The sequence below is a fragment of the Medicago sativa genome, chromosome 8 (genome assembly GCF_051527215.1).
Source record: "Medicago sativa cultivar Bolivia chromosome 8, Bolivia_mono, whole genome shotgun sequence".
Classification (NCBI taxonomy): domain Eukaryota; kingdom Viridiplantae; phylum Streptophyta; class Magnoliopsida; order Fabales; family Fabaceae; genus Medicago; species Medicago sativa.
In genome coordinates this window covers 88,944,104-89,049,126 of record NC_140756.1, presented here as the reverse complement: position 1 = coordinate 89,049,126, position 105,023 = coordinate 88,944,104, and the positions used below count along the sequence as shown (strand labels likewise).

At 32.0% G+C, this 105,023-nt stretch overlaps 10 protein-coding genes across 16 annotated transcripts; 4 read left to right on the top strand and 6 right to left on the bottom strand.

Moving 5' to 3' along the window:
- Positions 1–3,609: 3,609 nt before the first annotated feature.
- Positions 3,610–8,641, bottom strand: LOC146902991 (uncharacterized). Of its 3 annotated transcripts, none has more exons than XR_015021118.1 (9): positions 8,370–8,641; positions 8,150–8,268; positions 7,987–8,069; positions 6,478–6,599; positions 5,644–5,805; positions 4,942–5,035; positions 4,767–4,856; positions 4,069–4,264; positions 3,610–3,990 (listed from the first exon to the last, which is right to left on the bottom strand). XR_015021118.1 is itself a non-coding variant. In XM_085731476.1 (9 exons), exons 2-8 carry the CDS (start codon positions 8,392–8,394, stop codon positions 4,069–4,071), a joined length of 801 nt encoding a protein of 266 aa, XP_085587602.1. In that variant the 5' UTR covers positions 8,395–8,466; positions 8,602–8,641; the 3' UTR covers positions 3,610–3,990. The 3 variants fall into 3 exon arrangements, 2 of the variants coding, with proteins under 2 accessions (XP_085587602.1, XP_085587601.1); XM_085731476.1 differs by lacking the exon at positions 4,767–4,856 and having other exon boundaries at positions 8,370–8,466; positions 8,602–8,641; XM_085731475.1 differs by lacking the exon at positions 4,767–4,856.
- Positions 8,642–9,534: 893 nt separating this feature from the next.
- On the bottom strand, positions 9,535–15,691 carry RECA2 (recA DNA recombination family protein). Of its 2 annotated transcripts, XM_085731473.1 has the most exons (9): positions 15,356–15,691; positions 15,219–15,273; positions 14,713–14,748; positions 13,694–13,911; positions 13,204–13,291; positions 12,657–12,829; positions 11,966–12,112; positions 11,147–11,281; positions 9,535–10,508 (listed from the first exon to the last, which is right to left on the bottom strand). In XM_085731473.1, exons 1-9 carry the CDS (start codon positions 15,410–15,412, stop codon positions 10,128–10,130), a joined length of 1,290 nt encoding a protein of 429 aa, XP_085587599.1. In that variant the 5' UTR covers positions 15,413–15,691; the 3' UTR covers positions 9,535–10,127. The 2 variants fall into 2 exon arrangements, with proteins under 2 accessions (XP_085587599.1, XP_085587600.1); XM_085731474.1 differs by lacking the exon at positions 14,713–14,748.
- Positions 15,692–30,277: 14,586 nt separating this feature from the next.
- Positions 30,278–33,144, top strand: LOC146902989 (heat stress transcription factor A-9-like). Its single transcript, XM_085731472.1, has 3 exons — positions 30,278–31,031; positions 31,827–32,640; positions 32,728–33,144. The coding sequence occupies exons 1-2, from the start codon at positions 30,555–30,557 to the stop codon at positions 32,613–32,615; spliced, it is 1,266 nt and encodes a 421-aa protein (XP_085587598.1). The 5' UTR covers positions 30,278–30,554; the 3' UTR covers positions 32,616–32,640; positions 32,728–33,144.
- A 9,616-nt stretch (positions 33,145–42,760) lies between these two features.
- On the top strand, positions 42,761–45,909 carry LOC146902988 (IQ domain-containing protein IQM1-like). Its single transcript, XM_085731471.1, has 8 exons — positions 42,761–42,882; positions 43,107–43,570; positions 43,688–43,753; positions 43,882–43,970; positions 44,097–44,187; positions 44,310–44,540; positions 44,795–44,896; positions 45,002–45,909. The coding sequence occupies exons 2-8, from the start codon at positions 43,127–43,129 to the stop codon at positions 45,410–45,412; spliced, it is 1,434 nt and encodes a 477-aa protein (XP_085587597.1). The 5' UTR covers positions 42,761–42,882; positions 43,107–43,126; the 3' UTR covers positions 45,413–45,909.
- Positions 45,910–50,530: 4,621 nt separating this feature from the next.
- Positions 50,531–65,216, top strand: LOC146902987 (casein kinase 1-like protein 12). Its single transcript, XM_085731470.1, has 14 exons — positions 50,531–51,131; positions 51,222–51,262; positions 52,193–52,262; positions 52,367–52,515; positions 52,605–52,700; positions 52,799–52,869; positions 61,054–61,115; positions 61,216–61,279; positions 61,356–61,440; positions 61,531–61,657; positions 61,805–61,887; positions 61,977–62,040; positions 62,567–62,643; positions 64,599–65,216. The coding sequence occupies exons 1-14, from the start codon at positions 51,056–51,058 to the stop codon at positions 64,896–64,898; spliced, it is 1,365 nt and encodes a 454-aa protein (XP_085587596.1). The 5' UTR covers positions 50,531–51,055; the 3' UTR covers positions 64,899–65,216.
- Positions 65,217–70,691: 5,475 nt separating this feature from the next.
- LOC146902986 (DUF3511 domain protein (DUF3511)) lies at positions 70,692–71,590 on the bottom strand. The gene has a single exon (XM_085731469.1). The coding sequence runs from the start codon at positions 71,401–71,403 to the stop codon at positions 71,029–71,031; it is 375 nt and encodes a 124-aa protein (XP_085587595.1). The 5' UTR covers positions 71,404–71,590; the 3' UTR covers positions 70,692–71,028.
- Positions 71,591–73,806: 2,216 nt separating this feature from the next.
- On the bottom strand, positions 73,807–82,680 carry TAG1 (membrane bound O-acyl transferase (MBOAT) family protein). 4 transcript variants are annotated; one of them, XR_015021116.1, is made up of 16 exons: positions 82,275–82,680; positions 81,571–81,657; positions 81,017–81,090; positions 80,842–80,917; positions 80,594–80,661; positions 79,255–79,378; positions 78,800–78,895; positions 77,807–77,908; positions 77,511–77,647; positions 76,685–76,766; positions 76,548–76,568; positions 76,192–76,254; positions 75,117–75,164; positions 74,791–74,868; positions 74,288–74,341; positions 73,807–74,173 (listed from the first exon to the last, which is right to left on the bottom strand). XR_015021116.1 is itself a non-coding variant. In XM_085731467.1 (16 exons), exons 1-16 carry the CDS (start codon positions 82,602–82,604, stop codon positions 74,069–74,071), a joined length of 1,530 nt encoding a protein of 509 aa, XP_085587593.1. In that variant the 5' UTR covers positions 82,605–82,680; the 3' UTR covers positions 73,807–74,068. The 4 variants fall into 4 exon arrangements, 2 of the variants coding, with proteins under 2 accessions (XP_085587593.1, XP_085587594.1); XR_015021117.1 differs by having other exon boundaries at positions 81,571–81,651; XM_085731467.1 differs by having other exon boundaries at positions 74,791–74,853.
- Positions 82,681–84,383: 1,703 nt separating this feature from the next.
- Positions 84,384–88,690, bottom strand: LOC146902984 (eukaryotic initiation factor 4A-15-like). The gene is made up of 5 exons (XM_085731463.1): positions 88,549–88,690; positions 87,804–87,873; positions 87,583–87,689; positions 86,120–86,550; positions 84,384–85,357 (listed from the first exon to the last, which is right to left on the bottom strand). The coding sequence occupies exons 2-5, from the start codon at positions 87,869–87,871 to the stop codon at positions 84,722–84,724; spliced, it is 1,242 nt and encodes a 413-aa protein (XP_085587589.1). The 5' UTR covers positions 87,872–87,873; positions 88,549–88,690; the 3' UTR covers positions 84,384–84,721.
- Positions 88,691–91,979: 3,289 nt separating this feature from the next.
- LOC146902983 (uncharacterized) lies at positions 91,980–93,318 on the top strand. Its single transcript, XM_085731466.1, is given in 2 exon segments — positions 91,980–92,094; positions 92,281–93,318. Coding segments are annotated over 2 exon segments (924 nt in total). The 5' UTR covers positions 91,980–92,027; the 3' UTR covers positions 93,138–93,318.
- A 2,265-nt stretch (positions 93,319–95,583) lies between these two features.
- DWA1 (DWD (DDB1-binding WD40 protein) hypersensitive to ABA 1) lies at positions 95,584–101,639 on the bottom strand. The gene is made up of 13 exons (XM_085731464.1): positions 101,403–101,639; positions 101,278–101,309; positions 101,073–101,168; positions 100,268–100,344; positions 99,242–99,287; positions 98,746–98,806; positions 98,605–98,658; positions 98,413–98,493; positions 97,526–97,565; positions 97,248–97,360; positions 96,630–96,740; positions 96,007–96,123; positions 95,584–95,859 (listed from the first exon to the last, which is right to left on the bottom strand). Exons 1-13 carry the CDS (start codon positions 101,625–101,627, stop codon positions 95,770–95,772), a joined length of 1,143 nt encoding a protein of 380 aa, XP_085587590.1. The 5' UTR covers positions 101,628–101,639; the 3' UTR covers positions 95,584–95,769.
- Positions 101,640–105,023: the final 3,384 nt, after the last annotated feature.

Genomic DNA, 105,023 nt, shown 5'->3' with positions numbered 1-105,023 from the left:
TCTTTTCAAAATTCCTAGCTATTTTTATTCATGGTCAAATTGCTCTTTCCTGCAACTCTCCAATTTTCTTGGCAATAAGCTTGCAATCATTATCCACAGTCCTGTATTACAGACACAACAAATTATCACCCCTAAATGGAAAATAACAGACACTCCTTAGAAAATAAAGATCGGAAGCAACATATATTTTAGATGAAAAAAAGGACTTGGTTGGTTAAAGCAACTACTCTAATAAGGATACTTTATTTATCCAAAAAAATATATATATTTTTAGAGAAATGCTAGCAACACTCTCTTTTGAGCACTCTCTCTAGCACTCACTCTTTTATTGGGTGAAATCAATGTGAGACCTACACTTTGGAAATGGAACCCACATAAAGTGGTGGGACATGCATTGATTTTACCCAATAAAAGAGTGAGTGTCAGAGAGAGTGCTCAAAAGAGAGTGTTGCTAGCATTTCTCGTATTTTTATGTTGGGAGTATTGGACTTAAAGCATCAATATATAACAATGATTGAGAGAGGATCATTCATCTACAAAACCTCTAACTATTAGATATCCCTTAACTTTCTCTTCTTTGTGATTGTATATTATTTTTTAGAAATCTTTCAATCTGGCTTTCATTTTTCACTTACTCCATATCCTCTACAACATGATGTGTAATTTTTTTCAGTTTCCAATCTTGCACATCAAGTTTCCTCGAGGAATCCATCCTAAATAGTTATTGTACTAGTTCTATATATAACTATCTCAAGGACTCAATGTACTTAAAATGCAAGGATTTGTTTATCTCTTCTTAAACTTCCTTTCCATATAATCTTTTACTTAGCCTGAACCTGAACCAACCAGTGTTTACAAAATAAAAAATTGTGTGGAATTAATGCTATTTTTCTACGTTCATATAAACTCTATTAACTTTGATATGCAATTTCAACAGTCATCGAGGATGATTTTATTTCTTGGTCATCTGCTGAACTTTGTTTGGTATCAACCGTGATATTTTTCTTATTTCATTGTGACTGTGATTTCTTAATTATTTCTATTGATAGGGGGTAATATAATAGCAAAGAAGTTATAGATCATTTCTCACAAACGAATGAAATTAGACTTTGTCTCACTATTAAGCTCCATTCTCATTCTTTTTCATTAATCCAGTTAGCCATAATAAGGAAGAAAATTTATTGAACCCTCATTTTTTTTAACTCATAATTTTAAGTATGATTTGTCACTATAAGCATCGTTTTATTTTATTTTTTTTTTCCTTTTTGACAACATAAACATTGTTTTCTATTGATTCTTAATTATTTGTGTTGCAATTAAGCCATACCTCTATTTAAATGTACTCCTAATATGTCTCCTTAATTAATTTTAACTTCAATTGAGAAAACACATACAATTAACACCATTGCGGCAGGACAGAGGTTTTCTGGATTTGAAAATTCAATTAACTTCACTCTATTTAATTTTACTATCTATAAACATAAGATCATTTTGACCGACAGAGTGAGAAAAATGGACTAACAACAGCCAAACGACGTTGCGGTGGTGGAACAAGTTGTGGCATTGAGAAAACTCGAAAATAAGCACTTTAAGGAAAATTGTTTTGAAGAAATAATCAATGCTTACATTGAAGAAACAACACCTCATTTTATTAATAAGACTTGTTTGAAGTGTGCTTCGTGATATCTCAGGATTGATGACTAGGAGAAGGTTGAATAAGATGCTAGAAGTGCAATTCGGCTTGACTGCATTTGTTACAAGTCCTATTATTTGTTGGGACCTATGTTCCTAGATAAACAAAGCAATCAATGAAGTATATGAAAAATATTAAGGTTGGTACTACAACATAGTAGATGAGATGATCAACAATTCAGCTGAAATGTTATCCTGTGTTGAAAGCTTTATTAAATACTTTTTCAAAGTTCTCAACTTATTCAGAGATTTTTTTCGAGCTAACGCATAAGCTATTATTGACCGATGCATGTGTCTATTAGGTATGGTTTGTCTTCGCAAGCATTTGTGATTTATGAAGAAGTATCACAAGTTGAAATTTGAACACGTTAGAAGTTAAAAATAAAATTAAAAGACAAGCTTTAAATTAAAGATGTTTATCATTGTAACATGTTTATCTAACTTCTTGAAATGGTTTTGCTTTTGATATGGTTGCTTTATTGGTTTCAAAAAATCATTGATTAATCATTGATATCCTAAAGGTGATTTTGCGAAAACAGAGATCGCATAATTCATAACCGTGAAGAAGGTGTGTTTGGATTGAGGATTTAGAAGGGAAATGGAGGGGTGGATTCACATTTATCTTTTAAATTATGAACAATGTAAAATGTTTTTTTTAAATAAATTAAGTGTTTTTAAAGTATTATATGATTATTTATCATGTTGTTAATTCAATTAATTGCTTGCTTAATTCAAAATAGTCTTTATTTGAGATGAAACATCTACACCAAATACTACCAAAGTTAGCTTAGAAAGTACTATTTGTCTATTTAATGAACGTAACTAATATCCTTGATTTAAGAGTAGAAAAATGTTTTTACAAGATATTTACATCATACTAGTTGGCCTTAAGTGTCTAATGGGTGAATTAAGTGGCTAATGGATTTCAGTTAAAGGATGTTTATTTAATGAAAATTGCTTTTGTGACATCAAAAACTTCATATTGACAATAGTAAATGACCATATTACCCCCAACGGTAGTTAACTACCGCTGGATTGATCCAGCGGTAGTTAACTACCGTTGTTTACCAACACAGCAAAAAAAAAAAAGAAAAAAAAAACTCCAGCGGTAGTTAACTACTGTGGAGAAAAAATTGATTTTTTTTAAAGCACTTTGCTACTGCTTTTATCTGCAAAAGAACTGCTACCCAGAAGGAAAAAAAAAAAAAAAAAAAACCATTCCGATAAACCATTCTAATACTGCTATTTATCAAAAACACACCCCATCATGATCTTCCCGAATCAATACGTGTTGTAATTACAGGTTGAAGTTAGAGGTTGTTTAGATAATTAGTCAAAGTTGGAAGAAAATCAATATTGTTGTACAACACTCTGATATTGCTTCTAATACTTGTATTTTACATACAAGAAAAATGAAGTTGAAGTTCAACCAATGGTGCTACATATTGCTTCTCTGATTAAAGGGAGAAGCTGAGCTGAGCTTTTAAACTCAGCACATGATTTCATATGCTTAAGGATAGAGTTACACAATTCATCAATCACCATGAAACTGGTTATATGCCTTTTTAAGATTTACTAATAATAACCTCAACAATATATTTTGGCCAGATTGATGAAACTAAGTATGGACAATATTGTCTGAGTGATAAAGGAAACCATTTGCTTTAGCCTCCTACCGCTGGAATAAAAAAAAAAATTTCTCCACGGTAGTTAACCACCGCTGGATTTTTTTTTCTTTCTTTTTTTTTTGTTGTGTTGGTAAACAACGGTAGTTAACTACCGCCGGATCAATCCAACGGTAGTTAACTACCGTTGAGGGTAATATGGTCATTAACAAGCTCCCTCAATAATATTCCTTGATCCATTCAGGATTCTTCTTCTTAGTAGGTCTAGAGCATTCTTTTGGGGCACAACCAATTCAAAATATGTTTTCAGTTTTGTAAACTGCCCACTGTATTAGTTACAAGTTTAAGGTTAGACTCATGTCTTGATATCACATAGTAGAAACTAATGAACAATCATATCACAAGCTTTGTTGAGTAATAGATGGGATATCACAGCAAGTTCATACAATTAATTAAAGGCTTACACTGTCATTAATCTAATGAATTTTGTAAATGCTTTTCATCATTTTTAGAAAGCTCAAAGAGTGGGAACTAGGAAGTCCCGCATGTCTTCTTTTTCTCCATACTGGTGGTGTGCACCATCAGCTCATAATCAATAATGCCAAAATAACACGGTACATCATATCAGGGGCAAATAACACCGAACAATATTGTTCTGCCGTTGATTTCTTGCCTATAAAAGCAAGATTCACTAATTTAATGAGCAAAAAAATGTTTAATAAGCTCATATACTGCTAACAAAGACACTTACCTAAGTATCCCTATCTTGGTGTATGGTTTCTTTTATGAAGTTAACAACTAACGAAGCTAGCTCATCTTGGTGATTAGTGTAGGGATGATCAGCTCCTTCTATGATATGTAGTGAGTGGTTTGGTAAAATCTGGGCAAACTTAGATGCATCTCCAACAGATATAACGGTGTCTGAAGAACCGTGAACTGTAAGGACCCTGTCATATATTACATGATTTGAGATTAACACTTCTATGCATAGTTTAAAGTATCATATACTACAGCTACAGTGATATCATCCACTTGACTAGGGAGTAAACCAAAATTGAGATTAAATTAATAATCTTAATTTAAAATATCAAGAGTGATTAGGCATTTTATACATGAAGGGGAGAAATGAGAGATTTTCTTATGATTCTACCAAACCCAACCTTATTCAATTTTATGAATGTACAGAATTCCCCAAATTTCTGAAGCTTTTCAATAACCAGACAAATGGAAGGAAAATCATTATTTAACCCCTCATTTTCTTCCCTTCTCTCCCATTCCCCTTTCGTTTCTCCTCATTCCTTCTCCCAACATCTAAAACCTCCTTAATAGAAGTCGAACATTAGTGCAAATAAAATGCTATTTCCTTCTTTTACTTTTCATAGAACCAACAATCATGGAACTCTTAAAATAGAAGTTATGTATCTTTGAACAAATAAAAATCATTGGTACCTTTATTTATGTAGAGTTTAAAAATAACGAAACTTCCGTAACTTTAATTGCTTCTGCTTTCTAAAGATTTTTAGAAGACCTTCATAAATTCTGCAGGTATACTTTCTCAACAAAAAAGGGTTGCGAAAAGAGACGAGTGTGAAGCAACAAAGAAGAGACAATATTCTTCTCTCACCTGCATTCTTTATCAATCTGAAGGCATGCTTCATGCATATTTGTATTTAGGCGATCCAGCAAACTTTCCAGAGTCACACGGTAGTCGGAACTTCCTGCAAGTGTGCTTAGTCTCGTAAGTATAGTTCAGATGGTAAAAGGCTGCAGGAGCATTTGATATGCTGTGGTGCGGGTTGGAGCCCGCAATTCCCCCACTTCTCAACACTTAGTGTGTGTGAGTTTCACCTCTAGACTCTTTAGAACCAAAAAAGAGTAGGAGTGTTTATGTTGACGGACATAAACTGAAAATGTCATGTCATGACTCATGTGGCAGATCATCTATGGTGGTTCCAGAGTCACACGGTACTCAGAACTTCCTGCAAGAGTAATAATCATATAATAATAAAGTAACTGTGCTTACGTTGACAAACAGAAACTGAGAATGCCATGTCAAGTGCCAGATCATTTAATAGAATGTAATTTGACAAAATTAGGGTAATGCAGTAAGAACTATAGCTTATAGGATAGGGTAATCCCAAATTTTAAATTTTAGACCATGTGAAAGAAAAACAAGCCATGGTCTCGCAGCAAATACACTTTAACAATAAGTTAGAAGAGGAGGGAAACAAGTAATCATGAGAAACTTAATTTGTTAACTACCTAATATAACATGCCCCCACGCAAAGACGAATTGAAACTTATGTGTGACTAAAAGATAGGTTACCTGGCCTCTTCACGTCAATGAAACCATCCTCCTTAATTCTTTCCATATAACCTTTTCCAAGGCGCTCTTCAATTCCATCCTTCAGATCATAGCGTCCAGAGAGATTGACGACTGCTTTGATGTCATGATATTTTGAAGCATATAGAAGCACCACACCACCACCTACATCAAGATACAGATACACCTAATAATAGTTTAATTATTCATTCAAATTTACAAAACATAATGCAGCAATTTGAATTTTTTTATCAAAAGCTGTATTGCATTAATACGTCAGATTTCCCCAATTACAAATAAAAAGAACATAACCATCCAGTCATCCACATAATGCAAGAGCATAGGGAATTTTATCAATCTTGCCTATTCCGACATGAAATACAGAGTTATAAAATATAACAGACAATTAACAAATACCTGTATGTTTGAATAATAGTAATACTAGTTCTTGACACTACTAAAATGATTGACCGAGTTCCTTTGTAGCAGGTTTTTGCCAAGCAGCTCAAAAATATAACCTAGATTTTCCTTCTATTTCAATATTGACTAAGTTAGGCTACAAGATTCAGCCAATTACCAAGTACATATTAGATGAAACAAAACCCTCTTAGTACTGCATCATTTAATACTTCTTATCTTTACAGCCCAACCAACAGGAAATTATTTTGACAAGGACAATTCTCATAATACTAAATATAATGCAATAATGGAGCATATTTGATGAATGATTACAAAATCAGAACCTAAATCCAAAATGCAATCTTTAAATATCTGTCTAAAACTTGTCTTGTTGGCAGGAATACTTTGTTTGCATATTCAAAGAACAAGCCAATTTACCTTTACTGTGCCCAACAATTGCAGTCGCCAAACGGTTTGATTCTAGGAAATGTTGAGTTACGGCATGTAAATCCTCAGCCTCTCTCCAGTAGTTGCCATACTGAAACGAACCATCACTTTCCCTAAAAGAGAAAAAACAGCTATATTAAGGCAAAATAGAGTGAAGCAAGACAAATGATCAAGACCAGATAACAGAAATCTAGTACAAAAAAATTGACACCGTAAAATGGAGAAACTACCACCCAACTTATATGTTATAATATCTTTTTTATACTAAAGGATGCCTATAGCATTTCATTCAAAATCAAGTGGTTAATACATGTAGGTACATTGGTGAAAATATTGGAGCTAGCTATAGATGTGGGTACCCTTGCAACTTGCAAGAGCATGAGCTACCTCATTCGGTTGTTTCCTATTAAACTAAACACGAGAGTTTTCAAAATATAAAACAAAAAGACGTTTACATTCAGACAATACATCACCAAATTTTGTGGCATCGCTCCTACCCTTGTGAAAATAATCAACCCCTTTTTTCAAATCTAGAGCAATATTCACTCGTTCTAGTTGCAATTCATGAACCCAATGGAGAGCATGAATGAGACTCAACGCTTACCCTGTATCCACAAACTTAATGGCGATTTTATGTTATAATATCTTAATTATGACATGTTTATTGTTTGGATTGACTTATTTGAGTTCGTATACTGGCATAAGCACTTGTGAAATTGTTTGGGAGAGCTTATGGAAATAGCTTAAGGTTGTTTGGATTGAGATCTTGCATCAGATCAAAACTGGATAGCAAGATCGTAAAACATAAGATCGCAACCAAAATCAAAGAATTCTACTCAATTAAGTCTGTAGGATCGAAAGGGACACCACTTGTGTATCATTGGGATACCAATGTTATATAACATTGGCCAATGAAGGTGTGCCACATATGAAGGTCTAAAGAAGAAGGAGAAAAGATATGCATGTGAAGTGCTATGCGGCACACCTTCATTGGCCAATGTTATATAACATTGGTATCCCAATGGTACACAAGTGGTGTCCGGATCGAAAGGGGATAGCAAGATCGTAAAACATAAAATTGCAACCAGGATTGAAGGATCGTACCTAAACAAACATAAAACAACCAAGTCTCAAATCTTAAACATAAAAGACACAAAGTCTCACGACTCAAAGTCTCAAATCTTAAACACAAAACAACCTAGTCAGAAAGCTTCAACATAAACCACTCAAAGCCAGGGTTGTTAGAATCGCACGATTTCACGTAGATTTCACATTTTCATGCGATTTCGCAGGGATTTTACTCACGATTTGGATCGGTAGGGGCGAGTGAAATCACAAAATAAGTTGTTTTCGACTTATTTCTACAAACACTCCATGATAGCTTACGAAAACACTTAAATTTATTTTCTAAAAAAAACAGTTTAAATTTGGTTTTTATCTTTTTATATAAATAAATAACTTGTATATAAGCATTTACAGGACAAGTGTTTAGTTAAGTACCCATTTCCAGAAAAGTCAAAGCGAAAAGAACTGATTCCAGCTTTTTCCAATGCAGCAGCAAGGTTCACCAGGGTTTTTGATTCCTGAAGATAAGAAAACATAATGGATGAAATTGGGTACAAATACAAAGGATTAAAAGTGAATGTATATAAAAGAAACAAACTTTTGAGGAGCGAAAACCATGGCACAAGATTACAATCTCCTTAGTTCCAGAATCTTGCAATATACCCACTAATTTTTCACCATGCTTATTGGGTATTATGACTCTCTTTTGTTCAAAACCTGAAAAGGTAGTTATTAACAGAACTATGAACAGTTATTTTCTTCAGAATTGAACAAATGTGTTTGTTTATGCAATAAAAACACAAATTATACATCATCACCTGGTTTTTCTGAAGAGAGAGACATGTTGAAGTTGAGGGTGCTTCTGATTCTTCTTCTGGTTACTGGTTTGTGATTGGGAACATTAGAAAAATGAACCTGGTGATATTGAAATAATGAAGGAGTTATAGAAAGTGATGATGAATTTGATAATAGTGGAAGCGAGTGAGCATTTTGTACTACAAAGATACCCATATTCAGAAACAACGATTTAATTGCCAATTATTCACTTACCCTTGCAAATTATAGAGAGCACATATTTTTGTCTTGTGTTATCTTTTCACAGAGAGAGAGAGAGCTGCTATATATCACGAGGATATATCCAGCGAATATCTCACCAAGACCAACCAATTGATCAGTCATTCAATTTATTTTGTTTGTTTAAGGTCGATTAAAAAGGATCAATGCATTCCATAAACAATTCTTAGCTCGAAAATAGGGAGAGAAAAAAAAAATGGGCACAAATTTTTATTATTTTTAAACTATCTTTAAATATTTTAAAATCTTGTAACCAATAAAAATAAATTAAAATCAACGAAATTGAGCATAATGAAACATGAAACAACGCAAAATCCGTCTTAGAGCATCTTTAATGAGATTAACTAAAGTCTAAAGTGGGTAAACTATGTTGATTTATGTGGGGTCAATTATAGATTAGTTGAGAACTATTTTTGTGTTGTAAGTTGACATAAGTGAATCCATACTCCTTGATATTTTCATGAATGCTAATAAGTGTAAGAGAATGTTAAAAGTGTTTGATTAAAAAACTAAAAAAATAATTGTGTATAAAAAAAATGTACTGCAGTAATTATAATTATTACATTGATAAAAATAGCTTGTTTTCAAGATACTTTTTTTAATAGAATCTTTGACCCACTTATTAAAATTTTTGGATCCGTCCATGCACATTTTCCTCATCTTAAGTAGAATATGATGATGTGCGCTTTGGTTTATCATTTCAATTTTTCTAAATGGAGAATTGACATCAAAGATCAAAAGGGAAGACATAATTTTGCAAAAAGGAAAAGGATTTTAAATAAAACAAAAAGGCATCCAAATACAACCTTGGATTTTAGGTGTAAATAAATGAAAATATCAAATTTATTATGAAATTTCTTCTAGAGATAAAAAATAAGTATAAAGGATACATCTATAGAGAGGTTCCTTGTGCAAATTTCAACTTTCAAACTATTCAACTCGCTTTCACAAACAAAATTGATCATCGTTTTCCGTGTGAATTCTAGTCCCAGATGAGATACATATTCATCACTATACAAAATTTTTACAAATAATTGGTGACGACCCAACAATGGAGTAATGACCTTGCTTCCTTACTAATTAGTAAATTACCCTGTCGCCTTACATGTGCCACATGCCAACATAAAATGAACCAAAATTTAATTCCTGACTTGAGCATCTAACCACAAGCAAGAATTATCAAAAGGGTTGATCCATCTAAATTGAAAGGTGTACTTAAAAAAAGTAAAATAAAAATAATAACTGTTAATTGAAAACTCAGATCGGATTACAGCTAAATAACCTTCATGCATGTAAATATATTTACCACAATCTCAATTGTTATGTTTTCCATCAACAGTTATAACTCCGCACTTTACCTTTATGAAATACACCTTCCACTTAGAGAAACCAACTTTAGTGATCAGATTCCAACCTCAAGACATGTGTGTTGCTTCTTCGGACCTTCTCTTAACTGGACCATTTCATCAAGCTACAGCATATATTTAAGTTCGTTCAAAAATTCATGCTTCAACAACAGCCACGGCTTCTTCGTCCGTAGAAGAATCAAGGGTAGCAATTTCTTCCGTAACATCTCCATCTGACTCCGGTAACTTGTCTGTCTCGGGTTTCAGAAGCTTCTCCCTGATCTTCATTTCTAGTTCTTCTAAAGCACTACAATTCTCAGCTAGGAAACTCTTGAGAGCATCCACACCGCGGAAATTATGTTCGTTATAGTAATACATAGAACCGGCCTTTGTGATGAATTTGTATTTTAAGCTCAACTTTATAATCTCTGCTTCTCTACATATACCCTTGCCAAATTGAAGCTCAAACTCAGCAGTTTTAAACGGAGGGGCAAGCTTGTTCTTCACAACCTTGACAAGAACCTGGCTTCCTACAACCTGTGTAAAAAAAAAAACAATATTGAGATTAAAATAACAATTCTTCAAACCAGTATCCGTCAAGCAACCAGTTTTGCTACGATAATTCACGGCAAAAGCTTCTCTCAAAAGTTACAAGATTGGTCTCAAGTGTTTAATTCTGATACATTGTCTCTTTTTATAGTCTATATCTATGCACCATCCTAAGTACAAATAGCTACTTACCATGGAGTGTGGAATACAATAATCAATCATGAAAAATTTGAACAACAAGCATGCGACTTTAATTGATTTATATTCAGCTGTTTTATAATGCAGGGATCAGAACAGTTAAATTATTAAGATTCCAGCAAGCTTCTGAGTTATTATTCTTATTCATACAAAAACTCTGGAGTCTGGACCCTGTTATTCTAGAAGATATCACATGGTTGAAAAACTTAACATGAAAATTGAACACCACTCATTTGTCCAAAAGATATACACGAGATGAAGCAACTTGGTATATAGAGATTAAATAAAACCAAGTTTAGAACAGCAATCACTGGTTCTAGCAGACCGTGTTTAAGTATTTATGTTTTTCTGAAATAATAATGTTCAAATTAAACTGAAAAATGACTAAAGCAGAAAGCATGAAAGCAGAAGAACTGAAAGATGACTACCTCTTCACCCTTCTTGATAAACCCTATTCTCTTAATATTAAGCCGCACAGAAGCATAGAATTTCAACGCATTACCACCACAAGTAACTTCAGTGGGCCCACCAAATCCCCCAAAAGTAGAAATCTTTGACCTTACCTGAAGAAACATACAAAAGAGTTTTCATTATCAAGAGATAGATAAGTGCACCCCTAAGTGCACCCCCCTGGTAATTTGACCGGAAGTACTTCTACCTAAAAGAAAATAGATATGTATACAAGCAAGAGAGTATACAAGCAACAGTCAATTATAACATCGTGCAAGTCATTTACATTTCTTGGCTTCAAACAACAATTTAAAAAATGCCTAATCAAAGTTAGGCCTTGCAGAGCAAGCACGACATAAAGTAAGTTCTAAAAATAGGTTTGCTACTGCATGACCAATCAATGCATGGCAAATGGCCATCAGAGGAATACCATATCTAATCAGTTCAGATAATCTAGAAAACAAAAGTTTATAACACACATTAGACTATATCAGTTTTAGAGTTTGTGGCTCTGATATTCAAACCAGCAAAAATCCCTGACTATTATGTTTATTGTTTTTTAAAATCATTTTTCATAACTTTAAAAGAGAAATACTAAAGAAGTTTTCATCCCTTGTATCTTTTGGTATCTAATCATAGACTTACATTGTTACACTTACATGTAACACCATGTTTTGAATTTTACATTTACCAAGAGGGCAATTTGAAGCTAAAAAACAACATTAAGGGAAGTAGATCAGCAGAACAATTTCGAGAGGAAGATTGGCAACGGCATAATATACAATTTTAGCTGTTACCTGGTTTATAAAAATCAATATACTTTGAGAAAGTGACAAGGAGTGGCTCAATTTTCGAAGTGCCTGGCTCATCAACCTAGCCTGCATTGCCATGTGAGCATCACCCATCTCACCATCAAGCTCACCTTTAGGAACAAGAGCAGCCACCTATCAGTGAAAAGACTGCAAAAATTTAGCAGAAATACCTAAAACTTATAATATCATCGCACCTATGAAACAAGATTTAACTGACAAAATACAAAATCACAGGGATTAATGTTTAAAAAAAATATATTGAAGAACTTCTGCAACTTGACCCGACATATATACTTAAAATGCAAACATTCTAAACAAGAAAAATAGTTCAGTTCCCACAATAGATCTCATTCTCTCTATTTATACCTCCCGATTATGAGCAATGAGCATCAATACAAACAATAATTAGATATATTCATCCATTGATACATGCTTAAATAAAAATATTACTTAAATACATAACTTTTATTTGATGAGTATTTTAAAAATCTAGGTATGATTTAACAGTGAATTGGTGATCTGCTAAAATAACTTTCGAGTTGGTGAAATTGTGTCAATTTCACACCCTGGTTTATTGAATCCTGCAACATGTAGGGATATTAATACAGCAACAATGTCATCATTAACAAGATAAAATGACAAGCGATAAATTATTAGAAAAGACCACCATACTTACACTGTCAACAACAATGACATCAATTGAACCACTACGGATTAAGGTGTCCACAAGACTAAGTGCCTGTTCACCACAATCTGGTTGTGAGAGAAGCAAGTTCTGAGTATTCACACCAATAGACTCGGCAAGTGTCTTATCAAGAGCATGCTCAGCATCAACAAAGACACAATAGCCTGGAAAACAGAACACAACCATACTTACAATTAGAAATCTGCTAGTAAGTAGTCTAGCAGCTCAAATTATTGGCACATCATTGAAATGGAGATAATATTCCAATTCTGAATAATAATATTAGTCAAACATGAATTCTTAGACACTGAGTGAGACATTCATTAAGAAGTTCATCCACAGTATTATCGCAACCAAGCAAGAAGAGAATCAGGGATTCAATCAATCCTGAGTGAAACATTCATTACGAAATTCTGAATAACCGTGACCATCAAATGCCTAACATCTATAAAAGTCATAATTCTAGTTATAATTCTACATAAAAACTAAAAAGCAATATAAGTTATTGTCGATTGAAAAAAGTATGAATATAGATAACCTCCTTGCTTCTGTGCCTCTGCAATCACATGTAATGCAAGAGTTGTTTTCCCAGAAGCCTCTGGACCGTATATTTCCACAACACGTCCCTACAAACACAAAAATTAAATATTATAATCATCTTAAACATATATTGCAGAATTGAACATCGAGTAGAATCTCTACTTATCTAAATAAACTGAAAAGCAAGCAATGTCTAATACCTAGAAAATATTGTCTATGAAGTAAACTGTCAACTGAAATGATCAACAATTAATTTTAACCAATAAAAATAACTTGAAAAAACTGATTCTGAATTTCATCATTCTTTTCAAAGGAACCAGATAAATTAATATGAAAATAAAACAATCACATTGGAGACAAATAAAAAAGGTTGTCTTGTCAACAATAACTAATTACATATGTTCAGAAAGATTCTAAGTTTGTTAACACGTGTAAAACACGTGTAATAAATGAGCAAGAAACTTCTTTAAGAATGGATCTAAGGATACCTTTGGAAGTCCACCACATCCTAGTGCTATATCAAGAGCAAAAGAACCTGTAGACACAACTGGTACATCTTTGGGTGTGTCAGAGCGACCAAGCCACATGATAGATCCTTTTCCAAATGCAGAAGTGATTTGATCAAGAGCTTGGTTAAGGGCCAAATCTTTCTTAGACATGTTCTCTTCACCTGAGTCACTTCCATCCGATTTAGAGCGCCTTCTACCTTAAGATATGTAGAAATGAAAATGTTGTTATTGTGTGAATTTCAAATCAGTATAACAACCAAGAAAAACTGAAAGGTCGTAGAGAATTGGAGCATAATGATCCGAAACACTACAACATTACTATATATTTGCTACTAAATTACTAATTTAACAGCAGACGTAGACAAACAAACTGGTAAAAACTCTTTATGTAAAAGAAAATACAAATACCACAGGAAATTTAAGAGTCATTGCTAGAGTATCACTTTACTTTATGCTACCGAAGTCTGTTATACCAGACTTGTGCTGAGTAAGCTAAGCTATTGTGTTGTTAAACAGTTTCCAAATTGACAAAATACAAATGTAACTCTGGTCTGTACTGTAAAATTAACTGATTCATTTTCCATTCAGAGCAACATGTAATTGTCTCAAATTCTCTAAACCTTCTAGGAACGTTTTCTTTCCTTTTCCATCATTTTTCACAATTTTTTCACACACAGTTGACTTGTATAGGTTCTAGTTCTTGCACAGCTTTTCCAGACTTACTTTTTCCTCCTCTATTTCTCTTCTTCCTACATTTTGTTACTACCTCTCCTTCCGAACCATCTAACCAACCCCAATCCTGATTTCCCTCCCATCCTGCTGCACAGGCACGAGGTTTAAATAGTGACCCAAGATGAATTTTCTATCCTAACTTGCTTCTTCCCATACAATCCTCCCCAATCCTTCTATTCATCCCATCATTTCTTATCTACGCTGGTCACGGTAGGATTCCTAACAAAAGGAAAAGAGATAGGTGTTGCAACAAGAATAGTAGATACCCGGTGTCATTTGTGTTTGATGTAGGCATGTAGCACCTTTGGATTAAACAAATTCACGAAAGTATCAGAATTCATTTTGACTTCTGTCAAATGTGATTATGGTGAAAAAAAATAAAAAATAAAAACATGTTTGGTTACAAAATTAATTTTGCTTCCAAACTCTAGTTTGACTATAAATCATAAATAAGAAAGTAGCTTTGGCATTAGGTTGAAAAATGCACTCTCTAAGTTTTACATTAGACTTGCTTTAAGATCAAAAACATCTAAACATAAATCACATCACTTAAAATCAACTTTAATCAAATTCATTGAACAATTTCAAGTTCATCCAAAACAATTGTTATCAAATAAACTACAGCAAGTATCAGTGTGTAACTGTTTACAAATCACGTGGCAATCGTTTTTCTATATTGAAAGGTGTAAATAACCTTTGAATATAAATTAATTCCTTCAAACAAGTAATAGAGTTTTCAACAAACAAGTAATAGAGTTTTCAACAAACCTACCTTTAGATGAAAAGCGCAAAATCTGAAAAGTGGAAGATAGCCCTAGTTTAACACCCTGCACACACATACAGATAAATTAAATTAGTATGATCGTGATCACTGTGCAAAAACAAAATCAGTAGGGCACAAAAGCGTACCTGAGAGGCGAATAGAGAGCGTTTGAGAAAGGAAGTGTTACGAAGCAAACTCGCCATAGAAGTTTAGTAACTATGCGGGTTCAAAGGTTACTCCTTGGGTGTTGTGTTGATTACACTTACACAGAGAATGAAAATGAAGAAAATTGATACAAGAATGAAGTGTGAAGAAGGAAAATGGAATGAAAATGATTATGTTGATGCATGTCAGAAGTGAAGTGTTGTTATATTGATTGATTAGGGTTTATGATTCTACGAGGGGTTTGATTTCCCTCCCTTTTCAATTCTTTTTTATTTCCATTTCCAGAGTCAAATACAGATTTTTGTGCTTTGACTGTTGTTGAGTGAGTAGTAGTGTTCGAGAAGAGAACACTGCGCTTCTTAATGGGCCGGGCTTGTCATTTTCACTAATGGGTACCCGGTGGCCGGTACTTTTTATCAAATTAATAGGCTATTACTTTACTTTTCCGACCTATGCTTTTCTCACGTATCCTACCAAATTTCAAAAATGCCTTTGAAATTTTTGGACTATAAAATCCTAAGAGTTTTTCCCCGATTTTGGGGTGGAAAAATGCATTTTTCATCAAGATTGATTGAAACCGTCATTTGAAGAAAGAGTCTTTAGGGTTTCGTGTCTTGTCTTTGTTAATTGTATACATCTCTATGTACTATCTTGATGCATAGAGTTGGTTTGTTTAGTTGAGTTGTAAGTTGTCATTTGTATGCCACTTTAGTGCATCTTGCAAGAGTTGGTTTGTTTATTGGTGTTGTTCTCCTATTTGATTGTAATCATAATTGAGTCAATCACTATGATTGTGGTGGAGAGAAAGTGATAGGGGATCTCATATCTAGAGGGAGTCTTAGATAGAAATTCACAGGTAGTGTTAGGTGAAAATGCAGTGATCACGGTTTGTTCGCATAGACCAGAACTAATATTATTGAGTGGATTTCCTTTCTTGGCATGGATGCCTTCATATGTAGGTGACGGTGCACCGAAATGGGTTATCAAACCTCTGGTGTTCTTCTTTATTGCACTTTAATTTATTTCTATTTATTGTTTAGTGTTACGTTGTCGTGCATGTTGTATAGGACGTCACTTTTGTTGAAATTGTTGTTCAAGACATCAGATGGGACATCTATCCAGCGAATGTCAAAATTTCAAAATTAAAGGACACCAAAGAATTTTTTTGATTGATTATAATTTATAAAAATTGTGAGCTACTCGTGTGATAAAAGGGATTAATATTCATTGATTAAACTGCATTATCCTCTTTTAAGAGAAGTTTGACTTTGCACTATCGTCCACTTTTACGTTAAAATATGCATTTTTATCCTTTGAGAACTATATATATATATATATATATATATATATATATATATATATATATATATATATATATATATACTTCTTCTAAGAGACGTGTCCATTTCACTCTACTCCCTTAAGAATTAGATAGTTGTTACACTTTAATCCATTTTAACATAAATAAATAATTTTATTATAGCAATTGTTTCTCTTACCTCGGTTCCCATGCACACACACACTCTTACCATGTATTGTTTACAATGTTAGAATACTGTGTTCCAAACAAATCTAGAAAAATGTTGACATTGCAGTGAATACAAATTATTAAAGATAAATTATACTTGTACAATCATTTGGTGACAATTTTGAGACAACTTTCTCTTTAATGTTATCATTGTATTCTCACTTTTTCTCTCCATTGATTCGGTTTTCTATTTTTTCCTTTTCTCTCTATTGATTTGATACACTTATTAATTTTTACATTTCTTTTAATATTATTTGTTGTTCTATAAGTTGTTCATGCAATGATATAATCGGATAAAGGAGTGCACATGGACCCGGCTAGTATTATGGCAAACATTATTTGCTTTAGCCAAAACAAATAAATATCAATAATGATATTTGAACATTACTAATTTCTATAATCTTGTGTTACTTATCATTTTTTTTAAATCCCTATCTTTTTAATATCTATCATATAATCAATTTATCACAACATTCTTTATTTGTTTTTTCTCAACTCAAGGTGTTTAATGTGTTTATGGTTTTCTAAAAAACATTTTTCAATAAATATTTTAAGAGGAGGGATCCATTGACTCCCGGAGTAAGTCTTTGGAGTTACTCCTAATCTTGACCCTTGCTTTTAATTTTAATTGATGGTTGTGATTAGTCACAAATAATGCCTAACGTAAGATGTTTATACTCCTCTCTAAACACCAAACACGCTACACATGAGACGCAAATCAATTTTGGAAGAGAAGACCTGAAACCGTGAAATCAATTATGGAAGAATAGACCTGAAACCGTGAACAATTGTATAAACTAAAAGTTAAAAGTTGATGTCGTTTACCCATTGAACAAATCCATATAAAATTCAGACTAAAAGTAATTTATATAAATTTGGGAGTAATCAATTTTGGAATAATCGATTCCATCTAAAAATTGATGTCAGTTTAGCCATTGAACAAATCCATACAAACATGTGAATACCTTCAAATCATTGTTCTAATGTCATCCTTCAATGGCATCCTTCAATGCTAACCTTCAAACATGTGATATTTTAATGTCAGTTTAGCCATTGGAATGGATTGTGTTAACCTAAAAGACTATTAAGTATTAATCCAAGGTTAATTAATTTTATGAGAATTAAGATTTTTACAGGCTTGAAGAAATCGAGTGACGCTTTTATGATGATGAAAGGTAGAATTAATAATTTGATGGTATGCAAAGTCTTCTCTCAAGATCTGCCCAGTGCGTTGTGAAGGAAGGAGGGCTATAGCAATCTTACACTAGGCTTTATTAGTGACTAATCACAACCATCAATTAAAATTAAAAGCAAGGGTCAAGATTAGGAGCAACTCCAAAGACTTACTCTTGGAGTCAATGGATCCCTCCTCCTCATATTTTAAAGTTATAAGTTGATTTACGATGTTTTTGATCACTTCCATCCTTATGCTTGTGTTTTACCGAAGATTCGTAAGTTAATGCGCCTTCCCCAGTTCATATGTGGTCAATATTGATCATTCATTAAAGATTTTACTCTCACCTCCTATTTCTTCTCAAATTTCTCTTACATTAATTGCTAAATATCAAGCATGAATGCAACAATAGAACACAAACATTGACATGTCATAGATGAAAATTTAATATTATTAAAATTATATAATTTAATATAATAACATGAATTGAAGTCATGTTTGTATCTAACACTGACATGTATTGATCAACTGACACACCTTCAATCAAAAATTCAATCCTACAAAGCTCGTGGATGTTGTTGGATTAGTTATACTTAATTTTGTTTTTGAGAAAAGTTATACACAAATTATTATCTGTTGTTTGTTTACTTTTTATTTTTTCATCATACTCCCTTCAATGTTTTCTCTAGAAGACGCATAGATCAACAAAAATTAATATTTTTGATTTTAATAATATACATAACTTTTGTTAAATGATTTATCTCTTGAAAAAATTACCCAAAAAAAATCTCTTGTAAAAATGATCCAAGGAAGAAACAATAAAAATAAAAAAACTCATTTGTCGTCCAACGAATATTATGTCACTTTATCGCAAGACCGCGTTAATTAACTAAATCTTAATTTATTCATAATTTGGCGAATCGGTTACAATGAACATTCAGCAGCAGAGATGAGATTCAACCGCAAGATTTAAAAGGCAAATTTGAAGTCACGTTTTGTTCTACCCTGTTACGAAGGCGAATGTTGAAAATTCTGTCGGATTGTGTCACTTTAATCCATAATCAAGTTAGGCCCATAGTTAGTCATGCTTCTTACGTCATAACAGTCATGTAGTTGCAAGCAACCACCGTTTATTGCTATTTTATTCTCTCTTTTTTCAGTGAGAAAGAGGCAAGCAGCTAAATCTCTCATTATTGATGTTGATTACTATTGTTTCTTTTTTGATCGACTACCGTACGCATGCACATAACATTATCTTTATCAAAATCAAGATGGTGCTTTAATTAATTAGCATATAGCTCATGCTTGTCCATCCATCTTAAAACCTTTGTTTTAAACCTCCTATTATATATATTTTTTACAATAAACCTCCTTTTATTTCTCTTGTAAAGATTGGTATAAGAGTATTGCCAACATGATAGTGTAATTCTTTTACGAGAAACGCTAACAAGTGCGGACACATGATAAAAAGTTTAAAATGAAATTTTATTTTGGGATTTGTTCTATCCAACACATTAAAATATCAAAAAAAAAACTTTTTTTTACATTAAAGTTATCAATTGTTTTTATATTTAAATCCTTAACAAATTTTCTTAAGTCACTTACAAGCAAATCAATTATTTTATAAAAAAAAAGTCTCGTATTACCTAGCATTACAAAGCATATATACTTTAAGTTTACATATTATTTTTTTATATCTCTAAGGACAATCCCTGCCTACAAAGTAAAGGTTAGCAAGGTAACATATTTTTACTGAACTACAGTGGTGGAATCAAAAAACAAGCGTGTGCATAAATCTTTACACTATTTTTGAGTTCACACCATGTTAACATTAATTTGTCTACTAGTTGAGAGACCCATGTTGAGCACAGGTAATACATTGTTCGAAAAAGTTAACTTTGAGACATTCTTTAGGACATGAACATTGATGAATATATCTTCGCATATATTTGTATTGATATATCTCAAAACACTAATATTTATTTTTATTTGGAAAAACATATGACATCCAAATTAATAAATAAATTAAGTTATATGAAGTTTTTTAAGGTGTTAGTGTGTCACACGAAGTATTAAAAATAAAAAACTTTAATATAGTATTTCTATAAAAATCTTTATTTATATGTGAAAATCTGTTAAAATGATTTTGAATATAAAATTTAGTTTACTGATAAGTGATACATATGAATCCCATGTATAAACATATACTTACATTAATTTATTAATATATTAACAATTATTTAAAAGAAACTATGCCAACACTTGCCAATAATAAGATCATAGAATTAGCTTTCCTAAACAAAAGAAAAGATCGTAGATATGAGTGATATATGGTATATCCATGTTGATAAACAAACACGTCTGATTGAAGCAATAGTTTAAGACGCTTTCGAATTATTTGTCCAACATCGGAGGCTTTAAGAAATAGAGAAGATTTTATCTATAAAAGTGACATCGCAAGACTCATGTAGTTCGCATAGTTTAAGATGATTTTATTTGATGTTGCACTGCATTATTAATCATTAAAATTAATTAGTTTAATATTCTCATATAGTTGGTGTTTAAATGGCAATTAATTTTTGGGTAAAAAGTTTAAATTTTTTAATTTTTGTGACATTTGACTCGAAGTAACTAACCGAACCGAGTTGTTCGTGAACTTGAGTCAAGTTGAGTTCGAGCTAATAAAAAAGTTTGTATTGAACTCGAATTTCGAGCGGAATAAATTCTTATAGAGTCGAGCCAAACTATGTCAACTATCAAGTTCGACTCGGCTCGACTCGACTCATTTTCAGACCTATTTAAAATGTATGTACAAACTACAAACAAATAAAGCATACTTGTTATTTAATTTAATATAGCTCAATGTCACCTAGTGGAAATGATGTTAATGAACATCTGTTAAATACCTGAGGAAGTAAATAAGGATTGAATAAAAATGTTGAAAATCCCAACAAGACCCTTAACACGTGAAGCAACCTAAATTACAGAGCAAATGGTTAAGAACCTGACTTGCTGCCAACATTAGTATTTTAGGAGGGAAATAAAATTATTAAATGCCCAACAGCTTGTCCAGAAACTTACTACAGAAATATTATACTTATAAAAGAAACACCAATTAAAAAAATAATAATAAGTTAAGAGTCAAGTCTCTCTAAAGGAATCTTACTAATTAGCGGATACCAGTAATTACTTGCGATGTTACATTGTCCCCATCTAATTTCTTTGTTTCTTCTCAACATAAAGTTGTTGGATATAATGGCAATCAATTCCTATTATTTATCTCCTTAAATATTCATGTTCAATTGGCTAAACGTTACACAAAAAATCAACGTTCAACCCATCACTTTTCATTGCTATTAATGTCCTTTATGTTGTTGAGAAATGTTGCAATGGAAAGGTGAGACAATTCATTTTTTAGTCAGTGCCACTAGCATCTTTTATATACATATAAAAGAGAACAATGGTACGATGACATAGGGTGGTGGAAATCCAGTTCATCATGTCTTCTATTAAGCTCTATTCCTTTCTATTGTTCATTTGTGACTTTGGGCATTGTTTGTGAAGCTCCATCGTGTTTGGCCTCGAGTGCACGGGTTCAGACATGCTGTTGTGTAAACCTTGGGGAGCAAAACCGGATTTGGGTTGCACTGGAGGTCCACCGGAATTTTGCTTTCAGGGCAGTGGTTTTGGCCACGGCACAACAACAACTCTCTTCTATCTTTCCTTAACTCTCTCAATTCTAGTTTACTCTTAATATTTCCAACAAAAGTAACCTTCATTGCCCTAATCATCACCCCGAGAATTCTGTAAGATCCAGTGATTTTTCTTCATGGATCCCAAACCACTCAATAATACATAATGATTCATGAGAACTAGAATCGTTGAATGTTTTTTTAGTTTTCATGAATCATTCAACAATTCTAGTCCGCATCGATAATCTCACCTTGAAAAAAATGTAATTATTTTATTGTTATTAGTTTTTTTTTAACAGCCAATACTTTATTAAAAAACACCACACCTTTTAAGGCAAGAAGGATGAGACAGGATACAAAAGACCCTATAACAGACAGGTAAAAACACAGCAAGTACCCATACAACAAAAAAAACAGCCCCACTGTCGAGGAAAGCACATATATACGACTAGGAACAAACAAGAAACAAGAACAAAAACCTGCCAATAGCAAACTAATTCTAACAATGTTTTATATCCATTATCCTTTTTTTTTTTTTACATATCATTTTACCTATAGTTGAAACAAAACGATTTTGTATACAATTTACATTATAGTACATAAATATATATTGACATATTTCCGTAAAAAATATATATACTTACATATATTTTATTCATATATAGGTCATTCACTCACATATATTTTTATTAATATATAGTCTGCATTAAATTTCATAAATAAACATATATATTGACACATTCTCGTAAAAAAAAACATATGTTCGCATATATTTATATCGATGTATCATAAAAAAAAAGATTATTTATTTTTATTTAGAAAAACGTGTAACATTCAAATTAATAAATAAATTAAGTTATACGCAAATTTTTAAGGTGTCAGTGTGTTACATGAAGTATTATAAAAAAAAATCAACTTTAATATCATATTTCTATAAAAAAAAACTTTATTTATATGTGAAAATCCGTTAAAATGTTTTTGTATACGAAATTTAATTTATTGATAAGTGATAAACATGAGTCTCATGTAAAAACATGTACTTTCAACATTACACATTGGTTTTATTCAAAAAAAAAAAACATTGCACATTGGTTGATAGGCTACAAAGTAGTATAGTAAACAATAATTTACATCAAATATACTTTTACATTTTCAGAATTCTATTGTTGTTAAACAAAAGACAAAAGACAGACCAAAAAAACTTATCTCAATAAACAATCACATTATATTATTCATGTATTATTAATTATAAGTCCTTAACAATCATCAAATATTCAACCTTCTTGTACTCCTGGTAGTCGGTGCCCGCACACACGTCTACAGAAGCAGGCTGTTGTACAATCATTTTTGCCAAACTTAGCTCATTCATTGCACATTGCTTGTATCCATCAATAAAGATACGCCACTTTCCAACCTGTAACAAGTACTGTAACAAGTATTGTCTTAAATAAATAAAACCAAAATAAATAAATAAATAAACAGTAGTAATTATAAATTTTATAATTTGTTATAGAATTGAAATAGTACCAAATTCTTCTTATGGTATGAGTATCTATGAATTCCCTCATAGGGATAATCATCCTCCAAACAAATTCCATTTTTATACATATAGTCATAGGCTGGCTCCAACCATCAACCACCTCGGTTAATGTTATAACATCTATCAAGTAACTCCTGCCTACTTATAGAGACGTAAATCCCGTTGTAGATTCTCAAAGCTGATTTTATTGCAGCAGCAGTTGCGAATACCCAACAAGCAGCTGTAAATATAACAATATAGTTTGGGATAAATTAGAGGGTTTAATGCCTAGGTAGTTTAGGATAAATTAGAGGGTTTAATGCCTAGTATAATTTGTATGTTAAGTAATGGTATGGTCGGCCAACAACACCCATGGAGGCCTAAAGGGAACTATTATAAGAGGCTTTTTGTTAAAAAAAAACACTTATAAGAAAATAACTATTATTCAATGTAGTAATAAAATGGCGGTAGCTCAAGGAAATGTGATAAGAAGAAATGAAGAAGAGAAAGAAAAAAAGGAATGCAGGAAAAGAGAGATGAAAGGAAGTAGGTGGCGACTAAAAATCCTAAGGACTCGTGTTGCTTGCTAATAGTTAAAATTACTGGGATTTATTTGGGCTTGGGCTTCAATAATATCCTAAAACATATCATTTTGCCACAAGTCCGCAAGTCATTTTACTTTTTTTTACATATCATTTTACCTATGGTTGAAACAAAATGATTTTGTATACAGTTTGCATTATAGTACATAAATATATATTGACATATTTCCGTAAAAAATATATATACTTACATATATTTTATTCATATATAAGCCATTCACTCACATATATTTTTATTAATATATAGTCTGCATTAAATTTCATAAATAAACATATATATTGAAACAATCTCGTAAAAAAAAAAAAACACATGTTCGCATATATTTATATTGGTGGTGTATCTTAAAAAAAGGTTATTTATTTTTATTTAGAAAAACGTGTAACATTCAAATTAACAAATAAATTAAGTTATATGAAGTTTTTTAAGGTGTTAGTGTGTTACATGAAGTATTATATAAAAAAAAATCAACTTTAATATTATATTTCAATAATTTTTTTTATTTATATGTGAAAATCTGTTAAAATGTTTTTGTATACGAAATTTAATTTATTGATAAGTGATAAGTATGAGTCCCATGTAAAAACATGTACTTTCAACATTACACATTGGTTTTATTAAAAAATAAAATAAAAATATTGCACATTGATTGATAGGCTACAAAGTAGTATAGTAACGGATAATAAAAATACTAAAAATGACATGTCTAATGTAGTAGTTTTAGTTAGTGGCATATGGAAAAAGTGAGATGTTATGATTGTAAGCAATGATAGGCATTATAAGCTGATTTTGCCATTAAAATGTATAGTTATCAAGAATTTGCATTCAATATGATAACACGATTGTAGACCACAACTTTAATATAATATTTCTATAAAATCTTAGTTTATTTTATATGCAAAAATCTGTTAAAATAACTGCATCGTACTCCTGTTGCAAATTCTACTCCCTCCGTCCCTTAATGTAACCATCCCTTTGCATTTTTCACATTTCTTAAGAAAAGTTGTCAGTGTAATTAATGTGTCTGTTTTGTGTGATAATATATATTACCAAATTGTGCTTTGTTTGTATGTGTATTAAATTTGATTTTTCAAATTTCAAGACAAGTTAGTAGTATTAATTAGGGGTATGTTTAGGAAAAAAAATAATAAATGCATCTAGTAATTTAAAAATGGGTTTACATTTAGGGACAAAAATAAAGTCAAATGAGTGTTTGGATATAGGGACGGAGGAAGTATATGCTAATATCTATGAATATCATAATATATATCATTCCCACAATATTAAAAAAATAATTTTAAATAATTATCTATATTTGTCTTGTGAATGAGTTTTATGCTTAAATATCCAGTGAGATATAATATCCTTTTTATTTTAAGTTGAGTATGTTGCATTTTCATTAGGAATAAACTATTAAAAATAGTTGATTTAAAATAAAAGTAGAGTTTTATAATAAATATATTTATCTCGTATTTATCCTGTGTTTATCTCGTGTGTGTGTGTGTGTATATATATATATATATATATAAGTTGTAGCAATAAATATATATTATATTTAGAAATATACATCACAATTGTTCTCTACGGTTTTTCATTTTTTTAAAATATTGAATAATCTTCTAATTTTCAATCTCAAGAAAAAACATCTATCTCTATAAGTAACTAAACAAACATTTAACCCTAATAATTCTTTATGGTAAGAATTTCCAATCTAATTGTTGGGCATTGCTGGTCAAAATCAGGAATCGTATGATTCCATCTATGAATATTTTCTTTTGTTTTTTAAGCAAATTTACAAAACCCATTAATCTGCATGTTATAAAGATATCTCATTAGCTTGCTTTACTATTATTCATTCACATTCACAAAAAGATCCTGGAACTCACTGTATGAGATTCGAATTGTAAGGATTCAAATGATTTGATGGAAGATGAAATAGGTGGAATCTCCTTGAGAGAGGATGATGTTGCTGCTGATGGATTAGAGAAGATGAGAAGGTAAAAGGTTCACATATTGATTGAGTGTGGAAAGACACATGTATTAGTGTGTTACATGGAGTATTTTGAAAAATAAACACACTATCACCCTTCTCTCTATGTCTCCCTGGTTCTGTCGTTTTCCTCTCATACTTCACCTCCAAAATCCACACCGCGCGGCCACCAAACAATGCGTTTTCAGCCACGTTTTTGCAATAAAAAATCATATTTTTCATCCTATCGTCTTCCTTTACATTTCTTCCCAAATTGATTTTTTAAAGGAGTTAGTTTGAAAAATGGGTCAATCTCATCTTCTACTCATATCTCTCCTCCACATAAAAAATACTCTATATCCAGTCATAGAGCTTTAACATCGATGGAGTCAGTACCAAATTTGTAGCATTGATCTTGTAATCTTTCATTTGAATCTATTTGTTACTCAATTTGAGCATAGACAGATATTTTCTCCCTTCTCTCATGCCTTCCTACATTAACAACAAACTTGAGTTTAGATTTTAGATCTCTACTTTTGTCTTCTAGTTCTACTACAATTAATTTTTTTAGTACATATATATTTGTATTTATTTTTAATTTTTTAAATTTACTATTGAAATATATTATGTATGAAAATTATATAGACTCTTCCATGTGTATTTTTTTTCTGTTGATTTTTTGAATTTATTATTGTTAACAAAAACAAAAGATAAGAAAAATCTTCATCTTAGAATTATCAATGTTGTTTGGAATCTATTTGATTTTTTTCTTTGGATCTTAAATGTATAGACTCTTCCATGTGTATTTTTTTTGTTGGTTTTTTAATTTATTATTGTTGATAAAAACAAAAAATAAGAAAAAACTTCATCTTAGAATTATCAATGTTGTTTAGAATCTGTTTGATTTTTTTGTTTGGAACTTAAAAATTGGTGAAATAATAATTATGACATGTGCAAAATTGGTAAAGCAAAAGTTTAGAATGAGATATTTTTGTTGATCAATGAAAAATCATTTATTTTTAGACATTTAACAAAAATGAAATTATGCCGTGTTTAAAAAATCATAAGCAATAGTTTGTTATGCTATGTATTTCTACCAAAAGTTGCGAGGTGTCTGGGATGGCTTTGAAGCAAAAATATATTTTTCTTTGTTTGAAAAGAGTTGAATTAAGAACAATGAAGTTGAACAAAAAATGAAAGATAATTTTACGAATGATTATTTTGAGTATTTGGACCTGAACAATTTGTAAAAACAAAGTAGAATATCATTTTTATGATTTATTTTGTACTTCAAAAAGTCAAACAAAATTGATTAAGTTGAAAGAAAAATAAAAATTGTAAGTTCTACTTTGATGTATAATTTACGAATGATCTTTGTTAGAGAATTACACTTGATCTTTCATAAACTTACCTGTTTATTCCTACTAAGGATAATCAAAATACAAAAATTAGTTAGTCTTTCAAGAAAGAAAGAAAGAAAGCAACACAACTACTATTTGAAAAAAAAAAAGTCATCATATTTTTATTTCCTGTGTAACCTGTTAAATCTACGCACACAAAAAAAAGTTTATTAGAGACAATGAAGAAATATAAATACCAACACTACCATTATTTGAAGAAAGAATACCATCATGTTTGTATTCCTTCCTTTGTGTTGCTCATCTTTTTGATTGCAATTGTTCTATGTAGTTTGGTGCCTCAATATATAGAATCCAAAGAAGAAGAAGAAACCACGCTTGTTAATAAAATCAAATTTGAAAATAAGTAGAGACAATGAAGTTAAAAATGATGAGAGAAAATGAAAATGAAGAAATATGGTAATAAAAAGATGGAGAGAATGAGATTGAGTGAAACAAAAAATTTGTTATATTAAAATGAAGAATAGTGGGAATACGATCTTTTAAAATTTGAAATGATATGAAAGTAGTAAAATGATTCTACATATTGGGCAATAGGTTGTATGACAGTAGAGTCAAGGTTAATAGAGTGTAGTAACACTGTTCATGTATGAAAAGTTCATATAAAATAATGCATATCCAAAAGTGGCCTTGCATTTGACAAATGAGATTAGTTCTTAGGAGAAGGATATTAATGGAAGAATTGATCTGAAAAATCGGAGCAATTCTAAGACATCAAAGTACAAAATGATGACAATAGTACCCTTGTTGAAATGTTTGTCTTCATTAGAAAATAAGTTTTGTCACGAGCAGTTAAATAATTTCGGAAGTCATTTGTTTATATGCATGTATGCATTAAATAATTTAAAAACTTTTGTTAATTGATATGGTGACATGCATGAAGTGTTATATGGACTAAAGTGAAAGTAGAAAATAGTCATTTTAATCCCTGCATCGAAAATTAATATTTCTCAAATTGAATTTCAAATCCCTAAATCTGGAATTTAATCCCCAAATCCTTAAATCTCTAAATCTCATCTAATTTGTAATTCCCTCTTTGTTCAAAATCAATTTTTTTTTTTGTTAATCAATGTAGATTTTTGGTAAGAAAGAAACATAATAAACTCTAAATCTTTTGTGCCGCCAATCAAAGGAGTTTAGTTTATGTGATGTGGAATATTATAATTAATACCATGTCTCATGTGAAATGTGATTTTAGTAAAAATATATGTATGTTTCGAAAGTGCCGAACAATTGAGTATGCCTCCAAACTTTGCCTTAACTAAACATGATCAAAATAACTTCAACCATATCTTACTTTCTACTAAAACAAATTTATCAAACATGCATGTAGAACCATACTATCAAAAATAGATTCAACCATACTTTACTTTCTACTAAAACACATTTCTCAAACATGCATGTAGAAACATACTAACCAGCTCCACTGCACTTACACTATAGAATGAGGAGTAAAATGTGGTGATTTCTTATAAATACTAGACCATCGACCCCTGCTAACGCACGGGTCATATGGAAGGTAATATTTGACGGTAATAGGTAACAAAATAGTTTAGATGAATGTCATGATTGTCATATAGTATTTCATCATATTAAGAAGCATAGACGTTGGTACTGTACCATAACATAATTTTCCATGACATCGTCCTTGATACCGTAACGTAACATTATAGGTTAAGTACATGGACGGAGCTAGGTACTAATGAAAAGGGGCAGCCGCCACCCATGAAATATATAGGACCCTTATAGGACTCATGCGCATATTAACCGTTCGCCACCCATGCTTTCATATCCACTTGGTTCACTTATACTAAATTTTATTTTTTTAATTAATGGTCCACTCATGTTCTCTTTTTTCTTACCATCCACTCATATTTTTTTTATAATAATAAATATAGCATATTGAATTGATGAGTCTATTAAGTTTTATTCCTATTTTCAATTAGAAGACAACAACTTTTGCGAAATTAGGGGTGATAGAGATACCCTAAATCATACATTCAAGAACAATTATATTCTAAAGTTCTAATTTCTAAAAATTTCAAGTACCGCCACACCTCAAGATTTAGTAGTATATATTTGTTATTGTTTATCTTGCAAACAAAGTAGGAGCAGGGAAACAAAATAGGAGGAAATTGTTATAGGATAGACTCTGTTTAGTAAAAACAAAGTAGCAACGATGAGTTGAAAATAGGAACAACGATTATAGGATGAAACAGTTAGCGTCCGGGTTAACTTTAATAAATAAGAGATAAGAGATCTATCCGTTTGAAAATAAGATTTTGATTAAATTAATTAAATTAACTAAATTCAATAGGTTTAATTAAAAAGGGGTAATACAGTAAAAGTAAGCATAGAATTTAGGTTAAAATTAGGGCAACAGTTAGCGTCCGGGTTAACTTTAATAAATAAGAGATTAAAATTTAGTACAATTCAGAAAATTAACGGCAACAAAAAAGAATTTGATTTTAAACAAAAAGGGAATTATATGGGATTTACGAATTTGAGGATTAAATTCGTGATTTAGGAATTTGAGTTTCATTTTGAGGATATTGATTTTCGGTTCAGAGATCAAAGCGACCATTTTCTACTTTCACTTTAGTCCTTATGACACCACATACACGTCACTTCATCAGTTAACAAAATTTTTTAACGTAGCGATTAAACTGATAAGGAAACTAAACATTCAGAGAAATCCTGAGTCACGACCTTTGTGACTAAAGCGTCATTTCCTCTTTGTTTTTATGTATGTATAGATAGTAGATGCTTCGTTCCTTTGCACACATGGCACGTGGATGTTATCCGTTTGCGTAGACCGTGGGAGAAAAAATTTCACGTGTCATAACCTCATCTTGGATGTTACACGTACTAAATGTACTTAAGAAAATGAGATAAGCAAAATCTATATCCACACAAAACTACAAATGTCACAAGAAAATATGAAATATGAAACGTGGCTGTTGGTCTTATTTTACCAAAAATGGACCGGTGCAAAGACACACTGTTCTCACCTGCCTCGGTCTCTCACCATCACATTCCTTTTTTGCTTTTTCTTTTCCTTTTAGTATATCTTATAATTTTAATTTTAATTTTCTTTGGTGCAAGTCTATTTGTCATCTATAAATAGATACCAGATCGAACGTGCAACACTTTCCCCCAAAGACATTCACATCTCTACGATACAAATACAAACACGTTCATTACTGAGTACAGACAGACACACTCAATCGGCAAAACAAAACAGAGTAACGCCGAATATCCCAATAAACAAATAAACAAAATGGCGGTGGCACACGGTGGTTACGACGGTGAAATCGGTGGCTACAATTGTCGCCTAATCCCATCAATAAAACCAGAGTTATTCAACGACAGTGCAAATTCAAGCTCTTACACCTACGACGACGTTTCAACCGAAAGAAAAGAATCAGTACTAACCGAAGAAGAAGAAGAAGAAGGTGCTACAGCTTCTCACGCAATTCATATCAAAGAAGAGGTTCTTGAAGAAGACGGTGCTAACGCTTCATCTTCACTCAGGTTTCCTAAACCAATGGAAGGGTTACATGAGGTTGGTCCACCACCGTTTCTCAAGAAGACGTTTGAAATGGTGGAGGATCCGGAAACTGACCCGATTGTTTCATGGAGTGGCTCTCGTGATAGTTTTGTTGTTTGGGATTCTCACGAATTCTCCAAAATTCTTCTTCCTAAGTACTTTAAGCATAATAATTTTTCTAGCTTCATTCGCCAGCTCAACACCTATGTAAGTCAAAAAAATTCTCTATATCTTCATATGTTATCATTGCATACATATTTATAATCTTGTACAATTTAAATCAGTTTTGGCATCACGGTTTTGTTCAATCCACATGATACCAAACATGCATTGAGTTGATTTTCTAAAATTAATTTTGTTAAAAAGTTGATTCATACATAAAATGATTCATATTTATAGGGAGCTATGAATGTTTGGTTCCTCTTTTAGAGGAGATGTTGAATTGATTAAATAGATGTTGAATTGATTTTTGACATGTTTGTTGTTCTTGATTAGAATGATTTTGCTTTTGTAACTGATTTTGATTTTAAGTTGAAGCTAAAAATTTGATTTTTTAATTCTAAAATTTATTGTTCAACTTATTTTACATGAACTCACTTTTATAGGAATGCATTCAATCATTTTACATTAAATTCGAACTTCATTGGAATCATTTCAATCAAAATCAATTTTTGTGCCATGTAAAAAAACATGAAAAAACTGAAGACTTCAAGATATCTTTGCAATTCGCCATTTGAATTTATTCTGGATTTTTACACTCAAATTCATATCTAATTTTTACACTCACTTTTAACTACGAACAATTGAACCAAAATCTATTTTGTTTTTTGCAACCACAAAAATAGGTGGAGACTAAAAATCAAGAGGTAAAAGCTCTTAGATTTTGCTTGAGAACATTCAAACAACTCTAAATCAATTCTATATTTTTAAAATCACTTTGTATCTCTTAAAATTTAATACAAACATATTCTTTGTTGAATTTTATGAATCTGTCACATGCAGGGGTTTAGGAAGGTTGATTCAGACCGTTGGGAGTTTGCAAATGAAGGATTTCAAGCAGGGAAAAAGCATTTGTTGAAGAACATAAGAAGGAGAAGCAAGTATAACAAACTGCATCAAGGAGGATTCAATTTGATGAATCCTTGCGTTGAATCTGAAGTGGAGAAACTGAAAAAAGATCAGAACATGTTGAAATTGGAAATTCTGAAGCTAAGGCAACAACAAGAGAATTCAAATATTCAACTCACAAATGTTCAGGAGCGAGTTCAGCGAGCAGAATCGAAGCAATATCAGATGCTATTTTTCCTCACCAAAATGGCCAAAAGGCCATTGTTTATGGAGCAGATAATTCAAAAGATTAAGCGAAAAGGAGAAGTTGATGCTAATATAGACATGGTTAAAAGACCTAGATTGCTTGGAACACAAGGTACTAATGTTGATTATAGGAGTCAGGGTCGTGAACAATTTGCTACTTTGCAATCTGAATTGAATGGACTTTTTCCTGAAAATATGAACACTGGTAGAATGGAACCACCTGTTTCCACTCCTATGGAAGATGGACTGCGTAGCTCTTTACATGACTTGAGGGCTTGTGGTGGTTCTAGACAAAGTGTTCAAGATGCGACTTCTGCATATCATGTTATGTCAGAGAAGCTTTTGGGGGAAAATTCTGTTGTTGATGAAGAAATGGATGTGAATGACTCTAATATCTATCTTGAATTAGAGGATTTGATAAGTAAGCCAACAGATTGGGGTGGATCTGCTAGTGGATTGGTGGGACAAACTAGTTGAATCTCTCATCAATGCCTTTTAAATGGTAAGCTTGTAACTATGGGTCAAACTAGTTTATACATAAGCACGCATACATGATTGGTTATATGTAACATTTATAATGTTTTTGCAGATTGCAAGAGCATATTCAGCTGCAACACCAGATGAAGAGCTCAATATTAATGGCTCTTCAGACTTCAATACCGGCTTCAAGAGTGCAGGACCCAGGTTATATGACTATGGGTCTAAGATGTTCATATTTTGTCTAGTCGCTACCTTACTTGTGTTCTTTTTGTTATCTTTCATTTTATAGTTTAGTTTGTTAACAGACCGACCAAAAAAAATTGGTATACCGTGCTTGCATGAAGTCCTAGACATATTAGTTTGTAAATGTACAGTAATAGTAATAGTAAATGGCGTGTAAGTTGTATATATATGTAATACAGAAAATACTAGCAGTAGCTAAACAAACCTCTTATAATGTACAGTAATAACAAATAGTGTGTAAGTTGTAAATGTAATATAGAAAATACTTTCAGTTTTTGTTTTATTTGTGTTTCCAATATTGTCATGTATATTCAATGAGTCAGGTTTAGTAAACAAAAAAGTACAATTTAGTAGATTGGTGACATAATATTAATGTTGAATGGAACTGAGGCAAACAAAAAGGGAATTGTTTGTCACCTTAATGGGGAAATTCAAAAAGTATAGATAAAATGAGAATACGGTGAAGTGATGTAAGATATACTAATAAAATAAAATAAAAACATGTTGGTGCAAACGAAAAGAAAATAGCTTTAGTGTTTTTTGCATCCCGACGGCAGAGTTTCTGTTTATAAGTATGTTTTAAGTCCCCAACCTAAGATTTAAGACATTCTTCATTTTGATTATTCAATAGAGAAATGCTTAATCTGACTGACATAAACATCGTCTAAATAACACAGCTGAGTCCAGGCAACAGGAATCAACACCAATTTGGACAGATGTAACGAAAAATTATTAAGTAGGAATGTAACGAAAAATTTCGACATTATAATGATGCATATCGCATATGGATAATTGATGTCTTCAATTACTATGTTCCAACTTCGCTGACACAAAACATCCAAAAGATTAGTGCATGAACTCTTGTTGTCTTTCATACATGTTGTCAATTTCCATGAGTAAGTTTACACATTGTAATGTGTGTTTGTTTAGTTAGAGCATGGTTGTCAAGTGCATCCATATGCAACGATTTGAGATTTTTATTTTTTATTTTTTATCTCATCCCCTTTGTTTAGTAAAAAAAGGAACCTCATCCCTTTAAAAACACTCTTATAAAAAAAGTGAGAGGCTCCCCTATATTTTTCTTCACCTTCTTCCATCTAAATTCTTTTATTCAATTTCTTTCCCAACTTTCAAACAAATTATCTTTAAGAATTTAGGATTCAAATTTTTACTAATGTGGATTCTTGTGCTGCATTACTACTGTGTCAGTAATTTAACTATGAATTAATATCATTGATGTATAACATTTAAATAGCACAAACTAAAACTTATTTTTCAAGTATTTTCAAATATTTCCTACTCAAGAAACTGTTTAATACTAGGTTCAAGAGATTCAGATACAACATTTGTGCCGCTCCTACATAATCTTCCATTTAACTTTGGCATCGTCGTCATGCCCATAGTTCTATGAGTAATGATATTTTGACATCCATTTGATGACAACTTTGTTGACAACCTTGTTTTTCTCACTTCTTATTGGTCAAAAACAATGGAGAGAGAAAAAGGAAGAGAGAGGATAACAACATCATGTGAGTATGAGAGAGAAAGTTGTCCAAAAGTTGTCAAAAAGTGGTTGTTAAAATATCATTTCTCTAGTTCTATTGGCAAAATGCATTGTCTAGTGTCTCAAGGTTACTTAGGAATTTGTCACCAGTTAGTCTTTGATTGTACTGCTAGTCTTATCTTTTAATAAAAGTACTTTTTTTTTTTTTTGGTACAAAATAAAAGCACTTCTATTTCAGCTTCATCATTTAATTTTGTGAATTTTGATATATGGAGTCCTGCTCCCACACCTATTATGGGAGGTTCTTGGTATTTTGTATTCATGCATAAGCTTCCTCAATTTTACATCAACTTTGTCAAAATGATTCAAACACAATTTTTCAAAGCCATTAATTTTTTTGGACGGGATAATGCCATGGAGTACCGGGATTTTTTTTTTTGAAGTAATGGATTGCCGGGATTTTAGTTCTCCTTGATCATACATAGATTGAGACTTTATGTGTAGTATCATGTAAAGAAAAAGTTTAGAGAGAAGATAGAAATGGGAAATGAAGAAAGATGAGAAGAATGAGGTGTAATATTATTGAAAATAAGAAAGAAAAAAAAAGAAATAAATTTGCTTCCTAACCAAATATGTGACATCCAGTGGCGGAGCCAGGAATTTTGTCGAGCCTGGGCTAAATATTGACCGTAAATTCACATGTGGCATAATATATAAATAGTCATAGATCGAAATAAAAGAGACTCGTCATTTTGTCGATAAAAGTACAATTTAAAATAAGAGAGATGAAAAAGAAGAATTTATAAATATATAATCTATCCTTCAAAAAATATATATATATATATATATATATATATATATATATATATAATCTAATATGTTAAGGAGAATTTGGTTGTATTGGAGAGAGGATTAGGGATATATGAGTCTCAAATCCATAATAAACTATGTCCAAATAATCCAAAACGTGAGAAGATTAGAGAAAAAATTAGGGATATAGTTCTGGGTGAGTTATGAAAGAATTAAAAAGAAAATTAGGATTATTAAAGAAAATTAGGATCAAATCCATAAAAAATTATGGACATAGTTTATTAAGTTAGGGATATTTGATCCATATATCCCTACAATTATGTACATAGTTTAGTAAGTTATGAAAGAATTAAAAAGGAAAAGAAAATCAATTAAAGAAAAAAACGTGAGTTCTGGGTTAAAAAAAATTAAAAAGGAAAAAAAATCAATTGTAGACAAAATGTGAGTTCTGGGTGTCGAACCTGCAACCAGACAAAAAAAATGTGAGTTCTGGGTGTCGAACCTGCAACCAGACAAAATGTGAGTTCTGGGTGTCGAACCTGCAACCTAAGACAAACAAAGCACGCGCAACTACCGCTGGGACAAATCAGCTTGGGTAATTTCTTTGTCACACCATTTATATTTATTAACTATTTCATGTAAGTTTATTGCGGCGACACAAAGAAAGTATGGGTCGAGCCTGGGCGCGTGCCCAAGCTAGCTGGGTGGTAAATCCGCCCCTGGTGACATCTAAGCCCTCTTAAAACCCAACAATAGATTTTGTGGGAAAAAAAAGCTCTCACTCAATCTCTGAGGTCTTTTCTCGGCTAGTAATAACAACATATTTGAATTTTACAATTTGTGAGAGTTTTTTTTACCGGTAATTTGTGAAGGTCTTTTGGCAACCACTAATCGTTTTGAAGTTGGCCACAAATGAGTGTTTTTGGCAATCACGACTAAAAAAAATTATCCATGTTTGCTATGGTGACGTTTAGTATGGGAAATAACTCTTTTTTTCCATGATGGGAAAGTGTCCTTTATAGCCATAGATTTAATTGTATTTTAATTGGATGGTTGAGATTGAAGAAGTGGTAATTGTTGCAACTTGTTGTTGGTCATTGTGTAAGAAAAATTCTGGCCCCACCAATTAATTAAATAATAATTTAGCATTTGTATGAATTAATGGGCCTTAACAATTTGGTTTGGTCTTATTGCATGTCAATCAAAATTTTCGGACTAAATTAACCCCCAGGGTTATTAGAATTTTTTTTCTTTCAAAAAAAATTGTTGACATTAATTATGGGTGGCCTAAATTAGATTGTTTATATATAATTATACACACAATATTAAAGCAATTGGTATTTTTTTAAATTATGTACGTAAATATTTTTAAACAAATAATCATAATAATTATTATATGTTGTGGTGTTGGATAATTTTTTATTACTGCAATTATGTGAAAAAAAATCTAGCAATATATATATTATCAAATAACATTAAAATAATTCGAGCAATATATTATCCATTTTGTTTCGATTAATACATACAGCACGCTAGAACTAGATTAAAATTAACAGCAAGGAACACAAAAATACACTTTGATAACAAAACAATTAAACACTTATTTTGTCCAATTAAAATTATGCTTGATTAAAATTATGCTCATTTTTATTTTTAAAACAAAAAACTATGAAATTCAGATACCACTATTTCTGTTGTTTCATACAAAACTTTCTACAACTTTAATAAACAACAGTCTTTGACGAAATTTACGAACTACCAATGACAAATTTGACTGTCATTGAGAATTAGCGGAACTTTAATTTAACAAGAGTATGGAGGATTTAATGTGAAGGCTACCTTTGATGATATTTGCTAAGATGAGCTTCACCTAAGTTCAACCGTTTTTTTTTTTTTTTTTTTGGGAATTTTAAGTTGAATGATAGTTGAAGCAATTGAAAGTAAACAAGCCAGCAAGGTAGAAAGAAGAAGCTTTGTTGTTGTTCTTCTTCCTTCACCACCCAGCTTCAAACGTTGTTGTTGTTGTTGATAAAAGGGGGTAAACTAGCAAAGGCACAAACAATAATAAAATGGACAAAATATGAAAATCAGTTTTTTATTTTGTTTGGAGTTAACCTGTGACAACTGCCACTGTGCCACATGTCCTTAAAAAGTGGATTTTCCCATCATGGGAAAAAACATGCGATTCCCAGGCTAAACGTTACCTTGTTTTCATTCCTAATGGCCAATATATTCAATAGCATACTACCTTTTTTTTAGGCATTATACCATCTATTATGTCAATTACCCAATCAATAAGCCAAAACATTCTTTTCTATATAATACATGCCCTTCTTACATTTAATAGTGGATATGCCAGCCTGTTATATTGTTAGCTGCATCCATATATTTTATCTACCCTTGAATCACTGCATAATTTACAGCTTGAAAAATGTTTGTGAAACAAAGCAACTAGTATATATAGCATTGAGCTGCAATTATTGCAACACTTCCATCTCATTTTCTTCGGTATATTTTATTGGTTTAATTCATACTCAAAGTGCAATTACGTAATTTTCATGGCTTTCAGGCAAAGAAAATGCAACTTGGAGAAGAATCTTTTACAAAATTAAAGCGTTGACACAAGGAGGGAGACAAGTTGCACAAAAACTGCTCTGCTCCAAATCAACTACTCCTAACTAGTGTCCGTACTGCCGACAGTTTTAATTACTAGAAAATCGATAGTATTCTCTATTTTGCTATAATTTTGAAGAGATTTAAACATATATAAGATTTTTTATTTCAATGTCAAATATAATAATGGAGAAAACATAGAGAATGACAGACAGAGAGATCCATTTCCGTAGTACATAACGTGACCGTATTCTTCAGGTTGCGGTTGTACATGCACGGATGTGATTTAGTTGGATATATCAATGATATTTTCTTTCCTTCAAAAGTTGAGGCATTCTTACATGTTCACAAATATAAAAGAATAATCTTTAGTCACACACATAAAAATGTTTTTTTCTTTCAAAATATTGAATCATTTTATTATCAACTTTTTTTTAATTATTAGAAAAAATTATCTAATGAGTGTGTGTGCCTAAACACTGTCCTTTGTGACCATAATAGGTCTCTTAACTTCAAGAATGTATCAATATAGTACTATGGAAAAATTTACTATTTACTAATATCACATGTGATTCAAACCGGATCAACAATTAAAATTTATCTCTAATTTTGATGGCGAATATGTGATATCAGTCACTATTAATCCGATTTGAATTATCTCACAATATTTTATCGCATCTTCATCACTTCTTTGACTTAGGAGGTTTTTCAAAAAACATTTGTTTAGCTTTCAAGATTATTTGGATATAAGTTGTTTACGTTATATGGAAAGAGAGAAACAAACATATTTTCAACATAAAGAGGAGACTATTCATTCTATCATTGAGCAAGTCACAATTCTAGTGTTTTGTTGGTTTAAATCGAAGATCGTTTCATTCGATTTTCACTACAATGTTTGGAGGGAAAACCCTTTGATGTGTCTCACTGCTGTAATTTGATTTTCGCCTTCTCCTTGGTTGACCCTTGTTTTTTCTTTCTTTTTGAATTGTTTCTTGGATCTTTTGATGTCTTCCTATATTCTATTTTAGTCTCTTATAAAAAAAATGAAACGATTGACACTATTATCAAAAAAATAAGGTAAAATGACCATTAATTAGTGCATCAAAATTTAATTCATAATCTATATATGGTTTTTTTGAGTCAAAAGAAAAATTCAACTCCTAAACATGTAAAATAGAAACAAAAGGCAAAATCATGCTATAATGCAATCATTTTATCCGGAAACAAACGGATAAATTGGATCAAATATGACTTGACCAGTACTCATGATCTACACTTTTAATTTCAAATTGTATTTGTGCTCGTGAGCTTAACTCAATTGGTATGATCCATTAAAACTAACAGGTGAATCTGCTTTTGATTACACGTCTTTGCTAAGTAGTCTTAATATGACTAATCCGTATAGTATTTTTGAGTTGCGCCATTCCTTTGTTTATTCAGCCTTTCGTTAGACAAATCGAGGATTTTGTATCTGGTTGTTTCTAGATTTTTGGTTTCAGCTGGGGCTCTTCTTCTTCAGTACATTAATAAAAGAAAGTGAAGGCTCTGTTAGGTAAAAATAGCGGTTGACTGATAAGCTAGCTGATAGCTTATAGCCGATAGCTGATGACAGATAGCTTTTAGCTGATAGCTTATAGCTGATGGCTGATGACTGATAGCTGATAAGCTAATTAAAGTGTTTGGTAAAATTAGCGGTTCAATGAGCTAATAAACCTAAAATGACATAAAAGAACATTCTTAACTCATAATAAAATTTACAAAAAATAATATATGTTTTCCATTGAATTAACGGTTCAACTAGCTAATTAATTATTTTTCACTAAATTTTATTTTTTACATTCATTTAAGTTTTATAACGTAAAAAATAATAATATATGTTTCTATCTATCCATTTTAAATTATAAAACTAAGAATAAAATTATAAACTATAAACTAACAAAAAAATGATAAATTTAACTAACAAATAATATTAAAAATGTAATTTGTTTTACAGTATTGTAACAATTGACTTTCCTTAAAAAAATGTTGCAGCAATTGACAGTAACATAACAAAACATTTTTTTCGAAAAAAATAATAACGTAACAATGCTTATATACGTGCCTTAAAAAAAGTGTAACAATATATGTTTTATTAGAGAAAATATATATCAAAACAGCACCAGAAAAACAATATATATAAAAAAATGTTAGTAAAAAAAAATGTTAGTCAAAACAATATATATAAACGTAACATTTTTTTTGAGAGGATATATAAACGTAACATGTTAGTAAAAATTTTTTTTTTTTAAAAAGAATGTCAGTCAAAACAAAATATATAACGGTAACATTAAACAAATTATATAGGGGTAGAATTGAATTTTAGATAAATGAATAAGGATAAAATTGGAAGAAAGGATGATAAGTTATAAGTTATAAGCTCAAACGCTACTTGGAATAGCTTCTGAAAAATAGCTTATAAGCTCCTGAAATAAGCTATAAGCTTGTTGTAAAAAAGCATTACCAAACAGAGCTTTTTTTGTCAGACGAGCTTATAAGCTATGAGCTAAAAGCTATAAGCTCTTTTTTTGGGTTACCAAACAGAGCTTATATGATTTTAGTCCAAAAAAAGTGTGTATATGTTTATTGTTTGATAGTGTGTTTCAGTGATTAAAAAATACAAATTATCATCGTGTCTTGGATAGTAAAAGCAATGTGAAAACTGTTATAGTAACAGCCAAAAATCGTCAAATCCCACAATATATTGGAGTAGTACAATTACGTGTGCTGTATTAATTAATGTATGAGCTGCCACATGGAGTAATTGTTTACTATTTTTCGGTTCTTAAGATTCACTAATTTCTTACTTGGCCTTTATAACCCTACTATTTCATACTAATATGTGTATCAAGTATAAGTGGTTTTCAATGCTTCTAAGAGTGTTAAATACAAGGTTATTACCTATTAGTTCGGTAAACACAACTCACTTGATCGCTACAATGACAATATTTTATAGAGGCCGAAATTTGAACTCTGGGCTTCCTATTTTTTAGATCGTACTTGTGTGACATAATGTCATGTGACATTGACCAATTCAAGTGTGACACGTGACAATACAATTTTTTTAAATATAAAAATGTGTAAAAGAAAAAGAAATAATTGAATTGGCCTATGTGTCTCAATTGAATTGACCAATAACATTTCCGCTGACCGCTTTAATGGTATACAAATAGAGTTCTTATTTCTTGACATTTAAAATGTGTCACCTTAGCCATTGGACTACTTCACAAAAAAAATATAGGGTAACTATTTAGAACAAACTTATATTTGTGCAATTAAAGTTAGTCTTTGATCTTTATAACTTTTGTTTCTTCTTATAGATCATATAGAGCGAACGTATATCATTGTGTTAACAATAGATTATCTGATCAACCACTCAACACAATTTTTAATTGAACGAAATTCATATGAGTTTATTGAATTCATTTTTATGGATGTGTCGAAGGGACAATCATTCGTCCACATTAGACGTTAAGAACCATACTAGTAAGTTGAACATCTATAATATATCCAACCCATACATTTTTAAACAATGTGAGACTTTTAACTAACACTTTTAAACAATATGAGACTTTTAACCTATGAAGCATGGATACTCCAAAACGAAGACGTATCCGTATCGGATACATATCAGATACCGATATTCTACAGATACTTGCAGATACGTACCCACAAAGTATCAGAATTAATTATTTTAATTTAAAAAAAATATTTAATCAGATACATATAGGATACTCCACAAGTACACAAAGATACTTCACAGATACGTATTCAGTAAAGATATGTATGGTTCAATTTTGGTTATGCATCATTAGAGTTGTTTCTCGATGAACCACTTAAGAAGGTAATAAGAAAGAACTAATTCAATTAACCAACATTACATAAAATTTGTGTTGAGTTCTTTTAATGATGTTTCTCTCGATATTCCAACATATGAAAATATAATGTGGTTTTTAAGAAAATTTTAAATTCTTTTATTTTGATCACATGTATTATTTTTAAAAAATAGTGACTTTTATAATAATATAATAATCAAGAATAATCAATGCTTATTTCCTTCAAGTATTTTACACACATATGAGTTTTAGTGTAAAATGTTTGTCAACGTATCTTACCCATATCGTATTCTAAATTTAAAAAAAATCATGTATCCACGTACCTGTATCGTACCCGGTTCCATAGCCTTTGAAGTATGCCGCCGTATACTTGAAAAACAAGTCTCCAGAATAGTACTTCCCTGCGTGCGCCCGGCCGTCTTAAGAATACTACAATACTACTATATATTTATCCTAAACGTGAATTGAAATTATGAAAGTTGACTTGATATCATGAAATTTTTAGTTTATTGACAATTTGCAACTTCAATTATTGAATCTTATAATATAAAAAATAAATAAATAGAGGTACAGTATTCAACCCCAATATAGAATTCAAGTACAGATATAACGCGATATTGTTTGTTATTAAAGCAAATCGCGTTTCTTCATGGAACCTCGCAAAGCATACTTTCTTTGACTGACTGCCAGCTCTATCCTTGCGTGATTCTTGCTCTTATTTTTGCTCTCTTTTAAGGATGAAAAATAAAATAAAGGTAATGCAAATACAACCTTTATATATAAGTGACTTTCCAACAATATTACTCAAAATAGGAGGATCAAACCACCAACCTTTGAATAATTCATCAATTACCAAATCGTGTGACCTTGGAAATTAAAACTACTAAAAAGTAACCTTAGAATTTGAACCTTATTATATTCACATTCCTTTATTTTTGTTTTCTTTCTATTCAAAATTGTGCTCGTTGATTCTTACTTGGAATTCAAAGACTGCTCCTTAATTAGTTCTCTCGTTTTCCATTCTTCACACGTTTTTGAAGGATTAAAGCCTATATATATATATATATATATATATATAAGCAAACAAGAGTCACTGTGATAAACCCATCTTAATTCATTTATTTCTTCTACTCACACTTCAATTATTTTCAACAACAACAATACAACATAAACACAAGCTCTCATATCTTCATTCAAATTATTCATACACCATACAACAACGGTAAATCATTCTTACTAAATTTAGACTAAATACATAACTAACTTTTATATATAATAGTTTCAAAGTTAATTGATCGTACAGTTATTGGAGGTTAATTATGGAGCTCAACTATATGATGATGACAGATTTCATGATTTGTTGAACAAATTAATGCAATTATTTGGTTTTGACCCAAATATATATGGCATGGCTGCTAATTTATAAATATATATAATTTTGTGCAGATTTGTGGGGCATTATATTTATGGGGGCGTCTGTTACTGATTTGTCAAATGGGACCAATAATAAGATGAGTACTTCAAGCAGGTTGAGTGATTGCAGACCTCAACACATGATTCTTGAAAGAAACCATTCATTTGTTCAAGATAAAGAACAAAACATGGATTCAACCAAAAGTGATCAATTCAAACATAAACAAGTTCCAGTGATTTCTCTGCCTGAAGCAGTTGTTTTTTCTTCTCCAAGACCAGTTTCTGAGCTTGATGCTGCTGCAACTACACTTCAAAAAGTTTACAAGAGTTACCGTACTAGAAGAAACCTTGCAGATTGTGCAGTTGTAGTGGAAGAGTTATGGTGGAAAGCATTGGATTTTGCTGCTCTTAGAAGAAGTTCTGTTTCATTCTTTGATGTTGAGAAACCTGAAACTGCTGTGTCACGTTGGGCTAGAGCAAGAACAAGAGCAGCTAAGGTATTTAAATTGATATAACATTATAACTTTATTGTTGTCTTATTCATGTTACTTTCTTTATATGGAACAATGTTTTTTACATAACTTTTTTGCTAAGTGTAACTCTTTTTTGTAAAGGTTGGAAAAGGTTTATCTAAGGATGAAAAGGCACAAAAATTAGCATTACAACATTGGCTTGAAGCTGTAAGTTGCTTTTCTTACATTATTTCATTCAAATTCAAATTCAAATTCAATTTAATTTGAAATTGATTTAACTTCATATAGTTTTTGATCTGGTACTAATAGAGTGAATACTTTCTTGTTTGTTGTAGATTGACCCGCGTCATCGATATGGACACAATCTTCACATGTATTATGATATCTGGTTTAAAAGCTTAAGTGCACAGCCATTTTTCTACTGGTAAACTCTTTTTCTTAGATATTTATTTCTTCATGACTATAGTTTACACTGATGAAGATTGTAAAACAGGAGCTGAAGTGTTCTATATGGTGATTAATTTTGTATTTTATGATAAATAATTTGTAGGTTGGATGTTGGAGATGGAAAAGAAATAAATATTGAGAAATGTCCAAGAAGCACTGTTCTACAACGCCAATGCATTAAATATCTAGGACCAGTAAGTTATCTATATGAGAATCACTTTTGGATTCAAAGCAACATTTTATTTTGTAGCCTATCTTATAGTATCTAATTAATGTTAATTCTTAATTGTTTATCTTTGTTGTGTCACAATTGCAGAAAGAAAGAGAAGAATATGAAGTAATTGTTGAAAAGGGAAGGTTGGTGTATAAACAAGATGGGAGACTTGTGAGTACTGATGAGAAATCAAAATGGATATTTGTTCTCAGCACTGCAAGAGCCTTGTATGTGGGGAAAAAGCAAAAGGGTGCCTTTCAACATTCAAGCTTTCTTGCTGGTGGTGCAACCACAGCAGCTGGTAGATTAGTAGCAAATCAAGGTGTTCTTGAGGTACTATTTCCAAATTCCACTCCAGCTTTTCATAAGGATTTAATCAATATATACTTGAAAAAAGTTTTACACACATATATATTCAATCATATCTTACTGTTATGCTGTTATATTAGCTGATACAATATTTTCAAAGTTATCTATGTGGTGATGTGTAATTGAATATATATGTGTAAATACCAATTAAACTCTTTCTATAAATCATCATATAGCTGAAGTTGTTATTAATTATTATCCACTACATAAAAATGCAGGCTATTTGGCCATACAGTGGACACTACCATCCAACAGAAGAGAACTTCAAAGAATTTATAAGCTTTCTTGGAGAGCACAATGTAGACCTCACAAATGTAAAGGTAAATATTTGATCCTCAAAATAATTACTGGTAGTAAATGTTACCTATGTAAAGTACTAATGAAATTAAGATTACTGATGATTGTTTTGCATTTTTTTTTTCCAGAGATGTGCCATAGACGATGATACTTATTCAATTGTTGGAAATGATTCATTTGATGTCATCAATGAACCACAACAAACAAAGGTTCCTACTCCTAAGGTCAATGTCAATGATAACAACGTGACATCAACTCATAAAAAGGATGCTGTTGCAGCATTTAACGCCTCAAGGAGATTGTCTTGCAAGTGGTCAACTGGAGCTGGTCCACGTATTGGTTGTGTTCGTGACTATCCTGAACACTTGCAGTCAAAAGCATTGGAACAAGTTCATTTGTCTCCAAGGCCAAGTTTTTCAAGACTCAACAAATTTGGTCCAATTCCTTCTCCTAGGCCTAGCCCAAAAGTTAGAATGTCACCTAGGCTTGTGTACATGGGATTGCCTAGTCCAAGAAACCCAATTTCAACTGCAAGTTAAAGGAAGCTTTGGAGGGATTGGTTTTTGCTCAGGGCGCTTTGTCGATTACTCAACTTCTAAAATAAGTCAATCAGAAGATACAATCCGATAAAATCGATGGACTTGGGAGCAATCTGAGGAGGCCGTAGAGCAATTTCCAAAGAATTTAGAGGGTCATTCTTCAAACCAAAAGTTGGTCAGTTTTAAACCATGGTCACAACAGAGGATACTTCATGTGACGGCCAGTAGTAAATCATAACATTAGAGCACTAACAGAAATTCCCCTTCTCATTTTTTTGGACAATTTTTTCATTTTTTTTTCGTTTATTACTTCATTTTTTTAGGAGTTTGAATGTTGCATGCTTTAGTGGTACATACATACTAGGTGTCTAGGTCCTTGGCCCTATTTTTGCCTCTTTCTTTTTCTGGAAGGCATGAAAATTCAATTACTCCCTCCGTCCCTTAATGTAACCCCCCTTTGTATTTTTCACATTTCTTAAGAAAAGTTGTCAGTGTAATTAATGTGTCTGTTTTGTGTATTAATATTACCAAATTGTCCTTTGTTTGTATGTGTATTAAATTTGACTATTCATTTTCAAGACAAGTTAGTAGTATTAATTAGGGGTATGTTTAGGAAAAAAGTAATAAATGCATCTAGTAATTTGAAAAGGGGGTTACATTTAGGGACAAAAATAAAATCAAATGGGTGGTTACATTAAGGGACGGAGGGAGTAATTCTTTACGCGATTGAAATTATGTAGCTCATTTTTTTAATGTAAGAGATTATTAGTGTGTAAACCCCCGCACATGGATTTTGGTTAGTGTGAGAAATATTGGATTTACAAGGACCCTCATTTCCATTGTTATTATAAAATAAAAATAACAAAACATTAACGTCAAAATAAAATAAAATAACAAAACATTATTATAGAAGACAGTAAATATAAATGTGTAGAAATAATCAATTTTCTATATAAATGAAACCGATAAGAGGGAGAGAGAAACCTCAAAATTTAAAATATTTATACGAATTTAAAATTAAAAAAAAAAGTGATATAGAAGTAAGTAATAAAAAAAAACTTTTTAATAATTTTTACTCCCTTAGTCCCTGAACTTCATTTTTTTTAGACTTAAACACATACATTAAGAAATAGTCAATTTAAATAAACACAGACTGATTTACCCTTACTTTTCTCTATTAACAATTTTTTCCTTCAAATTATCAATAGTTTATTATGCTTAATATGAAACATTCCCACACAAAAATGGCTCACATGTTTTCCCCCTTAAACATTCCCATTACGATCGAATTCATGTTTTTTATGGAGTAACGTGTTTTTATTAAGAGAAACTTTTATTAATAAGGGAGTAGTGTGTTTATAAATTCGTGTTAATTGCACTATACTACTCTTTTGATGGAGTAAATTTAAAACACGTTTAATAAATATACAATCCAAACGAAATATAATAAAATAAAATTGAAATTTGATCGTAATTAACTATATTTTTTTTTTTTTGCTGAGGGAATCGTAATTAACTATATGTTAATTTCTATGTTGAGAAGAGTGTTGAGGGAAGAATGTTTCTATGGAAGCCAATACTTAGCTCGAGTAACAACAAACTCTTTGTTACATGTTAGAGTGATGAGTTTTAGAAGGAAAAATTGAAGAATCATCATCATATCATGTATTTTAGTGTTTCATAAAGTCTTTTTGTCATTTTATTGTAGGTTTTTAAATGATTTTAGAATGAGTTGCTAATGCACCACCAAAAAATCCTTCAAAAAAAATACACCACCAAAAAATTAAATGATTTTAGAATGAGTTGCTAATACACCACCAAAAAAATAATGAGTTGCTAATAGTTTTGAGAAAAGTCCGTCTTGTATCGCAAATAGTCATGTTGAGTCATTGTAATTTTCTAACGATACAACTTTATAAGGTGTCAGCGTTTTTTGGTGTTAGCCTCAAAGTGTACCACCCTATGTTAGAGAACCTTATCCTCATTCGCAGAAGAAAAACAATCGAGATGATAAGTTCCAAAAGATCATAGAGGTATTCATTAATTTACAAGTTACACTACCGTTTGTTGATATGTTAGTCCAGATTTTTGCGTATTCTAAGTTCATGAAATAAATACTCTCTAAGTTTTGATAATGAACTAAGGTCATTGATATCTACTTGTAGATCTATGGTAGTTATAGTTTAATTTTATTTGTAGGCAAGCTAATAAAGTCGCTAATCTTGCTAGTGTTTGTATTTCAGTTTAACACGAGTTTTTTTTTATTCTCTTCCTTATTGTATTGCAAACTTTATTATTGATGAAACAATAAATTATTCTTTCCTGAAAAATAATAATATCAGAAGACGATACTTGTGTAATGTGTTGAAGATAATATGTTTTTCTTGAATAAAGAAGACCAATACGATACTTGTAAAACTTATATTGAAAATGTTAATGTTAGATAAAATGTAGAAAAAGAGCGTTCATAATACTACTCTTTAACTATTATTATTATTATTATTATTATTATTATTATTATTATTATTATTATTATTATTATTATTAGGTTTAACCGTTTGAATCATGATAGGAAGCCACACGAACATTGATTAAAATTATAAAAAACTAGTTTAGAGACCCGGTGTTGCCCGGATTAGATATTAAATAAGTTTTAATTATTATTATTATTAATTATCAGGTTTAACCATTTGAATCATGATAGGAAGCCACACGACATTGTTTAAAATTATAAAAAACTAGTTTAGAGACCCGGTGTTGCCCGGGTTAGATATTAGATATACACGTGTAAGTATATTAGATTGAATTTATTTAAATTTACAATTATAATAATATCTTAAAAATAAATATAAATGTTGAGATGAATTTCCAATGCAAGAATAATGAATTAGTCCAAGTGGTAAGAGTTTTGGGTCCCTTTAAACATGTGGTCATGAGTTTGTTTCGTGACCCATACGTATGAGAGGAAAAAATCGATTGAAAGGGAAGAAAGTAGTTGAAATATATATATATATATATATATATCAAAGTATATGTATGAGAAATAATAAAATTGGTGTTTGGCAAACCCGAAGAAGGAAAAATGTTAGATGAAAAGAAAGTTTGGGGTTTCTGTTTGTGCTCAAAATATGTAAATATGAGATTAACGAAAATTTATAGTAACATTTGCATTAGAATATGTTGCTAAAAGACAACATAATAACTAATCGAACCTTTTTTTTATCAAAAATAAAAACTAATCGAACCTTTTTTTTCCTCAAACATAAAAACTAATTGAATGATACAGTGCTAAAAGATTAGTAATAACTAATTGAAGCTTCTTTTCTTAAAAACAAATAAAACAAATTGGAGTCTTTTAATCATAAAATAAGATCATATATGTAAACTTTGTTGAAAGTGTTATTTGTAGTTTGTTGAGATATTTCTGGTACATAAAATATTAGAAATTCAATAAAAATTTAAAGAAAATATTGAGTGGATAAAATCGAAATGTTGTTGAGATATTTATGTTAAATAAAATATTGATTTTTAAAAATAGAAAAAATAATAAAAATATTGAGAATGGACGTGGAAGTGCCACGTGGCATAAAAAATCTTACTTTATATATATACTACTAGTTTAGAGACCCGGCGTTGCCTGGGTTAGATATTAAATAAGTTTTATAAGTTTGTGTGCACGAATACACGTGTCAGTATATTAGATTGAATTTATTTAAATTTACAATTATAATAATATCATAAAAATAAATATAAATATTTCAAAAAAAAATAAAAATAAATATAAATGATGAGATGAATGTCCAATGTAAGAATAAAAAGTGTAACAAAATCAATAATGAATTAGTCCAAGTGGTAATAGTTTTGGGTCCTTTAAACATGGACTATTACTTTCCCACCCTATTGCCTTCTCCCGCGCCCCGTAAAATTTCTAAAAATGCCTTTGTGCATTCCGGATTTTAAAATTTGGATTCATGTTTACTATTTCGGATTTTATAATACGGACAATTCTTATGTATAATCAGCCATCAGACTCTCTCACATTTCAATAGTTTTGAGTTTTCCTTTTAAAAACAACAAAAAACTAAGTAAAAAATGCTAAAAACTTGTCAAATAAAATCATAAAAATCTAAAAAATAGTACCAAAAAATTCTAAAAATCAAATAAAACTAATGGAAATTTTTTCGGATTTTTCTGAGAATATGAAAAATTAATAAAAATGAAAAATGGGTCTAAACATGGAATTTTGGATTTTGAGGGGCGGAGTCCCGTAAGAAGTCCCTTCTACGGGAGTCATGGTCCTTGAATTTTTTCTGATTTTCTGGGGATGTTTCGGAGCAATCCGATCAAGTAACCCGAAAACCCGATTTTTGTTAAATAAAATATTGGTTTTTAAAAATAGAAAAAATAATAAAAATATTGAGAATGAATGTGGAAGTGACATGTGGCATAAAAAACCTTACTTTATATATATACTATTGATTAATAATATGTGTAGAACCATTTAAAAACAACATTTAAACAATTTTATCATAAACTTTAATTGTATTCTTTTTTTGACATAAACAAACTTAACTCATTTCATTCATAATTCATAACAGTAGTTTTAATACAAGATGACATATAATAATGAACATGGGAACTAACATAAGATAATGACGCCCTAGCTAACAAGTGGGCAACATTATTTGCTTGTCTCTTAATGAAACTTATCTTAAAGTTTTGACGATTCATAAGTGAAACTTTGCAAGTATTCATAATTGCGCCGAACATGGAATTGGTGCTGAGATTGTATTCTTATTCTTATTCTCTTGTTTTTTAGCAATAAAAAGATACCAGAAGAAAAAGATTGTTCCAAAATTTGTCATAAAATACAAATAGAAAAATAATATTTTGACAACCACTTTTTGACAACTTTTGGACAACTTTTTCTCTCATACTCACATGATGTTGTTATCCTCTCTCTTCCTTTTTCTTTCTCCATTGTTTTTGACCTGAGAAAAACAAGGTTGTCAATAAAGTTGTCATCAAATGAATGTCAAAATATCATTACTCATACAAATATGGTTACTCTCAAATTATAGGACTATATCAGCCTAGTCATGAAGATTGTAGTTTCCCACCCAGATACACTACACCAAAAGAAGTAAACACCACTCGTACAGAACACGCGTGGACAGAGTTTGGAAGTCCGACAAAGGAAAAAAATTAAAAAGAACCGACGGTTGCAAGAAAGAATGAATAGTTTCGACAAACACAACACAATCATCTAACTTCATATCATAATTTAAGAGAGAGAAAAACACCATCTCCATTATCCAAAATCTATTCTTACGCTTTCTTTTTCATTAATTAATTAAGTTGTTTTAACCTAACCCTCAATTTTTTTTAACCAATAATAAAACACAATTACTCTTTAATTATTATTCATCCTTATCCTATCCTAGATCTCGCTCTATCAATTTTCTTCATTCTTCGTTTCCTTTTTCATATTCTTCCGTTACGCTCTTCTTTCAATAATCATGAATGTATTTCAGTTACAATATAGTATGTATAGCATTTAATTAATATTTCCAATTTTGAATTAAGGGTTGTAGTTGTTGTGATTAGGGTTCCAAATTTTATTATTGCTTTTTTTGAATTTGAATGGAACCTCGTGTTGGGAATAAGTTTCGCCTTGGTAGGAAGATCGGTAGTGGTTCCTTTGGGGAGATCTACTTAGGTTCTTTCTTTTTCCTTCTCATCATCATTATTATTTTTTTCCTATGTTTATTATTTGGTTATGTTTTGATTATTTTTGTTAATTGTGTAGGTACTAATATTCAAACTAACGAAGAGGTTGCAATTAAGCTTGTAAGTTTTGTTTTCTTTCATGAACTTGTTATTATTTCAAGTCTGTAAAAAAATTTCCCTTTTTTTTGTGTGTGTTTATGGGAGATGATTGTTTGTGAAATTAGTCACTGCTTTGAATTATATGCAAGGGTTTATAATATCAAATTTGGTTTTTTGAGTTCTTTCATTTACCATTCTTAAATCTTAATGACATTGGTGTAATAATATTGTATACTAGCTGTTAACTATATTTAACAGGCGTCCACAAGTTCTAGCTCAACCGGCAAAAATGCTGAAATTGCTAGGTCGGACGCCATGGCTCCTCCACTTGTGTGGAGTTTTTATTGGCTATTGCCATTTCCTCCATCTACCCCCAAAAAAAAAGTATCTTTACTGAGCTTATTCTCGCTTCCTATTTCCTTGGAGGGTGCTCAAGTGCTTTTTTAAGAGGATGTCTGTGAAAAACATTTTGACCATTTTAGAAACCATGCTTTGAAATAATAGGCTAGTGTGTTAGAGGGAATTGTTGATGCACTTATAACTGTGCAAAGGATAGAATGTTACCCATAAGTTGTATGGATCATGTGCAATGTTAAAAAGCTGAGCTGCTACACTGTCTCATGGATGTAGAGCAATGATGATAAATCAGTTTGCTCAAAAGATTAGCGTCGGGTCAAAACATGAAACCTACTTTGTTTATTCAATTGAATCCATTCCACTCACTCCTCGGAAAAATACCGGTGTCCCCCTCAATTCATGATTGTGATGAATAATATCTTTGGTTGGGGGTTTTAATGGGAATTGGGTGAAATGGCATACAATTATGACTTAACATTATGAGGATTGGTTTTTTGTGGATTTTTTCTTAATTTAGCTCTTGATTATTGATATTTTTAAGTGCACTGGAGCTTATTTTTCATTTGTTTTGTTTCTTCCTGTGCTTTTCATAAGGAAAATGTCAAGACTAAGCATCCTCAGCTGCTGTACGAGTCCAAGTTGTACAGAATTCTCCAGGGAGGAAGTAATGACTATTTCCATATTCATTGTCTTAGCCTTTTCTTTTGTGCTTTCTTCAAGGACCATAAGGATTTATCGTCAGTTCTAACTCAAGTTTGATTTTGACAGCTGGAATTCCAAATGTTAGATGGTTTGGAGTAGAGGGAGATTACAATGTTTTAGTGATGGATCTGCTTGGACCTAGTCTTGAAGATCTATTTAACTTTTGTAGTAGAAAGTTATCACTAAAAACAGTTCTTATGCTTGCTGATCAAATGGTAGGCCCGGATTGACTTTGCAAACTATCAAATTTTCCCCACCCTTTCTTTTAGTAATTTTTAAGAACTCCCCTATTTATTTTTGCCAGATCAACCGTGTTGAGTTCATTCATTCGAAATCATTTCTACATCGAGATATCAAACCGGATAATTTTCTAATGGGATTAGGAAGGCGTGCGAACCAGGTAGTCAATCTTGTTAAAAGGCATTTTTTTTATGTATTGTATCTATGATACTTAATTTTCTGTATATGATAATTTAATGCATATCGACGTGCATGCAGGTTTATGCTATTGATTTTGGTCTGGCTAAGAAATACAGAGATAGTTCAACCCATCAACACATTCCTTACAGGTACAAAGATTTAGTTGGTGTGCATTAAATGAGATGCTTATGTTGGTTATTCTTATTTTACATTCCTGATAGCATAGTAAAAGTATCATAGCCTATTAGGATTCACGTTTATCCAATGGCAGTTGTAAGTTACAACAAGTTATCATATCACACATATCACACTGTTGTCATATGTGGGAAAAATAACGACTAGGGAGGATGCACTATTATAGTTTTATTGGGAATGTAATACCAAATAAATATGCATACAAATAATGTTTTGATGAAAGTTTTAATGTTTAGCCAGATCACTAGATACAAATTATAGCATATCATCAGTGACAAAAGAAGGAACAAGAAATTGTGTACCTTTGAATTAGGTTGATGAAGGATAAACGTAGACAACGCCGACAACTATGAGAGGGATAACTACCCTCATTCCGTATAGCTCTAGGTTTTCACCATGACATTCACAATAATTAACTGTCTGATGGGATGACGTTTAAATAGCTAAACGGCTGAGGGCAGGGACCTCTCATTGGGCTTAGCTAAATGGTCCAACCCATCACGGTCCATTTAGAAACAATAGCCCAATCACACATATTCATCAACTAATTAGTGTTTAACACAATAGATCATAATTTATATTATAAGATTAACTTATAATAATTGATGATTGTCAATCCATAATTGATTAATTAATTAATTAATCCAACAGTCTCCCACTTGGATGACAATACTCAATCACTAAAGAATATAAAATTCATTTTAAAACTTTTATTTATGGTCAAAGCACTAATCATTCAAACGAGAAGTAAGCTTTAATGCTGTTGAAATTGAATCCGATAGGGAAAACAAATCATACATATTAAAGACTCAATTTTTCTAACAAATGATGAATTTATAGTGACACATTTGAATTAAAAAAAGAATGTGTCATTAAAGAATGACCCAAGCATTTTAAAAATGCTATAACAAACTCCCACTAACCCAAAATAACATAGACTTGATCAAATCATTATGAGTTACAATACTCATATATATAAGTCTGTGGTTAGTGGTTCTACCAATGAGTTTTCAATATTACAGAAGTCCTATATCCACCTAGGTACACGAATAGTAATTACTTATAGGGATAGCCTATTAAGAGTGTAATTACATATAGTCAAAATCAATAAAAGTTCTACGACATTCAATTAATCCAAGTTTTACAAAAAATGTGACTATGAAAATCCATAAAAGCAAAATAGGAAATTCAATAATCCCCAAATTGGATTAACATAGACACTTAGTTTAAAGAAAAAGATGTGGATTAATGTGGCCACTAGAATGTCGTTAACAAAAAGAACATTTATGATTATCTCAAATTATAAGTACCACAAGAACACAATATCATACTCGATAGGAGTATTGATATTATACGTTGTACTTACTATTTATGACCTCAAAAAATGTGGAATGTTGGTAAAACAGAAGCACAATGTATATTTGCATGCCAAGAAGTTATTGTGCATATTCTAACAAAATTGACTTAAGCATCCAATTATGATGCTCATTGAGATTGATAGAATTTTAATATATATATCTATATATAATAGAATGAGACTAAAGTTTAAAGTCTCATAAGCTATGCCATATTTTATAGTGTGCACAAGAGTATATGGCGATAACGAGAATAATATTGTGTACACATTTCTCTTGATCTCACATATATATAAACAAGAGTGAGATTTCTCATTTGAGCTCATAATATATAATGTTGTGTACACACTCCCACTGATCCCACATATATATATAAACAAGAGTAAGTGAGATTCCCATTAGTGATCACTGATATAAAAATATTATAATAATGTAATATTCAACAGTGGGATACTTAATTGATAGTGCAAAATTATTAACATAAGTGGTTATATAATTTTAACTAACAGAGTTTCATGAACTCAACCACATATTTTGCACATAAGCATAGCAGAATTATTAACACAAGTGGTAACTCAAGGATAATATAAAATCTCTCAAATACATATTTTATCAATGGCAGATATCATCAAGAATTGGGTTTCGTAGTTAACCACATATTCTGCATTTATAATTAAGGAGAATGTAAATTTTCATTTAAGAAATTTATAACACAAAATCTCCTTTTTCACAATTAAAATTCCAAAGAATTTTATAAATATAGTAACCTCTATATGACAGAATATGATAATATATATAAAAAAAAAAAATTATCATCATATAGGTGAGATAAGTCTCTTATTATTATAAAATGGGATATAAGACTCTATTCACAATTTTAGTAACTCACTCAAAACTCAAATGCTACAATTATACTTACACACATTTGAGAAAAAAAACATTAGGTTACAAGCAGCGGAAATACACAAGACTTATATTTTATTATTATTGAGGATATAAGAGAAAATAGTCATAAGATTCCATAAGTATTAAAGAATAGCAATAGCATAATTAATATCCTCAATATAAGTCTCTACAATAATTTCATATCTAAAAATATGAAACAAATAAATATATTTGTTTATGAGATATAGTTAGTTGACATGTAGAATTTTTCTCACTTGTTGAAGAATGATATTTTCTCCACTTGGTGGAGAATGATAGTTAAACTATCTTACCCACAAAAGGATGATTATGTTAAGTAATGTCATACTGATAGGGTATGTCCATCACGTTACACAATACATAGCAATGATTCTCCCACTTGATAGAGAACTAATCATGATAGTTGAATTAAAAGTTAGAAAATATTTTAAATAAAATATTCAACTATTTCTCTATCACAAAATGATATGTTAAGTAACGTCACACCGATAGGGTACGTCACTCACATAACAAAGGGATAGTAGCAATCCAAAATATTTAAATATATATAAAATCACATATAGTTAGAAATTTAATTCAAAATATAATAATATTGGATTGCAAAATTTATACAATTTTCTACATGTCTTTTAACAAAGTAACTTACTTATATTAATCCCATTCAAGGATCTTAAGTATAATAAGTAAGAACTATATCATCACAATGTACAATTCTTATGTCTTACAAAATTTAAACCTTGATAGAGTATTCTATTATAATTGACATAAGTATAAACATTTTAGGTACATTGAATAATAACAACTATATAATAACAACACACCGATGGGGTATGACTGTTACCAATATAATGCTAATCTGTTTAACAAAATTCGCATAATTGTATTCACGATAGGTGAGATTACAATTATACAAATAAATAATGTTTATGCTTAAGAGAATATGATACAATAATATCATGCATAAACAATTGTACTTAATTTACTCATCTTCGTTCATATTCAAATGATAGAAAAATGTGCTTAACAATATTTTAAAATAGCACATCATGAATATGACTTTAGAATTTCTATTATATGAAGTAGTATAATAACAAAAGTTGTTATTTGGAATAGAAGTGTGTCAAATAGTTTTCTAATTTATCCAGAAAAGAACTCTTAGAATAAAATTTTTCAATACTCCCACTATAAATTAGAAAAAAAACACAAATACAAAATGGAGCATTATAGTAAGAAAATAGGATTTCACTTCTATATAGGATATCATAATTGCACAACAAAAGAGAAGAAAGACTAAATTTCTTCATATATGCAATAAGTCACAAGAGGATAAAATAATTAAATCACAACATACCTCGGAGAGTGTGACATTCATCCTTATATTTAGAGCCAATGACTGTTGATGACTTAACGAGAATATCTTATAATGTAGTCATCTCAAAATATTCCTCAATAGAGAATAAGCAATTATAAATAAACATTTGTGAGACTCTAATTATAAATCAATATGATTTATATAAGAATTTAGATGTAAGGATGATACTTATTTTAAAAATTGCCTCAATTCTTAATAAGTTGTTTTGATAATAGTTAACGGATAAACAACAAAGAGGCGTACAAATTTTAATTCATAATTAGAATTTTAGCATAAAAAATACAACAATGCATTATTCACTATATATAAAATATATAGTTTAATATTATTGTGATTCAAATATTTAATTGCGACAAGACACATAATTAGATAGTTAATGGTGTTTGACACAAAATTTAGAGTAATAAACTACGGGTCTAGATTAGAGAGTATAGTACAAAGCATAATGTATATTAAAGAGAAATATGTCAATTTTAGATTCAAACTATATAAATGACATATATAATATACAACTCATTATACTCATTTTGAGAACAAAATATTATGAGGACCCTTCAAAACAATTTGTGACAAGAATCAAAGACAAGTGTCTTAGTTTAAATATGTCGCCAAAAGAATGATCAATTAGTGAACTTTGGATCTTTATGCTAAGACAATATGAATTCAAGAATATCTTATATTAGAATATTTATAATGCCAAGAATATTTAAAATCGAAAAATTTAAATTAATTATACTTGGCATTAAAAATTAATAAAATTTGAGCCTTCTATAAATTCACAATAGTAACATTTTAATTGATTAGATAGTCAGTGTTACTAATATAAGAGAGAGTTTTCAAAATAGTTTAGGCTCAAATATTGGGAATATATGATTTAAAGAGAAATTATTCTCAACGATCCTTTTAAGATTTGACAAAATTTTGAAACCCACAAATCAAGAATATATATAGTATAATAGTCAAGTTATTCTTGACAAGACAAATAATTTTGAGGGTATCAACAAATCTCAAAATATATATTAATATAGAATATTTGATGCAAGAATATAAGTCTGAGTCTAAGAATTTTCACAATCATAACACTTTAAAACTAATTCACATAAGTGTTATTACCATAAAAAATATTTTCTCATAGGATATTATAGACTCAAATCTAATGAATATATGACTTAAAAGAGTATATGATACTCAAATCAATTTGCATCAAATATTTAGAGATTTCAAAAGTAATTTAAATCCCAAATTTTAAGGGTATAAAATAAATCAAATCTTCCGAATATTTTGGGTACAAGATAAATTATATTTATATCCCAAAATAATATAATATTTACTAATTAATTGGGGATGAAAAATTTCTCGTTGACACATTAATCTCAAATTAGGGAGAATGAGATTTTCCATAAATGTCAAAAAGAATAAGGAATCTTCACACAAGAAAATATGATAATTTAGAAAACAATTTATCCCCTGATAATAATGCATAAAATATCTTCCCTAAAAAAAAAAAAATAATGCATAAAATGTCTACAATATCAAAAAAAATTCCAAAATTATACCAAAACAATGAGAATATAGTAATAATATTATTATTTGGCATAAAATAAAATGGAACTTTTAGAGCAACGCGCGCGTGTTATCACGCACTAGGTCTTCTTCGCCCGGTTGGGCTAAATTTGGGTCGGTACGACCCGTGACTTGACCCGATTTTATTTGGCATGATAGACAACAAAAAATCAACAATTTTTAAAGGGAAGATTGTTGTTTTCCTTCGATACAGAGAAGCCCTACGAATTTTTTTTAGAATCAATCGATCAATTTGAAAGAAATTGTTGATCAAGGAATTTTTGGGTTTTCGAAAATCCACAATAAGAAACCTTGAATTCTCATGATTTAGGCGGTGAGACATGTCGAAAATTTGGATATTGAATCGTTGTGAACAACAATAAGAAAACCCTAAATCAGTTTCATGAATTATCTAGCAAAAAAAAACTATCAGATTAGAAATCGCTGTTGTTCAAAACCTTGATCGCAAACCAAGATTGGTTTATGTTTATGAATATATTATTCAATAATTAAATCAGGCAACAATAACATTGTGATCTTGCGGTGCTGTTATTTAAATATTAGAATTTGCAAACAACAACAAGGTAATCCAACAGCCTAAATCAAACTTTTACACAAGATTTTAATATATTAAAATTTGATCCAACGAGAGTAGCAGCATGATTCGACAACAAGAATAAAGTATGATAACAGCTATAACATGTATCTATTAGGCTCTGATACCAATTGATGAAAGTTTTAATGTTTAGCCAGATCACTAGATACAAATTATAGCATATCATCAGTGACAAAAGAAGGAACAAGAAATTGTGTACCTTTGAATTAGGTTGATGAAGGATAAACGTAGACAACGCCGACAACTATGAGAGGGATAACTACCCTCATTCCGTATAGCTCTAGGTTTTCACCATGACATTCACAATAATTAACTGTCTGATGGGATGACGTTTAAATAGCTAAACGGCTGAGGGCAGGGACCTCTCATTGGGCTTAGCTAAATGGTCCAACCCATCACGGTCCATTTAGAAACAATAGCCCAATCACACATATTCATCAACTAATTAGTGTTTAACACAATAGATCATAATTTATATTATAAGATTAACTTATAATAATTGATGATTGTCAATCCATAATTGATTAATTAATTAATTAATCCAACATGTTTACGTTTTTATGTTTCTTTCTGGCCATTCACTCTAGTATGACAAAGATCCGAATGCCAGTCTATCAATGATTCCACACGCTGTATTCTATATAGAATTTGTGATATCTGGGCTGCTGCTATATTGGGAATTTGACAAGGACTGGGGTTAAATGTGGCAATGACATACATATAGAAACAAGTTGAAACTATTAGGAAAGATTTGGAGATTAATGAGTTGGACCAAAATATGGTTTATGATAGAACATTATGGCGTAATTTGATCCATGTAGCTGACCCCACGTATAAGGCTTGGTTGTTGAGATAAATTTATCCAAATTTGAATAGATTTCAATGGTTAATAGTCTTACCAATAATAGAATTTAACTTGCTTAACTCCTTGCAGTGTTTGGTTAATAATGAAAGATAAACGGATATAGAATCACCGTATGACTGTGCACAGTAATTTACTTGCAAGTCTTGTAACATAAATTCTTGTTAATAACGAAAGAAAAACTGAAGGATGTGGTGGGATTAGAGACAAATATTTACTTGCAAGTCTTGTAACATAAATTCTTGTTAACCCACCTCAAAACAGTACACTCTAAATTTGATTGTTAACTTGATCATGATTTCATATTTTCCCCGAGGGCTCCTATGTTCCTATCCCTGACATCTCTGTTGTCAATAGCAGCCGCGCCGGCTGCTATAGCGGAGCGGAAAAATCAGGACCACCGCACCAGGCCGCGTCGGCGCGTGTCAGGCTGCGTCGGCGCATGTCAGGCTGCGTCGGCGCATGTCAGAAGTGGAAAGCGGCCAAAGCGGACCTATAAATAATAAAACAATAACTTGTACTAGTTGTATATAATTGGTATTAGCCATTCTGTCTGCTTAGACCAGGATTCCTAACTCGTAAATTGTGAGTAAGGAGGCAACACTTCATTATAAACATGTTGCCCAAAAGAATACTCTGTGGAATTCTAGTTCTAGAATATCCTAAATAATATATTCCTGATAGTAGAAATTCAATGCATGGCATTTCTTGAAACTATGATTCTTCTCCTATTTTCCTGCATCCCGCTAGAAAATCCTTCCAGTTAAAAGAAAACTTGAATTTTATGCTTGCATTGCATTGTGACCTTATTCTTCCCGACACCATCTATATTTGTTATCAACTTCTCATTTTACACCGGTACCATTGTTTGAATTTGTAAGACATACTCCCTCCGTCCCGAATTATAAGCAAAAAAATCTCATTTTCTTTGTTCTAAAATATAAGCAAAAAAGACCAACTTTTATGCTATTATTTTGTTTTTCCAAAAAAATCATCTTTTCCAAAGTAAAATTAAATGCAAATTGCATTGAATTTGTTCTCATTTTTATTTTCTCCATAATCATTATCCAATAAGAATTGTTTTTACATCTTTTTATGAAACTTATTCCAAGAACACAAAAAACTATAACTCAAATTACTATGTTTTAGTTTTCTTAATAAGTGTGAATTTGTATTTTTTGCTTATAAATTGGGACGGAGGGAGTAGTTTATTAAGCTGATGGTTGGGGCCTTGGTGGTAGGAAGTGTTATATGCACACTGTCTTAACGCTTCCTTTCACCTTAGTTTCTTGTTTCTAGATTCTACTAGGGTCAGGTTATGATTCTTGTCCGCAATATCATCAATATTTCAGCAATTCATTTTGAAAGGGTAGACCTTGCTGTTACTATTTGTAAGTTCTTTTTTTGGGGTGATCTGTGTAATCTATTCAATCATCAACACTGCAGGGAAAATAAAAATTTGACCGGAACTGCAAGATACGCTAGCATGAATACTCACCTTGGCATTGGTATGTGTTAGTTCGCGATCCTTCATTGAACTTGTATTTTGAATGGTTAAATTTTGTTATCGAATACTGCTTCTAATTCTCTGGTGATTTTGGTGCACAGAACAAAGTCGAAGAGATGATTTAGAGTCTCTTGGTTATGTTTTGATGTACTTCCTGAGAGGGAGGTAATTATTACTGTCGACCTTTACTTTGGTGTCTTCCAGCACTATGTACTTTATCTGATTCATGTTCTTTTTGTAGTCTTCCTTGGCAGGGACTTAAAGCAGGAACCAAGAAACAGAAGTATGAGAAAATCAGTGAAAAAAAGGTTTCTACATCGATTGAAGTAAGTTAAATTGAATGTTGTAATCGGTCTTTAGTGCTTATGTTATCTACTCCTTCCCGACCTACACTAAGAATTTGCTCCTTACTCCAGGCCTTATGTCGGGGTTATCCAACCGAATTTGCATCATACTTCCATTACTGTCGCTCATTAAGGTTTGATGATAAGCCAGATTATGCTTATCTCAAAAGGATATTCCGCGACCTGTTTATCCGTGAAGGTTTGAAATTTTTATCATATAGAAAGGATAACTTTTTCCTCATTTCTCACGCTTATTAATTATGTACTTTCTCTTAAACTTTGCTTTTATGTCTTATGTTGATCTTTGTTTAAATTTGCTTATATTATTAAATTGACACTTTAACAGGATTCCAGTTTGATTATGTGTTTGACTGGACCATCTTGAAGTATCAGCAATCACAGCTTGCTACACCTCCAGCACGGGGAATTGTAAGTGTTATTCTTTCTTTTTCTTCCCCAGTTGTGATTACCATGTCATCTGCAATGGATGAAACTCATAAATGATCACCTTTGTTTAGGTTCCTGGTGCTGGAACCAGTTCTGCAATGCCACCTGCTGTTACCAGTGCTGATAGACATACAGGTACTTTAAGATCTCCCATAAGTGTAACAGGCCTTCAATATTTTTATTTGTATGTTCATTTATCACATTTTAGTTCAACAACAACAACAACCAAGCCTTATCCCACTAAGTGGGGTCGGCTAACATTGTAGTTCAGTGAATTTAATTTTGAAGTGGAACCTAAAGGGCTTGGTCAAACGTAGTTAGGAAGGATCTTGCAGTTAACAAGTTGCTTGGGGTGAGGAAATGTGAGCCCTGCATGTGATTTTGAGCTCGGAGACTTTTCGTGCACTGAACTAAGTCCCTATCTCCTTGCCCTAAAATTAAGACCCTAAAATTAGGAAGTGTATGATTTTTTTTTTCCTTTTTCATTCTACCAAAACCACTGGCTTTATAACTTTCTATTATTGTAATTTTATTCAGTATTTTTCAACTACCCATTGAAGTAGGTTTTGCAATGACACGTCTATTGAACTTCTTCACCCAAGTTTAAATGATATCTACTTAACATCTTAGCTGGATATATTTAATGTTCTGTCTCTTACAGGAGCAGAAGGGCAACCCCCTGGTTTGGTTTCGGTGGATTCCTCTAGGCGCAGAATGTCGGGACCCATTTTGAATACTGTAAGTTTCTCATTAACAGAAATCAGTCACCATATATTACGCTGGTATTGCAGATGTTTTGCCGAACCTTTTTGGCTTTATTTGGGAGTTAGGAGGAAAAGGGTGTGTTGGGAAATGGAAAGGGAGAGAGGGATTTCTCATCTTTTTTGGGAGAAAATTGTTAAAGAGGAGGGAGAGAAGAATGCTTATGATTGATATTTTTCTTTGTTTGAGAGTATTATAAAGAGGAAAGTGATTTGTAGCATTTGCCAAAGCCCTCTAAAACCCTCCCCGGATCAAATTATTGAGTAACCCCCCTATATGAAGATTTAAGTTTTTGGTTTGATTAATCTTCAGGTCCCTGAACTATTTGAGAATTTTTAAATGGTCTCAACTGAAAAAATGTGTAATCAGGTCCCTGAACTAATTTATAATTTTCAATTAGGTCCTTCCGTTAGTCAACACTCAACACTGACGAGGGTGGTTACATGCCAACCAATTTTACACATCATCTTCCACCTAATATCCACATCATTATATTTTTATTTATTATTTACAAAATTAAATCATATTTCAATTTTTCATTAAAAAGTTACATCGTCACGTGAGTGCTTTTCTGATTTCAGCCTCGGCAATTTGGAAAACCCAGAGCATGATAAAGTGTAACAATGGCTGAAATGATAAATAATCATTAAGGGCGTAATTGAAACAAAAACCATAGTCAATAAAAACCAAAATTGGAAAATGGAGAAATACGTATATGAAAATCTCATCTTGAAATCTTTATGTGACATGAAAAGGCAATGCATTGATAATTGTTTTTGCATTAATATTTAGGTTTCTGATTAAGCATGTTTTTGAACAATGAGGGAAATTGAGTAAAATGAGTATTCAATTAAAAGGGGTAGGTGATAATATATAGGGGAAAAATAGGATCTTTTTGTGGCACCATTGATGTGTCTGTGTACTGACCCACACTATTGTGTTTGGGACGGAAAAAAGAAGAGCAGTGTTTCTGATTTTTGGGGTTGAAGGATGTTCTTGTATCTCTCAATTACTTGTGATGGAGAAGCTTGAGTGGTGTTGTTGACTATAATGGAGTTTTATTTGTCCTCAATTTTGAATTTTTATACATACACGATCGTTCTCAATTTGAATTGGAAAATGGGAATGGGTATCACATGACATTTTAATGAAAAACTGGAATATGATTTAATTTTGTAAGTAATAAATAAAAATATGATGATGTGGATATTAGGTGAAAGATGATGTGTAAAATTGGTTGACATGTCACTGTCCTTGTCAGCGTTGATTAACCGGAGACTATCAAAAGTTTAACGGAACTAATTGAAAGTTATAAATAGTTTAGGGATCAGATTACACATTTTTTTAAAATTTAGGGACCTATTAAAAAATTCGTAAATAGTTTAGGGACCTGTAGATTATTAAACCTAAGTTTTATTATGGAGAAAAATAACCCCTCGTGCAAGGTGGTTAGATGGGGACTATCATTTCTGCAAAGCTCCCTCTCCCCCTCTTTCTCCAAAGCCTTAGGCTTTGTTTGCAAGTTTGGAGAGGAAGGGAGGGGAGGGGTTTGGAAAAAAAGGAAGGAGCAAGTGGAAGAAATAGATGACATTGTGAGGGAAAGGCTTTGGGGGTTCATTTTTCTTCATAATACAAAATTCTCCTCATTTGGGGGAACTCAAAAATTGTATTGGAGGAGGGTTTTGAGGGGTTTTGGAGGGTTTACCATTTTCCCCTATATTTCTAACCCTCTAAAGCCTTCCCTTCCCCTCCCCTCCAAACTCTCAAACAAAGTCTTAGAGTGCATATTTTGTATAGTTCCTTTTCCACTCAGATCTTTGTTGTGAATTTATAAGATGAATCTGAATTTAATTGCATGTCTGATTTTCATGTGCACATCATTAGCTTTTGCCTTTGTAAATGCAATAATTGCCTCATATGTGATCATGCAGTTATCAAGTTCCAATGTCTTGGGTCAATCAAGTGGATCATCTAGGCGAGTTGCTGTTTCTAGTAGTCGTGATGCATTTGTTGGTGCTGAGTCAGATGTTCGTACACGCACTGCTGAGGCTAGCCCTGGAGCAGCAGCACATAGAATTTTGAGCGGTCAAAGAAGTTCACCAATCGGATCTTCTGATCCCCAGAGAGTAGCACGGTCTGGGAGAAATGCTTCTCAAGCCACTAACTATGAAAGTGCCCTTAGGGGCATGGACGGTTTGCAGTTAGAAAATGATGAGAGAACCCATTATTAATTTTTCATGTTCTCATCTTGTGACTGTGAGTTGATAGCCTCCGCAAAAGCAAAAGTTGCTTATGTTGTGAAGTTGAGCTGTGAGAAAATTTGGATCCGAACTTGAATTTCCAGGTTTGTATTATTAACTCATCCACTCAAAATGGGTGATTGTGCTTTGCTGTAAAGTTCAGATTTAATTGGCAGTTCACTTCTGGCCGGAACACCGAAGTTTTTAACATATTTTCCTGTATGTTACTGTATTGGTTTACCTGATGTTTACACTTCACAGGACCACAAAGGTCAAAATTATCAAATGTAATTAGCCATTGAAATTTTACTCTTGTTGGATAAGATTCCTTTAGTTTCCACCATGCAAGTGTCTGGAAATTATTCTGGTATTAGAAACTTGGAATGTTTTACCTTGTGTGGTTGCTATCAAGCTGAAATCATATTATCTCTTCAGCTTTCTTCCAGTTATCTTCCATAGTAATCTTGTACGACATTTTATTTCAATATGGGAATAGGTTGCCGTTAAACTAGATTGACAGATGTGTTCATCTTGATCGAAATTTATTTCACTACGTTCGTCTCCAAACTCTGTAAGTATGAGACGATGTGAATTAAGAAAGTTGTATTAGATTTTTTACAATTTATACTATTTTTTTTGAAGTTTAACTTTTAGAATAATTTTTCAAACTATTATAGTTTTTATTTATTAAAAAAAATCTGTGCAATAATTATGAGTATTTTGATAAGAGAAAAAATTAATGCAATTAAATAACTAGCATGATAAAAAAAAATAACAGAAAATGTTCAAAAAATTTAATATATTAAGAGTGAGGTTATTTAACAAGACTTGTCTACACTATAGGGCAATTGAGTCTAAATTGCTGCCTTATACCTCAACTGAGTTGTAGATTTTTTTTTTTGTGGTGGCCGGGGTTTGAACCCCAGACCTTGCATATATTATGCATTGTCCCTACCAACTGAGCTAAGCTCGCGGGGACACTGAGTTGTAGAATTATCAAACAGAAAGTACTAACAATATTCTCTAACTATTTTTTAACACATTTTTTTTATTGGGTATATTAGATTTGCTGAATCTATACTTAATCAAACCATGAAAGAATTATTATGAGAAAAAATTAATGCAATTCAATAACTGTTGTCAAGAGTGAGGTTATACAACAAGACTTTCCTACACTATAGGGCTATCAAATGACATTTAGCTGTTGTCTTGAACTTTGTTTGCATCGTTGAGTCTAATTATTGCCTTATACCTCAACTGAATTGTACAATTAAGCAAGCAGAAAGTACTAGCAATCTTCTCTAACTTTTTTTTTTTGAAACAAGCAATCTTCTCTAACTATTTTTAACTCATTTTTTATTGGGTTTATTAGATTTTTTGAATCTATGATACTTAACCAAACTAAGAGAATGAAAATGAGAGATTCTAAGAGAAAGCTACATTGTTGAACTGATTTTGTATTAATGAATTAATCCCAGTTACCAATTACAAGTTGAGTGAATCTATTTATAGTTGGAGCAGTTACAGTGGAAGCTCTAAGCTACAACAGGTCTATGATAGTTTTGTTAGAGATAGGACCGAGTGCTAGCTAAGAGTGGCCTTTGAGATATCTAAGGATGCGTTTGACAAGTTGTCAATGGGAGTCAAGTTAGTGGGACATGTATTGGTGGAAGTCTTGAGTTCGAATCTAACTTTGAAAATGCATAAATGTGTTTTTTTGTTGACATGTAAATTGTAATCTAGTCTTTTGTTGTTTCAAGTTGGGTATCTACCTAAGTCCTAAATCGAGTAGTGAGAAGATAAAAAAGAGGTAAACTGTTATTATAAATATGAGGAGTTAATTTGAGTTTTCTTCAGCAAATCAACTTGAGTAGTTTGTATGTCATGAGAGAGTTTGCAATTGTTTTCACCGTAAAAATTGCACTAATAAAAAAGTTGTCGGTTGTTTTTGTTTCTTTTTACTTCTTTTGTTGGTGTGTTTGCGCTTGTGCTTAAAAAATTCCCCAAGATATATAGTTGTTATAGAGAAAATGAAAATGACCACGAATTTTTGTTCTATTGCGTTTTATATTCTCTAGTTTTCATAATAGCAAAAAAAAAAAAAAGGCACATTATTGTATATGTATACTGTTTATACGCAGTACTATCAAGAGCAAGAAGAGTATAAGAGTTTACTCCAGACACAATGCATCAGAGTTTCTATAGGGATGAATCTATGACGTACGAAGAAAGTAGCTATTTTATTTTCACATTGTAACTTTGGAGAAAGCATTGTAACTTTTTATCATGTTGATGAAGTAGTGATTAATCCAATTAATCTGTACATTATGATGAGGTGTTTTCTAACATACTAGTAGTATTGATGGAGTAATGATTATACCACTCAAAGGTAGAAACATTTTTGATTGATACAGTTGCAAGACAGATCAGACAAACCCAACAGAAAGATGCTGGTTGTTGATTGATGATTACCAAAATAAACAGGTTTAGATCAGAAAAATAATAATATCCAAAGTCCAAACATGTCTAAATAAAAAGATACCATATGCTAAAATAATTGCAACACAAATTAAAAAAAAAAAAAAACAAAAGTCCGTATAATGATCATGTCAGTGTGTATCACTGAATCCAGCTCAATCATCTTGTCTTTTACAAAACTCCAACCATCATGTCTCAAAAGAATGACAAAAACGAAAGGTTGTTAGGAGGAAACCCAAAATGTAGCTAGTAAGAAGTTCTAACTACATATCATATCACTAAAGTTGTGGTTTCATCCCATTATTGTTGAACCCACTACTTCATCATTGGAAATATTATTACTTCTTTTTAAATAATTCCATATAATCAAGTCACAAATAATGGATGACAATGATTACTCCTGCTAAAATTAGAAACAGATAAAATCTTGCTAAAGTTGAAATTGCAATAAAAATAAGAATTTCTAACATTTTATACTAGATGTATTTGTTTCACGGTAAGAAATTATATTCCTTAAAATGATATTTCCAAGAATTATATTTTCATGAATGATATTTCTCATGTGTTCGTCAAAAATGTAGATTTTTTTATAGGAATTTGTTATAGAAATTTATATAATTAAAAAAATAAAAATGCAAATAAACGTGAGTGGTAGTGAGAAGTTATAGAAGTTTAGTTTTATTACCATGAGAATGTTAGATTTCTGTCCTTCAAGCATGTGTAAATAAAATTCTTAAAATAAAAAAAAAAATCTGGGAATAAATTTTCAAAACTTGAAACAAACTAGGATTGTTGCATTTTCAATCCCACATTTCTGGGAATAGCATTACAAACACTCTTTAAGAACTTTAAAAAGTAAATTTTTATAAAAATTGATGTATTCAATGCGTTAGAAATTGAAGGATTTAATCTTTCTATGAAATATATTTTTAATTTAGAATGCTTAAATGTGCCCTAAAATTATGCGTTAACAAGACCTTTATTTTTTTGAGCAATGCTATATCTCTAGAAAAAAAACATCAAGAATTCTTCAAGAATAAAAAGCAACCAATCACAATGCACTATTTGCCACAATTCAAGGAGGTGTGGCTGAAAAATAGGAAGTGGACAAATAAATCATGCAATTAAAACTTGCCACATGTTTCTTGAAAAATTCTTGATGCTATTTTTCTAGATAAATAGCATTTTCCTATTTTTTTTATACTCGAGGATCAATTCATGATTTCCCATCTTAATTAAAAAGTTCTAATCAACATTTTCCTTTTCAATTTCAAAGATTGATTAATTTGTACATTGTTTCATTTCCATCTTCTCAATATACAGACGGGGAAGCAAAGGTACCAAAAAAATTAAATGTCATTAATGTATTTCTATGAAGATACTCATTAAACTCAAACAATTGGATACCCAAGAAATTGCCTCTTTTTTCCGTCCATTATTAATAGAGATGTAAGCTGCTAAGGAGTCGACGATTGGAAACCCAAAAATGTTTAGTTGAAATGACACTTGTCTTTCCTGGATATGGTTGGAATATGCACCATCGTTAAAACTCATAGGGTTTATTTGATGGTTAAGATAAGATAAAGAGATAATATTACATGGAGCTGGATAGAGACAAGATATGAGATGAGTACAATAATCACTTATTCTATCAAACATTAGATACAAGTCTCATAATGATGGGATATGATATATCATAATTAAATGACAAAATTACCATTGTAATGAATTACATATGTTTAATTTTCAATTAAATATAATTAAACAACAAAAGCACCATCACCGTAATGGAATCATGTTAGGTCTGGTGGAAGAACGGAGGTTGACGGTGACTGTCCCATTAAATTGAAGCAAAAATAGTACACGGAGAAACACGGGACTGGAAAGTTGTTGTGTGCTAAGTGCTAACTTGTTGTCGGAGTGGTTGGGAATTGTATGGATCAACTAATCATTTTGATGGTTCCTTCGTCATTAATGGTGGCTGATAGAGGATGGAGGGAAAGAGAGAGGGAATGATGAATGAGGGCAAGATAGTTAAACAATTTGCAAATCGTATCGAATTAGTTTCTCATTCAGCATAAACTTAGGATCGAGATTATAAAGGCATAACATGATAGGATTGTGAAAAGGTTTGATTTATCATATCCCTTTGGTGCATCAATCATAAAATTTAAGTGACAAATGATATTTTTTATCCTATACGAAACTTTAAGAGAGTTTGCAGCACATTAGTGTTTCACAGGGCTTGATGATTAGTCTTCGTATTTGCATGCAGATCATATGTGGTTCACACAAAAAAATGTTGATGATTGGATGAGATCAACATCTTTTAATAAGAGAGTAAGCTGCATTAAAAATGCCATAGAAACAAAAAGGTGACAATTTTCATCGAGAGAGCTAGTGTAGAAGATGAGCGGTAGAAGATCAAACAGTAAAAGTGCAAATAAAAAGGTTAAAATCTCTCAATATGGTATATGCGACCATGTAAAGGAAAAAAAATTAGGGTAACTTTGGCTTTATATATAGGAGTGTGTTCAAAGTTGTTAATATTATCTACCAAGGAAACATGTTGAAATTTAACCAGATGTGTCAGATGGTAAAGCTGACGGTAGCATCTCCGTTTTGTATGTTGGCAGTTAAATAAGGTAGGAGTAGAGATTTTTCTGTGGTGACTGAGTGAGATGGGCTTCCTGTCATATGACTTTAATGGGGAATTCAGTTAAAACTTTATAACTTTTGATTTTTTGTTATGACTGAGGCGATGGCTGATGGCTTCCTGACACATTCTTACAACTGAAAGCTATCTAGATTCTAGAATATGGTTAACGCCTATAATTTCAGTTACTGAACCAGTTCATCAGCAAATCATAATGTAAAATCTCATTGACCCCTCAGAGAGAAATAAGAAATTCTCCAATGCTTAAACACCGCAAATTATGAATTCTAATTTGGTCATGAATTCTAACTATCTCTGAGAAGAACTGTATAATATATGTTACTTATGAGCATCCGAATGTTTCTTCATGAGCTGAGCCTATCATTATAATCATGCAGAAAAGTAAAAGGATGTACTAGAGAGTTTATCCTATTCTGTTTCCCTAACCTAACCATCATATGAACTTTTTAGGGAGAGTTTGTCGTGCATTTGGGTTCCACAAGACTTGATCGAGTATATCCGTTGCACAAAATTACAACAAAGAAGCCTAAAAATTAAAGTTGATCAATTTTCACAAGAAGGGATAAAATAGTGATTATTCAACATGCATGCACAAAATGAACAAATAATTATTAAAAAAAATACAGGTCTAAGACTAGTAGACTTTTCCATTGAAGCACTAAACAAGAAGCAAGATTATTAGTTACACTCTTTACTTTACAAAAATGAAGTGCATATTGAAGAACACATGAATGACAAATTTCTCTTCCATATTACAAATTACTACAATCCAATGATCCTTAAACACTAATCAATAAATAAACAAGGCAAACAAATAATTAATTAATTATTCATATATATAAATATGACAAACCCCAGTTACTGTAATTTCGATTCAGATGATGACTCAGCACCAAAATTAAACACCCCCAAATAACAAAATTAGGGTTTGATTTCAATTTCAATTTTCAATTTTCAAGTAATAGACTACCAGCCATGAACAACTCTGTTGCATCTATCTTTAATCCACTTAAAACTCTTCCTAAGAGAGCCTTTGAGTTTACCTTCAACAGAATAAACCTTGTAACTAGCAACTCTTTTTTTCCTCTGCAATTCAGGATCACTGAAGCTCCAACTTTTTGAAGTTGACCCATTTGTGGATTTACCTTTCTTGAACTTAACATCGTTGTTGTTGTTGTTGTTGTTACCAATCTGGTTTTGGGTTGGATGAACAGAGGAAGCATAAGAAGCGCTGTAACAACGTAGATCTTGCATGCCTCCTCCGTTTGAAGAAGGTGCAGAGTAAGGTTCAATTTGCTGCATCCTTCCATCAGCGTAGGATTTGGATCTGAAATCTTCCATGGTGATTGATAATACTACTAAAACCCTATCTATCTATTTTTTGTTCGATTCGAGATTGTTGGAATGAAAAAGAAAGAAAAGAGTGAGTTTGGTAATTGGAATGGACAGTGTGATTCTGTCTGGATTCCCGTTACTTACAGGGGCGCTGACTACAATGCTTTTTCGTCGGTGCCTAATTTATTACTCCCTCCGTTTCAAAATGAGTGTCGTTTTAGGTGTTTACACACATATTAAGAAATGCAATGATTAAAAAAAAGAGAATGATTATTTTACCAAATTATCCTTATTAACTATTGGTTAGTTTTAAAAGTAATACTTTGGAAGTAGTGTGCAGAGTATTAATTGGAGGGTACAATTGAAAAGAAAAAGTTATTATTGCATCGGAAACTGAAAGCGACATTCATTTTGAAACAATTTTTTTTGGCTAAAGCGACACTCATTTTGAAACGGAGGGAGTACCCTTCTTCATTTCTTTGAGATTTCTTTGACTTTAATACCCTTTTTTTTTTTTTGAGAGATTTGACTTTAATAGTACTTTATCAGGTTCTAATTAAAAACTACTTACCAAAAAACATTTTGTCTCCGAATACTCTATCTTTCCCTAACTATAACACTACTTTCAAAAATTATATATATGAAAATTAATTATTTAAATAAAGGGGAAAAAGAAAAGTGATTTAGAGCAGTAGTTTTTGGTCAAAAATCACCCATCTTTAGTAGATAAAGTAAAACAAACTGTGATCGTAGATGACGGCTCGAGTACTCTCTTTTTTTACAAAAAGAAAAACTAGTATACTATAATAATAATAATAATAATGTCCTCATGAGCTTAACTCAGTTGGTAGGGACAATGCATAAAATAATAATAATAATAATAATAATAATAATAATAATAATAATAATAATAAATAAAAAAAAATAATAATAATAATAAATCAATCTAGTAATAAAAACATGGCTCTTTATCCATGGTCTTGTTAACAAGTGCCCTAAGGGTATTGTTTAAGGAACCCACAAAAAGAAATAATGTCTTGAAAATACAAGTCAAACACTTGTTAAAGTTATAACCGTACAATTTTCAATGCAAAAGTTACTACTTTTAGATGCTTAAACAATACCCTTAGGGCACTTATTAGCATTTTTCTTAAACATTCAAAAATAGTAATTTTTACATTGGAAATTGTGTAATTATGACTTTTACATGTGTTTGGCTTGTATTTTCAAAACAAAGTTTCTTTTTGTAAGTTTCTTAAACAATACTCTTAGAGCACTCGTTAGCAAGACCCTTGTACCCTTTAATTAATCTAAAAATTCTATTCTCTTCTCATCCAAATCCAAATGTTCTTGTGTTACTACTTCATATAGTTTAAGGGTTGGTGAAATAATTGTTTTTTATAACAATTTTTATATGAAAGTAATAAAATGTACTTTATTAATTAAATTGAATGTTCACTTTAAAAAAGTTAGTGGACTAATAATGGAGAGACTTAGTGTGTGTTTGATTGTGCAGAGGATATAATTGATTTTGTAGAAGCGATTCTGACTAAAAATGATTTGTGTATATATATATATATATATATATATATATATATATATATATATATATATATATATATATATATTCATGTAAAATGGGTTGAACTATAATTTTTTGTATGAAAATCAATTATAGAATAAAAATCTACAAATTCTAGCTTTAAGTGCAATCAATTCTGAAAATAAAATTAATTTTAATCAACAACAACCAAACATGTCCGAATGAATTCCGATCCCTTTATAAAATAGAATTTGTCCAGCGATAAAAAGACTGATCTTAAATATTAGATATGAAGATGCAGAGTTTGAGCTCCTTAATTTCCTGGTGCAGAGGCAAATATAAACTTCTTGAGTATTCGTTTGACAACAAAACTAGGTTGAAAGCAAAACAATATGAAGAAAAAATAATAAGGTTTGCTAAATTATGTTGTTGGTTCTATCTTTATTTTAGATTTCGATTTCAATTTAGTGCAGTTTTAATTTTTCTTCCCGGCGTAGACCCTTCACCTTATCAATGTAATCGCTCATTTTTTTTGTAAACGTTAATAATTTTACATCCAACCTCACTTTAAAAATATCCATTGATTTAACACATAATATTCTTCAAGTTTTTCAATGAAATGAAATGATATAATATTGAAGAGTTTTGACTGAGATGCTGATGACAGGAGAAAATTAACTCAACTAAAAATAACTAAAATTCTTCAAATTGCTCATGAGATCAAACAAAAAACACACCAGCATTAAATTAAAAATTAAATAATAGTTGTTGGAATTGGACCGTGTGTTCTAAAACTAAGACGATTGAGAAATCTAGGACTCAATATTATAATTATAACAGAGAGAATTAAAGAATATCCACCCAGATGAAGAAAAAAAATCACATTGAATATTTCACATGTTAAGAAACATCATCCTAGGAAGGAATAAATATTTTGTACACAAGCCATTTACATCTATGATCTATCCTTCTAATAACATCTACCAAAAACTAGTTCTACTGTTCCTTGGCAGTTATCAATGCCAGGCATTGATTCAAAATTTACATATTGATAGAATTGCCAGAGGAGTTGAGTTAACAAAGTATATGGATCTAGATAAATAGCACTACTAATGATGTAATGCTACTTTAATCAAGTTTACTATTTCTACTCATCAAGTCGTGATAGTATAGTAGTACACACATAGGTTGACCAAGAATACAAAATGTGAACCAAAAAAACATATTTCCAACCTGGCATGAAGAAAATAGAAAACAAATTAAAAGCAAACCAATGAAGCAACTTCTAAGATAACGAAACGATAAGATACATTATGATAAACCAATATGCGTAAACAGCACACTTACCATTGAGTTGCTGAATTTATTTTGCAGATAATTAGTTATCAAGACCAAAGGAACCTATATAAAAAAGACGTTCATTATCATGTAAGGTGAACCAAATATTAATAATAAGGATGATCTTTATGATTATCGACTATTTCCACAATATGTCAAACTAATGTTTGAATCTCAATTGGGAGAGATGCCCATTTAGTGTGCGACAGTACCCCGAAAAAATTATTTTCGGTGGAGAGAACCTATGAAAGACTAAAAAGAAAAATATTCCAAAGACAGCAGGGATTCCTTACTCTCTACCTAGATAACATTTTCTTTCATTCAGACATCGAAGAGCAGAAACAGAAACAACAGCTTTTGTTTTTCTTGGCCAGCTCTTAAATAACGGCTTTTCTTTTTCTAGGCCAGATTGATTTCTTCAAAAAATTGTATTAATTTGACAATAAAAGAAAACTCGAGTTCAATAATAACAGATGAGCGAACACAAGAACAATACGGTAATTTGATTTTACCTGAAACATAATTCCACTAAACGCCCACAACTTGAATATGTGGCAAGGAACCGCGATGCACAGCTGCACTCAGACAGACTAAAAACCGTGAGAAACTTGTATAACTCTGGTTGTAATTGGCAATAAAATTAAGTAATTCATATTTACATGCATACTTTTATTAGGAGGAATAAATGACAGATTCGTTAAAAACAACATAATTACAAACATGCACACAAAATGATTCAGGGCTAAATCACATCATCGAGAGTATCTTGGCGAAATTATGGTATAAACAAAAAGGGAGCAGTGAAGGATGTATATACAAAAAGAGACGAACAACACACCTCATGGAACAAAGCAGAAACCATGAAGGCAATTAAAACAGCAGCACCCTGTACAATAAGATGATAAAAAAATTCAAGAAAAATTATATTAGAGCTCAAGAAAAAAAAAATGGATATGCTCAACACGTGAATAGCCAATCCAAAAAATATCAACCAATGAAGAACAATTATCATAGTAAGAAATGTTTGATAACAAAGACCAAGGAAGAAGAAAAGTGAAAAAAAAAAATGTGTTACGACAGAAGATGGTTAGAATTTAGTTTGTGGCAGCTAGAGTAGTTACTGGATTAGTTAGAGGGAATTATAATACATAATAAATCGGACACAATGGAAGAGGGATGGAAATAAGATTTGTCAACATTTAGTTAACATAGCAGTGGCTCTGTTGTGACTCAGCAAGCCATTGGTCTATTCAGCTGTGCCACGTCAGCTAATCAGTGACATGGCAGCAATTAAATGACACGAGGGACCAAAAGTCAAGTGATTAATATTTGCATTTTGCAGGGAAAGTTTGAAAGGATTATTAATTCAGGGACCAGGGACTAAAGGTATAAATATAAGCCTTCTTTCATTTTTTATTTTCAATCCATTTTCTTTGGTTCCAAACAAAATGTGTTGGGTATGTTTTTGTTCATATAAAAATGAAAAATTTAGACATTGGTCCCTTTTTAAATTATATTATAATTGTATTCATTTTCAGTTCTAAAGTTCCAAAGTCATTATCTGAAATGACAGAATAGGAAACTTCTACTTAGACTATTGTCTATCAATTGAATACTTTCTACACATAGCTCCCAAGTGCATCAAACATGTATTAGCATACAACTAGCGTGTGTGTGCGCGCGAGCGCGCGCGCGTAATTACAACTCACGCAACGTAAATTCTATGAGAATTCTCTACACAGGTACATGTTTATTAGGACTGAAGTAAGATGTTTAATTTGAATTCGACAGCAATAAATTGAGATGGTAAACACAAACTGACAATATCCAAAAAAGAAAATCCATTCACACGTAAGTTTTTAGACTGAAAAAGTACAGGGTTTGTTCCGTAACACAAGAAGATGCTTGATTACCTTTGGTATACCAGTCCTCAGACATGGAAAATATAGGTGACGAATCATCCATTTGTGAACAGGCTGCAACATGAAAGAAACCGCTCAGATGTACACCAATGATTTAGAACTCCACTTAAAAGTAATAAAAACCACAGATGTGTTCTGACATTCAATTTTAGAATCATTTATTAACAGTAGGAAACTACAGAAGCAACAATGGAGACAAGCCCTGTGACTACTCCTTTTGCTTTCTGTAACATAGCCTCATAGACATGTTCAAAGGAATTGAAGGGACAAGCAAAATATTTGGAGATAACAAAAACAAAGAAAGGCTTATACAACTTGATCATTAAAATTAAGTCTGAAAGACATACCATATTCCACATCCTCCAATACTGATGGCAGCAGTGGTACAAATACATCCAAGAAAGACAAGTAAGTCACAAATAATCTTAGTAAAAGAATGGAAGTATTGTAAATAAACAACAATGTATTAAGGTAGAGATTGTACCTCTTCAACAGTTCTTGCATTCCACCAATCCTTGTAAAATTCACGATCACCAAATCGAAGAAGCTCTGCCAATATATTCAACCTAGATTCAAACAGTGGCCCATGGATAAATTGCTTCAAATACTAATCAATTTTGATAATACAAAGTTGAACTATGCTTCCAATATCCACAACTAAAACATACAGATCAGCATTTGCATGCGTAGACATAAATCATTTTTTAAAAGAATGAATTTATAGAAGAAAAAAAAGGAGCATGAATGAAGAGAAATAAGATATTCTCACAAGACACGGGAAAATCATACAAAACTCATCAATAAAAGAAAGTTCTCCAATCCCTTTGTGCATCTGGGTCAGAGCATCACTTAAATTAACCATGAGTGGCGCACCAAAGACAACAGCTATTAAATTTTATTCTACTAAGTAGGGTCACAATTCTATAATTCCCTGGGTGGTGCACCAATGATAGACTATAAAAATAACTTTACATGCCATGAGTGTATACTTCAGACAACAGCAGTCTCCATATGCACACAACATCATATCATCTAAGATCTTCCCATAAATTATGCACTTTGAGGGCTTATACTTTACACTAAGATGGATATGATATTGAGGATTGTTTCAAAGATTAATCAATTACAAACAGATAGATATATGACATTATCAGCATTAGAAAATTGACAGGGCACAGAAGCCAAAACATTAAACAAATGAAACTAGAAATTTTTTCTCTCAAATTTACGGCAAGTGAAAACAATTCATAGTAATGTTTTATATGAAAAACACACATCACACATGTTTAACTGAATAAGAGATGGAATACCAAAGGTGGAAGAAGCAGTAGAACATGCAGAGCCACACATATAGATTTGGAACAGACAGCTTCAGAACTCTTTCAATGGCATATAGAATGTTTCCCTTAAAAGGATGCTGGGAGTTTTTTACAATAGGATTAATATACTGCAAAATTATATGATCAAAACATTGTCAGAATATCTACAGAGTTGGTGAAGTTTCAAAATAGAACAACTTAGTTGGTGAAGTTTAAAATAGAACAACTTAAACATAAAGGAACAGAACGGTAAAAACTAACACAATTTATTATCAAGGACTACTTACTTGTTCTATTATAAATCCCATAACTCCAGTAAATATTATCAGCTTGACAAATTGACGTAACACCCAACCCTTTCGAATGGAAGGGGTGCGAGGATATCTTGGCTAAAAAAATAGCACACATTAAATGAGAACAAGATACATGTGAGAAAGATCGGAGGAAATTTTGCTCTTAGAAAAAAAAAGAAGTGCAATGCATGTATGTGGGAAAACACAGAAAACAATCTGCCACCTAGGATATCAAAACTAAAATAAAATAAGATGGCGCAGCCAATACAGTATTCTCAGCAGCAGAAGAAAACTATGTTACGTTTATATTTTCATGGTAGTTAATATGTAATAGCCAATCCCCTAAAATAGCTTCAGCCCCTAAATATATATAATAACCAGAAGCAACGACAAGTACAAAACACAACCAAATCAAATGTGACAGTGAGATAAAGGTTAGATATGACTAGTGGAATGCAAGGGAACTTTGTACAACTGGAACATACAAGGGAATCTAGAAAAAGAATTTTGAGAGTTATGCTACAGAGTTCGTATTTGATTCTGCAAATTGTTTTGTTGTCTAAAGTCACACCATGAGAAAAGAAGCATTGAGTGTGATATGCATGAGGTCAAATGGCCAACACTTGAAGACCAAATGGAAAGATAAGTTAATAATTGGACCCATTTCCTACTAATGAAGTGATCACACGGAAAACTCAAACATTCTGACTAGACTCTTCAATAAAAACCCATTTCCTACTAATCAAGTGATCACACAGAAAACTCAAACATTCTGACTAGACTCTTCAATAAAAACCTTAAACATATTCCATACTGAAGATACATCAACAAGTCCATACGGTTGTGCTTATATAAGCAATCTAATGAGATAAAATTGAATGCAAATATCACCAGAAGTAAATTTGGTGAAACTAGATGAGGAAACAATGACAAGTCAAAAGAAATTGCATATTAAAATTAAAATAAATCACTCGAAAATGCTGCTACCTGGTAACATAACGTAGGAGCAACCATAAAGTAGGCCAGGCTTTTGAAGCTTACATAATATGCATATTCCATGTGAGTATTGGGAAGCGCTTCTCCCTGCAACACAGGAAACAAGATTGAATGGGGTAAAAACAGAATGTGTATGTACTGCACATTCACGCATCTGAAGAGAGAAGTCATTCCAGAAAAAAGTAAGAGGTGAAGGGGATAACATTGTGGAAGTAATTCTTATGAAGATGAAATGAAACTGTGCTTTTAGCATATCTGATAATATGTTAAGAGAGCATGAGATCCGAAAGCTACAGCTTAGTAAATCAGGATGTTCCTGTTTTAAAACTGAATATCACATAGATTGTGCAGCATATCCTCATCCTGAAGTATTTTATTCTACAAAAAGTTGAAATGATATTCTGCAATAGCTATCTAACAAATTAAAGGTGGAACACAAATATTACCTTTTCAATTGAATTTGTAAGTGCTCTCAAATCATAGTTCGTATGTGCATAAGAAACCAGTTTTAACCATACAATGCAAGCAAGTAGCATCAATGTGACGCCTGACACAAAAGCAGAATCACACCTGCAGAGAAACACAAGCATCTCTGCTATAGCCTTATCTATTGAAGTGACAAAAAATGCACAAGTATATAATTAGTTATCCCTAAAGTAGTCATCTTTACTTTGTCCCTCATAAAGCAACTCACATGTCTACAAACAGGCTTCCTGTATCATATTAGGAAAATAAGGAAGGTCCTGCTCTTGTTTTCAATTTTTTTTTTTGTTTCAATTTATCAATTTTCCTTATTTATTTGGCCATTTCAACTTTCCGATAATAATTTCCAAGTCTGACATGATAAAAGTTAAGAATAAAATGTGGAACCATGATTCACTCAAGGGCTTCATATCTCTCAACTAAAAATAAAAAATAATGCATTTAAAATTTTGATAGACTCAAATGGTATTGGGAGGAAGAGAAACAAGAAGAATCAACTTACTTGTCCATTTCAACTTTCCAATAATAATTTTCTAGACATTCAATTCCGACATGCTAAAAACAAATACTCCCATGGTTCACCCAAGAGCTTCATATCTCAATTAAAAAAAAAATAATGCTTTTAAATTTTTGATAGACTCGGCTGGTATTGGGAGGAGTAGAAACAAGAAGAATCAACAGAAAATGAGAGACTTGTATCATGAACTATTCCCTGGATCAATGTGATCAGAGGGAAAGAATGCTGAAATCCATGCTGCTTCGTGAGCGCTCCAACACTTCCAAACTCACATACATCTATCACACCTTTTTATTTCCCAATTCTTCCTATTTATTACATCACATCCTCACCCACTAACTAACTAAAGGACTTATGGATAAACTTCCTGCAAAAGATGATGTCACAGTGACAGTAGAGCTCCAGTACAGAAGTTTTACATTAGAAAAAGTAAGCAGGACAATATGGGATTAAAGTTTTCAGGGCAATAGTCACTGTAACAGAATAACATACAATGGTAGTTATAAAAAAGTGGGAAAATAGGAACTGGGGGTTATCAGGTCTTTTGGAAGCAGTTGTGAGGAGAGTTGCCAGGCTTCTGTAACACCCGGGGTACCTAGGAATTAGTGTATCATATTCTGAGGATTCAATTAAATAACAATTCTTATCATTGTATACTTAACTTTCATAAGCAAATTCTATTAAAGTTGCCTGATAGTTTAATCAGAAATGTTAAAACTTAGAGAACGAGTCTAGATTGAAGCTCCAAAATCTATTCAGAAGAATATACAAAGTACAAAACTGACCTGAGGATTACTAAAATAGGATAGAGAACCGCAGTTGTTGCAATGATTATATGAAGTAGAACAACAATCTGCAAAATTCAAATGAACATTCTCATGCATTAAATATTTATCATCATGTAGTATGAAATAGAACACCAAAGTGCAACCTACATCATTTGAAAATTATTTTAGCTATAAGGAAACAAGGATCTCATGTGGTCCCCCCAAGCACTCAAAAAGTACAACTGGTTTGAATTCTGATAGCTTACAGGTTCATAAATACACTTTTGTTGTGCCAACTTTTCCACTATAAAGGCCGCCAAAGGAAATATTGCAAGACTAAGACTGCAAAACAAGCATAAAGCACTTACTGTCAAGTTAAGTGTAAAGAAATAATCCTAACTCATTCTTCAAAATAAATAATAAATAATTAAGAGACATTACCAACACATGAAGAGGGGCCAATCTCTCAATGATTTTGAACTAAACCAAAAGCCAGTCTTAATCAACCAACCGTACTGCAGAACAAAAAAATCACACATTGAAAAGGGACAAAAAATGAACTATCAAACTTAGGGCCTGTTTGGATTGGCTTATTTGAGCTTATTTACTGATCTAAGCACTTGTGAGACTATTTCAAAAAACTTTGAAAACGGCTTAATACATGTTTATAAGCTGTTTTGAGCTTATATCTATTGACATAAGCACTTGTGGGACTATTTGAAAAAACTTATGAAAGCAGTTTTTAAGCTGTTTTCAGCTTATCTTCATGACCTCTTCTACATAGCTAATTAAACCAGCCTATAACTTATATAGAAACAATATAGCTTTTTTTTATTTGCTATTATTGAAATAGCTTATACATAAGCGCTTAACATGACAAGCGCTTGCCATGATAAGTGATTGTGCTATAAACTGCAAATTAAGATTTTTATCCAAACAGGATCTTAATGGCATAAAAAAGTTGATCATATTAAAGAGGAGAGGAAGAGGGAAACCTTCATTAAATTCTCAATGATAAGTCTGCTGTTCACTGCAACAAGGACTACTATACAGAGGTTGAAGAGGCCAGCATGACTCTGCAACTGATTCGATAATTAGTAAAGAAATACAGTTACCTGGTCCGCACGCATGTTCATTTATAACAACAAAACTGAAAACACAGCTCTGCCATTCTATTCAATTCAAAGCATTAATTGATACTAACAATTGGTACCGTCTAGTACACTGTACATACACTTCATATTTTTTTAATGTTTTCCTTTTCACATTAATGAAGAACAAACATGCACTTTTTGCATGTTCGGTATTATAGTAACTTTGCCATAATAGCAATGAGCCACCGTGATTTTGCAAAAGCTAGCAACTTTTTATAAAATAGCAATGGCTCATTGTGATTATGACAATCTGACAACCTAACCTATCCTATCCTATCATGATAACAAACATGCACTCCCTCCCTAGCTTCTGTAAAAATCACGGTGGTTCAATGTGATTTTGCTCTATTCATTCAACTAACTTTTTTTCATTGCAATTTTTCAGTCTCATGGCAAATTATAATTATAATCATCAAATTTAGAAATAAAAACAAAATCTACCAAACAGTATAAGTAATTTAACATATTGGTAACAGTTGATATAAGGGAGTAGATTAACATTTCAATTTATATATACAATACGAGCTTAGATTAACGGCGAGAACCTGACGGAAAATGTTATCGGAGCTGAGTGGACTTTCCTTGATTTTACGATGAGCGGGAACAGAAGGACGGTAAGTGAATTTAATCGAAGAAATATCAGGCACTTGATTTTGATCAGAATTGGCAGCAGCGATGTTTTGGTCAGTGCCGATAGAGTCATCGGAACTAGAATCCTTCACCGACTCTTCACCGGAACTCTCGCCTTCCACCGTGGCAGACGATTCGAAGAAGCCGCTGACGGAGGCTGCGCTCGGTCTGCGACGTAAAACAGAGGAGTCGTTGAGAACCGTTGGGTTCCGGACGGCACCGTGAGGGTCGTCGGAAATCGCCATCGGACGTTTACTTTACTTTGGTCTACTCCTCAAACGATCTTTTATTTTATTCTATATAATTTTGGATGCAAAATCTGTTATATTTGGATATCTATCTAGATTTATAGAAGAAATAAATAAATAATAATATTTTATTATTTATTTATTAATAGAGAGTTGAGACAGGTTCGCTAATGCAGGGAAGAATATATTTGATTGATTGATTCGAATTCGAATAGTAAAGGTGGTGGGGTATTTATTGTTTGTGGGGAGAGAGAGAGAGAGAGAGAGATTTTTGAATGAACAAATGAAAAGAGTTTATTTATTTATTTATATAGGAAAGGAAAATTCTTAAATGAGAATCACTTGATTGAGATCGAGATCGAGCTTGAGCACATGCGAAGCGAAGAAGGTAAGGTGGGTGAATGCAGCAAAGCAAAGGAAGGTGAACCCGCACGTACCACAGACTTTACTTAAACTTGAAGGTGACACGTCAATCTTAACCCAGTTATTTTGTTGTTTCATAGACACGTTTTCTCTTACGCCCTGAGACTAACGTCGGTTCATCTTCTACTTATTTTATTAAAAAATGCTAAGAGCACCTCCAATGTAATAATCTTCATAAATGGTAATGGCTAGTAGTATTTTGTAGGTTACATTATGACACATCATTTTCAAGCAACTCACTTATTTTCAATTCCAATGGTGAACTTTGAAAAACTTATATCAGGTCCCACAACTTTACCTAACATATTACACACTCCGGTCACTATTACAAGCAAAATGTATGTAGTCTATAATAAAGATCGCATACATCATTAATCGAATAAATCTAAAATGTAAATTTTTGCTTATAATAGTGACCGGAGGGTGTACTATTTTATTCATATTTAATTATACTGCAACTTAATATTAATTTTAGTATTTTTAATAATATTTAATATGAAAATATTTAAAAATAAAATTAAACTTAATAGGTAAAGAAATTTTCAATTTAAAAAAATGGTAAAATAAATCAATATATGTTGCATGTTTATTGATCAGAATTGGTAACATATATTATTAAATTCAAAGTCAAAAAAGAAATGTTACCATGAAAATAAGAGAAATGTTATTTGAACGATCATTTTCGATAGTTTATAGGACAGCTAAAGATATACTATAAGACAAATATTTTTTGCTTGTTTTGCTCTATGTGTGAGCATCCACATTATCTTGTATATATATTTAATTGTCTCATAAATTGTCCCAAAATAATTGTTCAAATAACACACCTCCCAAATAATAGCTTCCCTTAAACTTATTACTTCCGCTTCCAAAGGAGGGGGAGTCCCCTCGAATCAATGTCATAGATTTGATAAATCGCTTTGAGAATTCCGAATGCATATACCATACCAATACCATAGCTCCTTTGATCACTGTACCTGCATCTATGTTACATTTCATGTGATCCTCTTTCGGTGGCAGCCACCATTAAGTATCTCTATTTTACCTAGGACTAATTTTGGACAAAACATAGGACTAGCTTTTTTGTTGATTAATTAATCTTCTTGCACATTCATTTTATCTATAAAAAAACGACCCACACAATTATAATATTTTATTCTTATATTTCATTTCAAAATAGTCATCTTCCAGACAAGCCATTTGGTTGTATGATCACTCCAAGTCCTTATGGCACTTGTTCGAGACTTGGCATAAGAAACAGAAGCAAATTTAAAAGATAAAGCAAGAGAATAAAATGATTCAATTCAAGAGAAGCATATACATAATATCAACGAGTCTAATGGCCACTACGTCTCATCACACAATTTCTAAATACGTTAAAAAAAACATAACAATGTCTTTAAAGTTAAACAAATAAACAAATAACGTTAAAACTCACTCTAGAAAAATTGCCTTCTAGAAATAAGTAAGAGTGAGTGTCTAACACCAATTTGGCCAATAATGAATTCAACATGCAAGTACCTACCCCGATATTCAGACAACTTCAAAATGCAACATAAATTACCAAGACTATCAAACAGACAAAGTTCAAAAGCAGAAATAAAACCAAAAAGGGGAGGGTGTAAAGTAAATACTCATAACACATGCCAAAAGTACTAATTTCCGACTAATATATGGAGGACAAAATCTCATCAGAGAAGCTCAGCAACATTTGATGGCAGCTCCTCAACTAACACATTGTAAAACTTCTGGATATCTCGTAGCATTCCTTCATCTTCCTTCGTGACAAAGTTAATGGCAACACCTTTTCTACCAAACCTTCCACTACGACCAATACGATGGAGATAGTTCTCAGGCTGGGTAGGGAGGTCAAAATTTATAACCAGAGACACTTGTTGGACATCAATACCACGAGCCAACAGATCGGTAGTTATTAAAACACGAGAAGACCCAGAACGGAATTCACGCATAATAATGTCCCTGGTATTTTGATCCATGTCTCCGTGAGTAGCTGAGACTGTATGGTCTCGGCTTCGCATTTTGTCAGTCAACCAATCAACTTTCCTCCTGGTGTTCACAAAAATGACACTCTGAGTGATGGCTAATGTCTCATAAAGATCACAGAGTGTGTCCAGCTTCCACTCCTCTTTCTCAACATTGACATAAAACTGCTTAATACCCTCTAAGGTAAGCTCATCACGCTTCACAAGGATCCTCACAGGTTTGTTCATAAACTTCCTTGTGATCTCAAGTGCCTCAGGAGGCATTGTAGCAGAGAAAACTCCTACTTGAATCTTACCTGGCAGCAGCTGAAAGATATCATAGATCTGATAACAAAAAAGCCAAGGAGGTTAAAGCGGTTTACATAGATCAAATCTAGTACAAATATGACTACAGACCAATAAGGCCAGAAAAAAGGTTAAATTCTTAAGTTGATTGAACGAGAATTACTCACATATTTTATTAACATTATTACTATATAAGAAATTCCAAAAGTAAAGTGTTTGTTTGGGAGGCAGATGTTTGGGGGAAAAGAGGAAGAGAAGGGAAATGGAAGATAACTCCCACCCCCACCTTGCATGGAGGTTAATTTTTTCTCAACAGGACCGAAACTCCCCACAAGTTGGGGAAACTAAAAAATGAATTCGGGGAGGAATTCGGATAATTATGGAGGACTTTGAAAAATCCCCTAGATCCTCCTATCTTGTTATACTACTCTCAACAAGTAAAAAATTAGTCATAGCTATTTCAATCCCCCCTCCTCCAAAAACACACTCCCAATCCAAAAATAGGTGAGCCCCCCCCTCCATGCCCTCTTCGCTCTTCCCGTCAAAATTCCAAAAAGAAACAAAACACTTAACAGAGCTGAAAATGGAACAGATGAAGCAGAAATAAGAAAATGGAACATATTAAATCAAACAATTATAAGATAAAGCGAGAGAGAGAATTTTTTTGATATGAACGAATTTAAACATCAATATAGAAAAGTAAAAAGACAAGTGTGGGTTGTACACATAAAAAAACAACACAGAAGGTAAGTAATTGACAAAAGTGAAAAAGGACTACAACAATTATGAAATAGATGGTACCTGATCTTTGAAACCTCGAGAAAGCATTTCATCAGCCTCATCCAACACAAACATCTTGATGTAATCTGGGTGAAGAGACTGTCTGCGCAGCATATCAAACACACGACCAGGAGTACCAACCACAACATGAACACCACTTGATAGAATACGTTGGTCTTCACGAACACTTGTACCTCCGACACAAGCATGCACCTTAACACCTAGATAGTCTCCAAGCGCACGCATAACCTTCTCAATCTGCTGAGCAAGCTCACGAGTTGGAGCTAAAACCAAGGCCTGGCACTGAGTCACATTGTAGTCAAGTTGCTGGAGAACACCAGAGCAGAAAGTTGCTGTTTTCCCGGTTCCAGACTGAGCCTGTTGAATAACATCAAGTCCCTTGCAGAAGGGAACTATCCCCCTTTGCTGAATAGCAGATGGCTTTTCAAAACCTAAAGCACGAGTCATACTAGTTAAATTATTTGAACCCATCGTAGAGAAAAAAACAATACCAAAGAAAACAGAAAGTGTCTAGTACTATGTTACTACCATATATTTTGAATTTTTAAGAGTACAACGGTAGAACAATATTCCTTCCATGACTAATTATAAGGACAATTTGGAGAAAAAGTGCCCCCAAATATAAGGCATCTTTCAAATTACTAGATACATCTATTACTGATTTATTCAAACATAAAACTAATTGATGCTACTGATTTGTCTTGGAAGAAGAAAAGTCAATGTTGGATACATCTATACACAGAGTAATTAACCAATAGTTAATTAGTTATGCACAAAATATACACATTAGTTACAACATTTTTTTTTTTGGTTTCAAAAAGTTAGCAACAAAACACACATGCACTAAGGCTCAGTTTGCTAAAAAAAATAGTGGATAGCTGTTAAGCTAGCTAATAGCGGAAGACTTGTAAGGTAGCTAGTTAACGGCGGATACGCTAGTTGGTTGAATTTGTAGTGTTTGGTAAAATTAGCAGTTGAACTAGCTTATAAATATGAATTTACTTAAAAAATTATATTTCATGAATTTTTTTGAATTAAGACTACAAGGGTAAAATTGAGAGAAAAAATGATAAGCTTTAAGCTACTTGAATTAGCTTATAAAAAACATTATAAGCTAATAAAAATAAGCTATAAGCTCACGAGTGAATGATTGTTACCAAACGGGTCATTTTTCGTCATATAAACATATAAGCTATAAGCTCAAAAATGTGACTTGCCAAACAGACCCTAAGTGCAGAGAATTGGGGTATTGCAGGTTCGAACCCACATCCCAACACATTAAATGTTTCCACAACCTTTTACCGTCTAAGGAACACTTCTACCAATTTTTCTCAATATATGTGAAAAGTGAAAAAGAGACTTATAAAAAGGGACGTCCATGACAGAGAATAACAATATTTTCCAGGTGTAAGTAAAGGCCAAAGACATTAAGAACAATATACTAAAAAGAAGATTAAATTCACCATATGCATAAATGCCCCTGAGGAGATTCTCTAACAAACCCATAGCATCAAAACTATCATAAACCTCATCATAAGAAGTCCAGAATTCATCTCCATCAGCTGCAATCCTGAGAGAAAAAGCCATAAAAAAAAGGTAACCAAACTAGTAATAATGATTTCAAACAAACCAAAAATTCCTACATTAAAACAAACTAGTACATGAAAAAAATGAAGGGTCTTACAAGTCATTCATTTTTTGATCAAATTTCCCAGCATCGAATTGTGACCCCTCGGGTGCAAGTCCAGCCATAACTGCAAGATAGAAACAGTAATTGTTACAATTTATCAACAAGATCAGCACGAGTAAGGAGTTGTTTGGCTAAACAACTTATTTGCAGGAATGGCATAAACGCTTATTTATGTATAAGCTATTTTAATAATAAAAGATAAAATAAAGTTAAATTGTTTTCGTATAAGCTAGAAACCATTTTCATAAGCTATCTTGAAAATAAGCATATGCATAATGTCATTAACTGTTACCATACGTTTGCCCAAATTGTCTCACTTATGTAATTTAGTCGGTAGATAAGCTCAAATCAGCCCTAAAGCTAACCTAACATAACAGTTATAACATATAACATAAAACAAAACAATACAAAAAAAAAACATCATAAGCTAACCTAACCCAACAGTATAAAACAACACAAAAAAAAACATCATAAACTAACCTAACCTAACAGTTAAAACATGAAACAAAACAAAAAACATTAGTAAAATTATCGAATTGAATAATAAATAAAATAAGATAGAAATAGTTGGAAAAGCAAAGAGGATCGAAGAAAACAATAGAGTAATTTATTGACAGAATAGAACGCAATGATAAAGTAATGAATCACAGAACGAAAATAAAAGAAAAATAAGAAAACTATTCCATTGTCGCGATGAAAGTGAAATATGAAAGATGGTTTGAAGAAAATAGCGAGATACCTTGAAAGTGGATTAAACCGAAAAGCGACGGAGTTAGTTAACGGAGTTAGGGTTTCCCAAAAACTCCCCGGATCTACGCCGCGGAGTTGAGGGATGAAAACGAAGGAGAGCAGTGTACGAGAGTGTAAAGTGATGATACGATAAAACCAAGCAACAGGGTAAGGTAAAGGGTTTGTCGATGATGCTTTTTTGTAATTCCTAATTTACCCCTCTCAGTCAACGCTAGTTGGTCAAACTAACTGGATCACTTGATTTATTCTCTTCCTTTTCCGTTTCCCTCATTCCACCAAAACCATTTTAACAAGTGTCGTCTTTTCTAACCCTAAGATGATACCTTTTTTTTTTTTTTTTTTAATTAGTTTTTGAGGTAAATATGTTTTTTTTTATCTCAACAAATATTTCAAATTTATATTTTAGTCCCTCAAAAATTTTCCTTCGACTTTTTAGTCACAATATTTTTCATCACCACTTTAATTATATACCTTTTTAATCAATTTATGTATATCTTTCAAAGTTTTGAATGAGTTTTTTCATGAATGTTTAAAATGTTATAAGAATCTCTTTAAAAAATATTTTTTCAACAAAACTTTAATTAAATATGAATTTTTATATTTTTTACGCTTAAAATTTATATTTAATTCGTTTTGTTATAAATTTTAATTTCTTTTGGAAGAGTTTCTTATAATTCCTTTTCCCTTTTCCTCATTCGACCCAAAACCATTTTAACAAGTGTCGCCTCTTTTCTAACCCTAAGGCTTTGTTTGCGAGTTGGGTTTGGAGGGGAGGGGAGGGAAAGGAAAGGCCTATGGAGGGGTAACCCTTGTTTGGGAGTTTTAAAAAAAACAAGGGAAATGTTTTGGGGGTTTTGAAGGGCTTCATTTGTCCAATTTTAAAGTTTCCCCAAATTGGGGGATTTTGGGGGGTTCAACATACAAATTGACAATTTTTTCCTCATAATAATTCAAAATTCCAATTATAATTTACAAGATAAATTACAAAGTTTAACATAATGTATTGATTTTAAGAGAAAAAAATGGTAAAATAGTAAAATTATCACATAAGCCCTCCATCTCCTTTCCTTGTTGGTTTCTTTAACTCCCAAACAAGGAGAAGATTTTCCCTCCTTTCTTCCTTCCCTCCCTTTCCTTCCCTTCCCCTCCTTAGCCTTTCCTTTCTTTCCCCTCAAAACTTGCAAACAAAGTCTAAGATGATACTTTGTTTTATTCTTTTTTTTTTATTAAATTAGTTTTTGAGTTAAATATTTTTTTTATCTCTACAAATATTTCTAATTTACATTTTAGTCCTTCTAAAATTTTGTTTCGACTTTTAAATTTGTTATATACCTTTTTAATCAATTCATATATATCATTCGAAGTTTTGAATGAGTTTTTTCTTGAATGTTTAAAGTATTATAAGAATCTCTTAAAAAAATTATTTTTTTCAACAAAACATTAATTAAATATGAATTTTTACATTTTTTTTATGCGTAAAATTTATATTTAATTCGTTTTCTGATAAATTTTAATTTTAATTTCTTTTTTTTTAGAGAAATTTTAATTTTTTTTGGAAGAGATTCTTATAATATTTTAAATATCTATTCTCTAATTCTCTAATTATAAAACTTAATGTCTACCAAAAATACAATATTACCCCTTCTTAATTTTTTAACACATCATCAAAATTATATACTTTTGTGTCTTTTGCTTCAACCTCCCTCTATTTTTTCTTTCTTAAAAACAAATTAAAACAAACTCACTCGATAAAATACACTAACTTAATCTTTTTTTAAAGAACAAACAAACTTAATACTATATTCTCTAATTATGAAAGTTAATGTATACTAAAAATAAAAGCTTACCCCTTTTTAATTTTTTGACACGTCATCAAAATTATATCCTTTTGTGTTTTTTGCTTCAACCTCCCCTATTTTTTTCTCTCTTAAAAACAAACTCACTCGATAAAAACACATTAACTTAATCTTTTTTAAAGAACAAACAAAACTTAATCTTAATCAATACAAATTTTTCTATAATTCAACGTCTAAATATCTAAAGAGTTAAAAACAATTTACAATCAATTATCTTTCTCTAATTATTAAAGTTAATGACTAGTAAAAACACAATTTTGCCCCATCTTAATATTTTGACACCTCAACATATATTTACCTTTTTGTCTCTTTTGTCACAAAAGATCCCATTTAGATTAGAGAAAAAAAACTGCCAAAAGATTGATGTGATTTTGTAACAAAAAATTTCTTTATATGAAAAGAGATTATAGTAACTTTTCAAAAAATATAAGAGAGGGGGAAATAAGTATCAAAAAATGATAATAATTTTCTGAAAAAAAAAAAATCCATTTTATATAGTTGTATCCAAATAAATATTTTTTTTTCAAAGAAGTGACTGTTCTTGCGGCAAAATGCTTTTTCAAAAAGTACCTAATAAACAATCTTTAAATGATTGAATATCAAAATATATATGTATTCTATTAAAAGTGAACCATATATTCGTCCACGTGAGCTTAACTCAGTTGGTATGGACAATGCATAAAATATGCAAGGTTCGGGTTCAAATCCCGGCCACCACCAAAAAAAAAAAGTGAACCATATATTCAATTTACATTTATTAAAAATAAGTTTTATGATTGTACTGTACAAAAAAATTATGATGTTGATGTGTTTTTATCTCATAGTGAGTCTATTTGATGCAATATAACTACCTTGCTATGATTTTTTATTTTTTTTAGGATGCAATAGAACTATCTTCCTATGAGTTTTTTTTTGCAAGTAATCCAATAAAAAAAATTAGAAATCAAATTAGGGGCTTTGATTGTAGATAAAATATGAGAGAATATTTTATTCTAAAAAATAAAGTTGTTTTTTGTTTATATTTCATGTCAGGAGAAATATATTTTTACCAAATATTCTTCTTTTTGGTAAAATTTTCCCAAATATTCTTATCAATAAATTTATTTACACAAAAATTTACCATCAAATTTTACCTTTTTTTCCTTTCCATTTTGGACATGAAGTTATCATCAAAACAGGCAGTTTTTTTTTTTTTGGTAGATAACAGGCGGTTTTTTATTTTGTGAGAAAATAACGTCTCTTTCTCTCTCCGTATCTGCTTGTAGGCTTTTGTTTTTTTGTTTAGTTACTTACCACTTGTGTACCATTATGGTATATATCATTGTCCAATTAGAATGTGTCATGTGGCATAACCGCGTTCCTATACAATTTAGCTATGAAACTGAGACTGGTCTTCTTTAGTTCTTCTTCATATCATATCAAATAAACCTAAAAAAAGCAGAATCAAAGTCCCACACGTGAGTTCCTTCCCCACCAAACAACATTCTTCTTTCTATTTTTTGTTTTTTTGCCTTTTCATTTTCAACTACGTTACTAGTACTTTTTAATAATATACCAGTTTTGTTTTTGTGTTGGTTTCTCTCTGAATATTGTAGTTTCAACCTTTTATTCAATGGAGTTCAAATATCGTGCTATCGATAACATCAATCCATCGACCACGCCGCCATGTTCTCTTCCAAGTAAGTAAAACGCAAAATCCCTTAGTTTTTAAAGGTGAATACAATGGTAGTCCTGGAGTTTGGTTGAATATTTATCTCTCATCTAATGGTAGCCCATTTTCAATTTTTTTAATGAATTCTGCCTACCAATTTACTCTTTCTTAACCTGTCGTTTATTGTTATTGTTGCTTTTGTGATGATGATTAGTGGACGATGGCTTTCCTGGCTTCCGACCACCGTTGGCTGCCGGCAATGCGGCATTAGGAGGAGAACCTATTTCACGTCCATTCCCTAACCCAAACTCAAAACCAATTCATTATTCAAACCAACAAGGGCTTCCTCCTCGTTCTCTAAACTCTTTTGCTTCTCCCTCAGGTGCTACCGCAAATCAAGTTATTGGCAGTTATCCACCACCTCGGCCACCGCTTTTGTATTCTCACTGGGGCGTTGTTGGTGGTGTGAATTCGGATAACTTAAGTAACACCTTGCACTTGACTAGACCCCTCTCTCATGTGCAGTTCCCTTATCTTGCTGCTACTACGCCTTGAAGTGTTCTTCAGTAGGAGGAGGCGAGAAAAAAATGGTTCTCTGTATGCAATGATCTACGCCTCCTCCTCCTCATCATCTCAAATGTCAATGGCTATAAAGATGCGAGTGCGAGAAAAAATAGAGATGATGCACTCACTGTTGTCAGAGACCGAAAAGTCAGAATAATTGAGGATGCTTCTCTGTATGCACTTTGTAGAGTATGGTTGAGAAATGGTTTAAATGATGAAGGCCAGCCAACACAACATAAAGGTGCAACACCAGCACTTCCCAAACCATCGCCTGCAACTATGATGGATACATGTACCTTGAACAACAAGAAAGATGATGAAAATGACAAAGATGAACAAGAAGAGGATGAGAATGTTGAACATTTATCAACTAAAGATCTATTGAAGGGAGATATTAAACGTGCAAAAAGGGTTAGGGCACATTTAAGGGAAGAGCGATTGCAGCGCATTGCAAGATACAGAAGTAGGCTTAGGCTTTTGGTTCCTCTACCGACCTCAACAGTATAGAAATGACACAGCGTTAGAATTATTTAATCTATTACTTTTAGGTTAATCACTATATTTAATTAATTTTGTTTTGACTTGGTCATGTTCTGATAGTTTGCTAGTATTATTTAACTTGCGTATTTTTAAGCAAGCTGTTTTATTCACGTTTCTTTGAACAATTTAATGAATGACTTTTCCTTTCATTTAGCCACGCATTGATTTGGTTTCAGTAGCAACTATTTTTCCATTTTGTTATATCACAAGAGCAAAATGCATCTCCACCGGAATTCTCTGTTCTCTCTCCCTAACTGCATTTTTCCGATCATCTAACTAACTTCCGGTGAAGCTCCGGCGAGCTCTTTTCCGGTGGTTCTCCACCTCTTTTCTCAGTTTTTCACTTCGTCTTGGTTCCTTTCTCGCTCCCTCTGCTCCTTAACGGTGGTTTCTCCTCCGATCGTAGTTTACGGTACCGGTTTTGTTTGTTCCGATGCTTTTTCGGGGAAGCTTCGATTGTGATTTTTTACGGAAGAAATCGTTTGCGATGGTTTGTCCCTGGCCTTTCATGGCTGCTCTGGAGGATTCTACACACAAACCACCGGAAAACGGTAAATCCTTTGCTCAAGCACTTTCTGGATCTTGTGATATTCATCTTACTCAGTTACCTCCAAAAGTGATTATGGGAGACACAGTGAGAATCAAAATCACGCAGAAAGAATATGAACATGGCATTGCTGATTGCAGAACAAATCTCCATGGCAGAGTTACTCTTAACAAAGGTGATACTCCTTTAACTACACAAGCTTTGAAATTGAAATTAAGTAGTTTTTGGCCAAATCTGCTTAACTGGACCGTGATTCCTTTGGGAAAAGGGTTTCTTTGAATTCAAATTTGGTTCAATTGAGGATATGAGGAAGATTTGGGCGCTTGGTGTTGTTAATTTGAAACCTGGTATTCTTAGATTCTACTGTTGGTCTAGGGATTTCAAGTCACATAATCAAGCTCAAACTCATGCTCAAGTTTGGGTTAGATTGATGCAGCTTCCCCAGGAGTATTGGAGAAAGCAGACTCTTTTTGAGATTGCATCGGGTCTAGGTACTCCTTTAACCATTGATGAATCAACTCTTTCTAGGCACTTTGGTCTATTTGCTAGGATTCCGGTTGATGTTGATCTTTCTAGCAAGCTTTTTGAGACTGTTATGGTAGAAAGAGAGGGTCATGCTCTCTCTATCAATGTGCAATATGAGAAGCTACCTCCTTTTTGTGCTCAATGCAAGATGATGGGACATTCAATTCAAACCTGTAAGAAGATCCTGATAGATGATTCCACAGCGGTGCAGAAAAAATTCAGCATCATTTGAAGACTAACAAGCAGTTTCATGATTCTTTGTTAGGGAACAAGCCAACTCAAACCACTGAAATACCTCTGATACCTCAAATACTTCAGACTGAACCTATTACTATCAATTCTAATGTTCCAAATACTGAGATTGTGAACTCTATAAATGTGGTTATGAGTATGGAGCAGGGAAGGGCCAAAGATGATGTGACTGTTCCAGCAATCATGCAGGATCTGTCACAAGATCCTACTTTGGCTCTACATAACTCTTTCACTATTCTCACTGAAGAGTTGGATATCCCTGCTGGGGAGGCATCTTTGGCTGAGCAGGAACACATCATGGCTGAACAGGTTGACAATATGGTTAAGGAGCATTCTCTAAGTAACACTAGTTTTGGTGTTCAATTAGTTTCAAACAGTACAGATAGCAGAAATACCCAGTTGATAGTTTCTGAAACTCAGCCAACTCTTTCTAGCAATGTAGCAACTATAAAAAGTGTGGAAATTCTAAAAGAAAATTGGGGTGATTTAGCCTCTGATTCTGATGAGCAGTCTTTGGCACATGTATGCCTCAGCCTATCACTACTTACCACACCTCTCTATCAGCAGACAAACTTCCTGTTTTGAAGCCTCCAGTGCATACTGCAGTTGTTTGTTCTTCTGAAGCTCAGAGAAGTGTGGACATTTTACAAAAGTTTTGGGGGAATTATACCAATGAGGAGCCTGAGTCTAACCTTGTTTGTCCATCAGCAGCTAGAAACAAAAAGCAAAAGAAGCAGACAAATAGACAAGTTTCACCAATAAGCACAAGTAGTGAGCACATACAAACTCGTTCTAAAAAGGGTGTTATAAAAAGCAATCCCAAATATTGTGATTAGAGGAATAGGAAGGTTTGATACTCATATATTTTGCATAACAAATGCTATGTCAGATTAGAATTCTTTAGGGGTATGTGCAGCCCTTTGCTTTTCATGGCAGGCTACGCTTTGTTTTTGTTGCTACAAGATAGCCTTTGGCTTCCTCTCTCTTTGTGTAAACAGGTTCAGGCCTTAATCCTGGTTTGCATTTTATTTTCATTGCTTTGATAATTTTTCCATTTTGTTGGTTTCAATTTACACTGAAGTATGTGGGTTTGAGGTGAAATACCGAGAGCATATATTTGACCTTTGAAAAATTACGCCAACTCCGCCACGGTATTGGATACACCGTTTTACTGCCAAATCAACAATTATAAATCTATATGATCTTGTTATACATTGAGCTAGGAATATTTTTTGGGCTTTGGCTCTTGATTCTGACTATATATTGTGAACTTAGCTAAACACATTGGCATCGAAATGTGCACATGTGGCTGCCAAATTGCGAGATTACATCCACAAGACATCCGTAGCCACCAACGGCAATAACCTGAAACGAGCAGAATGGACCAAATAAATAAGCTAAGGCAGACAGTAGCAGCCATGCAAAATGCTTGAGCTAAATAGATGGTTGGTAACCTAAACAAAGATTCTAACCCCATTTTTAATAGGAAACAGTTTTGAACAAAAAACATACCCCTGATGGATGTAAGGAGATAGAAAAGGCTGATGGAGGAGCACACGGTATTTGTGAAAGGATCGCACCGTTCATGTCAAAGCGATTGAGTATAGGATCTGCACCAACTGTCAGAATCTGAAATGCAAAATTCAACAACAATAATAAGATAGCTACAATAATAGGGACAAATACAGTTCTTATAAGAACATCTAATTAAATGACAAACAGGGATGATAATTAAAAATATTGAAATATTTATGGTCAACAGAGAAGGAAAATTCACATGTCAATTACCCCAGAAAAACATAAAAGGCAACAATAAAAAATATGAAGACGGAGCAAGGGTGCTGAAACATGAATCTACAGAATCATCATCCAAGAGGGGTAACATAATCTTTTCCTAGAGCACCTATCCTTTCTTTTTGAAGTTAATATTAACTTTTGACCCAATAAACTGACACCGTTATCATACCAGTCCATCACACATATTAAATTAATATTACAAAGAACATTGAACGAAATGGAAATTCACTCCCCTCCCTCCCCCACAAAAAGAGCATGCAGCAAATTAGAATTGGGAATATTCAGAGGCTATGCCAATGTTCAAAAGAACTGAAATAAGAGACAGTAAGCCAACTAACTTGATTATTGTCGAATAACAGATCCTGTACAGAAGCTCGAGTGGAAAAATTTAATGTGCACTCTGCAGCAGGAAGGTTCCAAAGTGATATATTACGTCCACTACTGCAAGCCTGTAGAACATTGGCAATGGTGTCATAACTAATCACAGAACTAGGAATAATAACAAAACACACACCATAATTTCCTAAGCATGTAAGCTTTTCACTAGATTGCATATAGATGAAGGACAATCTTACCACACGAAGATTATACTGACCAGAAAGGTGTGATTATTTTATTGATGAAATGGCAAAAAACATTAGCAACAATTGTAAACGCGAAGAATATAGAAATTGTATCATAGCTAGCAAAGTGTTTTCTAAGTTTTACTTATCAATGCACCATAAACCAATAGCAATGCATACATGCATAACTATTCTATATTCCAAAAGAACAATAAAGTAAAAGTGAAATCATTAATATCTGTTCCCATATCTTTATATAAACTGCATCCGTAGATTCACCCAGTAGTGACTAATATGTCTAAACATTCATGTTCCTTTTACTAGAGTGGCATATGTAAACCAAAAATACTAGGGACGAGATAAGGTATTACAAAATAAAAGATATTCACTTACCAACCAGCTCTCACTTGCATCTAAAGCAACAGAGCCAACCCATGAAACAGGTCCTTTTAACTTCAAATGTTTTGCTGGATCAATCACTTGGATACACTTTCCACTCTTGCAATCTAGAAAATAAGTCACAATAACATAAGTATCAAGTAACGAATAAAGATTAACCAGTGTATTTAAGAAAACCAGTTTATTTACACCAAAAAATAGTATGATTACTGCAGTTTGTTCTGCTTTAATAACTGCTGCAAAAAAAAAAAGGAAAAAAAAAATAATATTACCCCAAATTCGTGTTGTCCCATCCTCTGAACCTGTTATGATCTGCACATCGTTCAAAAGAAAGCAAGTTAAAATCTCAGGCAACACGTTGTGTGTGGGAAGACAAGATTACCATAAGAGAATTCCATCCCACATATATCTGGCACCAGAAGAATAGTGGAATTTAAATTCTATTACTGGGGTAAAGTTTTCACCTTTTTTGTGGAAAAACTATTTCTGCAATGTCTTTGTTTGCTTTAAGTTCAGCAGTATACATTCTCCCTTTTTTTTCTCATTTCCCCTTCCATGACCTTTTATAAGGTAAATTTTTTTATTGTTCTGTTTAAATCTCTTGTACGTTCGAAAAGAGTTTATATATAACTCTAATATTAATAAAGAGAACATCACACATAGACCATTATTATTTTTAAAATAAACTATAAATTTTACTTTAAATAATTGAACTCCGTGTTATCTCTCCATTCGCTTATTTTCTTCATACTATTATATCTACTAGGATCACTTCTTTTTTTCTTATATCCATTAATTTTATCTCAACTGCACACAAAATATTATGCACGACATTCTATTGCTTATATGTCTACAAACAAAACACGTAATGAGAAATCTAAACAGCATATTAAAATCAAAAGCAAACATTCTTAAAGTAGTTAATATACAAAGTTTCAAGTGGTAAAATCGTTACGATTAAATATATAAAGATGTTTCCATTAGGCTCATTGTTTTAGTTCTGTATTTTCAGTTCGATGTATTATTATTTTATTTATTTTGCATAGCTGTAAAAGTTGGTAAAGCAAGTTCCTTTCTTCACCTCTGGTTTAACAATTTTCAGTTAATAACCAACATTAAGTCAAAAAAGGAAAGGAAGTATAAGGCTAAAAATCAAGACCTGATTGGATGAGTTGCGAGCAACAATACAATGCAAGTAATCAGAGTGTCCCTTGAATACCGTTTTTAATTTACCAGTTTCCTAGAAACATTAAACTTGTTAGGCCAGCATCAACAGAGGTGCGACTATAAGTCAAGTTATCTCAAGAAACTTAATACACATAAATTAAATTCATCCTCACTAAATACATACCGCATCCCAACAATATGCACAAGAATCACCGGACGCAGCGAAAACAGATCCTGCCTGCAGTTAAGTAAAAAATAAAGACACTACTTCAATCACAAAATAACGAGAGAGAAAAACATTGGGACAAAGCAAAAAGTAACAAACCTGAGTATTTACAGCAATAGCATTATTCTCAGGGAGAGGTGAAAGTGAACCCCAAGGACCTCTGAAAGACAACAGTAAGTGGGCATATCAACTATAATCAGAAAACCACATATAGAGGAATAAAGGAACTAATGATACTATATAATAAGTTAGAAAGATTCTACAAATGCCCAGATCGTGTGAAGAATCCCTTTCTCTGACAGGTCTCGAGTTAGGCAAATAGCAAAAAAAAAAAAAAAAAAAAAACCAACAGTTGTAAAATCATACTTCTTGTAAGATAAGCAATAATTTCAAACACCATGCCCTATTTTAAATTATTTTGTTAGGTGCAATAAATAATAATGCCAGGTGAGGAACCCAGATGTAGAAGAGTATACTCAGATAATATATAGGAAACTGGAAAAATGAAAAAAAACTCGGAAGTCAAGAAGGAAACATCATCCCCTACTTCTGTAGTAATTATAGAAAGTATGTATGAATTTTTCTAAACACTTACTTGTGTTGAGGATTTACAACATCAAAGACGGGCTTGATATCAATTCCTGAAACATTAAGGGATATCATATCTAAGACCTTGAACATATTACCAATCCAAAAGAAAAACTAAGAAACTATATACTGACATAGAAGAATGTGAACAGTGCAACTCTGTAATCAGATCAAATGCACAATCAAGCAGTGAGCGTATGGTAGAGGGTAAAAAATATCATGATAGGCCTTAGAAAACCAGCGAAATTTGGTTGAAGCTTAATATTTATATTTGGAAGAGAAAAAAAGTCAAAAGCCTTATTGCACACATTAACTACGTTGATGTAAACTTATAATTATAAATTCTTTAAGAAAATGAAAATGAGATGGAACTCAACAGTAAGATGATAGGATTCTTATTGACACATCCTTTTATGAGTCTTGCAATGTACAATGTGTTATTGGTTTGTGATATGTACAAGTTGTAATGTCTTACAATGTACTGTAATGTCTTACAATGTACAATGTGTTATTGGTTTGTGCTATGTACAAGTTGTAATAACAAGTACTTGAACTGAAATATTGGTATAAAAATAAATAGGAGTAAAAGTTCAATGTTTTATATCATAGTACCAATATGATTGATTTTTCATGATATCACTCAAGTTGTATTTCTCTACTCTACATTTTCCATCTTAACTCTATAATTACAAAGAAACAAAGCACAATTCTCATTGACCCTTGGCAATTACCAGATTTAATATTAAACATTTAAAATATGCAATTACCAGATTTAGCCATGCTTTGAAAATGAATAAATCCAAGAGTCGGTCTCAATATAAAAAAAAGAAACGCTTCCAAGTTAAAATAAAATACTGATTTGAACTCCATGAGCTAAGATTCATAGGTGTAGGCGTAACATCACAGACATATACAATCTTCATGCAATAATCAGGGAGAGAAAAATAGAGATGTAAGTTGCTTCAGAGAAATAAAAGAGATCCAAATGGATGAACTAATTTGAATTTCTATAACAACTGTAACATATTATTACCTTCTGAAGAAATATTATACTTGAAGTTTGTAAGTTCCTTCCATCTCCATCCTCGAATCCGCCCATCATCACCACAACTGTCAAGTAAAACTACTGTCATGATTTATGCCAAATGGTAAACTGAACACCCTCATTTATATTAATGCTTGTTCACAAAATAAGTCATCACGCAAACAATTCCTTCAAAACCATAATACTAAACACAAACCATTGGAGAGCATGATGATAAAAAAAACTTAAAAATACTAAATTCAATTCTCCAAAATAAAAATGGTAACACAAAATATAGCAACTGACCATCAATAGTGGAATTCTAAATGGATCTATAAAAAAATATTCTGTTATCATAGTTGGGATGTATATTTGTATTCAAATTTGTTTATAAAAAAATCTTAAAGGGAAATAAGAAACGATAGAAGCAACTGCACAAAAACAAATATCATGCTCCAATATTTTAATCTTCCTCTATAATAATACGTAAAAACTATATGAATGTGGATAGATAAGTATCCTAGTTTAGAATTAGGCCCTATTTGGATAACAACTTATTTGCAGCTTATAAGAGAAGTGTTGATCATGATGTGAGGTGCTTATGTATTAGCTATTTCAATAGCAAAAGATGAAATAAAGTTAAATTGTTTCAGTATAAGCTATAAATTGTTTGCATAATATATATTGGAGAACTTATGAAAATAAGCTGAAAGCAACTTATGAACAGTGTGATAAGTTGTTTTGATAAGTTCTGCCAAACAATCTAGCAAAACTTACGTCAGTAGGTAAGGTCAGATAAAGTAGTAATTTAAACCTGAGCAAGAGAGCATTTTCGTCATGACCGTAGAATTTGACATCATAAGCAGACCCATGATGCGCTTGAAATAAGCAATCTGGCTCAGCTAATAAACTACAGCAATCACATTGCAATGAAACACACAATTACACCCTAATAACAATAATTAACAATAAACTTGAACTAATAATAAATGAATAACAAATTCAAAATGTAAACTTACTCATCCGCATCGGCATTAACAAAACCAAATGGCTGCAACAAATAAAAATAAAAATAAATATGAATTTATAGTTTCAATTTAAAAACAGTGAAATGATGAATTGAATAAGGATAAGAATAGTAAACATTTTTGAGCTTAGAAGCGGAGATGGTGGAAGGGAGGGAGTAAGAAGCGATGGAACCATCACTGGAAGCAACGAAGAGAGATTGAGGTTGAGATTGAGATTGAGATTGAGAAGGAGCCCAAGCAGTTCTGAAAACGGTTTGAGTTTGAATCTCTCTTTCTTTTAATACGGATTCTTTGTACGCATCTTCGTTCCAGTTTGTGGCGTCACCAAACATTGTACCCATCACTCGCTCGCTATCTTTCTTCAACCTACCTGTGTGTTTACATACCGTACATCTAATCTAACTATTTTTTTTTTTTTGTGTTGATTTAATTCATTTTTATTTTTAAACAAAGTTGGCCAAATATTAGTTTTGCCTAGTCATGTCAACCAACGGGTGGCACTTTGGTGCCATTAATGTCACCATGCCACTAGATTAGGGCCACACATTGCTCTAAGTGTGTGTGTGTGATGTGTGTGTTGGGTGCCATTAATGACCAGGATTTAATGGCACGGTACCATTAATGGCACCCAAATATTGTCCGTCAACCAACGGAGGGGGTTTTGACTCTAGCACCTCGACTTTCTACAGTTTTTTTTTCCTCAACATGTATTCTATGTCATAATTAAAAATAGTTTATTTGTTCTCTTCAGCAATGAAGGTCAGCTTACAGGCCTATTTCTCCTTAATTATCTTCAGAGTATTTGCTTATAAAAGAGATATTGTGAATTCTATTTTTTGAATTGAATTGAGACGACTAAAGCGGCAGATTGCTAATCCATTAAACCAATTTTTGTATAGAGGATTTGAATCTCTTTCTTTTTGTTTATTGAAGATTTAGTTTTTATTTTTTTGAAGTTATGAATTTTTTTCCCTATTTGTCTAAGGTCACACCTTGTTAACTAAAACGATAGGTAGCTTCACCGCCAAAAAATAAATAAACACCACAAAAAAAACGATAGGTAGCTTGGTTTGTAAGATAAGTCTTACTATAGTGTAAAATCCAACTCATTTATGACGTGATTATATATATATATATATAAGTCCCTTTCCGTCAATCTCCTTTTCATCTTCTGGGTCACTTTCCTGCTTCATGCCGCCGTGATTTTGTTGTTTTGGTTAGTTGATTTGCAGGTTGGCTTTGGTATTGGGCTCTCTCTGTGATCGTTTTAGTTTCTGTCGATTGCTGCACCTCCTTTTCCGGCAGCCTTCACTTCATCTCGTTTAATCCTTTGCCGTCGCCGCTACTCTTTCGGTTCACCGTCGGTTTTAGGAACGTGGTTGTTTGTGTTGAATCCAAATTTGTTCTGTTTTCAAGTTGCTTTGCCAAGGTAGAGGGTGGTACGGTGGTCTCCGTGTTTTTGTTCGGTAGCTGGTTGTTTCGTGTGTCACCGGTTTCACCGCCGGAGGGCTGTTCGTTTTGTGGGTCCTGGCTACTTGGTTTGGTGTTTTGTTTATGTTGTTTTTATGTTTTTGTGTTTATGTTTTGATCGGAGATTGGATGGGATTTCAGATTCTGGCTTGTTTTTTTACTGGTTGTTGGTTCTTGTAACCCGAAAGGGTTTGGTGATTCAAAAACCCGAAAGGGTCTGGTTACTCCAACGTATTGGACTCATCCCTCGATCTGGGTTCTTACGCGTCTGTTTGAAACTTTTGTGTTTGGTGGTCTTCCTTGATTCACTGATATTTCCAGATTTGTTGAGATCTGTAGGTTTCAAGGCTTCATGACTGCCTACACTCTAGTACTTCATGCTCGAAAGAGTACTTTTATGCTTGTTTAGGGAGCTGTTGGTACTTGGATTTTGATACCGTCTTGACGGTCGATCCATTCACCGAGTTTAAAACCTGACTGTTTTCGCAGATGTTCACTCTTCATATTTTTTGTAACTTGGTTTCGCGCCCGTACGCGGGCTCGTTAGGTTGCGTCCGTGATTAGTGAATTTTTGTTAGAATAGATTAGATATGTTTCATTTTGTATTGTTTATCAGGATGTATTCCCGTCTGGGTAGTATTGGGTCAGGTTTGATGTCCCCCCAATCTTTGTATCTCCCTCTCCTTTTAATTTATTTATCCTTTTGCCTAAAAAAACAAAAAATATGCATAAGTCCCACTTATCAGAAGATGTAAAACTCAAAATAAATCTCTTAAAACAAGATCATTGAAAATGCTCTAGGCTAAGGGACAATAGTCTCTTGCAAAGTCACACACATAAAGTGGAGGAGTCAGAAATCAGACTATGGCCACGACATTCAACTTAAATTTTTTGACATTTTTACTGATTAAACTGAAACATGTGGACTTTATCAAATTTTTAATAATACTCAATAGTAAATTATAAATATAAATGATATTTTTTTTACTTAATAATATTAATTTTATCATGCTATATGTTATATGTGTTGTTGTTTTTAATTTGTAATATTTTGTCAAGTTGGTAATAAAAGCTTGTGACCTAAATTGAGAAGTTAAGGTGTCGGAAGATCCTCAAAAATGCGCCAAAAATATTTGTAATGTTAAAGATTTAGATATTTAAATACTTATTAATGAACTAATAAGATTATATAAATTACTACTTTACCAAACTAAGTAATTCAAGAGAGAAGGAAGTAAGATGATATATTTTAATTTCTCAAAATGGTGTGTAAAACAATGGTACAAGGGCATGCTATTTATACTAGTGAAAGAGCCATGCCCCAACCAATTACATTTATGGCATGGTAGAAAATTATTACTATCCCAACCATCCGAACCACAATTGTCAAAGCCATTTTGTCAAAATGTTTCACTCACTCTTTATATAATTATTATGTTTATTATAACACTTCCCCTTTTAAATATCTATCACAATGCTCCATTGGAGTCTTGTTGAGGATAATTTGATTGGAACATATGTTGCCTCGTTAAAAACCTTATTAGGAAAAACCCATTGGGATAAAAACCTTAATAAGGGAAAAAGAGTACAACATTGTGCTCCCCCTCAACCAAACACATATTATACTTCTTTAAAGGTCTCGAAGCTGACGCATTCCAATACTTCGTATGTGCTTCTTGAAAACTGATGTAGGAAGTGCCTTTGTGAAGAGGTCTGCCACATTATCACTCAAACGGATATATTGAATATTCACTTCTTTGTTTCTTTCAAGTTCTTGTGTGAATGAGAAGAACTCAGGAGGGATATGTTTGGTTCTATCACTTTTGATGTAACCTTCTTTCATTTGAGTAACACATGCAACATTGTCTTTATACAAGATTGTTGGATTCTTATCAACTGTTAAACCAGACGCTCCTTGGATATGTTGCAAAACTGAACGTAACCATCTACACTTTTTGCTTGCTTCATGAAGGGTTGTTACTTCAGCATGATTTGAAGAAGTTGCTACAAGTGTTTGCTTTTGAGATCTCCATGATATTGCAGTGCCACCATATGTAAATACATATCCAGTTTGTGATTTAGCATTATGTGGATCTGACAAATATCCTGCATCTGCATAACCAAGCAAAACTGGTTTTGTATTGTTAGAATAAAACAAACCAAGATCAGATGTACCTCGAATATATCGAAATATATGTTTTATTCCTTTCCAATGTCTCTTTGTAGGACATGAACTAAATCTCGCCAGTAAATTTACTGCAAAAGCT

Bases quoted from the DNA above. Each gene is read 5' to 3' on its own strand.
- LOC146902991 (XM_085731475.1), bottom strand. From the start codon at position 8,562: ATGGGTATCTTTGTAGTACAAAATGCTCACTCGCTTCCACTATTATCA. The intron at 8,070-8,149 runs GTTTGTTTCTTT...TCTTATCTTCAG, and splicing joins ATGGTTTTCGCTCCTCAAAA to GAATCAAAAACCCTGGTGAA. The intron at 5,036-5,643 runs GTAACCTATCTT...GCACACTTGCAG, and splicing joins CATTGACGTGAAGAGGCCAG to GAAGTTCCGACTACCGTGTG.
- RECA2 (XM_085731473.1), bottom strand. From the start codon at position 15,412: ATGGCGAGTTTGCTTCGTAACACTTCCTTTCTCAAACGCTCTCTATTC. The intron at 14,749-15,218 runs GTAGGTTTGTTG...TTTAATCCAAAG, and splicing joins TTTGCGCTTTTCATCTAAAG to GTGCTACATGCCTACATCAA. The intron at 10,509-11,146 runs GTAGTCATCTTT...TTTTTTACACAG, and splicing joins TTATCAAGAAGGGTGAAGAG to GTTGTAGGAAGCCAGGTTCT.
- LOC146902989 (XM_085731472.1), top strand. From the start codon at position 30,555: ATGGCGGTGGCACACGGTGGTTACGACGGTGAAATCGGTGGCTACAAT. The intron at 31,032-31,826 runs GTAAGTCAAAAA...TGTCACATGCAG, and splicing joins TTCGCCAGCTCAACACCTAT to GGGTTTAGGAAGGTTGATTC.
- LOC146902988 (XM_085731471.1), top strand. From the start codon at position 43,127: ATGGGGGCGTCTGTTACTGATTTGTCAAATGGGACCAATAATAAGATG. The intron at 43,754-43,881 runs GTAAGTTGCTTT...TGTTTGTTGTAG, and splicing joins TACAACATTGGCTTGAAGCT to ATTGACCCGCGTCATCGATA. The intron at 44,897-45,001 runs GTAAATATTTGA...TTTTTTTTCCAG, and splicing joins TAGACCTCACAAATGTAAAG to AGATGTGCCATAGACGATGA.
- LOC146902987 (XM_085731470.1), top strand. From the start codon at position 51,056: ATGGAACCTCGTGTTGGGAATAAGTTTCGCCTTGGTAGGAAGATCGGT. The intron at 52,516-52,604 runs GTAGGCCCGGAT...TATTTTTGCCAG, and splicing joins TTATGCTTGCTGATCAAATG to ATCAACCGTGTTGAGTTCAT. The intron at 62,041-62,566 runs GTACTTTAAGAT...TGTCTCTTACAG, and splicing joins CAGTGCTGATAGACATACAG to GAGCAGAAGGGCAACCCCCT.
- LOC146902986 (XM_085731469.1), bottom strand. From the start codon at position 71,403: ATGGAAGATTTCAGATCCAAATCCTACGCTGATGGAAGGATGCAGCAA.
- TAG1 (XM_085731467.1), bottom strand. From the start codon at position 82,604: ATGGCGATTTCCGACGACCCTCACGGTGCCGTCCGGAACCCAACGGTT. The intron at 79,379-80,593 runs GTCAGTTTTGTA...GTTTCTCTGCAG, and splicing joins CCTATTTTAGTAATCCTCAG to GTGTGATTCTGCTTTTGTGT. The intron at 74,174-74,287 runs GTAAGTGTGCTG...TCTTCATGCCAG, and splicing joins ATAAATTCAGCAACTCAATG to GTTGGAAATATGTTTTTTTG.
- LOC146902984 (XM_085731463.1), bottom strand. From the start codon at position 87,871: ATGGCTGGACTTGCACCCGAGGGGTCACAATTCGATGCTGGGAAATTT. The intron at 87,690-87,803 runs GTAAGACCCTTC...TTTTTCTCTCAG, and splicing joins GATCAAAAAATGAATGACTT to GATTGCAGCTGATGGAGATG. The intron at 85,358-86,119 runs GTACCATCTATT...TTTTGTTATCAG, and splicing joins CTCGAGGTTTCAAAGATCAG to ATCTATGATATCTTTCAGCT.
- DWA1 (XM_085731464.1), bottom strand. From the start codon at position 101,627: ATGGGTACAATGTTTGGTGACGCCACAAACTGGAACGAAGATGCGTAC. The intron at 97,566-98,412 runs GTCTTGATTTTT...AACGATGTGCAG, and splicing joins CTCGCAACTCATCCAATCAG to ATCATAACAGGTTCAGAGGA. The intron at 95,860-96,006 runs GTATGTTTTTTG...TGCTCGTTTCAG, and splicing joins TCTCCTTACATCCATCAGGG to GTTATTGCCGTTGGTGGCTA.